Source organism: Chaetodon auriga, chromosome 16 (genome assembly GCF_051107435.1).
Source record: "Chaetodon auriga isolate fChaAug3 chromosome 16, fChaAug3.hap1, whole genome shotgun sequence".
Classification (NCBI taxonomy): domain Eukaryota; kingdom Metazoa; phylum Chordata; class Actinopteri; order Chaetodontiformes; family Chaetodontidae; genus Chaetodon; species Chaetodon auriga.
This window is the reverse complement of record NC_135089.1, coordinates 9,565,733-9,709,911: the sequence shown is the minus strand read 5'-3', so window position 1 is coordinate 9,709,911 and position 144,179 is coordinate 9,565,733. Positions and strand designations below refer to the sequence as shown.

General features: G+C 44.3%; 3 protein-coding genes across 9 annotated transcripts; all 3 read right to left on the bottom strand.

Annotated features, from left to right (window-relative positions):
* Positions 1 to 19,959: 19,959 nt before the first annotated feature.
* Positions 19,960 to 27,515, bottom strand: LOC143334229 (transmembrane protein 235). Its single transcript, XM_076752906.1, has 4 exons — positions 27,019 to 27,515; positions 25,775 to 25,852; positions 25,168 to 25,305; positions 19,960 to 21,910 (listed from the first exon to the last, which is right to left on the bottom strand). Exons 1-4 carry the CDS (start codon positions 27,191 to 27,193, stop codon positions 21,666 to 21,668), a joined length of 636 nt encoding a protein of 211 aa, XP_076609021.1. The 5' UTR covers positions 27,194 to 27,515; the 3' UTR covers positions 19,960 to 21,665.
* A 6,822-nt stretch (positions 27,516 to 34,337) lies between these two features.
* fscn2a (fascin actin-bundling protein 2a, retinal) lies at positions 34,338 to 42,644 on the bottom strand. Its single transcript, XM_076753450.1, has 5 exons — positions 41,558 to 42,644; positions 38,284 to 38,440; positions 38,060 to 38,181; positions 37,777 to 37,944; positions 34,338 to 37,538 (listed from the first exon to the last, which is right to left on the bottom strand). The coding sequence occupies exons 1-5, from the start codon at positions 42,378 to 42,380 to the stop codon at positions 37,333 to 37,335; spliced, it is 1,476 nt and encodes a 491-aa protein (XP_076609565.1). The 5' UTR covers positions 42,381 to 42,644; the 3' UTR covers positions 34,338 to 37,332.
* Positions 42,645 to 60,127: 17,483 nt separating this feature from the next.
* bahcc1a (BAH domain and coiled-coil containing 1a) lies at positions 60,128 to 124,689 on the bottom strand. Of its 7 annotated transcripts, none has more exons than XM_076752357.1 (29): positions 124,430 to 124,689; positions 120,999 to 121,322; positions 93,476 to 93,658; positions 87,081 to 87,206; positions 84,473 to 86,866; positions 83,456 to 83,570; positions 82,769 to 82,968; positions 81,948 to 82,109; positions 80,160 to 80,467; positions 79,501 to 79,846; positions 77,663 to 78,601; positions 76,020 to 76,189; positions 75,712 to 75,848; positions 75,476 to 75,589; positions 72,531 to 72,645; positions 71,995 to 72,229; positions 71,656 to 71,850; positions 69,988 to 70,161; positions 69,570 to 69,853; positions 68,869 to 68,949; positions 68,240 to 68,369; positions 68,025 to 68,139; positions 67,309 to 67,384; positions 64,879 to 64,987; positions 64,628 to 64,744; positions 64,362 to 64,523; positions 62,859 to 64,096; positions 62,451 to 62,687; positions 60,128 to 62,317 (listed from the first exon to the last, which is right to left on the bottom strand). In XM_076752357.1, the coding sequence occupies exons 2-29, from the start codon at positions 121,168 to 121,170 to the stop codon at positions 62,108 to 62,110; spliced, it is 8,844 nt and encodes a 2,947-aa protein (XP_076608472.1). In that variant the 5' UTR covers positions 121,171 to 121,322; positions 124,430 to 124,689; the 3' UTR covers positions 60,128 to 62,107. The 7 variants fall into 7 exon arrangements, with proteins under 7 accessions (XP_076608472.1, XP_076608479.1, XP_076608477.1 ...); XM_076752364.1 differs by having other exon boundaries at positions 71,656 to 71,847; XM_076752362.1 differs by having other exon boundaries at positions 71,995 to 72,226.
* Positions 124,690 to 144,179: the final 19,490 nt, after the last annotated feature.

Here is a 144,179-nt window from a genome sequence, read left to right as displayed (position 1 = left end):
CAATTTGCATACGAGAGGAAGTGCTGAAATAGCTCTGTGTGTATTAAGTATGAAATAGTGACTTATTGCACAGGTGCAAACGTTAGAAAATACGATATCTTGCGGGCCAGCGGTGAACGGATCAGTGAGAAAGACAGCTGCTACAGGAAGGGGCGGGGGGGGGGGGCCTTACTGGGAAGTTCATTATTAATGATGCTGTGTGTGTGTGTGTGTGTGTGTGTGCGTGTGAGGTTTACTGTGTATTGTCGGAACTTTCTGACACCATGCACCAAGGGGGGAAGTGGACCATTTTTCAGTTGTTGTGACGAAAGACTGCAAAAATTATTCTGCAATGGTCACTCAGCGTGTTGGTGTGACGGCAATTAACTGGAAATGGATAATTGTGTTATGATGACCTTCATGTGCATCACTTCCATTCTGGTGAATTTGGTAAGATGGTAGGTGCAGCGTTTGCATTTCCCAGGAAATAATCTGTGACTGAACAATGATTGTCGTTGAATGGAAGCTGGTTTGCAGCGGTGGAAAAAGTGCTCAGACTTGAGTAACGGCAGCAATACCACAGTGTAGAAATACTTTAACATTGGAGCTGGAAGAGGTGGTTTTCATTATGTTTTGTATTGTTTAACTGATTCTGCAAAGGAACATGCAACTACAGCTTTAAAATAAATGTAATGGAGCAAAAAATACTGGCCTGTGAAATGTGGAGAAGTATAAAATGGAAAAACTCAGACGTAAGTACCACCAAAACTGTGTGTACGTGCAGTGTCTGAGTAAACACGCTTATCAGCACCTCTGATCTGTAAGTTCGACTCATAATCATTGCGTTTTAAATCAGTAGTTTGTTGGAGAAATGTAGGGGGAAAGTAGAAAATAACTACCATTTCACTCTCAGCTCTTATGGTAAATCAACTGGAAAATATCATAATACAAGTCACAAAAAAGTACACACACACACACTCGTAACTGACATTAGAAACACATTTGTAACATGACGTCTTAGCTCCTATCAGAACAGTCTGACACACTGCGTATGAATGAGAAAATGACTACCATAGATAGAAGAATGGGAGGAGAGGAGGGAGTGGAGGAGGGAGGGGAGGGGAGTTGCTCTCTTAGTAACAATTCAAGGAACTGATTGAGGCCTCTGAGAAGTGGTGACTCATCCTGTGGCGTATCAGGAAACCCTTCAGATGTTGGTCACAACCTGCGTGCCTTAAGCAAATGCGACCACATCTTATGCAAAACACTCCTCATGTTTGTTCTCCTTTTTAAAAACCATTCACATTCTCAAAACTTACACCATCTACGTGTGGGCACGGCGGGTCCCACTCTCTGCCCCCCCCCCCCCCCCCCCCCCCCGCAACCTGCGCTGATTCTCCCCAGCGTTGCAGCTTTGCTTCTCTCCACAGCTCACGCAGGACGTTGACATGTGCGTGCATGGAAGTGGCGACACAGAAACGTAACTTCACATCCCAAACTGGTCACAAGTTGCGTTGGCTCAAAAACCTCATCCCCCACTTCCCATAACAGACACAGCAGTCAGCCTGAGTTACTGCTTGCGCATTATTTTCAACCAATAAGTAAACTGTGAGACTTATAAAGGCAATTTAAAGGGCGAATTGCTCAACCAAACAAAAAAAAAAGAAGAAAAAAAAAGAGAAAAGCACTTGGAAAGTACAAATGAATCAGGAATCAGTAACTCCAGCCAACATCTTGATCATTCATCTGGAATGTGTGTGTAAGCCCCCTCAGAAGCTTTCACCAAGTTTCAGTCATTTCTGAAAATCAAACATTCTTTAAACATGTTGCTTTTTCTAATAAAACGCTGGAACTGAAGGAGAGTGAGACCTCCCCCGGGTTTCTCTCCCTTTCATGGCGGGTGACATCAGGCCGAGAGAGCTGAAAGCCCTCCCCCTCCTCTTACCCCATCACTGATAGGAAGTGACACTGCCAGGACCCCCGTGTTTCAACCGCGGTGATGATAACACCCCAATGGCCCAATCCTTCCAGATGATTGGTTTCCTCTAAACTCTGCTTCTTCACCACAAGTGTATAAGTGTCATGTTTAGTCAGACGAAGGTAAGGGCAGCATCCAGTCAGATTGAATGACTCCACTGCTTTGTTGTTGGGTGGGTAATATGAGTACATGCAGTTCCTGTAAGATTTCCAAAAACTCAGTGATGTTTAGAGGTCTGACACACAAGAAGCTCCTGACAGGTAGAGCTGAACTAAAGTTAGATTTTTGTGATTAAACACAGAATCTTTCCAGGATTGACCCAATCACTAAATATCCTGGTGACATTATAAAGAGAATACATTCACCAGCCTCATGAAAACCTCTTTACTTTGCTTTATCATTTTGTTTTACATCCATACATACTAACATTTGTGAATGATGCATTCAAGGAAGCGTATTGAGATAAATGGGACTGACTTAATAGGATGGTAAGAGCATGTAAACCCAAGCTTGAATGGGTATTTTATTTCATTTGAAGAGAGACAGCAGACTCACTTCACCACGTCTGGCACAGTTTTTCTCAAGTATGCTACTTCTTCATCCGGTGTGTGTGTGTGTGTGTGTGTGTGTGTGTGTGTGTGTATGTGTGGTTGAGGAGGCAGAGAAAAAGACCCAGCAGAGATGGCAAAGGAGAGCGAGATAGAGAGAGATGCAGAGAGATAAAGTCACCCAGTGAGAGTGAAGCACTTGTGGCTTTGGACATGAAAGATGTCGACCTCATATCTTTATGCTAATCTGACTCAGGTGAGCAGAGTCAAAGGAGCGCTCTCCCTGCTTCCTGGAAAAGTCTGTTGCAAAACTGAGAGTTTGCTGAACACATCAGGTAACCAGAAAGCATGAACTTCCCATAAACTACAGACTTGCAACATTACAACAGCTTCTCACGAAAAGAAACAAGGCAGGGATGAAATGCTACTTTTGCTGAAACAAGCCTGATTACATTTTAGATTTGAATAGCCCAATAGTACTGCTTTCCCTGATCTGGCCTTCCTGGAAATCAAATGGATATCCTTATTTGGAAGCCAAATGACACAGGCCCCATTCAAATGGCCATTTATTCCAGTAATTCAGATATGACATAGGGAAATAACTCATTACACCCCACTGCACATTGCATGTAAGCTCCTGTGTTCAGTATTTCCTGTCACTCATTAGCTTAGATATTTGAATCTTTCCCACCGTACATATTGTTCATTTTTCATCAAGTTTAAGCACAGGAATATCTGTAATTCATACTTGTTGTCATACACACTCATGCTAAACTCTGAATAGGTTAAAAAAAAAGTTAATTTCCTGTCCCACTCTCTTGTATTGCCTCCTCATCTCTCTCGTAAAGTCATTCGCTGGTCGGCCTTACCGTCCGGTGGCTCAAGGACAGACAGAGCAGCTGCTTGTTTAATGGAGTGTGTAAACGGCGAGAACAACATGTAAATGTTTAACCAATGGGATGCCTGGGTCAGCGAGCTCTCATTTTGCCTCTGCATAAACACCTTCCAATTATACATGTATAAACAGCACATCTGGTGGGCTGTCTGTGCAGCACAGCATCACTGGCTGTCTGCTGGCCTGTGCTCGTCATACAGGCTTGTCTCTACGTTTACACACTCTGAGGTGCTTTGACTTGATTTCATTGCAGAAGTGTCGCGTTCGCAGGCATATTTTCTTACTGCATGTTGAGAAATGCTGCAAAACTATCAAAATATTCTTGAATTACCTCCAGATATTCTTCGTTTACATTCAAAGATCAAGGCAGCTTTTTATTTCCCAATGTGGGAGCAATGAAGCTAATATTTATCTTAGATAGCAGTTAAGCCCATTGCCACAATGCCCCCTGACACACACACACGCACACACACACACACAGTGAAATCTCTCTCATACACAGAAAAAAACACACTGAGTACATTCCCATATGACAGAACCATTTCCAAAAACATTAGGCAATCGAAGGAATGAAGGGTGGCATGCATGACGGCCAAACTGCAGAAGTGTCTCGCAATCAAAAACAACTCCGGCTCACGTTTCCACATTATGCACACACAGAAAACTGCCCGAACATTTGTTTAAGGTACATGTGGGAAAGGGTCTTAAATGCAGTCATAAGATTTTCCATTAGCTCTGAGTATGAGGTCAGATGGCAGAACACACAAAAGCAGCTGCAGCACATTATGCGGCTATCATGAAGCATTTCTCTTGTAGTAAGTGGTGTGCTGCTAATCTGTTGCTAATTTGTTACAAACACTAATTTGTCATTCTGTAGCAATGCATTTGGCTTCCGATGAATATTGTCGACATGATTTCATTCACTAAAAACACGGCTGACAACTTAGAAGTTGCAGTAAACCCAAAAGACTGCATGCAAACGCTGCATGAGTGCACCTTGAAATGATAACACACGTCTTCTGTGGAACTTACAGTGAAGTGGTCAGCGTGATGCTTATTTCAGTTTTCTTTGTTATCAAGAGAAGTGAAGAAGAGAATTACTGAGAAGTCACCGCTGTTATCAGTTCCCCTGAAGTTCATTTGCTTGAAGCATAACTTCATGGTGCATGTGGCTAACACAATAGGACAACTGTCAATTTTGTGAAAAGGAAGTTTATTGACCGCTTCCTCAAGGTGGCTGTGTGTGCTTTAAAAGTCACAAAAAAAAGGTGTTCCACTCACTGAAATTCACAAAAGGTCAAAATGATGATTTTTGGAGTGAAGCCCACAATCAGGAAACAGATGCGACGCACGGACACCTACCAGGTCAACAACCGACAAACGGTGTGGCGTTTCCAGTCACCGCAGCCCGTCAGGACAGCAAGAGGCGGGCTGCTCATGGAAATCAACTCACTGAAGAGAAATGCACACAAAAGGACAACAGAAGAGGCAAAGAGAGAATGTGAGAGACAGACAGGCAGACAAATTGTTTGGCTGTAAGAGAAAACAGAAAGAGAAGAAAAACTGGCTGAACATAAGCCCGTGAAAAGAGAGCAATTCTTCTCTGCCAAACCCTCTGGGGCTGTTTGCGATGCAGGATACAGCTCTATTATTCCACTCTTTACAGGAAAAGGCTAACCACACGGTTACTATGGCAACCAGGTGACAGGGCAAGCGGCGCCCTTATTCGCTGAGCAAATAGCCCCAGCGGTCAGGCATCCTGACAGGGTACGGGGACCACAGTGCCTGACCCTGACCAGAGCAGATTGGCAGTGACGCCGGCCAAAGCCCCGCGTTCACCCAGCTGCCTCTACTGAGTCACTCCAGCGTTTACAGTCAAATAGGCCCAGATACAATCATGCACACACAGACATTCAGGAAAAACAGACAAATGCATGCACACAAGCAGACACACACACACAATTGGCAGAGGCAGGAGAAGGAGTTTGGCACAGTGTAGTGAAAACCTTCAGCTAATATAAATCATATGGGTCAGTAGGCAGTAAATCAATCATCCAGTTATCAAAACCTTCAGGTTTTATTTTCTGGCTCAAAAGTGTAAGTTCTGCCAGATATGTGCAAATACAAACACATGCACAGGCCTCGAACAGGACATGAAGAGCACTCCCCCTGGGTGAAAGTCCTTCCTCTGTTTGCAAACTGTCTTGCTCATGTCATAGTTACTACAGCCACTAGAGGTCGTTAAGGTTTTTGGTGGTGAGGTACAAGATACTGTTTAGCATCTGAAAGAGATGCTATGCCAGAGAGCCTTTCTATGTGATGTATATGTGATGAAAATTCAATTATCTAAGTTACCGGCACTGACTTTTGGTTTCAACCTGGACAAAATGTGTATTTTTTCTTTTTTAATGAATTAAATGCAGGTCTGTAAATGAGGACCTCAACCCATATGTTGTTCTTTGTTAATCATGGCACGTCCTTTCATTGATGAGATGATGGATGAGGGCGCTGTCCTAGTACGCTGGGTTTTTCAAAGACAACATACTCTCAGTGAGACAGGTCAGACCATTTGGCTTCGCCTGATAACTACCTGTATGAGTGGGACGGGCTCTCGAGGGAAGGGGTTGCAGAGGTTTATAGATTACTGAAGCCACGTGCTGTGAATAGCAGTTAGGACTGCATGTAGTTCGCTTTTTTGCCGATGGCACATTTCTGTGCACAGCTGGCAAAGCATTAGTTTGCCGGTCTGTGCAAGAGGCCTTTTAAGGAATTGCAGGAAAGCTCAAGCATTAATTGGATGAAATATTTTGGAGTATTAATGTCAGAGGTGACAATTGGAAGCTAACCCCTGTTATCACTGCACAGTATCAAGAGATAATTGCCTTGTAGGCTGCGACTATAGATTGCACTGTATAAGAACATGTCCCAACTGTTACAGATTACACTGATCTAAACATCTTTTCATAGATTAGAGTTTTGTCCACAATTTGAAATGCAGTTACCCACATCCAACATGTTTTCTTATGCTTATATTATTCCAGTCAAGTGACCTGCATTTTCAATTCTTTCAGATGATCTGTGACACTGAATGTGCCGTCACTGACATGGAGACAGAATGGACTGGCTCACTTCATGACCCCAGAATCTTTCAGGCTTCCTCTCTTTCCCAGCAACTGCCACAAGGTAGGCCATTCACAAATCACATCACCTGCCTGAGGAGAGAGAGGCCGCCAGGGACGCTGTTCCCCCCGCTATCCCCTCAGCGACTGGCGTCCTCTTGTTCAATTCCGGGGCGTAAAGTGCGCTGATGGTGGTCCTGCCAGCAGTATCACTGTTCTTTCTGACAGCTGCAATTAATGAACATCATGCGATTGGACGGTTCTAGCAGCAAGCGGATTATGCTTAAGTGCTTATAGCCTGTAGGCATGCTTACCTTTCTTTATTTTTATATTTCATCTTCACCTGTTGCCACGTTCTTTTGTCCCCACTCAAGTTGTTTCAAATCATTCAGAATATATACATAATACACACACGCATACTGTATATATACACACATTTGCAGCCTTGAGGTTTATGTTTTCTTGTATAAGATATTTTAATAACCTGCAGGTTTTCTGTTCTGTTTGAATGCATTTGTGTCCAAGGTTCAATTAGGTTGTATCAACATATTTTATGACATTTTAACTTAGTTATTCAATCGATTGGCAATTTCTTGCCAGTCTTTGTCTCTGGTTTGGTGGCCCTGATCATTGCTGTTCTCTCTTTACCACAGTGGATCGATGCGATCCATGTTCACCCTCTCAGGCTGCTTAAGATTAGTGTGCACACGCAATTATCATGACTTATGGAACTTTAGCTTTAATCTGTTTATTTATTAACAATGCAAAACTGGAATTATGATACCAAACTGAAAAGTTTTGCATGTCAATATTTCCCCACCAGCACCTGAACACACCAACCTGGAAGGTGTTTTATATTAACCTGTATTTTTTACTGCATTAAAGTGCAACAATGATATAAGAATAATAATGCTCACTGTGTCAGGAATACATTTGTTTAAAACTGCATGTTGACACAGCTAAAATAATTAAAATCATCTCTCTCCCTTGGGAGACAGAACAGTACTGTATTATTTAAAGCCAGATAAAAATGACTGTGTTACAATACAATAAATACTTTTTTGGCTCATTTTTTGCAGATGCTGTGGATAGTGGAGAACGAGCTGCTGTTGCACAATGAATGGGCCAGACTCCATTTGTCCTGTGTCCACTGTGAGAAACCCAAGCTCCTCCGGTCTGAGGTAATGCCATAGTGTGTGCAGACGGCTGCACGAGTGGATCGGGTGACAGCAGGGAGACCAGGGAGGAACACTTCCATTTTTAATCCCTCCCTGGCACACTCATCCTCGCTCTGTCTTTCATGTTGACACACAGTTTTATTCCATCTCCGAAAGCTGAAAATAGCAATAATGTTCCCATCAAACAATCCTCCGGGTCTATAGATCAAACTTTTTTTGTCAGGTTGGCAGCTCAGTCTCGAAGAAGAACTGTGTTTAAAAAATGTTTTACTTTTGTCAGCCAACAAAAGTTGCAGCAAGGGTTTTGTGCTGCAGTGCAGATGAGTCTACTGAGTGACGTTCATCAATGACAAGCTGAAGAACTGGAGAACAGATGGATGAGCTCTACAGAGAGAGTGTGTGTTGTAAGGTTTATATACTTAGTGGATTAAAGGTACATACTATATGTGTTACACTTTAGGTTTGAAGTAGTGATAAAGGCAACAGGAGCCACAGCACAGTGTAAATATTACGGGTTGCAAGGGTTCCTCTGGATATTAGATAACTTGTTGTGCAAACTCCAACAGAACACACACTCACCTGAGTACTTTACATGACACAGACGAATATTTTTCAGGCATGTTGATGAAATATTACTGTAAAAGCTCCAGTGCAGTGATCAGAGTCAGACTGCATCACTTTGAATGGTGATCAAAGGGCAAACATTTCCCCCATTACGTGGGAGGGGAGTAAAATGGAAATTTAAGTGTGTGTGTCTGTGCGTGGGTGCATGGTTGTGTATGGTCAGGTTATATCTGTATTCAAGAGAAATAACTTGTGGCTGCAGGGGGTTATAGTTAGACTTGTTTGTTTGTACAGTTTAAGAGGTCTCTTTTCACAAACATGCAACAGGCTTCATATGAAGGCTTCACGTATTTCAAGTAGTTGGGGATAAACTACTCTGACCTCTTGCCTTAGCAAAAGTAGCAATACCCGGGAAAAGTCTTGCATTACAAGAAAAAGTACTGTTTTTTAAATTTTAGTTAAGTAAAAATACAGCATTTACAGTACAATATTTCCAGAAAAATATACCTTAAGTATCAAAAATAATGCAGAATGCCCCCTGTTGTTATAAAATTAGCTTATTTTCATTACTGATGCATTAACGTGTGAGCATTTAAATGATGTAGCTAATCAAGGTGAAGCTAATTTTACCTTTTTTATATGCTGCTAAATAGCCGATCATTTGTTCTTTTATGGGCTAAAAAAAGTCGTGCAGTAGAAGTATAAATTAGGAGCATAAAGGGTGGAGTACAAGAGATGCAATTATTATTCTTAAAATAAATAATCATGTGTTTGGAATATGGTTAATAAGGCCTGGGCTCTCCACTGTAAAATACACAATGACCATGTGTTGAAGACTTCCTTGGAAGTGCTGCACTGTGGGCTGACGTTAAAGGGAGATCTCAATGACCACACTTTTGTTTAATCCCAGATAGCTTGTACCACAGGTTACATAACCCCTTTAAGACTTTCTCACGAATCACGAAATGCCTAATAAGAAACTCTAACATGGAATTTTGTCAGTGACACAACGTAAATGAATCGCTCAGCTGTTTCCTCTTTCCTAGTAACCAAACGATTATGACAGATCTGGCATCTGACCTGCAGTATCGGCAGATGACAAGTTCCCACCCTAGGCTGAATTGAACAGAATGTGTGATGGTGATGGTTAATCATTAGCCTCTAAGATAAAATGGGATCTATGAGACCATGCGTTTGTATCTGAGCTCTCTGGCTGGATTAGCTGTGTTAGTCAGAGAGGGATTGGTAGTTATGTGTGCATAGGCTGAGGTAACCTCTACCCAATAAAATTCACTCTCAAACAGGTTACACCACTCCTCTGTTCTCCCCTCTTTCTCGTGACCTCCATCTGGTTGTTGTGATACAGGTATGGAGAGCCAAGAAATACTGCTCCACAGACAAATAGATTGTAAAATCTAGGTCAGTGTGACTGTTTCCTAGAAGAGTGGGAGAAGGGATGAGAGAGGAGAAACAAGAGCAGAAAGAAAAATTGGACAGATGTGTGGAAACGGGCCATGAAAAACAACAAAAAAAAAAACATTCATATTTCTTTACTCTGACAGCCGGCTGCAGCATGGAGTGCATCTGAATAAAGCCCGGGACCACCTTATGGAAGGCTCCTGTCTGCTTTTATTGCAAGATTGTGGAGGGAAAGAGGGGGAGGGGTGCACAGAGGTCGGGTGTGTGTGGAGGGCAGGAGGGTTTGCAGGAACAGCAACAATGAGCTCATGTTGGCCCTTCCCATCTTGGCTTGACTTCTGCTCCGTCCCCCAGGGGCCATCAGCACGGTGTAAACTCTACAGTGAGGCATTTTCGGCCGCCTTTGTTAAACCACAGTGGGAGCGAGGGAGCATTGCGAGTGGTGGGTGCAGGCATGGTGGATTAAGATGGTAAAGGGCACATAGTGACCAATCCCACAGCGCTGTTTGTTTTGGCAGCAGACACATGTCTACGGGAATGAACACACACACACACACACACACAAGCACACACATCTCCGCCGGGCCACACTGATGCTACCGCTGGATCCAGAATTAGGGACTCAGCAGACGTAGATGCACGCCGCGTAAATGGAAACGAGCTCTATCCTTGGAAACACTGCGTGATTGTTTGTTTGTTTACCGTGTATGAGTCAGAGCAGCTTTGAGAGGGAGATGTTGTTCACCCCCGCACACACAGCAAAAAGACCATAATGCGGGCCTTTGTTCTGTGTCCACATGAAGAGATCAAAAACGGGTCAAAAAGGCATTCCAAACACTAAACAAAGGAATCTTCCTCCTACGAGACATGGGCGTCGACAGCCTCCACATGAAAGCCCCCAGTCGACTTACACATTTCCCTCGCCAAAAAGCCTCTGCAGAAACTGACTGGGACAAACTGTAGATTCCAGTTTAGCAGTGACAGATTTCACAGTAATTCTCCAAAGAAAGCAGGAAGAGAAATTGACTGCGGGGTCATTTGAGTGCAAGCCAGTAAACACTTGAAAACAAAAAAAAAATGTGAGGAAGTTTGCAAGTGTACAGAGGAGGCCGGCTTCAGATGGTGGACAATTCAAAGGCCTCTGCACCCGCTCTGTCCTGAATGTGCATGCAAAAGTTAAGGAAGTGGTCATTATTGACGCAAAGAAGCCTTAGTCAAATATAAGAAGTGTTTGCAGATGTTTTACAGGAGGAAACTGTCACTAAATTGCAGCCAGCACAGCACAGGGCACAGGACCTTACTGTAATAGAGGAGAATAGGAGGAAGTGCTGCCAACACCCTATTGGGCCTTACTGGAAGCACAGTGTCATTTGGATTTCCTTCCATGACATATGTGTGTCACTTCTTGCCAGCCAGGCGGAATACAGTGATTGGCAGGCAGACAAAAACAGACAATAGCTGGTAACCGATGCCTTAACAACACTGCACAGGGTGCACTTACTTGCATAGAGCAGGAAACTAGGCCTCACATGGATATTTCTCACATGAAGTTTTCAGTTTAGTTCAATGCAGCATTCCCAGCGACATAAGCACGTGTTAATGTGACAGTCAGCATGCTAAGTATGAAGTTTTGTTTTCATAATATGTGAATATAAGGTAGAAAACCTTTGAGGCCGCATGCATTACTCTGTGTGACAGCACGGTGTCATTTTGATGCCAGCCTGTAGAGGGTGATGTGTGGTGAATGGGTGAATGCTGACACCTAGTGGATGATTCCCCTTCACCAGAGCTCAGTGAGTTCAGAGGACGTTGGATCAATGTGGCTGTCGCTTACATTGTGTGTCCATCTGGATGATTAATTACTCGCCTACAGGCGCCCTGCATGCATAATGAGTCTGTGATAAAGCTTGGGTAAGCTCCTGTTTATCACAAGGAAGCTATTAGAGCCCTTTTACCACTGTGTTAATTGTTAATGTGTATGTTTATGGGCTATTGATAGATTTAAGACATTATCTTTGCATACATGATATATTTCTGTTTATCTATGAGCAAAAACTCTCCTGCTGTGTGCAATTCTACACAATGCTGAAGTACTTTGGTCATCCATTTCTCTTTTAAACCATGCAAGCATTGTTAGTACTGCAGTGTTTGGTCAACCACTTTGGTTCTGACTGAAATACTACTGCCTGGATTGTCATGATACAACGTTCTTGTGCCCTAGAGGATGAACCCTAATGACTTTGGTGATGGCAAGTTCTCTGACACCATCGACAGGTTAGAGAATGAATGAACTACAGTGCAGTGGGGGAGGGTGTGGAGTTTAAAGCTGCTTTAATCAATGTTTTTATGTGAACAAAAGGCTAAATGAATATGTGTAATGACGCTTGTAGTGACAAATCCACAAAGCATTAGCACCTGACTCTGCAGTTCCACTCAACTTTAAGGACTGTTTTAGCCTCTTTCAGCTAATTGTTTTCATGTTATATCCCTTGACCTTACAATTTTGATTCAGTTTCACCACCATCATCAGTGCTGTTTCAAGGCATGACAGACAAGCAGCTGTTTTTTGCTCCCTTCTTGCACAGCAACAAACCAAAGACAAAGTTAGTGAGAAGTTTGGTGGAAATGTACTGGAGCATTTAATTACTAAAAGTCAATTATTTCCTTCAGAGAGGAGAGGAGAGCTAAAAAGAAGACTGTGTGTGAGTGTGAATATTGAACTTAAATTCGATTGCCCAAAACACAACTCCAAATGAATGCTAATGAGTCTGCTCAGTGTGTAAACATGCAACCACTTGCTATACGCTCTCATCGGGCAAATGAAATTCATGCGATGCCCTCGTAACAGCTAGCGCAGAAATTTAACAAAGGAAGCATTCTGTCATTTAATCAATAACGCTACAAGATTCATATTTGTGCCAAAAGTCTCTACAGATATACAATCTGGCCAAAAAGCAGAATTTTCGCTCCAAGTTTACTTTGTGAGCTTTTTATTGTCTTCCACAGCCTCCCTTCCTGTAGTTCAACCTCAGCATCAACAGCAATTACTGCTGTTTATTTTAGGACTTCCACAAATTTTCCCACACGGACCCATAGAGGCCTCTGGCCCTTCACATTTAGAGCGAAATGTAATATTTTTGTAGGTTAATATCAGCTTCGACATAGAATGTCATATGGTTTCAGGTGGTGTCTTGAATCAAATTAGAGGCCATGTGTATCGTGGTTATTGGGTTACCATGTCTCTGGAAGGCATGACGCCATTACAGCTGCAGCCACCCCGCACGATATTTCCAGGCAGCAGCATGAAGCCTGTTTCTCACTGGCAATTTACTTCATGCCCTCTTTGCATTATTTGCCGGCTTCATTTAACCTTATTAGCCTCACAATGACTGTGGTCGCTGGCGCTATGAAGGAAGCTGCACAGTGGAGATAAGAATGCATTTAGCTTCGACGGGAACAATTTGTCATTGTGCACGGAAATAAAAGCAGCAAGACGGAGAACGTGGACGTGAGAGACTGACAAAGGTGGAGGGAAAATAGAGCCATTTGTCCTGTCCTCTCAACATTTTCCTCCCTCTTGGGTCATGGCAGAAAGCAATGTGCAGCTTTCATCAACAGAAAGTGGGACTATTCTATTCATAGAGAGGAATATGGGATCCATCCTTCCATTCATTATTTTCTGTCTCTATACTTCGGTCTTGATCTGCCTGTCTGAATTTTCTGTTTACAAACCCAGCAGGGAAGCTGTCCTGTCCTGTCCTTTCTCAGCCAAAACAAGGGAGATGCTTGTGCTTTTGTCGGCTGTTTTTAAAGCTTTCCAGGAGAAGTCACGTCACAAGTCTTCATGAGCAAAATGCAAGTTGGGATGCAAGTCATTCAGGTGACTGGATGATGACAATGATGCAGCGTTTCAAACTTAACCTGTAAAAGCTGTTATAGAGCACATTATAGCTGAGTCTGATCAATGCATAAATAGAATTCATTGCATCATTATTGCATACATATTATTCTATGGGTGCACTGGATACCTACATGCAGAGAAAACAGGACATTATGCTTGATCGTGTCACGATACTTGGGTTCAGATTTGATATGTACTGCAACCTGTGATTTGATATCATGATTTATCCAAATTTTTCTTTGCTTCTTGGGGAAAAGTTGAATCATACACCTCTATATACTCTATATCATCTAAGAAAATAATGCACTTCATATGCTGCCATATTGCAAAAATAAGCCTTGAATAGACTACTTTTTTCTGCTACATTTATCTGTTCCTGGTCATCGAGCTAGTGTAATAAGAAAATAAAAAATTAAATAAGACTTTAGGCCGAAATGAACAGAGCACCGGAAAACTGCACACAGCACAAATATGAGCCTTTAATTTAGATACTGTATATTGATATGAGTCCATTTTCTTCCCAGCTCTACTCTGTACCTGGCTTAAAATTTTAAAGTTGGGCAAATAGATATATAAGCTTGTGACTGCTTATAATTAGTTATACCAGTGGCTACAGGCACAAGGCCTGCCACAGTATTACAGTTAAATGAGCAAAATGAGACAGACCTGTAATTGAAAGTATACAGACAAAACACTTCTGTTCATTCTGGTATCGAACGTCGTTGTAAACGCATCATTTGTGCCAAACCAATCTCAGCAATACATTAAAAGTACTTGAGCATCAATAATTAAAAGCAAATGCCAAATAAATGTGCGCCGTAGCCGACTGTAATAAGCTTTGAGGCTGCTGTGAGACATTACTCAAACATTTCAGAACATAAAGGGAATAAAAGAATATATTAAGATGTTCATTTTATTCCACTGAGCCATTTTAATTTAGCCCTGACAATGAAATATGGAATCCGTGTGGCACGACTACATGATATAAGGCCCGTGTGATGTTATGTAATTTTCATTGCTTCAGAATTTTACTGGCAAAACAGATCGAGTCTTTTCTTTCAGATCTCAGGTCCTCAAATTAACGAGTCAAGTGCAACTTTTTCTGCAGGTCGCTCCTCTCAGCATTTCCAGTCTGTGTTGGTGTGTATTTGTGCCCTCGCGTGTCGCACGATTTATGCGTTTACCCTTGTGTGAGCTCTTCCTCCCATTTCATCACTCACCTGAATAGCCTATACTTTCATCGCAGGAAACAAGTGAAAATGAGATACGTGGCTTCATCTTCAATTTCTAGAATGATCCCATCACTACTGGTGCTCTCTGAGCAAGGGGACAGGTCTAATTAACTTTTCAAGTGGCAAGAGAAAACACATCTTATTCACGTTCCTCCAGGGACTGAGTCCCCCCTCGGTTTATGAGACCACTCAATCCTGAGACATCAGCTCAACACGCCCCTCGATTGCGGGGCTAGAATGAACGTGAAGTGGTGGAGTGTCCATGAAGGTTAAAGATTTAAGTTGCCACCACAGCAGGGAGAAAAGATGGTCAGAATCAGAGTGTGGAGATGAAAGCAGGTGAAAAGAAGAATATATTATACAGAACATAAATTTTAAGGATATACTGGACTCGTAAATGGATGTGCTTTCAGATCTGAAGGCTGTACAGTACTCCTTTAGTTCCCTCTTCAGGAGTCACTTATTTTTCCTGTCCCTTCCATCAAAGCCTGCAGTATATACGCCACAGTGTGCTGCATCTTGTATGAGCTTTTTGTGTAAGCTCATATATATCTCAAAGACCTTGTTTCAGGATTACACATCCAAAACAATCTTTTCCTTGCAATCTCTGGGGGACTCCTGCAGTTCATACGTTCCAGCCGCTCGATATCTAATATGTTATAGTAGTTTATATGAAATGAAATGAAAAAAAAAGTCACAGTAATGAGCTGCCTTCACAGGTACAGTCGTGGTTCTTCATAAGGTGTTATTGCTGGTGTGATCCACTCATTCAAAGTGTTGATGGGGTGCGTTAACATAACTTCATCACGTTTCACAACAGCTGACGAGACAGGAGGTTGAACACGTCATAGGACTCATTTCAAATCGTCCTTCACTTAATAACTGAATCACTTAATAACTGAATCTTTTCCATTGTGCTCTTCTTGAATGTGCTGTCTTTGCAGGACACTCCATCAGGGTCACAATGACGCTCCACAAGGGCGAAGTACCTCCCAGCAATGTGAAACGCAGTAAGAAAGATTATTGGCCTTGAAGCAGTGATATATTCACTTTTCTGTAACGTTTCAGTGAGTGGCTTGTTCATTATGATGATAGACCTACTGAAAGAAAGAAAGAAAGACGGGACCTGATAGCAGCGACTGGAGGTGCTACGCCCTTATTGACCAAAGTAATTCAATAGAGGAAGCTGTTTAGTTTATGTTCCAGCATTTTCATTATTCACATAATCATTTCCGAAAATAACTACTATGCCATCTGACCTTTTTTCTGTAAAATATTAGACTTCTCCATACTGTGAATATTGAATGGTCATATTATAGACCTAAGTGCAAAATGAGGCATGCATGATGAACCACCCTACATGTGGGTTACTCTACAGGTGCACCTAGTCTACCCCCCAAAAAACAGTGTGCCTTATAGCCAGTTTCTGGATGCATCTGCACAAGGAATGAAGATTTCCAAAACCTGAATAGCCAAAAAACATTCTCCTTTTACTCACTCCGACTTTTCTAGAGCAAAGACCAAGTGTATAAAATGTGGCATCAGTATGTAGGAAAAGCAAGACTTCTGAATCCATGGACAGAGAAGTGCTCTCTGCCATGCTGAGACACTCTGCAGATGGCAGTCATTTTATTTAGGACTGGATGTTCTGTGGCATTGACATGATGATCACTAATCGTCATGCTGGAACTGTGGATCAAATTATACTCCAGAGTGAAAGCAGGTGTAGCTTCGACCTCAAATGGCCACACCATACTGGATAAAGCAACAATTAGTCATGGCGTATCAGCAGGTCACATCTCCAGTGCACAGGATGTATGTATGTATATTATAATCATGACATGTATGAGAATGCATCAGCACTATGGAGCTGAATAATGACTAGACTTGCTGGCAAGTGGCTTCATGTGTGTTCAGTCAAGCGCTGGATGATGGACCAGGTGCACCTATAGAGAAACTCATCATGCATGCCTCATTTTGCACTGAAGAAAGTCTTACGTGGACTGAAATGTTCACACTTTTGCACATCTTGTCACTGTCTGTACGGCGCTGTAATGTATTAAAGAGAAAATCCAGAATCACAGTTACATTTTTCAATGGCAGCAAATGTTAAATCAAGGGGGAAAAAAAAACAGAAATATGAGCATGATACAGGAATGCTGCCATCCTTATGAAAACATCCACATCTGAGATGAAAAAAAAACAGACTCAGAAAAAGAGACCCTTTGCTTTCCTCTGCTGGGCTTCATTATCTGGGGGTCATATGTCAGTTGTCAAAAAGCTGCAGTATGAACACGCTGTTCATGTGAAGAATGATCTGCTGTCAAACCAGCTTTCTGCTGCCGTGTAACTTTTTCTGTTATTTCACTTGAGTCACTTGATTTTATTGTCTGTTACACCTCTGAGCTATGGAGGAAAACCTCCTTAATGTATTTGCCCTCAGTCAATGGCTTTCCACATTTTGCAATGGAGTGAGCAATGCGATAGCTTGCTGTGGTAACCTGACTGATAGCAGGACGATGAGATGAGGGTTTGCTTGCTTTCCATACCTGCACATTTGAAGGATTCAGCCTGGTCTGCCTCATCCTTGACATTATTTCATGTTTGGTCTCAAAATGGTTGGAATGCCCATACCTTTACTAAAGCTTTCTTAGCTAGCACCTTCTACCGAGGTGGCTCTAGCAGTGTCACGCTTTCTTCCCACTCGCATTCTGCAAAGAAGGCAGTGGGTATTCCCTAACCTGGATGGAGTAAAGCGGGTCTTGTGTGGAATGTAGGAATAGAGAATAAACCCTCAAACTACCATAAATAACAGGCTGCAATACTGCCGTTGGCTGTGAAAGAGGTAATTTGGTATGCAGATAAGAGGGCATCAACATTACCAAAAAACTATCTTGCACACTTATAGATTATATTCACACAGCGGCCATTTTCCCACTGATGTCACAATCTCCGTGGGAAGCTCAAATGCTGAAAATGGCTGCCATGTGAATAGGATCAACTGCTAGTGTGGCATTGGTTAAGGTAAAGCATGCTAATGGTGGCGTGCGTGCCTAAGGCTGCCGACCTGTTACAGACATATGATCACATTAGGGTCCAGTTAACTCTATGAGCTAACACATCACAAAAGGCTGCAACAAAGACAAACTGCAATTCTGAAAAAAAAGAAGAAGTTGTGATGCTGTGTAAATGAAAACAGATGTAATCATGTGCAAATGAACTGTAGGTAAATATATTGTCTCTGTACTGTTTTCAATTCAGTATATGTCAAAAACGATTAGCAAGTTTTTATTGTTTTATTTCCGTTTTACACAGCGTCCCGACTTTTTTGGATAAAAGGATAAAAACAGGTTGTGTTCCCTAAATGACTTCTAAACTGAGAGCCTAGAGGTTGTCCAAAAGTGAAAATTACGGCACTCTGTCAAGGACAAGGACACAAACCAAAGAGTAATGGCTCAGCACCAACTTTGCTTTTCTTCTGCCAGAGCGGATTGAATTATTATGTTCCATAAAAGTTTAATGGGATTTCAGCCGGCCTAATATATAAAAGGGGGCTGCAAGACTGAGTCGCTGTGCTCCGGTCCTTCCTTTATAGCTCTGTGCTTTCTGTAGCATCTGAGACAGGATTGCCAGGCAGGAAGCTGCCAAACAAACAGCTGAGTGGACACAACGTTTCATCGTTTGGATTTTGATTCACTGGCTGAGGCACATTCAATCACGCAGCAAATCACATTTAGGCAAACATAAGCATACCTTTTAATGCTATGGCGTCTATCTCTGCCATGAGCTCTGCTTTTCACATTACAATGCTGAACAGTGTAATTTAGAAATGTTTTTAGTGCAGGTCGATGTCTTGGGGTAGCAAATTCCACTTACAACTGTAGTAGTCCAACGTGCATCTCTTTAACCCCTAAACCCACTCAGCTCATCAACATTTTGATCCTACAAAGACTGAATTGAGATTTCATGCACTACTGTATTTACTGCCAGGTGTTTGAGGAGCAATGCAACACAGTTGAATAAGCGTATCAGTTTCTTGTTGGATACCATTTGTAAAATTCCTATAAAACTGTCAGAAAACACTCGCGTCATGCGGTACACATCATTCGGCTGTGATGGAAAGTCAGCAGGCCTTCACCCAACATGATTAAAATTTCTTAGCGGTCCTTATTGTACCTACAGACTTTGCTTCAAACAGTTTTGCTCCAGGGCTATGTCCTCACTTGTATTTCAAGTCCTGCATTCAGTCATGAGAAAATTATACTGTACAGAAAGGCCGAAGGTTCTTAGTGCTGAGAAGCCTGAAGTCAGGGATGTTGATGATACTGGAGGATGACCCCTGTTTAATGAGTACCCAGTGGAGTTTTTTTGTGCGTGTTCAGTTGTTCTTTGAATATTTAATATTTCTCACTATTTTAAGCATATTTCTCTTTTAAATGCACTTTAAAAACAAAGAAGAATTCCAAGAAAAAACATTTGTAAAGCCATTTGGGTATTTTTCTGGAACCTGCACTGTTTGCATTGCCTCGCTGTCACCTTCTTCACCTCTTTTATTAGCTTTTACAGTTTATTTTCCAAATAAAAGCCAATAATACACTGAATATTATGAACTTACTTCTGTGTTAAACTTGTTGCCACAACATCTTCAGTGTGTTGAATGTGCAAATATATTCAGAATGAACGAATCTTTTGCAGACAGCAGTGTTATAACATATTGGTCAGAGATGTCTGAGTTATTGGCAGTTCTTTACGCAGCTGTTTTTCTGTCCGACTCCTGATGCGCTTCATTTACATTCAGAAGCAGGCACTTCCAATTCAACCTTAAGTAAGGTGGCTAGGTATTCTAACTGCAAGACGTCTCGGAAGAAATCTCAGAATTGTGTTATATATATATAGAATAGGTGATATATAATCACGCCTCTAAACACAAAAATCTTCAGGACATTTGTGCATTTTGATGACAGTGTGCTGCTGACATTTGAAAGCATTTGATCAATGTGGCTTTTTTCTGTTGCCTACTAACAGTGTTCATGCTACAGCTGGATTAATGTTTCATTTGTGCCACAGTAACTTAGTTCAGCCTTTCACTAATCAAAGTATACGCAAGGTTTGTCACGATGGTGAAAAAGAAGACGCAAAGACAATATGTTTGACAGCACTTCAAAGTGCTCATTTTTCTCTTTTCACAGTGATCTTTTTAATTCCAACTAAGCAGAGACGAGAAGTCACACTTCTAGAAATGGACAGCACAGACACAATATTACAATATCTAGCTGCTAATGACTCCGAAGGAGGCGGCAACACATGCGCATATTCTGTATCGCTGAAAGCAGCTTGCAGGATCCCCCAGAGTGCACTTACCTTCGGTCCTGTTTGCATGATTAATGAATCTACCAGCAGGATGGGAACAGGAATAAAGTTTTTAAGCAGGAGGCACAAACTAACATTTTCGATGTCTCTCTAAAAGTCACAATGCTGAGCAGCCATAACTGTCTTGACTCCTACATCATCCACTAAATCCTAAGCGCTTTTCAAATGCTGTGAGATGCAAATTTCTCTTGTACGTGGGTAAAAAATACAATAGCTGTGAAAGATAGCCTATCAGTTGTGCCTGTGTGCTAGCGTGGCTTCATTGCCTGGTGGTTTTCTGCTGCACAATCAGCAATGCTTTCACTTTAGAGGAACACCCAGAAGCACTGATGTGAACCACATTTAAATACAGTATAAAATATGGGTGCAGAGGAGGTGCAACAGTCCTCCTCAAGTCGAAAAGCCTCATATAGCGCTTGTCCAAAAGAAAATGATCCCATTCAACTTCACTTCTCATTCAGCCTGCGTTCACATTGCAAGTGAATTTGCATTTGGGTGAACAGATGAAGCTGTTTTCTGTAAACTACTACAGAAATGTCTGCATATATATGGACTGCAACATGGCAACATAAGGCTGAACGGACAAAAACACTTCAAAAGCGAGAAAAGAAAGAAAGAAAAGGACCCTGCTTATCAATGCAGTAATTACCCACCGACTGGGTAGCCTGTTTTTTTGTTCGTGTTTCCACATTTCCAATATCACTGCGGACTGGGACAATGGACAGAAAAGTATAATGAGAGAAGGAAAGGTAGTAGGGCTCACAACAAGCCATCAGACACAGTGAGCTCAACAGCATCACTTATTCAGCATCAGTGACTACCTTTACCTGCACTCTACTTTTCCACTATTATTCCAAATACGATAATATCCCGCATTTGAAGCAGGTCATGTAAACAGCATATTCCCTTTGGATATTCCAAAAGTAGCATTTTCTGGTCAAACACATTCAGAATATGTGTCTCAGTCGGGGGTTTTACCGCACACAGCCTCTTGTCTGTTTACAGTCAGCTCTGCGTGTTGCCTTGCCAACAGTTTGCAAGGGTGGGATAGAGATGCACACACAAAAGAAAAGCCCACATTTCAGGTCGGAAGGAGAAACACACCTACTTTGAAACATTACGAGAGACGTGGATATCAACAGGTGTGGGAAAACTTAGAAAAAAAAAAGCTGCATACAAACAAGATTAGTATAATATTCATTAGCCATGCAAACAGCGTATCCCAAATATTTTCTTTTTTAGAGTAAGGGCAAGAAGCTGAATATTTTGTGCATGTAAATGTAGTCTGTGTGTCTGTGGCTGCAGCTATGTGAAGCCAGCTTGCATCTACATTTCAGTTTCTTGGCCCTTGATCCATTTGATGGTACTGCAATACCCCTCAGCACTGCTTTTCCTCAAAAATAAATAAATGAATAACAACAGCAACAACATACCGTCCAGTCTGTGGACTTCTAGATTCACGTGGTCATCAAAAACATGAACCTATGACATGGCGATGGCTACACCAGAGTCATAGTGTCCCTTCATCTGTCTTATTCTTGCAGCTAGCATGAGCAGCAGGGCAGTGGCCACCTCCAGGCTGTAGGAGAGCCACGCTGCAGCCAAGGACCAGCCGAAAGACACGTCCACGTCGGCGAGGTTCTCTGGGGACACCGTCCGCTTGAACTCCTCCATGGCCTGGTTGGAGTATCTGATGTAGGTGCTGACCCCGGTCAGGGTAAAAAGACCTGTTGGTACACAGAAACAGACGGATGGCACCACTGGCAAAACAAATCCAAATTCACCTGCACCTGGAAAACGGAAATGGATCCATTTTGACGAATAAGGTAGAAGACCCTTGAGTTGCCTAATTACACACCATAATCACCATGATGTATTAAACGTAACCAGTTTTTACGGTGAGGTCATTAAGTTAATAATGCGATAATTAGCACATTTTCACACGAGTCAATGAAGGGCATTCGATAATATAGACGTGCTAGTCCAATAATGAGAAACAATTAGAATAATCTCAAAGCATTAAAGATTTAAAGCAGTTTTAGGAAACATTTATCTCAATCACGTCCATATTAATCCGACATGGTGCTTCTGAATTTAATCAGATCATTTGCTCCACAGGAGGAACCTGTGACATAAATACGAAGTTTCAACTGTGCGTCGTTTTTGACTTCTTCTTCTTTTCTTTCCAAACAGACAAATGAAGCCTCACGCATAACAGTTACAGCAGAGGTGGGCTGAAAGGAGTGACACACCGCTGAATGTCAACTCCAAAAGACCTTAAATATCGAGTAGTCGCCATTACATGCATAGTTCGGACTGACCTTTACTGTGGCAACCGCTGTGGAAGGCACAACCACTACACACTGCACAACTGTGTGCTGGAATTAACCTCTGCTAATTACTGTGGGCTTCTCTCTCAATGTCTATCAAGTTGTGGGCTTAATTTGCATGTCAGCACACCAGAGAAGGAAAGACAGAAAGACTTGCAGTCAGGTGTCCATTGCGGATGATTATGCCTCCCACATGGGCAAGATTTCACCTTTAGTTCTGGTCTACATCAATTATGTAACTATGTGAAGTCTTACGTGTACAGTTCCACTTCTATAGTTCCATTGCACTTTACATAAAGTCTGAGCTGTTCCTGTACCATACAATGGATTTGCTAAACATTTAGTATTGTGCTTACTTATTAATGCGAAAACATTTGGAGGGACAACCTTGAGCTGCAGATTAACGGCTGTTCAAGCTGAGGAAGAAGCAAATATTGTCCGAGACGGAAATGTCAGTTATGCCAGATGTCCAAAGAGATAGATTCATCAGCGCTGCAGTACGTGATGTGAGTGTTCAGAGTGGAATTTCAAAGACCTGTTGACACATAGCTCAACATAAAACTCCTGTTTGGACATGTTATCTCTCATACTAACATTTCAAACTCAGAAAAAGGTTCCTGTGTGTTAAATAAGAAGAAGGGGGAAAAAGAGCAGAAGAAAACGTTGAAATCCATTAACCCATTTGTGTTTACTTGATGTCAGAGGTGGTTTTGGAAATGGAAGAGCTTGCAGCTCTTTTGATGCACAGATATGGACAGAACATTCGGTGCAAAGCATGAATTTAGCTGTCTCCTCTGTGTCACATGGGAGGCCAGGCCTGTCAGCACAGATGATGAAGTATACACAGTAACACTGCCTTCTATTTCCGTGACAGATTCATCTATTCAACCTCATCCACACCCAAATCTAGATTCAAGTTCCTTCCCTTTGAGTTGAAAATGCATCATTTGATGGATATTCTACTTATTGTGGCTGGTCAACAGCTGAATCCGTCATGGTGAAGGAAAGAAGCAATCTCTCTGTTGCTGTGCTGCTTATAAGCGTGTCCTTCCAAAGATTCCACAGATAAGGTCTCCTCGCTATATAGACCAAACCTAGAGCTGCACAGAGGTGGACTCTCCAGGGTGATACTCAGTTCTATCTTTGAACTCCTACACTGATGGACAAAGGCAGACTCAGGTTGTCTCAGGGGCAGGGGTGGAAAAAAATAAATAAAAAAAGCATCCTGCATGAGGTGTGGCACTAGTGCACAGAAAGTGGTGATGCATTTATGGTGAAGCAGTTCCAAACCCTCAGATTTAACTTCAATGATTAATTTAATGACAAGTACAACATTAAATACTAATTTTCTAGCATGTAGGCCAGCCTATATGGAACTGCATCAGGTTTTCTTCACTGAAGGGGCACACCAGAGGGCTCTTTATCATGTTTTACCACAGGTTGTTTCATTCAGTTTATATTTCTGAGCATTAAACGCTCTCTTCTTTTGTGTGACATATAAGAGCGTTAGCAATCATAATCTAATAAGACTAAGAGTCCACAGCCATGCTAGCAGCTCTGTGAGGCAGCACTCTTGCACAGTGGTGCCTTGAGCTAAATACAAATGCTAGCATGGTAACATGCTCACCAAAGTTATTACCATTCATCCTGAGGGGACTATTACATGTGTGTTCCAATTTCAGGCCAATCCATCCAACAGTGGCTGATATATTTCAGTCTTGACCAAAATAGCCGACTGGCCGAACAACTGACACACTGACACTGCCTTCCTTAGAGCCATGTCGCTAGCATGGCTAAAAAAAATGCTCAGAAACTCAGTAGTGCATCAAATGTCAGGGCGGTGCACCATTACAAGATCACAATGATATTTTAGGATGATGTTTCTTCTTCGTTTTTCTTGGAATGACCTGAGAAAGAGCCTGCCGTTGATTCCAAGGGGAAATCTAACTGACTCTTCTAATCAGGGACAAATTCTTCTGCAATTTTGTGCACTTCATCATGATCAGCAATCACTGCTGATCAATACTGATAATTATGTCCGTATTCATAGAAAAAAGGGTGGTTTAATGTCTAGTTTCATGTCAAGACACATCAGGAACCAACCAAAACAGAAAATGTTTAACATACGGGAGTCCCTGTCAGAGCAGCACGACCATCACTCACAGCACTGCTATAATTGCGTCTGAATGTAGTGCCTGAATGCAGTGTTTTAAGATGTCCTTCTCCTTACTTCTTAGAAAAACCCCATATCCTCCCACTCTGAGCGAAAAGATCAACTCGCCGAACGGGATTTTGAATTTAAAATGTAGCTGTGGGTTCTACCTTTCCCAGCTTTCTCCAGGATACACAATAATCACAGTTGTCTCATTGGCCCTCAGTCTACTGCTCTAAGAAGGCTAAAATGACATTTTTGCAGTTGCCTTAAGTCAGAAGGGAATCAAAAGTGAGAGGGAGCACTTGAAATAAGAGATTTCAAGGTTTTCTAGGATAGTGTAGTGTGATTAACACACGCTAAGGCACCTATATGTGTACAATGTGCCGCCCACACACTTTTCTTACACACTGATGATTCCCGTCAGAGCTGCCTACACCGTGAGCACTCAGAATTCCTTCAGATGAGAAAAAAACAAACAAATAGTAAAAAAAAGACTTACTGCCGAAGAGAAAGTAGGATGCTGTTCCAGCCAGCAGGTTGGGACGGCTGGCAAACGAGCTGACGAGTCCCAAGATCCAGCCAAACACCAGCAGGACCAAGCTGAGGGGCAACACGATGACCACCACCTTGTGCAAGCCTGCACACGCACACACAGTATGCACACACAAAAGCATGATGGTTACTGCGCTTAAAGATTTTAAAGGACTATGCTTGTTACAGAGCCTTCATTACATGTCTGCTGGATTTAAATTAACATTGCTGCTGAGTACAACCATTTTCAAAAGCAGTTCTGATTTTCAGATTGATTTCTGCCGTCCAGGGAGCCATTGCTTTTCATTGTCAGCAGGGTGTGAAAATCAAACATCAAACATGTTAAGATTTGCTTCAGAAAGCTTCTCACAGTGAACAACTTCTTGCATTTCATTGACAAAGCTGCAAACAGGGACTGTTTAAAAAAATCACACCATCCTTTGTAAAAATGTTCATGTTTGCTTATTGTATGTCTTTTGGATTAGGTTTTCTAACAGCAAATTTCTCCAATTTCTGCTCTAAATCCACTTCATCCTGTCGTGTGATGTCAGTTGATAAAGAAAACCAGCACTCACCAAGAAGGTGCCTTTCTGCCTCTGACAGACTGGACATATTTGCTGTGAAAGAAGGGATGACTGAGCTCCTGTTCACTCCTGAAAATGTCAAGGGAAAAGGTTGCACACGACAGGACGTGCGGTACTGGATACCAAACAGTGTCAGTTTTTACCCCAGAGTTGCACAATTAATGATATTTCAGAATGTAACAAACACATTGCATGACTAAATTAATCAAACCAATTAAAGACATGACACACAAGACACACTGTGTGACATATTTGTTCTCAGCCCTGCATATGTGACAGTTTTGCGCCAAGAATTTCAGTGCATGCTCCATTTTTTTGCCGATATTTCACTGCAGGTGAGTGCTGCTTAAAGAGCTTCAAACTATAAGGTGTGTCATTAAATGGTATTTACTGGGTGAACTGTTGGTGGCACTAGCCACAAATTGAACACCTCTGGGAGCACCAAGCTGTGCAGCCAAGTATATTCTATTGCAAATGTATAAAAAAAAAACAAAAAAAAACCTCTCTGCAGCCTAGTGAGTGTCTGCCGTAGCTGCCTGCAGGGCGGCTGATACAGGTGTGAAGGGTTACAGTTATACTTCAGAAGGGGAAAACTGCAACATCGTACACATCTGATTGTCCTGTGTGGTGCAATGCTCACTGAATGTAAACTGAAAAATTCAAGAATCTAAATGAGAAGTTCAGCACTAATTCAGCACCTAGCGTTTATTCTCCAAGATAAAAGCACAGAATTGAGATTCACTACCAGCAGTTTTTGCACCTGAGTTCTCCTGTGAAGTGATGAGGGACAAATCAAGGCAATGGCTTCTGTCGATGACAATAAACACGGCAACGGAGCAACATTACAGACCCATGATCCATGAGCAATTTTCAATCCCCACAGCATCACATGTAATCCACTAAATCGATTCTCTCTCTCTTTTTTTTTTTTTTTTGGTCAACATTGGTTCGAACATGCCTGATTCCGGAATTACAAACATTGTAAGTTCATGCAAAATAATACAGCTTATGATTTAATCTTCGGCTTTTTTACGCACAGCAGTGTTGATGCGACATGATAAAGGCTCCTCAAAACGACTCTATAGACTGAGAAGCAGTGCAAAAGTTATTCAGCATAAATGAGGGCTGTATCCAATTTTGTTACAGCACGAACACCATGCTTTGGCTGTACAGGCTGTCTGAATAAAAGCTCATACAAACTACAGACTATAATGTGCAGGCTTGAGTTGTCATACCTTCATTAATTCTCCACAGTCCAGAATGTGAACTCAGGTCGTCTGGACCTGTGTGGTTGGGTTTATTCACATCGATGATGTACCAGTAATCAGTCCCAATAGCCACAGCGAGGAGGCTAAAACTGAGCAAACCTGTAAACCCAGCACTGAGGACCACCAATTCGTACCTCATCATACGGAGTCCACACGCAGACCGCAGTTACTGTAATACACTGTGAAGTGTTTATTTTTTTTCTTCACTGTAGTTTACGTCGACGCTTTAAAATGCGCGATGCGTAAAAGCTCTCCATCTGGTTTCATCCCTGTAAAATGCTGGCTCTCCATGGCTACCACGGTCCTAAAATGCAGTTTAGAATGGAAAGTGAGAAAAACACCGCAATCCGTTAATTGTTTCCAGTTTACTTTACAGGGAAAAATAAGAGAAGAGAGATGTATCTCTGAGCATCAGCTTAACACACGGTCAGGCAAAAGTGTCCTCCGGTGGCAGCTGCGCTCCTGGATTGATCCACAGAGTCAAGCTAAGAGGAATAAAACGCTATGCTTCCGTTGTGGAATTCCAAAATAAAACCACGACCGGGAAACACGGTGCTTAAAATTTATTTTTTAATGCAAAATTTTCACATCCGGCCCCAGTGTAGTTACTTCATGTTTGCATGACACTTACTGTTAGTTACAGTCTATTTTCAACAACAGTATCTGGAGCTGTTATATACATAACTGTAGCCACACTCCTGTCCCCGCCATTAAAGTAGCTAGTAAATGAAAACGCAACCTAAAGATGAGGTAAAATACCCAGACTTCCTAAATTAAAGTCGAAATTTAAAGGTTTAGCACATCGCCTCCTATACTTACACTTAATGAAATAAAAATTGAAGTTCATCGGCTTATTTAAAAATTACATTCAAAAAGATCGGTTGGTATAAAATCCTGACTAAATCAGATAATTACTTTAAAAACTTCGCCGCACTTTCTGACCAGGCACTTAAGCCACCTGTCATACCGGAAGGGTCCTATAGGTGGGGCAACTTAAGTGATTGACGTTGTGCGTCCAAATGGGGGAGCGTGCAGGCTGTATAGTGTTGGTCGCTAGCTGCTTTGTGAGCAGGCGTGTCAGCTAACTTTTTAATTTAAAAAGTTAAACAACAGTTATTGTTAGACGACTAACAAAAAGGCAGAACTATGAAGCTACGCAGCCATGGGCACCTGAGCTAAACTAGGCTAGCAAACCTTGGCACCGGTCTCTGAGGTGGGTGTTTTTTTGTTTACAACTGTGGATGCTATTAAGCTTTTTTTTTTTTTTTTTTTTTTTTCTTTGGTCATTTGTCAAACAAATCTCGACAAACTGACAAAGTAAGCACAACTACAAATCAAATAAATGAGCATTTATCTCTTCCAAGTGAATAACAGAGGCACCTTTGGCAACATTTACAGCCTGGAGTCCATGGGCAGGTCTGTCAGCCTCACACGTTTGGAGAACACGTTTTTCACCCCCATTATTCCTTGTAAAACTGCCCAAGTGCTGTCAAGTGCCACGGGGGCCATGAGTGAAAAGCAATTTCCAATTCCTGCCACAAATTCTCAATTGGACTGAGGACGTGGCTCTTACTTGGCGACTACTCCAGGATATTTTGAAGCCATTCCTGTGTGGCTTTATGGCTGCTCCACATTGTGCTGGGTTGTTGTTGTTGTTGTTGTTGTGGTTGTTGTCTCACTGGAAAATAAATCTACCAAGTCCTGTTGCAGACTGCAGAGCAGAAAATCTGTCTCTAGCTGTATTGTCAACGTGTTGTGATGGTGGAGTGGTATGAAAGAAAATAAACACACAAAAGGGAGGCAGAGGAGGATTTCAACATGCAGTATATCCCTAATGATCAAGTTCAGTCTACCACACTTTTGCTGCAGCAGTTCTTTTTCATGTTGAAATCAGTGCAGTAAGTTATATGGAGGTCAAAAATAGCCAAGTATATATTTATTTCAGGAGGATGAAGGGTTATCCCTGACATTTTTGAGAGTGACACACTGCAATTGCTGTGTTTGAGTAAACCACTACGATGCAGCTGAAAGAGGATGTAGCAGCTGTCTTGTTAAAAGGCACAACCAGTATGAAGCCAGTTGCTGTAGCACACATACCCACCGGTGCCTAAAACTACATCTTGACTATAATATTTGACACAATGATTGTAGCCTTGACAGCCTTCCCAAAAGTTCTCAGTCATTGCAGAGAAATGGGTGGACAAAGGTAGAATTTGGTGTCCCGATTATGGCGGCTTTTCATAAAAAGCCTCATTTTACACATCTACATGCAGCATCAAGCAGAGGTGGTTTTGTCAAACGTAGGATGGCAAATGAAGTTCCTCCAGATTGCTGCAATTTTCTGAGGCATCAGAACTATTTGTGGCTGACCTGCCTCTCAATTCTGTTTGCTGAAATGCATGTACGGAAGTCAGAGCGTTGATTGCATGTGTCATGAAGATGACCCCTCTGGGACATGCAGATGATATCTTTGGGACAATCCATCATGATTATTGAGTGGACAGTCTTTTATCAGACTAACATCAGTTCTGTTCTTGAATGGATCTTTTTAATGAGGTGGTGTTTTTTTCCTTTATGTAAAACTTTAAAGATGCATGACGCATGAAATATAAAGCTACCTTTTTGTCATTGATACAATGTGTTTAATTGAGATGTAACTTCAGCACCTGATTATCACATAACCAACAGAGACTGATGTCTCACAAAAGCAGACAATGATGGTTTTATATGTTTTTAGTGTGCTGCAAAAGAGACAGACCACACACGTTTCGTTTGCACGATTTCAAGAGAGACATGTTTTTATCTGGAGGAGAAGAGCTGGCTTTGATTGTAGCCCAGTTGAATAGCAGACGTAATTAATAATCAAACAGATTATGTCTCTGATCCTCAGCATCTGTTACATATTACAGAGACTATGCTGCACAGATTATGCCTTGCATTGAAGACATGGTACCAGTTATTCAATCCAGCACTTTTACAAATATAGCCTGCTCCTGTGAACCTGTTTTTTTGCAAATTCTTTCATTAGAATGACTGAAATGCCATCTTAGATGGAAAGCAGTAATACGCATTACGTCTTTTCACCTTGAACATCACACATGTGAACACACAGACGTTTGCACCATATTTTACGGGCTTTAGTCAGCAAGTTTGAGCTGTACAACACTTCTGCTGGCTTGTCATTAATTGTTTAGCAAGACGAAGAAGAGTTGCCATATCTGTCTCTTAAATTTGAACCACAGATGTTTTTCCCCATACAGTTTCCACAGAGGGATCATAGCATTGGTTTTGCTTTGTGGGAAGTAACATGCAAGTCAGTTAGGGGCTCAGCTCTGCTCTGAAACAGCCCCTAGTTTGAATTTGTTGAGAGCCTTTTGAAAATTTCGCACCATCTTTCCACGATCCATCAGAACATAGGTGTCATGCACATAATGCCAATGTGATATGCGCTATGGTTGAACTAGTGGGAGTTGTTGTTTGAGGCTTGTCTTGCTGGCTGATGTTATTCTGTTCATAGTTTTGCATGCTGTGCCACACTAGTGGCTTTTGCCCACAGCTAACTATGGAGCAGTGAAGCGTTGCTAAAATGACACAATATGCAAATTATCTTCTGGTGCATTTTGTAAATCACAGTTTTTTTTTTTGTTTTTTTTTTTTGCAGATTCATCAGAGGAATGCAGCAGAAATTGACCTTCAGCCATATTATATCCAAACTGTGGAAGATAGTATGGAGATGTGTGGGCGGTGTGATGAGCCAACTGAGCGCCAGAAGGTGGAAGGTAAGAATGGCAAATGTGACAGAACCATCTTTTTCTCCTGTTCAGTTTTATCTTTACGCAGGGAACCAGTGTGTCACTCTGGCTCTGTTCATTTGTTGTGGGCAGAACTGACTCTGAGTTGCCAGGTTTATCTGTGTCCACCAGTCTCAATGGCCAGGTTGTGGTCATTCACTGTCGATGAGCTCAGCCTCATGACAGCTTCCTGAAAGGACTCGTCTCCGTTTTCTTCTGCCTGCAGCTATGTAATGGTAGGAGCTGGGCTCATTGGCTTTTAGGTGTTTGTAGAATTGTATTGCTCTCTCTTGGATCCTAATTTAAAGTGTAAATCGGTCTATTTTTCGAGGTTGCATCAATTGCGTGTTGTTTCTGTGGACTCAGTACTGTGTGTTCTTACCAGTTTCATCCCGTTTTCAGGAAACATCACTACCATATAGTGAAATCTGTTATATTATGGATTTGAATCTTCGTAGCCAGGTTCAGGTTGGGATAGGTGCTGGGATTGTTTTATGGCATAGAAAGTCCTCCTTTCTTTGTCTTTCAAAATAAGAGGCCCATAGATGTAATTTGTGTTCAATAAATAAACAATAAAGTCTTGTCTCATGTTATCTTAAAGTATAAGAACACCTCATCATGTATTTAATTAGATTTTTTATTATTACCATATTTGCATCTAAAATGTCGTTGAGTACAAGTATAAAGTAGCAGAAAATTGAAATTTAGAGAGAGCTGTGTTAAATCACTCAACACAAGTTTGACAATGCAGAAAATCTGGTGGTGTGTAGTAAGAAAGAACTGAACTTGAACCACATCTCTGCAGCCCACTCCTTGTCTCTGCTTGAGGTCAGCAGCTCGAGGCTACATTAGCTGCTATTAGAGTAACACACCTGCATATCCAGCTGAACTGTTGGCCGTTGAATTGTGTGCAGGCTTTGTGAAGGAAGACTGAAACATGGAGTAGGACAGATGATGCCTCTGGTTCTGCTGCATCAGTTTCAATTCTTTTTCCTTCTTTAACTGTCCATCACGAGTCCAAAAACTGCCCATTTCCACAAAGCATCCACGCTGATGCCTGTGTATACACTCAGCCCTTCTGTGTTATGTGTGTATTTGCTTGTTGTGTGTGTTGTTATGACTGATCCAAGGAGTTGGCTGAACTTCATTTAAACATCATTTGCATGCGAGCTTAGAGTGTCCAGCCACTTGTGTAAAACCAGCACCTTCCTTTTAATCCAAAAGAAATCACACTGGACTTGTGTCTCAATGTTTGTATTTTTGAGATAACCTCCGTGGAGGATTGAATCAAGACATTTGTTTGATAATCCGAGCAAAATTTTGGTATTGTTTTTCCAGGACAAGACCAGCTGCAGCAGGCAAACCTAGTGTTGCAGTGCAGCACACAGAGGAGGAAAACAGTGCCAGTAATACATATTGACTTCTAGCCATCCATTCTCACCAGAGCTCTATAGCTTTCTGGTTTAAACACAAACAGAGACTTGGGTCAGAGAGGTTGGTTAGTCGAAAACAAAAACATTTAATTTAGTTTCAGTGTTCTTTGAGACTTTGTTTACAAATGATAAAATCTTTGCAGCTTTCATGCTCATTGCAGACATTGCACAATTAAAATGCTTCACCACAGGCAGAGTGTGTGTTACGTTAAAGGCAAGTTAATCCATTAAAGCATCCCCAGTTCAGTGAGTAGTGTGTAATTATTAGGGCTAGTGAGCAGAGCCTTTATGGACTGTGACTCTCTCAAAGACAAGGTTGTCAGTGTAATCATGTAATTAAACAGAAGAGACAAAGTGAAATGTGTGTGTATGTATTGTGTGTGTATGTGAACTGAAACAGAAAAAAATACTATTCTTGGCAGCAGATAAATAGTTTGAAACAGTACGAAGCCATTGCAGACGGTGATGGTTAGGAGCTTCCTATGCATGCTGTGAAATCATGTCTGGTTTTCTTAAGCGCACAGTGTTCTGCAGGTGGCAGCTCATGTCAGTTCCAGTTTAAAACATTGACGATGTTGAAAGAGTTAACAGATGTCAGGAGGTTGGTTGCAGTTTGGTGGATTGCTAACAGGTGTTTGTGGTCACAGCAGCAGGATATGCTACTTTCAAAGGACTTGTCACTGATTATTACTCCGACAGAGAATGAACTAAGAGAGGTGCACACTGCCCCTCAGTGGAGTGAATGGGAAAATTGTCTTAGTAACACCACACTGAGCAGAGAGTCCTCTCTGCCTTTTATTTATGATGAAGGTGGACATGGTTGGACTGTGTTCTGTGTTAGCACATTAAAATTCACCAACCAAATAGCTGGCAAGGGTGCATTGACCTTTTTTGGTTACAACAGGTCCCATCTTTTTTGAATTGTGCCATATACTGAAGGTTTTTTCTGGGCTTATCTGCCTTTTTCAACAGACAGTATGACTCATAATAGCAGTTACTGACAACATTAATGATAGCTCAGTTCCATTTATGTCCTCCAATGAGCCAACATGCACCATATCAGGACCCTGGAGCTAGCAAACGTAGACGGAATATAGTAATCATTAGTCATCAGTTATTAATTACACTGCTTTTCTTTCTGTGTCAAAGTTGGCACTGTGGGATAAGATTATATTTTCAGCATCACATTTACTGTCATATTACTGAGCCCTAACTGTAATATACCCTTTTCACACACAATAGGAAAAGCGTTGGTGATATTAATAATATGAATGGTGGCTGAAATCATTCATTTAGTGTCAGGGTCTTGGTATTATATAGGCTGACTTAGTGTCACACTGTCAAGAGTCACGTATCCATATCCATATATCCAAGGTAGTGTGGATTTTAGCTGAATTTCCAGAAAATCTGAGAAAGAAAAACATGAAGTAACGTGTATTTCCATCGACTACAATTATGCAAATAGTAGGACTTGAGCACAGTGGGATAAGTAGTAATTCTCTAGTTGAGTGGGCGCAACGAGATGGCGTTATTAGAAGAGCTTAAGTTGAAGCTCAGGCAGTGGAAAACCATGTAGAAAACAAGATGGAAATATGGCTTTACTGTTTGGTTCATGTGTTAATTTGAGGACTGTTACAGTCTCCTCATCTGTCCACGCGTATCTGATGTTTTGGCTGCACGATATTTTGTTTCTTCTGCAGAGTGATGGCTTGAGTGACAGATCACATGCTTCAAATACGTCATGATAAATTTGCGACGAAGTCTGTCTCCATTGCACTTTTTTTTTCACCTATTTTAGATAGTGACAGCTGGAGAGGGAGAGGAAAGGCAGGGGAGAGAGAGAATGGATGACATGCAGCAAAGGTCCAGGCTGCAATCGAACTCGGCCACTGTGGGAAAGACTCGGCTTTAATACATGGTGCCACTCTACTGGGTGAGCTACCGGGAGTCCTTGAGATATTTCAACTTTTTTTTCCAAATGTCCAGTCCAGTGAACCACTAAATCACAGATTTCTTTCATAGATTCATTAGCGTACAATTGTAGTCCCAAAGTCAACAAAGATCTTGTCAAGTTTTTATTATCATCATCAGCATTTTCAAAAATCATGTCAGAAAACAAAGATAGTAAAACATCTATAAATATTAATACGCTCTAAAATATGGCTGGAGGCTCTCTATAGAGCTGATGCTGGATGCATAGGTGACCAAGCCTTTTAGACCTTGCTTTCTAAAATGTTTCTCTATTAATTGTAAGTTGCACACATCACAAAACCATTGCTTTTAGACGTTACTCTTAAACTACTGCAGATTTTATTTCTTCCTGGGAAATAACTGACAAAAATCTACAGGAGAAACTGAAAACAGGTTCAGGTGCTTTGTGCTGCACACCAACATCTGGGCCAATAAAATCTGGGCAGCTTGTTCCCCTACTGATTTAATGAGTGTCAAGAGTCACTAATCAATACAAAGTTCTCCCTGAAAAGGGCCGTGCTACTGATCACATTTTACAAAAGCAGTGTTGGGTTGAACACACCAGCATTTTGGGAAACACAGTTGTTTGCTGTCACATCCAAAGTTAGATGAGAAGATTCACATCAGTTTCAGTGGGAAGTTCTTGGCCGAGCAGTGCAGAAGGACTGGACGCAGAGAGAAGGCAGATCGCCCTGCTATGTAACGTATTTTCCAACAACTCCATAGCTGTCTGAAGGAGCAGTTTGCTGACACATTGAGCAAATGTGTCAGCAAACTGGGCAAAGGGAGTGCACAAAGCATTCATTTCAGAAATGAAATTCATGGCATCCTCTCATCTGACTGTGGGCAAATAGACAGAAAACAAGCATTATTTTAAAGCAACATTATGTCACCATTTTATCTTGAAGTAATACCTTCAGTTGTAACAAATGCACACTGCCCATATTTACCACAGTGGTATATAAGCGAATTGCACAAAGAAACTGTCCGGGCACCAAATGGCAAAAATCACCAATTCTTACATAATGTTGCTTTAAGATTTGTATTTGCATGTGCATGATGCTTTGTGGAACGTCACTGCTGTAATGGCCTGATTAGTTTTATTTTAATATCTGTTATCTGAACCCATTATATTTTCTAATCTTACGACCCAACTCTGAGCATGAGAACAGGATATAAAGGGATGTAGAGTGCAGTATGGTTTAAGGCCCCTAGGCAGAACATCAGAGAAGCACTTTCTGAGTTCACACCTGGTACATTAAATTGATGTATTCTTCATCAAATGCTTTAAATATGTCCCCTCTTTGATTTCTCACATATCCCTGATATGGATATATGATATTTCTGCTGATAGTCTTTGTTCCCAAACAACTGTCTGATCTCTGTAATACTATATGTGTTACACATCTATATCAAAGAATGTACTGCAGTGTTTGCAGTGATGTTGGATTTTGTCCTCTTTGCTAAGCATTGCAGAGGTGCCTGAGACAGTACCGTCTGTTTGCTCCGGTCCACTTCATTTGCTTCATATTATGCCTTTATGGAAGCTCTAAATGGTCTATTAAGATGAATGAAAACACCACTGGCAGCAGCCATTCATGTCTTTGAGGACAGTGGTGCATTACCTCAGTGCTTAGAGTCAAAGGTGTAAACAAACAGGATGGGATTGTTGACGCAGGTTACAGAAGTAAGGTCCAGATAAACATAGATGACTACGGTCATCTAAACCAAATGAAGTTAATTTTGTGTCTATAAATATCCTTTTTGTTCAAAAAAAAAAAAAAGAAGAAGACGAAAAGAAACCAAAAGATGCAGCCACACTGATCCATCATTGTCTATGTTTGTTTTTCACTGCTTTGCAATCAGAGTGTGTGAATGTTTTTCAGGACTGAAGCGTCCTTCACTGCCAGATTTATATCCCATCTGATAAAAAGACAAATTGGAAGAGATCTTCTCAGATTTTGGAGATATTTGTTCTATTTAGCAAGTGGAGTTTAGTAGCAAACAAAGCTAAATGCTCCTTTTGTCACCATTCATGGCCATGCTTTCTGAATAGGCTAAACAGAAAATGTGTCATGCAGCAACACTCTTTAACACAGTTCCTGGTGAATGACTGGGATAATCATTCAGGCACCGCTAGTCATTTTCACTATTTACAAATGCAGCTACATTCAGGAACATTTCCATCTTGCGCTTTTTCGCACATGCCATGGCAATGCTGCAATAGATTCGGGCAAGGGAGAGTCCAGCAGATGGCTGTAATACCGCACTTTTGGATGCTAGCCACCATAAAACTTAACAGAAGAAGAAGATTGGGGCAAGGATGGATGTACACGTACACAGCGGAAGACATCTTTTGGTGGAACATGGTTGGCGAGGACCAGTTTTTGTTCAGTGCTCTTCTAATGGATTCAACAAGTTTGCGAGACAAGTTATCTTTTTTTTGTGATATACTTGGAGTGTCGCAGGTTGGAATGCATCATCAGTGGGCTCTGGTGATTGGTTTGGTCGCTCCACGTGAAAGTGTCTTTCGTCAGATGGACGTAACCTTTTATGTGCTTGTCCCTGCAATGTCACTGCTTTCATTCATAACACAACTGTACTGGCATTTTCCCTAAAATTGTACTAGGTTGGAAATGGATGGTGCAGATTTCCCTGAGTATCGATCCTTGCTCACATTGACACATGACCCCATGCAGGGAATGATGACTGAGCAGTGTGGCTGCCCTCAAAGATATTTGGTACAGTAGCTATGTTGAATGAAGTGTGTCTGAAAGATTGGGCAGACACTGTCTTAATCCGTAATCACACATTTTCGCCTAGTATGTGTTGTTTGATGTAGGCATTGTCATTTGAAGGACAAAACATTTAACATACATAAGAAAAACCACACATATAGTATCTCCCTAAAGTGTTCACTTCTTCCCAATTAAAAAAGAAAAGAAAACATGGTATTGGGCACCTGGCAGCTAGTATAAAAACAAGCAGGATAATGTAACCCAGTCAGTCCGCTTCATTTGAGCTGATGGAAGCCAGTCTTGCACCCCGCCTTCTTGCTTCTCTTTGAGGACCCTGATTGAAAGGGATCAGTACTCCCAAAGAGAAGATGCATCAACGGTTGTACCGTCACCCATGAGCGTACCCCCCTGGTCTCCACGAAGGTACTTGCCATTGGGGCCCTTGATGGCGATGCGTCCATGTTCCAGGAACTCAAGGAAAAAATCCTCTGGTTTTTCTCCATCTGAACACACTAGGCCACTGCTAGAGACATACCAGAACTTTCCATTCACACCTGTAGGAGGATATCAGTGGATTATATATTAGCCATTTGTTTGAATTAGCATCCGTTGCTATTAAAACAGGATACAGATATGATTATCATGCAGAAACCTAATCAAACTGCAACAGCTTCACAACATTAATTGCGTGTTAGACGGGCTTCCTGGCAGAAAGGGTGTGACAAAAAGCGTTGGTATTTAAAGACTTGGGAATGAGAACGGCTTTGAAATTCAACATGTGAGAACACTAACTTCTTATGTTGTAGGCGCCATCGTTGAAGATCAATGAGAAAATGTCATAGACAGATCGATTTGCGTCCAGAGTGTTGGAGTTTTTGTGGTGGCACACAAAGCCATTCTCTCCACTAAGGATCAGCATGGGGCGGTTGATGAGTTTCATCAGGAATAATTCATCATCACCTGCAATGAAGGACAAATGCTGTTCATTTATTGTGCTGGTGGTACAGTACTGTACCTGTGATGGCATTTTGAACTTAAACATTGAATCTGTAGTTGCTCGCCTGAGAACACCTACCCACTGTGTCGCTGACAGCTGAGAGCTGCCCGTTCTTCTTTGTACACACATACTTTCCATTACTTGCTTTGAGTGCCACCCTCTGTCCTCGCCACTCGATGTCAAACATCGTGTTGACCTCTCTGGGGAAAAAAAAGACATGGATGGGCAGTTTGAGGAGATTCAGAGAAGAGATATGTGAAAACATGGAAAGCTCCTTTTTCTAAGCTATAAAAGCTACTTACACCTCTGTGGCAGTAGACTGGATCTCTCCGTGAGTCACTAGAGTCCAGTAGGATCCGCCATTGGTCCTGAACATAGACTTTTTGCTCTCCTTATCAATCTCCATCTGAAAGGTCTCCATGTCTGTCTCCACATCCTGATTGGCTGAAATGCTCACTCCTGGTAACAAGGGAACACAGAGACATCCTTGATAACTGTGCTTGTGTTGAGTAGAAATTATGAATTACAAAGTTGCATCCTCTTGAATGTCATTTACTCTCCCAGGCATTGTAGATGAGTCTTGTATGCATAATATAGTAATCCAACGTTTGATTACATCAATGCCTTGGCTGTTGTTGTGCCACGTGATACATTGTGCTACCTAAAATGAGTCATCCAAGGCTTCTGTCTCCTTCTATAGGCAGCAGGGACCATACATAAAGTTCCCCTCTGAAACTGTGTGTATGCACAAAGATAGAAATATACACTAGCATTCTTTTTTCACATATTGTGTCGCACCCGCAAGGTTCTTCTATAGCATCAGAACATTCAACAGTTTTTCTTCAGATCACATCTCTCACTTTATATTTGATCTCCATTTTATATCAACTGCAGTTATCTCTGGAAAAGCGTGTGTACTTTTGGTGTAGTATGTGTGAGATACGTACCTTCTCACTGCATATTCTTCTTCTATAAATACCAGTTTTTGTGTGGGAAATGGCATATGCATGTTTTTGTTTTTTTTTTGTGTATGTGCACATTGTTTATACATCTGGCCCCAGGTGCTGTTAGGTCACACCAGATTTTATTTGGCAGATTGATCAAATGTGCTGATGCTGTAGGCATTACATGTATGCGTTAATTAAAACCTACAAACAAAAAACACATTACACCTTCATCCAATAATTTATTCAGCGTACGTGCTGAATTATTTTCGTAGCTTGATTTTCTGTCGTGCAAGTCGACACAAGTGTAAAAATTGTTATCCACTCTAGTGGGGGTGTCATAATGGGACACACACAAATGTATGGTGCTTTGGCATGTGTGTTGCTTCAGGGCTATTCTGACAAGCCTGTAATTAGCGATCTAATAAGGGTATGGGTATGGCCAAGTACAATAGCTAATGCTGAGATGACACTTTGACCCAATTTTCAGTTTTACTTCCATAGATTTATAGCATTTATTTGTACTTACTGAACACATTGAGGTTGCAGTGTTTCATCATTCAATGAAATTGTGCTTTCGTTTTCCACAACTCTAACTTATAAAAAGTGCCATCACAGAAAAACAGAACTTTTGGTGCCCCCCCATGAAAACATGCCATTATTGGAACATGTTCCACCTTTCAAGTCTATCGGGTGTATGGAGCTTTTCATTCTGAGAAAAATAGATTTTTGGTTGAGGATCACTTTAAGTAAATAGCCTGTTTTGTTTTCATCTTCAAGCTGTGGATGTTTCCTCGCCTCATTTTATGAACCTTTGCTCTTAAGCAAATTCCATGGAATTAGCTTGTGTGATTAGTTTTGCATATAACAGCAGTTGTGTAAGTAAAGCTAAAACCAACACAGAATAACATCCAGAATCTTTCCAGTTGGTCAGTGCCCTGTTCTCCAAAACTGAGTGCCTCACTTCTAGTCAACCTAGTATTATATACTTAATCCACATGTATTACCTCTGTCTGGTGGGGTGTGTCAGGTGGGGGAGAATACACAGACACATATAACTTCACTGTGTCTGCTGTAGTTCAAATTAGATGCCACAGAAATATCCTTCAACCTTTCTCTTAAGCCTGTTACAACCCTAATCCCCCACAGTCACCCCTCCACCCTTCCCGTTCATTCGCTTGCTGTAATTCCCTGAGTGGTGAAATGCAAAGCTGCACTGCAGGGCCCACTAAGCAGCTTTCAGTGCCTTGTTCCTTAAAAAACGAGGAACTGCCACAAGGCCAAACACTACAGTTATTTGATTATTTGCCCTATATTATGAGAATGGCATGCCAGGTTGTTGAAATATTGCCAGGAGAGTGACCTTTTTTAATGCAGAACTGTATTCTACAATATGGCTTGTAATAACTGTTAGCTGATTTAATTGAATTTTAAAACCCTAAAAGCTGCATTAGAACAACGTTTTCTCTCCTGTCCCCCCACATTGTTTGCTAAATTTCACAGGGTGGAGCAGATCGCATCATACAGGCTGACAAGAGACCTTGTAACTGATCTGTCTGGTAAGACGTGGCTGTAACTCTTTTTGCAGCTCATTGGCATGCTGGCCAAATACAGATTCACATAATTTGGAAAAATTCGCTTGATGGGTGATGGTAAGGAGTGAGTAGCTGCCAGCCTTAAAGTCCATTGATGGTAATTGACACCCATGGGGCACAGATCTGCCCTGGAGTCATTTGCACACTGCTTAATCTTCAATGGACACACAGTGGAAATGACAAAGCCCATTACCACAATTACCTCCCCAGTACGGCTGTCAACCATTCAGGATCCAGCATGTAGGCAGCAAAAGCAGCGCTTTTCTCTTAAGTACCTGATAGATGTCACTGGTTAGCTTTTTTGGTTACTGTAATGGAATTCACTTTATGTCCACAACCCCAAGCAATGATACTGCTCCATTCAGGACTGTACTGTATTCTTAGTCAGCAAAAGGCACACCGTGTACTCTACTGTGCTATGTTGTTTAGATATTTTAAAGCTAGACTCATAGCTAACCTCAATGCCTAAATTGAGTCAGATAAAAAAAAATTACAGAGCAAAAAAAAAAAACATTTATGTTAGCAACTCTATTTTAAAAAATAGTGCACTGATTTCTGAAGGATCTGAAAGTGGTCTCGTTTCACTTACTAACACTGTGGTAAAGTGCACAAAGATTTACAGCAGCTACATAATGATCGCCAATTCATAGTGGTGGAAATTGCTGTCATTTTGTCAAAAGCAATGCATTAACCACAATGTTATATTCATTGAAGTATGAACTGAGAATGAGAAGCAGATCTGGCTATGTTTAGACATATTTTTTCGTCCCCATTTATTACCATGAACAGACTTTTACCTTACCTTATTTGGAATAGATTCAGGTTTCTTTAAAATGTATTAGCACACAATCAAATTTCATTCTTTTGCCTTTCAACAATGAAAGTCATTTCTCTTTTCTACGTTCCTCAATGCTCAATACTGGATGGTGAACGTCTTGTCAAAATCAAACTCTCTCTTCTTACCATTACACAAGAAAGACATGTGATTACATGAAAAATATGCTTTTTTTCTCAAGAGTGCATCACTGGCTGATTACCTTGCTTGACAGAGACAAATCTTTTATTGGCGGCTTGAAAAACTACTTGTGGGTGACTCTCCTCAAGATCAAACAGCTCATCTTTTCCAGGCTTGGAGCATCGGCCAGATCGCAGAGTTCCTGTGGGACCCACTGGGGTCAGATATTTCCCATCACAGTCCTTAAATGCCAGCTTCCCAGATTTCAGCTCCAGTGTGAAGCTAGTATTATTGGTGTTCTCCTTCACCAGTTTGCCATCATTGCTGAGAAAGCGGCTGTCACAGGTCTTCAGGCTGTACTTGCCGTCCATGTATACCAAGGTAACCAAGGAGTCCACTCCCCAGGGAATGTTGCTGTCCACTGAGATCTCTCCATCTGAAGCAGACAGGTGGGCATAGCGCTTCCGTGCTACACTGAGCAGACTGGCCTGTGGGTGTAAAGCCAAGTGGACGGCCCACAGCTCTTGTTCTCCAATGGCTTGGGCAAAGCAGGACAGGTAGTCAGCCGAGCCTCCAAAGTAACGCAGGTAAGGCTCTGATTGCAGTGCCCAGCGACCATCAGATTGGGGGACAATAAGGAAACGACAGTCAGGGTCAGGCTTCTCTGCCCCACATGTGATCTTCCCATCTTTGTCAGAGGCAAGATAGCGTCCCAGGTGGCTGCGGAGGAACACTACTTGACCATCTTGCTCATCCTGCTCTAAGGTCCAAATCTGTTTCTTCTTCAAGCTGATGCCCGAGGCATTCACCTTGAAGCCGAAAGCCTCAGCCGTCAGGTAGCGGTTCTCATAGTTGATGAGGCCAAACTGCAGCTTCAGGGCCCTGTTAATTCCGTTTGGGGGCATGCTTGAACAGGCCACACGTAAAGATTGCCAGTAAAGAGGTTTAGGACAAACAAGGGAACGGGTAATGAGGGAAAGCAGGCATGAGACTGAAAAGCAAAAATAAAATGCTTGATTTCTCTCCTCTTCTGTCTCTCAAGCCGTAAATTATCTCCACTGATCTCCCTTGACAGATTGTGCAGTGTTCCTTCCTTCTCCTGTCACTTTCTCTCTTCCCCAGAGGGTTTGCACAGGCACTTGCTCTCTGTTCCTTAATGAGTTAGGATTAAAATCAGCAGGACAAAGCACCTCAATCCAACAAGCCGCTGACGTCACATGCCAGTGCACCAACCGCGAACCTCCCCTCCTCCTTCTCCTTCTCCGGTACACACTCAGCAGAGATTCATTCTCTATCCATTCCATATCTTCCCCCTTTTCTCCTCCACCCCTGTCTTCCTTCCGTGTAACTCACACTGACACACTCATTTGTCAACCTAACTCCCTATTTGTTGTTACTCTCATATTTAGGTCCACATACTAGTAGCCACACCATCCAGCCCAAGGATTATCCTAGCTTTGATCTGCTGCCGAGCCACAGCCTAATTGGAAAATGTCCAGAGAGTAGAGGTGCTTTGGGTTGCTCCCCTGCTTCTCCTTCTCTTTTAAGTCCCTTTTTGAGCAGATTTTGTCTAAGATTGAGTTTTTCATGATTCAGTTCTTGTACAGATGAACATATTTTGAACAACATTTCCCATCAATGAATAAGCATTCTGCTTGTTAAAGGCTTGATGTAAAGATTAGAATTGGATTCACAAAGGGCCTCTTTCACATTGCATTGGACCAAGGATAATGTGCATGGTTGACTGATCTAGAAGCACAATTTTAACTCTCAAAGTAACACAAAGGTTTCTTTCGGAAAGATATTACAGCAGTTCGCCACATGCTGTTCCAGAGAAGTTATATGGGAACATTATATTTGCTTCAAGTCGGCAGAGATATTTAAATATTTTCAGTGTGCAGGCTTAGCTGAGAGAAATTTGAATAACACACATTTGAATGTGCAAGCATTGCCCATTTGCCTTTCCTCCACTTTCACCTCATTTGATACTTAACCTCTGTCTTTCTGATCCTTCCAGACCCACCTTTGTTTTTCCTTCAGTCAATTGATAACAGAGAACATGACTCCATGTCACATGACCTTTGTCACACTGTGCATGAAGATCAACCCTTTGTAAGAGCATTACCACCCTCTTTCCTTTAGGTTCCTGGGGATGTTGAAGGTAGTGCCAAGGAGAACATACTGTAAATACCGAAACCACAAAAGTGTTCGAACTATAGCAATAAGCAAAATCCTTAGGGTATTATTTCTACTCCATAATTTCTAAGTGCTCTAATCTATTAGTCATAAAACCCCAAAGCTGAAAAAGAAGCAGTTTGTCAAGCACAAAGATATTTAGGATGTTGATGTGTTTAAAGTAGCTAAAGTGTCATATCCCTTTTGTTGGAGTTTGGTTCTCAGTGTTTAAATCACTGTCGTACAGGGCGGGGAGCTCAGATATCCGGAAGGTGCTTTGAAGAGAACCTCTGCTGTTTTGTATTGAAAGCCAGTCTAGGTGGGTTAGCAGCCAGTACGTGTCATCAGAAGTGTTTGTAGCTCAGATCCCATCCCATGACAGCAGAACTTGGCAGGGGGTCATGCACCATGTATCTTGGTCTGTTCCAAAAGGCCATATTCGATGGTGGGCTGAAAAGCCTGCTGTCATAAGTCCCTTTGACGCATGCAGTCAGTCCCGTCGATTCAGGATCAGTTCCTGCATGGGGTCATGTGTGAATGGGAGCAGGGATCAAAAAATCTGTATCACCAATCTCCTACCTCAAGACCTAGTAACATTTCAGAGAAAGTGCCTTAGTGGCTGTGTTGTGAATGAAAGCAGTGACAGCAGGGGCAAGCACAAAAAGGCTTAAATCAGTCAGAGAAGCGAACCAATCACAGGACTCCGCTCAGGAGGTATTTGAACCCACAAAACTCCAATGCTCTTTTAATGTAGCCAGTGTGTGTTTCTAATTCAAGCCGATCATGAGAAAACATAATACAGAATGTTACAAGAACATTGGCTACACACAAAAACAGCTCCTCGCCTGCTTTGGTCCTGAAAATCTTCTGCCACGTACATGTACATCCAGCCTGGCCCCATTTTCTTCTGCTTCTGTTGAGTTTTGTAGCCTTTGGATTCAGTGAAAATCTTGAATGATACCTTAAACGTCATCCCAGTAATTTACCGGCAAATGTAAATGTGGGAAAGAGGCAGAAGAGAGGGTTAAGACACAGTAGTGACACGATGAAAAGAGACAGAAATAATTCTGTCAAGAATCATAAAGAGACCTTGAAACGTTTAAATCGTGCCTACTTTCTTTCCTCCGCACACCTGTCCAGTGGCTGGGTGATCGTGGCTGTTGCATTGTCCGTTTTAGAGAGAATTGTGGGACACAGCCCTCTGATTCTGATGTCAAAAAGATGTGCCATGAAAGTAAGCAGCTATAAATGGATAGAGGAATAGAAATCATTGTTATACACGGTACTTTATAGTTACACTCCTGATTATTGTATATACTTGACAGCAAAATATATATAGTTATAAAACTTAAACATACAGAACAATCTGAGTTCTTGCAAAGTCATACAGTGTAAGTGGAGATCACAACCTCCCTATTGGCATCGTTATCTTGACATGCAGTACTAATTCAGTACAGTACCGTTTTAAATTTATTGTGGGCTGCATTAGCTCATATTTCCTTCCAGTGACCTGTGTGGTCACTGTTGGATCTTAAATCAGTGAAAGTGGCAAACATTAAGGGTGCTCACACTGCACTTCTATCTTCTTAATTGTCATATGAAACAACTCTGTTCTCTTCATGTGAAAACATGTTTCTTTTTGCCAAACCTAAAACATATTTATATTTTTATGACAAACAAAAATAAGGTCACGATACATTATTCTTCATGTGTTTTCACCCGGTGGTCACTGGGGGGCAGCATTGTCTTGTGTCACTACACAACAGCAATTTACTATTGCAGGTAAAAGACAGAGGTCTGAATGAGTGTAATACAATGCTGCTGTTTGTTTGTTTTGTTGTTATGCTTTGTTTTGTTTGTTCCCATAGTGAGATTGTTGGGTGTGTAACTTTTTTTTAACATATGACATAGCAGTCCATTCTTATGAAATCATTTGCAAAGACTCAATTCAAGGTGAATTTAGTAGTCACACACTAGAAATATTACACAATCTGTCAAAACCACTTCAGTCACAGAAAACACTGAATTTGAAAGACGTGACCATTTGCAGGCAGAGTCGAGCAAAGGACAGTATAGAAGTATAGAAGTTTAGGGTCCAGTCTTTGTGAAGGTTGACCCATACCAGGAAATCAAAGTCAGGATATCTCAGCATCTGATTGCAATGATTTTGACTATTGTTTTTTTGTTTTTAAATCTTGTCTCTTACGAGTCCCCTACCTTTCCACTTTATTCGCCAATCATGGGAATTTGTTTGAAGTTTGAAAAATACAATTCACCAGTGAGATCACAATCAATACTGTAATTAATTAGTACAAACACATTATAAGTCCCTGTGTGAGTGGTATTTGTTTTTGGATGTCAAATATAACACCTAATTATGTATTTTGGGACACGGCCCAGCTTTCAATTATCTTTGCAGTTCTGTGCATATGCGCACCATGCTCATATGGTACAGTTGATTCATGTCCAGTAGATGGCAGTGTTTACTATAAATTCTAACTTGTTTTCGCTCACAAATTTGGCTTCCTGTGTTCACTGGGTTATGCTGTGAAATGAGAAACATTTCATGAGAAGAATGTCACTCATTTTCTCACAAGCTTCCTAATAGAAAATAGTTGCTTGGCTGGTTGAGCACAAAGCAAAAGCTGAATTAATTCATGACACAGTGCAGCAAATTGATTTCTGAGGGTGTAGAGGAGAGAATCTCCTCGTGTCTTCCTTTTACCTTCCTGGATAGGACAGCAACTCAGTCATCCAGTTCATATACTTATGTGTCAGTGTGAGGACACCTGAGCAATTTTCTTCATTGACAGTTGATAAACTATTAGAAGAGGGTCAAATAAATAATCAGTAGTATTGCAACTTTTTACAAATTAGTGCTTGAATGACATTTATATTTGAAATAAAAGTGTGTTAATTTGCAGCAAAAACAATGAGTTGTGAGACTGTAAAACATTTTTGTCTATACTTTTTGGTTCCCAAATAGATTGATCCACATTGAAAGCGTTTTTCTAAGAATTAACAGGAAAATCTGAACAGATTTTTGTGCTGCAGGTGTGATTTGATGACCTGGTTTTTGAGATCTTTACTCAGCTGCCCGTTCCTGCTTCTCCTTACAAACACGAATCAGAAAAGAGCCAGGACGGTGTTGAGAGGACGTACTGTCGCTGATAGGCCATGAGTCTCTGATGATGGAATTAATATGCAACAAATGAGGACAGTCTTTTGTCTGTCCTTCAGATGCCCCCACTGCCTTGCAAGTCTGGGTTGCCTGGCACTCCAGGAACCTTTTGAGCAATAACTGTACGTCATTTAAACCGTGGTGGTCCAGTGCCCATGCCAAATCGGATATTGTGACTTAAATGTCTTTAATTTCTCTCCCTCTCCGTCTTTCTCGCTTGTCTTCCTGTCTTCGGATCTTTCTCTCTTTTCTTCTACTATTTCTCTCTCCTCCCTCTCTTTCCCTGTGTCGTATCCCCCGCTGGATTTCCCAGTTAAAAGCAAGTCAGAAAGAATAATAAAACCTTTGCTGTTAGCTCTAAAAGAAAATGATTGAAGGAGGGAAAAAGGGGAAAAAAAATGAGTCAAAGGGGCTGGTTACTTGCAAGTACACAGAGACATGCATGTGCACGCACATAGGCATACTGTATACATGCACTCACACACAGATCAAATGGTGAGCTGAGGTCTCCCCCTAGGGCATGAACATGGATTAATGTGTCGAGCGCGATTATTTCATTTATAACTGTCCTGGACCTTTTCAGATAAGACCATTTTTCAGGTTGCCATCCAATAGCACCTTTACTGCATCTATTAGCCTGCCAAGCACTCAGAGCTCCATTTAAAGGGCCAGCACCCTCCCCGTTTGTTAGCTAGAGAACAGTCAAGGTTGACAATAGTAAATTGAGCCCAACTAATTCCCGAATGACTCAGGCGAAAATGTTTTAAGTATTAAGGATAATGACACTTCGGTACACAGTACGTCTCTTCACAATGAAGTATAATCAGTACCAATTCAGGTGAGCTTCTGACAAAGTAAATACATTTTACATTTCTTTAACATTTGTACAAATTATTGTGAATCAGTATAAACCCATTGCAGTTTGCCTGCTGGGGTCGCGTCCTTGAAGTGGCTGAGGGTTCATGAAGTCATAACTGTATAACTAGCACCCCCACTGCTTGTGTCCTGTATACAGTACACAGGTCCAAAAAATGTCCTTTCTTTGCTCTCTCGTGCCCCCTTGAAACCCCCCTGCTGCCCCCCCGGAAACCAGCAGAGGAAAACAGTCCATGAGACATGCAGTAAAAGTAAAATATAAAATGGCTGCCTTGGCTGGGATTCTCCTTTCTCAGCAGCTTGGTGCTCACTGACCCCATTAATCCAGGTGTTCATTCATCTACAGGACGATCCTCCCACAGGCCGTTAAAGGCTCACCCCACTGTGTTTGCCCAGCCCCAGCCCTTCCCAGCCCTAGCCTCCTCACTCCTGCTCTACCCAGTGTAATGGGGGCTGCCAATGAGCTAAGTATGGGCAGCCATATAAATGAGCCTTGGTAAATGTCAAGCCTTTTAATACTCAGTTGTAATGCCACATTTGTTTTGTAGGCTGTCATTTGTTTTTAGAGTGAGCCAAACTTGTTAAACCGCCCCCTCCCCTGCTCATTTTCCAAGGAGTGAAGACAGAGCTGGTCATGCAGAGAGAGAAGGTGGTATAACTTCATTGGAGGTTACATCGTTGTCAGTGCAAAACATTATTGACAAAGATACCTCAACTCTCATGGAAAGCAGCCTGGAAATAGGTAAGCAAAGAGGGAAAAAAAACAGTTTCTCATTGATTAAACTGCAGACTGCTGGACACTGAGCACAGCTGTGCACAGACTGGGCTCTCGTTTCGATGCAGACAGGGTGAGCTTTAAGGGACAGGAGCGCTCATGTTAATGTCATCCTTTGCTCACTGGCTCTGACAGCAGGGCAAATATGAGGCCTCAGCTTCTGCCACTCTGACAATTCCCTGTCTCTTTCATATAAAGAGAATGATCATGTGAATTGCAATGACAGGTATGTGTGTCTGTCTGTAAAAATGTGCTCGTTTGTGTGTGAGCTAATGTCTAGGTGGCTGTGAGCTTGCATGCGTAGCTAATGCTCACTACCCTTATGTGTGTTTTTTGTTTGTGCCTGTGCGTGCATGTGCATGCATACATGGTAATTTATGCGCAAACACATGTGTTTCAGCGTCTCCACATGTTGGTCTGCTCACTCAGAGGTTTATATACAAGCTCTGCCATTCTGCAAGAGCCAGACATACGTCACACTGCATTTCTCCTCCTTCACTTTTTACTGCATTCCCACACGCAGAGACTGTAAAAGAGAGTGATTTACACAGAAGTGCATAAATACTGTGAGCTGGCGATACAGTCTATGCACTATACCCCCTTCCCATGCTAATTCAAAAGCTCCAGTTAGTCCCAGGTTCCTTTAAGAGGGTCAGAGGAGCATGTTTGTTTAGCGTCCCAGCAAAATCTGTTAGCTGGGTTGTTAGTGCAGTAGCCAGGGGGTAAGAAAAGAGGAATTATCCAAAACCTTAGGGATCGTCACTGGTTTTTAGATTAAAATCTTCACCTGTTTGGTAGACTTCTACTATACACTGCTCATGGCACTATGTGAGTTCGATATTGGCATATAGGAGACTGGCTAGAAGACAGCAGTTTAGACCAGCAGTTGGAATAGAGGGGACAATGTGTGGGAGGAGAGACAACGATGAAGAAAGGAGAGGAAGCCCTTATTATGGAGTGTGAACTCAGCCAAGCTGTATATCCAACGTCTGTCTCCATAAGCCCTGAGCACTTGCTATGTGTTCATCTGCACAGAGAGATGCCATTTGTCCTCGCGCACGCGCGCACACACACACACACACACACACACACACACACACACACACACAAACAAACAGACTACGCTAGCTTGTCTGACAAATTGAGCACATTTGTTCACTGGAGAAATTTTCATTGAGCAACTGGGTCTTCTCTACGTCTCCTGTTGTTTCTCATTCAGAGGTTTCCTCCCCTCTTTCTCCGTCTGTGGGTAGATTGTTTACACCAGGAAGTGCCTGGCATCCTCTCACTTGGCACTGGGAGACAGTGACTTGGCTGGTGCCGGTAGCCCAACATCATTCACAGTCCCAGTGCCTGCTTCAATGTAATTCATGTGCTTTCGGGAGACATCCTTACCGGAATAGAGAGCATTTTTGTTGATTATTCCGTCTGTTTTTGATTACATCCTGGCTGGCCTCAGAGAGCAAGCGGACAATTTAGCTATCATTCCTAGATGGGTTAATGGGGCCCAGGCTGGAGGTTTATGTTGGGGTTCAAAACAGTAGGTTGGCTGAGATTTTCAGTTGTTACAGTAATGGTTACTGCACACAAATGTTTTTTGTGGTATTTCTCTTCCGTGTGTGTGTGTGTGTGTGTGTGTGTGTGTGTGGACATGCAAGCTCTTGCTATTGCCGAGCTAGCTGCATGGATTGCCATGAAATTTGGTACACACATTCATGACCCCCTAAGGATGAATTGTAATAATTTTGGTGATCCTCTCACTTATCCTGTAGTGTCATGATCAGGTGAATATTAACATTTTTCCAGTTCTTGATTTTTGATAAAATACCTGCAAAACAAATGGCATTTCAACGAGCCTCGACTGGTCTTAAAAACTGGTATTTTCTGTTGTATTACATGTTGTAGCTTGTTTTCAGTATCTGTAATTGTCCAAAGAGGTTAGCTAAAGTTTGAATAAATGTTGTCATTGCTTGGATTCTGTGTCAAACTACCTAGCAAATTGAGAAATGCAAGTTTTTGAAGAACTGGTTGGAGGGCAGTGCGTTTGAATCATGGCTGAGGCTCGTCTCTTGAAATAAGTGCACTGCTTTGTGTGCCAGAAGGCGATGAGTGTAGATTTACCTACCTATGAATTTCAAAATAAACAAATAAAATAATGTCCCATGGCGTTTATTTCAGCTCGACCTACATTTTATTTTCAATCGGTGAAAGTGGCGTCCAGTGTGCAGAGTTTCCGATTGGCGCCGTTCAGTGTGTCATGGAAGGTTCCAATGTCTCGGACAAATGGAAGAAATTCCGGTCACATATAATCTGATTCTGGACCCTATTTTCCCATGTTTTTGTGTCCAAGTGACTAATGGAGACACCAATTTTTTTCAGTATCGAGCCAGAGTGAAGCGGCCGTCAGCCACACAATGAGCTGCATGTAATTCTTCTGGCTGTTTATTTACCGTCAATTGTTGTCCAGTAAAAGTGTTTGTTTTGCCACTGACAGGCTCAGATTGTTATTCTAAGTGTCTGAAAACATTATGGAAAGGATCCCTACAGAGATACACCCTTTTTGTTGAAGAGTAAGATAATTTTTGCTTAACCAGAAACAGCTGTTACATCGCTCTCGCCAAAGCCACCAGACTCCATTCAGAGAAACAGTAATTTTATCATCGTAAAACACACTTCATTCAAACAGGACAGAAAGAAAATATAAGTCACCAACTCACTTGGTTCAACTTTCCACCGTTACAACAATCATCACTAACTCTGGTTTGGTCGAAATAAACTCTTAGTTCACCCAATCAGGACAGGAGCGAGAGAGAGGGCGGACGTCAGAGAAGCAGTAGGGGAAATTGGGGACATTACAATGGTAATCGTGGCAAATAGTATACCTGCATAGCATCAACATTGTCACTGTAATCATGTTAGCATGCTGCCGTTTGCATTTAGCTCAAAGCACGGATGTGCTTAAGTACAGCCTCACAGAGCCACCAGCAGGGCTGCAGACTCGTAGTCTTGTTTTCGTAAAGCTATATGTCATCAGATGTTTAATCCATCTCATGACTGTTGGCCCGGCCAATCCCTGTTGTTTGCCCAGCTGTGATTTCAGACACACTGTAGAAGAGAGGATCGTGATGTCTTGAAGGTGCAAACAGAATTTGTGCCCTTTGACCCTTAAGATGGATGTTGCATGGTCTGAATAGTGCTTCCTTCTGCATAAGTACTCCAATTGCTCTGTGCTGAAGTGCTAAGCCTACTGGGGCTGTTTGTGCTGGGTAAGCTTGTATTTCCTTGAGCATGCACCACCTGTCAGCAAGCAACGCCGCTATGTGTGGATGTGTGTTTCTTGCGTGTGTTTATGTGTTCATGCATGGACGTTACAAGTGCGGCACAGGCCGTGACTAGCGGCACAAGTCAAACCTGTGTGTTGTTTTTCTACTGTATAACAGTAAGAGGTTAGCACTCTCTTGTTAAGGACCTTTTAGACAGTGTAATTGTATTCCGAAAGCGTTTGTGCTAGTGTGTGCTTATGCTAGTGCATGAGCGTACATGTAGCTTTCCCAGGGGGCTACCTGATCCTATTACATTATCCAACGCACATCAAAGGGTTAAGAGCTGTCTGCCTCTATAGTCATTAAGCCCTCTCTTAGCCACAGTAAATCAACGCTGTGCCCGCAACAGCTGCTCTGATCACCTATTAAAACTTCCATAATGTGCCGTGTGTACAGAGTGGGGCCTGTAAGCTGACACTGGCCAATAGGCCCCAGATAAAGGCCATCTTGAGCCTCTGATCTGGTTCCTATGGTCAGGATAGCAAGGGAAGTGGAGCTGAGTGGGCAGAGATGACAGAGAAGCCTTGCCTCAGGGCTTGAAACCATGCGGGATACAAAACAGATATGCCCTGTACTGTAGATGTATTTATATCTCAAGGCACCAGACTGTACGATGTTATCAAGTCTTTAGCCCAGTTGGTTGAAGTCTTTAAAACTTAATATATTCAAAGCTGGAGATTTCCAAAGCAAATGCCTGGTAGCAGCTGAAAAAATACTTTATCTGATCTGATGGGAGCTATACATTAGGGCTGAGTAAAAGAATGCACGCACACATGTGAAATGCCTCTTAAAATACTAAAAAATCCTGCTGTCTAGAAATGAGTCCGAGCATTGACGGGAGCACACAGCGGCTTTCTGCACGTATCTGCACCCGTTTGGTTTGCAGCAGAGGAGCTGACCACAGGCTAGCTTCTTCCCCTGATCTGGTCGGGGAAATTGTGTGGAAATCAATAGCAGGACTTGCTAGCTGGACGACTGTCAGTCTGTACAGAGGCGCGCACTCAGGAGGCCCGTTTCCATGGAGACACAAACAGGGCATGAGACTGCCCTCAGGTGATTTCTCCGTGTGGCTCCACCAGCTGAATTGGTCCATTTAGGTTTCATTTTCTTTCTTGTCTACATCTTTCTCTTTCTCTTTTTCTTTCACTTTCTCCCCTACTGTTCAGCAGCGGGCCCAGAGCCTGACTTTTCTGTCTCTGTCTTTCATTCATTCACTTTCTCTTTCTCTCCCACTGACAGGTGGCTGGGCTAAAATTCAAGAGAAGCTATAAGGTGAAATTGGGTCTCTGTACATAACAACTGTCACAGGCCATTCAGGGCATGGATGCTGATTTGCCTCTGCCAAGGTTGCAGAGATGTTTGTCAGTTGATCTCATAGCGCGGCCCATGCATGCTGGGCTCTTCCCTCTCCTCTCTGACAGACTTTCTCTTCACCTTTTTTTTTGGCCTCACTTCCTCCCTCACACATGCAGATTGTTTTTCAACCTCTCACCTCTTTATTAGGCAGCCCGTATATGGAGGTGCCTCTGTTTTCCCGCATCACAAGGTACATTTCGTGCTTTGAGTTTGTTTCGAATTTAGCACACCAGCCCCAATGGATTTGTTTGAAGAAAATGAGAGATGTCTCCAAAATGTCTGATCAAAGCCTGGCTTAGTTGCCCAGGGGCTTCAACTCATGTTGATAAGATGTCCAAGTGCCAGTCATGGAGCTTATGACTGCCTAGTATCTAAGCAGATTGTATATTTTTAAAGTGCTAGATATATTTGAGGAGGAGAGGAGAGCAGAGCAGAGCCATCCAGTGAAGGACATGGATGTGTTTAAGGGCTCTGGCAACCGGCGCTGGGGGCCTGGCAGCTGGGCAGAATTCTTTTATATCCTGCTATGACTGGCACTTTTATACACACACACAGGCATGCATGCATGAGTTCATGCTCTGTCTCTCTCTCTCTCTCTCGCTGTACGTCTCTCTCTTTAATACGCTCACTCACCACTCGTGCCATTATACACGCTGATATCCCTTTTCATCGTGGGTGAGGCTACTAAAGAGCGAGGCCAGAGAGGAGAAAGAGGTTCTGTGTGTGCGCAAGCAACAGCTTAAACTGCTGCACGCATGTGTCTTCATCACCCTGAGAGGTTTGCGGTGAACGTGCGACAGTGCATCAGTTGTTTTCGACCACCTGCATCCCAGGATAGGGGAGATTTTCCACTCCATTTCTAATTTCTTCTCTTATTTAATATATTTTTTTTTTTTATCACGTAGCTCTCAGGAGCACAATAGATTAGCCCTACCTGTTACTCACATGCACCATGAGTTCATTCTTTAGTCTGATGAAAAAAAAACAGCATTTTATTGACATCCTGGTGACTTTTCTGCACAAATATCCATGTTAGTGTGAACTCATTTTCTGCACCGTATGAATGCAATTAGCTAAAAGGGAATAGAACGGATACAGGGAAGTTGGGCTGAGGGAATTATTGTAGCAATATCTTGCGTGCACTGTCTGATCAAAAAAACAGAAAAATGAAACCAAAGAAGGTCCTTGTAGCGAGAGGGAGGGGGATCTTAAGCTCTTTGATCAGTGGTGTACTCACATGTGTGAAACATGGATGATGGATTTTGCACCGTATACTGTTACCATTTTGTCATTCATATCACGCAGCTCAGAATTAGTGTACGTTCGGAGGACGAGATTGCACCGGGTCTTTAAATGTGTAACTTATTGTATTGCTGACGTTATTAATCTTTTTTTATTTGAGGACGCACTGTGTGTCACGCTAAATGAAACACCTCTAATCATGCATACACAAACACAGCTTGAGAGGAAGAGACACACACGCACGCTGATGCCAGTTCACATATTAGCAGTTGTATAGACATGAAGGAACATACAGTATATAGAACCAGACAGGCCCATATTCCACTGGCCCTAAGCAGAAGCCATTGTATTGTGATAAATGGAGTGTCTCCTGTCCCTGTAGCCACAGGGCCCTGCAGCGGTCCACTGGGAGCCTGGGGATGCTTGGTGGCCTTTCTCTCTGGTTTCCTGTCTCCTGACTCAGCACCAGCTGTGCACACCAACAGGAAAAAGAACATGCAAAGGGTAAAAATAATTCACTGGAGATTCATGGTATGGTATGACCCTAAGGCAGTCAGTTAGACAATAGACTTTCTTTTGGCTGACAGCAAGCCAGGCAAAGCATTTCAGAGGAAGGATCATCATGCTCCATGGGATAATGGCCCCTATGGATGATGTCATGTAGGAGTAGGATATATAGGGATGTATTGCTTACAGAAAATGTGCCAAAATGATGAAAATGCACTATGTTTTGTAATGACATCCCATAAAAGCCCAGTTTCATTGTAAAGATGTTTGTGCCAGTTTATTCTAGATCATCTGGATATGATTGCTGCTTGTTTAAATCACCACAAAACGGAGACACTTAATCAAAAGCTGAACTTGGCAAATTTGTATTGTGGTTTGAAGACAATCTCTGACAGTTGCCCTGGCTGACTCTATGCCCAGAAGCCACTCTGGCATTGAAGGAGACTGAGCTTTATGGCAACAATGGCAGGCGTGCCAGCGGAGCCAGGCAGCCATCATGGTAGCGACCATGGTGGGCTGTCAGAGAGAGCTGTGTGGCAGCACTGTGCGGTTGAAGCGCCCGCTCTCTCCATAATGGAACAGCTGTTTGGAGCGCGGTGCGCCAGGGCGCTAGAGCACAGAGTAAATAGAGGAGAAGAGCAATGTAAACAGAGATGGGATGGCGGGAGCTGCTTCCCTGCTACCGTGAAAGGGGGTAAACACCCCAGAGAACTAGATGGAGGGGTTGTCAACACAGGAATGCACAAACACTACTACACAGGAAGGTGTGGAGAGAAAGGGGGTTGTATTGTGAAAGAACTTAACAGCAGTTCTACTCCAGCCTCAGGTTCCCATACAATGCCTGACCTCTATATTTTTATTTTGATGAGACGGATAGTTAGAAGAGTTGAGACATACCTACTAAAGCCAGTTTCTCACGTTTGAAAACTCAGTGCTATTCTGCGGGTTAATTGTCAACCAAATGCCCTGATTAGATTTGAGTTTGGGTGCAACTGATTAATTGGGCTCAGAGCTGATCTCCCTTCTAAGAGGGCCAAGGGTCTTTATTATTTATGAGATATAGAGCCTTTCCAGCTGTCCTGCACTTATAAATGGGATCGTGCGAGGAGGTGCCTGACCCCTTTTATGACAGGCTGTAACTTTTCCTGCTTTGTTGGGTCAGTAGAGTACTGTGGACAGTGAGTGTTGGCACAGTATCGTTTCGTAATGCGACGAGAGGGACACAGGAAGACATCCATGCAGGTTTTACGGTAAATTGAGGAGTCACAGGTGACAGCCGGCCCCTCTAACTATGCAGACCGGCTCAGCTGACTACTGCTGACCTCCCTTCAGCTTCTTTCTTTTTACCACAGCTAGGTCATGCGCACAAAATTGAAGCTGGGGAAGATTTGATCTTTTGCGTTCAGACCCATTTACAAACAGCATTCATCCCCTGATTACACAGTATTCTGTGATTGCTGCCAAGCTGGATAAATACATTAAGAGTGAGCAGTTTAGACCAGATACATAACTGAGTCCCCTTTTTCTCTAAACCCAATCTCTCATGGGGGAAATTCATACAAGTGGGCCACCCTCCTTAAATTGTGTACTCTAATGAACACGCTGATTTCTCCTTTTTTTTTTTCATTTTCCTTGTTCATTCATTAATTCGTGGACACACTACTGCTGCGTAACACAACAGAAGGAAAGACATGGCAAAGTGTTAGAGGGATGAGTTTTGGATAAAAGAGGTTGTGACACAGCCTCAACCCACAAACAAAACGAGGGAAGACCCTGATGATGAGTCATGCATTTGTAATTTTGTCAGCGCCGCGTAAACAGGGTGGCGATATTACATCAGAGTTTGTGAGCAACATATGTAGCGAGGAGCAACAGTAATCCCATGTAATGCTGTGAAAAGCTCTTTTAGCATAGCTGATACAGAATCTTTACAAGCCACTAATAATGAGCAACAGAGAAATGGATTAGGGGTGGCATGGCTGGATCTGGGCCACGGCAAGCAACACACACCACAGTTAGTGAGTTGACTGTGTGTCGGCATATGCGTCTGTGCAGCACATTAGTCCAGCGTATCCCTATGAGGAAATGTAGGTATTTGCAAACAGCAGGTGGTTCAGCATTCAGTTCACCTCTGAAAGCCCTCCGTAATACATGCTGTAAACATGCACACGCTTTGAGCTTGTGGAGGTTTCCTGCGCTTAAAGTTGTTTAAAGACTCAGTCTTGAATCCATCACTAAACAAAATTATGTTGTTTACCATTAGATTTACTGAAAGACTCTCTAACTTCCCTGTAATTTTCCTTTTTGCAATTACACTTTTTGTATACGCCGCTCTACCATATTTCTCTCTTATGCAAGTCTCGCTCTTCAATATTTGTGTGAATCCAAATGTAGACATCAAAGACGTTTTTCGCGCTGAGGCGGCACTTTTACTTCACTCAGCAGAGGAATTGCTTGAAAGCTTCTGTTACAGTCCGGTTGAGGTTACTCTTCAGTTGCTGTAACTGCTCCATAGCTGATATCCTCAAAAATGAATGATCAGGGCTTCAGTGCCCTTTAAGAAGAAGCAGTCAGCGTCTCAGTGATCTGTTTGTCCTGCTCTCTTCTCCCAGCACCTTGTTAAGACCCAAGACCTCACCTCAACCCCACTCCTACACACACACACCGGGCTGTCTGTCCCCTGTTCAACCCCCTCACAGTCAGAGGCCAGACAGGGTCAAGCAGAGGGCGAGACATTTATGAGGTGTAGATATTTGTGCAGGAAAGCATTCCTCCTGTTGACACTGAGCAACACAGTCTGGATGCTGAGCGAGCTGAACCAGACAGGCACTGAGAAGTGAGGCGGTCCGACCAGTCTTTCGAGTGAGAGGTAACAGAATCCAGGTTATAGACTTTAAAATGAGGAAAGGACTAGAAAACTTCTGGGCATTGACCTATTTTAGTGGCTTTATTTTTCCCATAGCTGCATCATGTTTGGGTGGCTTAATTCAGAGTGCATCCTTTGTGTAAGTACACCCTAATTGTCCGTATTAGATCCCCAATGAAACTTGACTCTGTCGATGCACAAAAGAGCAATGAAGCAAAACCCTCTAAATCATGATGATAACCTAAACACCCCCACTCACCCACTTTTAACCCCATCTTCAGCTCCAGTGGTGGGGAGAGTCAGTCCTACCCCCATGCTGCTGATGCAGGAAGGGCCATGGCTCAGACACGGGGCAGTGGCCATAGTCAACACTAAAGGTTGTGGTGGTAAACAGAGCTGTTTGTGTTCACTGGGCCGCTGTTGGAGATGACTGATGTGCCCATTAGCCCCTGTCTGGGCATTAGGGGGAGGGGTGGTGGTGCTGGGGCTCTACGCAGGACAAAAAGACCCCTGGGCCGGCAGAGAAAGGTCACTGACCCATATTGTGTCTCCTTCAGGCCTAGCCAGTGGTTGTTTCACTCATTCGGGTTACAGAGATTGGCTTTGTCAAAGCTGACGAGTATGTATGCAAATGGACAGATGCTGTAGGTCATGGATGGTGTTTTCGGGTGGAGGAATGTACCTGCTGCTCCAGGCACTGAGTTGAGAAGGATTCACATTACTGCTGGCATTTATTACACTGCAAAATCCTAATAATACTGAATGTCCTTGATTTTAAAAAAAAAAAAACACATAAAGGTGTTCTTCATGCTTATTGTGTGTGCTGTAGTGTGGGTGGTGTTCCACTAGAGAGCGCCCTCCTTTACATCTATCCTCCATTTACCAGATGCAAAAAATGCATATTGTAAATCCCTTTATTTTGACCAGAAACAAACATTCAGTTTGAATAAAATCTGTTTGTTTATTAGGATATTCATTACTTTTTAAAAAATGTGATCCTGTACCACAGATTTATTTGTAAAAATTGCAGCACAAATACAGAAATTACACATTTACAAATCTTGAAAACACAAACGCATTAATGCTGATAGGCTTGTTGAGAGGTTTGGGACAAAGTCCTAGTATTAGTTAGCTTTTAGGCCCATCTCGTGGTTTTCTACCGTCTCAGAGATAAACCAACAAAAAACCAATTCATTTTAAAAGAAAATGGGCAAATGTATTTTATCATGAATCACAAAAATTCACATCTATCTCTGAATCAGTCTACATCATATTTACAGAGCTTGGCAGCTAAACCCAGTAGGCTTTATTTGATGCTGTGACAGATCTGTCTCTATTTACTAAGGAACTCAAAGCCTACGTAAACTTAGTTCAGCCAGAGACACTTACATCAAAGGATTTATTGCAACAAATAAAAGAATTTGGCAGAAAATGTGCCTTGTTCTTGCTTTACAAATGAATCCAAGTAGCCTCAAAATTCTAAGGGGAACACATTAAAACTCCCCAAGGAGTTTAAAGAACAGAGCCCAGCACACATATAAATATGGGATATACATAATGCACAACGAGGCAGGAGCTGGCATCACCGTGTTGAGTAATAAGAAACTAGAACAGGTGGAGGCTGGGGGATGGTTAAGGGAGAAATCAGGCGTGTGATATAGGTAGATATCAACAGTATATTCAGCAAAGGCAGCACAGATGATCAGTTTGTCATAAAAGATCCTTATTGACTTGCCTGACTGTTGTAGTCAAATGATACATGCAAATGCTTTGCCTGAACTAGTTACTCCATTTGTGTTAATGGGTACAATTTGAACTTCCTGTTTCTTTTTTTCTTTTAAAACACCAACAAATCTACCATAGACATTTGTGGAGAAGGTTACCAATGGAAGTGGACTGGGTTAGTCTGTTTTTAAAATATTGTGTCTTTGGTATCAAATTTTTGTCCCTTTGAATGACAAAATACATTTGAACTTTTCTTTCAAAGGCAACATCTTAGTCACATTACAAAACTTCATTCAGACCCTCTGAAATGTCTCACCCTGTTTGTTTCTGTCAGCCACAGTAAGCAGTGGTGGTCTAACATTTACTCCAGCAAAATCAAATCACACACACACTGTAAATGGTGACTGTGATGACATTTTTACTGCTCTGACGAATTTGCTATTTCTATGTCTAAAGCAGAGCAAAATAATTTTTGCAATTTGATAAAATCAAGTTTTGAGAATAGCAGTAGGTGCAAAATGCTAGATTTAACAAATGTGTTGATGCGAAATGGCAAGTGCGGTAAGATGGCGGGCGCAATAAGATGAAGGGGACACAGCCAGAATAACAGAATTAATTCACAGAGGTTTGTGGATGAGAAGAATCCAGTGTTGCTTTATTTCTTTTCACTAGATGGCCTCTACAAGACCAGTTTTATTTAAGAAATGCAAATGCGACATCACACCAAGAAAAACAATGTCACATTCTCATAAAGCGCTCTTGGCATGAACAAACAGCAACATTGACAATAAATAAAATGTTGGCGAACAAAATAAAAACTTTGTGAACAAAGAATACTCAGGATTGCATATCAAACAAGACAAAAATAGACAAAATGTACTTGGCACAAATTAAATAAACTTAAGTAATTTTCAGATTGAGTGAACCTACTCTATGTCCATTGCTTTGTGAATCTGATTGTCCTTCACAGTTAGCATTGAGTATGTGCGTGTACTGTACAAAATAGACACAGATGGCTGATGAAACTAAAATAGACTAATTCCAACAAATTGTCAGTACTCTACGTCTTACTTTGTCAGTACCTTGACCTTCATAATCACACTCCCAGGTGGCCTTTTGCTGCATATGTTTGCACTAAACAAAACTGCAGGTACATGTGCAAGAAACCATTGTCACAATGCAAAGCCAATATGTATGCACATAGTGGAGGACAAGTATTCTATAAGTTACCAGTGATTTCTGATTTGAGTTACCAGTACAGGTGCTTGACATATGTTAAATTTAAATAAAGGAAATAAAGATATTAAAAGACACTTTGGTATTTTAGGTCATAATGTGCTGAGCTATGCATTCTTGAGTGCAATGCACATTTAGCACATTTTCATTAAGAGACCCAGTCTTGCTCTAAATTGATTTGTGTGGACATGATTATAGTGATGCCAGGACACTCATCACACACAAATATTGTGTCAAAATTGTATACTCATTTAATTAATCTTAAATCATTTTTGACCCGTGATTGCAGTCCAGTGGGATCTGCCTTGTGATGATGACCAACTGAGAGTTACATAAATAAAAGGTGTGTTTAAAACAGAATAACAAAAAATGCAAAGTAACAGAACACTTTTACAAAAAGCCACATGACCTATTTTTAAACAGAATGACCCCTTTCTCTCAGAAAGTGAGTCTTGTCCTGTTATAGACTAAATCCTTCTGTCTTTGTTTGTGCTCTGTCTGTCTCTGTCTGTCTCAGCAGGGCATATGCAGTGCAACACTAACATCTCCAATCTTGACTTCCCAAAGCAAAGGAAACACAACGTAATGTATTCTACACCGATATAAAAATAAATCAATCGCAAACATGGAAAGATACATCTCATATATACAATAAACTCCTATATAAAATAGCTTTTATGTACATATAGACAACAGACAACAATACAATAATTGAACTGTACAATGTACACCTGAACAGTTAAGACAGGCGAGAGGTACTGAAGTGTATGGCTTGATTGGGAAAAATTCAAAATATTTACAGACATCAACTTTACATCCTTTACATGTTTTTAACTTCCCTGGAATGAAGAGGTCTAGGGAGAGCCCCATGCCTCACTTTCTTTTCCATTCCCTTCGGTAAGGCTACCTTGAAAGAATTGGTCCGCAGAGACTATTCAGCCTCTTGATACTTTGCACAGTCAAATGCACTCTCAGCTCTCCTTTGGTGACATGTGATAGGAGCTGGAAGCATGAGTCTTAAAACCAGTTATGAAGCTGTCAATCACATGGATCTATTAAAAAGAGATTAGTTAGACGACTGTAACGCCATTAATTGAATTTGCCCAGGAAGACCCAGACATACTACTATTCTTCTTGAAAGGATCAACCAGTTATCAACATCCCCTTCACTTCCACAAAGGTTAGATGCCAGTAGACTCCAGTGTGTAACCTCAGACAGAACTGCTTTGGTGCTGACATTTAGTCCATGGGTCCTTGAGGCAAACCCAAGGAACACTTTTTGTCTTCCAAGCCTGGAGGGTCTTGTAGGTAAATTCATGGTCTTTTATCCTTCCTCCATAGGAGTCCTTCAGTAGTGTCCTCATGGAGGTTCAGCACAGGATGGAAACCCCTTCAGCAGTGACCAACTGACCAGTGGTGGGGTCATACGTTCCAGCCAGGTAGTAGAGGTCTGGGGAGGTACTGTTCGGCTTCTGATTACGAGTCAGACACTCATACTCCTCCCTGCTCACCACCTGGCACTTATGAGAGATTGTCTGGACATCATTCTCATCTTCATGACACGACTGGTACAAGGCATGCTGGATAGGGAAAAGACAAGGTTAGTTGAATCATTGTATGTATGAACCAACAAAGAAAGACCAATGTCATGTGAAAGTTTCACATGCTATAAACAAATGACACCATTAAATTGTAACCCTCATCATGGCTCACCTTGCCATCTCGATGCCTCTTGCCTAGCTTGGTCTCTTCAGGGTGGTAGAACCACTTGACTTTGACCACCATGCTGGAGGTCCAGGATTCCCAAAAGTTCTCAATTCGACCTACGTATGGAAGGTTAGGGCGTCCAGCTGAGAGGAATACAGCACAATCTCCCACTCTTACTGTGTCTCTTCCTCGCACGATGGCCTTATAGAAAAGCTTCCTGGCCTTGCCCTTTAGACCTCGCCGCTGTGGAAAACCAGACACTTTGACCAAACTTCTTTGATGATGATGATGTTAATTATCTCTCTTGGCCTCTAATGATTTAGTATTCAGGCTACGTGAACTGATACTATGCAAGAAATGAAAGACAAATATTGCTACGTCAATGGCATGCAGTAGAAACATTACTATTCTCACCTGTGTAGGGTCTCCCGACCACCTCCACATTTGTCGTCCTGCAAGGAATGCAGACATCTTGGGCCTTGGAATAAATGAGGTGTCATCTGGAAGCATCCTAGGTTTCTTCATGAAATCCTTAGATTGCTTAGAGGTGGAGCTAGTGCATTCTTTCCTCTTCAGGGACTTGCTGTTGGAGACCTGGTCTTGGGGACCTCCTTTGGCATTGGAGACAGCCACAGCTTTGGCCACAAAGGAGTGCTGGTGTGACCTTGAAGAAGTGGAGGGTTCAGAGGGTTGCAGGAGCCCCCGGTGGGAAGACAGACAACTCTGAAGCATCAGTGTGGAACTGTCCTCATCCTCTGAACTGTAGGAGGAATCATTGTCAGAGGAGCACAGGCTGGAGCTAGAGAGAGAACCTGAAGAGGAGGAACTTGAAGAACCAGAAGAGGAGGAGGAGACAGAGAGACGAGATAGGAAGCGGCCAGCCGTCCTTAGTCCCCCTGAGGCTGCAGCCAGTGCAGCCCTCCTTCTCTCTTCTTCTTCATCATCCAGATCGGAGTAGGAGCTGTGACACTCTCTATGGTAGCTGAAGCCCAAGTCTCCATATTCACCCAGACGCAGAGAATCAGAGGGCTTTCTTTGAAGTGTGGTTCCTTTCACAAGAAGTTCTACCCTAGAGGCACCACCCTTTTTGTTGTCTTTAACCAGAAGGACTGGGTGAGAGTAAGCCTCTGTCCTGGGCATGCCACTCACACTGGAGGATCCACCTCGCAACAGCAGAGCCTTGCTATTCTTCGTCTTAGGGGAGGTAACTCCTTCATGATCTAACTTGACCAGGAATTCTTGCCCAGACTTTCTGCTCCTTGGCATAACAAGCTCATCTTGCCTGCGCCTCTGGTTATACAGCCCACTTCTAGGGCCCATAGATAAACCTGGACTTGGCCCTGTAGACTGAGAACAGAAGGAGGAGTAGCCATTTGCAATGCTGCTGAAGGAGTCCACCTCAAAGGAGCTACTGCTGAAAAGGCCTTTGGCTGGGGCAGATGCCAGTGGCTGGGTCTGAGGCAAGGGGAAAAAGTCATCCTCCTTCCCTCTCAGTGCCTTCTTGGGTGACCCATTGAGCTGAAATAGGTTGTCGGACATCCTCTTCCTCGTGTTGGCCAATGAAGGCCAACCCAGGAAAGGTGAAGGATTTCTGTTGGCATTCTCAGCCTGCTGCTGCTGTTTTTGTTTTTTCCCAGAACCCTTTGGTCTCCCTAGAATGAAGAAAAGTCATGTTTTAGCAATACGTCACAATTGTAAATACTGTACACTGTCAGGTTTATTGGTACAACTGTCCAAAACTACAAACAATAAGATCTTTTACTATTTGTGTTGGATTGCATAGCTGAGCAATGTAGAAACCCACAGAAATTTATTTAAAACTTGTGAACCCATGGTTGTCAAAGATTGCTAAACAGGAGGCTAAATGAAGACATTTTTTTGTCTAAAATTCCACATTTGGAATATTTTCATTCTTACCTGGTCGTCTTTTGTGAACAGTTAGAGTTTGGCTGTTGTTTACAGTATTAATAGCGTTGAGTCTGTCAGATGGTCTGTCACTGATGGGGGCCTGCTCTAGACTAGAACTTCTCTTGGCTGTTGCCCCGCTTGGTACCAGCAGGGCAGGAGATGACTCCCCACCTGAAGGACAAGGAGTGAAAAATTGTTAGCATTTACCTAGAGATAGACAATGTAATGCAACATACAAGGGAAAATTCTCAGTTATACAGAGGGGAGACACTTACAGTGAATCTGGTATCCTGGGGGCAGCAGGCGGATGTTTGGGAGAGAAATCTTCCCTCTGTCTCCATCATCAAACTCTACCATCACTCCTCCTTGTTTTCCTTCATCAGACGAACCCCCTGCAAGAGATAAAAATGCACTTCCTCATGTGTGCAGGAAAATGGGCAAATGAAGTGTATAAATACAATACAATATATAGTTAAAAATACAGAAGATACACAAGAAAAACAAATCAAAGAAGCTGATGTCTCACCTCTACGAACATATCCTGGGTATAAGCAGCGTGAGCGTTCACTCCAGTAAGCACATACCCTGGTTCCCTCACTAAGCACAGTCTCCGACTCTGGACGTATATCCAGGACCTGTAGGTCAAACCAAAACATCATTAAGATTCATTTCAGGCTGCACACACACAAACATACATGTACACACACACACACACACACAACAGTGTGCGAGCCATGGAGCATTGTGCATGGGCAGTCACTATGCCACGTTTCCAAGCGGCACTTATCTCATGCCAATGTGCCAGTCAGGGCTGAAAAGAACGGAAGCCATGATGCAGTAAATCCTGACTTGCTGAGTAATACTAAAGAGGCCCTGAATAGAGGGCTTGTGATTGCAGGTTGCCAGATCCTCCCTCCAACAATGCAGGCAGCCCCAGCATCCGCCGCTCACTGGGGGCTCTTTCAGGTTGCTTTCATTTACTGTTGCCATGGCAAGGGACCCTTTGACTGATGAGGTGTGGATGTGGGTGTGTGTGTGTGCGCATGGGGAAGAGAGAAGGAGCGTGGTGAAAATCGGGGTATTGGTGTCAGAGTAAAAGAAATGGCTTTTGCGCTAATTTAAAGGCAAGAAAGTGGAAGTATGGCATAATTAGAACCAGCTGCTATCCAATGAGTGTTTAGATAAGACTAAAGTTGCCAGACGTGCTTGATGTAGAACGGCCAGGAGAATTAGAAAATGGCACCGCGAGCAGGCTTTGTGGGAAAACTAACATTGATCAGTGTGTATGACAGTAAATGGACTAGTGTATGTGTGAGGGGAAAGATCTTCTACTGAAGAACACCTGATTTTGTGGACAATTGGATGCCGTTGTAATTCTTTTCTAATAGGGAGATATAAACAATAATAGCATGCAGGATCTCCTTCAAGAGGGTTCTTGGAGTTACACCTAAACAAACAAAAAACTAATACTGTGCAAAAAAAAAAAAAAAAAAAAAAGGAAGTAAATTTGAAGAAGCATAATTGAATCATGTGCACCTGTGATGTAGTAATCTCAGTTAACTTAAAACACATGTTTTCCAGAGAAGTGAAATAACACAAGGTTTCAAGTTTCCTCTCAATATTTACTGAATATTTGATCCTGTTTTAATTGAAAACATGAAGGTTATGGCAAGTAATACCTCATGGCTTGAACTGAAAATGTATGCCAGCTATGTTTTTCAAAATAGCTCATGCTGCACTTCAACATAACCAACAGGAAATTCAACCGCTGTACATCTAGTCAAACATGACTACATTATAATTCATGCCTTTGGATGAAATATGATCACAAAACCATTTTAGATGAGGTCCCAGCACAGTTATCATGCCCCCTTGGCAGCTTCTCCTTTCCCCTATTAGAATGACAGCGAAAGCCATTAATCCAAAGCACAATCATGCCAGTTAAACTCTGCTCTATTCTTCCAGGGTCATTATCTCCGGACACTCCATTGTGTGCAAACACAACGTCCTGTGCCCTGTTTGGCAGTAGCGAAGACTTATTTCCACAGTTGGAAAAGATGTGGGTTTGACGGCATCACTTTAGGTGACCCAGCTGTTATTAGTTCATAGAGACCAGCATCCTCTCACTGAATAAAATGGGACAAAGGTCACCTGCTGCAGCAAGCACTAAAACTCTATTCTGGATGCAAAGCACACCAGGAAGCACATGTTACCTAAATACAAATGAATACCAGCCAAGAATGTGCTGTGGTTTCTACAATGTATAATTATGTCTCATTACACGGATGACTTAGGTAAACTATAATTGTATCTTAACATGAAACTGAGTGAGAGTTACAAATCTTGTGGTTTCAGTAAAAAAGAAATCTTAACCACCCCAGATGCAACTGAAAATGCTAAAGGAGTGAACATTTTTATTGTGAAATAGATATATGTCTTAAGATAGCTTGATAGCCCAACACTTTTGTATCACTCCAGGTCATCATTAGCTAGCTTCTCTGATGTTGTGTCTTGTCGACCTGAGCCTTAAAACAACTCTGTTACTTAGGGATGTAAAGTCCATGTCATCTCCCATTTAAACTCCAAAACGTGAACGAATCCAGGTGTTTGTGGGATTATCCCACCCACACAAAATCTGGTTTAAAGGATGTTCACAGACACACACACACACACACACACACACACATAAACCCAAAGACCCTGCCTCCCATATGTTCATATTCATTTAAGGGGTTTAGATGACTCTCAGCGGTCCTCAGAGGCAGTCAAGGAAGGGTGAAAGAGAGAAAGCAAAGAGACTGGCAGAGCTGCAGAATGGCTGGAAGGCAGCAGAGAAATGCAAAGAAGGTGAAAAGGATGTTTAAGAGAAATAGAAGTGTTGAGTGACCCAGAAGACCAAACAAGTGATGGTTTTCCTCGTAACAAAAAATGTTGTAGTGCAGCGCGGAGAACTTACAGCTTCCTGTAGCAGTTGCTCCAATGAATAGATTCTTGGGCGGTTTCCTCTTTCTCCATCGATAACAATGCTAAAGCTAGAGAAGAAGCACAGCGGAGAGAGAGAACGATGAGGCTATTTTCAGATGCTTTTATTATGCTTGCCTGGCTCCCATGTCATATGTTACTCCCACTCTGCTGTTGTTAAAGCATCTTTTTGCTGCCTGAGCCAGAGGAGCTGTATTGATACTGAGCTCAACATGGGGCAATGTGGGGTTTGCAGTGTAAGGATGATACACCTAAAGTGGGATCAAAGAGAGACGAAAAGAGGCAAAAATTTGGATACTGGTGATAATTTCTGGTCCTCTCTTTTCTTTTTTTTGTGATTGTTAAGATTTTGGCGGCCCCTGTGGACAAAAGTGGTATTTGCGTGCATCTTATTTTAATGCTACTTTTGCTTTTTAACCACAGGTGTTTGCACAATGCCTAGCAATGAGGTAATGTATGTATTTGTGGCTGTTCAGGATTAAAAACTTCAATCTGACGATGGTGAAACAAAGTAAACTTTGTTTTAGGCCAGGTTTTGTATGATTTAGCAGGAAATCTGATCTAGGGACAGGCATTGAGAATAGCTAGGCATCACTTACGTTATATAATAAAACGTAAGACAGTTGAGGTATTTAGATGACATTTGCAAATTATTTATATGTGCATTCAGAAAACGTCCTGACTGCTTACATGTCTGGGAGCTCCAGAGTGTGAACCCTGGCGGCATATAGAAGCTCATCCTCCTTGGAGACCAGCACCTTCAGTCCATCAGTGAGCAGTTCTTTGGTCAGGACACAGTTAGGGACTGTTGAAGGAAACGCAAACATCACAAATGATACTTGAACATCACTGAAACTGAAATCTGCTGCCTGAAACAGTGTTGCAATACCGCTGATATTTCTTACACTCAGAGCTTTTGTTGTTGTATAGGTGGCTGCTGTCCTCCTCTTCTTCTGAGAAGCTGCTTCCGTCCATCTGAAAGCCCTCATCAGCCGCAAAGCTCTCCAGCAGCCGACTCACTGCCCTTCCCTTTGGCTGCAGGATGCAACAGAAGGGCCGGCCAGAAGAATAAATGGATGCAGGGATGGATAAAAAAATGAAGTTGGAATAGAAAGTGTGACAGAAGAAAGGAGAAATTGTTTAGCATGCTACTCAAAGTAGCAATTAACCGCAGGGGACTTCACAGCGCCTCTACCATCTCATATCAGTAGCCATTTTACTCAAGCATTTTTTTCACTCTGTCACAGCAGAAGGTGTGAGCCACCCCCCCACCCCCCCACATCTCGTCTCCCATCCTCTCCTCCCCTTAGATTACTCAGCAGGAGGTTGGGCTATGTGCAATGTGCTAAGTACTTTTAATAGTTCTACAGTAACTTCCTCAGGGTGAGAAATCTAGGACAGTAAGACATCACCAGAATTGATAATAGAATGAACGAAGGCTGGCATTTCTGTAGGATTTGATTCTGTTTGCATGTGCCTTCTCCTCCTTAATGAGGATTGAGTGCTTTGTGAATTCACTGTGGCTGACTGATACCTGCTGGTCTTTGCTCCTTCGTCCCCTGCTGCCCTCCTCGCCCTGCAACGACGGCGCCCCAACCGACCAGCAACTTCTCCTCTGAGGACGACAAGATGAGTGAGTGAGAGTGTGCCACATCTCCGCAGAGACTCAGGGGAAGCAGGGATGGGTGCAGCTTTTGTGCACATAAGTGATCGAAAATAATTATGTGTAAAATGATTTGCACAGTTAAGATTTATTAATTTGAGGGAACATATTTTGTGAGAGTTATTAATTCAAGTTTTCAGCTCACACACACTAATTAAACTGATGGTATTAATTAAAATGAGTGTGTACAAATGATCAAAACCTGACAGCGTGTGCTACTGTTGAACTAAATATAACTTTCAGTCACCAAATGTTTCTATATCACCCATCTTTACACTGCCATGTGCATTTCTGTGATGACAAACTGTATGTAACTTACCACCAAATGGTAAGAGCACCTGTTACTGTATGTGTGGTTGTTTTTATGCTTGGGAGCGAAATAAAATCATCTGACATGTCTGGGAGGCTGTGATGGCCAAAAACCACTTAGACGAGTCTTTTCTTTGGAATATCATGCTCAGATGATACCGTTTATTTTGATCTTTCCATTGCTGTTTGTTGTAAAATTATGTTATCCTATAAAATGTAGCCAGTGGTCAGTTTTTCTAATTCAGGATATGTACATTTCTTACCTTATTGATTGCTCCTCTCAACATGGTGCTCTTGCGGGTTGCCCTCTTTAGCCTCTCGCTGGTGGTTGGGAAGGTGGCCAGTCCCATGCTCCTCCGGTAGCGGTTGCCTCTGGTCCCAAGGCTGCCCCACCGGGGCTCTTTAGACCTGGGTACACATGGCCTTCTAACCCCTTCTGACCGGTGGTCTTCATGGTAGTCTTTGACTGCAGTGGCCAAACCCAGCCTACAGGGGGGCTTCTTCCTTACTTTGACCTCCCCTTCTGCTCCAGACAGATTCAGGGAGCCTGTGGAGTTCAATTAGAGAAACAGATTTAGACCGAGCTAACAAGCCGGGAGGAGAAACACAAAACAGATGCTTCCCATGAAGATGTGGGGCAGCTTTGTTGACTTATGAATCAGTTTCAAAGGACGGTCTTACCATAAAGCTCCTGTCTCTGTTTTTTGTTCCTGGCTTTCTGATTGGCCTCCAGTTTTACAACAGACGAGGGACTTGGACCTGTCACGGAGGAGCTAGAAGTGATGTCTCTAGGGGGCTGGGCTCTGTAGTCTTGACCTTCGTCAGTATCATAACTGCCTTCCTCTTCTTCATCATCTGTAGGAGATAGCAAACAATATAACACACATACGACTGTTGGGTAGGTTTTATGAACTTGCCGCTTATTAAATTCATCTTTTAAAGTCATTAAAATCCAGCGAAGGTATTTAACTCACTCTCCATCATTTCGCAGGCACTTCATTAGCATTTAAGTAAATAGTTTAACTGTTCATAGAAATTATGTATGAAGTGCTTTGCTTCTGTGGTATTTCCTGGTGTGGACTTACATGTTACAAAGCTGGGAGTAAGTTTGTGTGTGTGTGTGTGTGTGTGTTCATCACTGCACTTTCTCAAGCAGCTCTTTGACCCAGTCTTCTAGTCTCCAGGGCTGTCAAAGCCTCGCACAGGCAAGTGTCCACAGCTGTGGCTTCACATCTAGCCCAGACCAGCAAACCAGGCCGATCGCTGAGGTGTCAAATGTCTGTGCACACCCCTGTCTGTTACAAGGCATTTATCAACACCTATTTACTCACCTCTGAGTAGGTTTAAAGTGATTTCCAAATTAACAAATGGTACACTCAAAGCGGCATTGCACGTCTTAAAAGGATACCCGATTCAGTGTGTGAGTAATACTCTCATCAGACACGAATATTTCAGGGTTTGTTTCTTCAGTTTTAACCTGAAACAGGTCAAATGTGCTTCATGTACTGCAGCCCTGTAGCTCATTTTTTTAGTGCCATTTCATTTCTGTAGGGTGAATGTTTGTTTAGAGTCTTTCCATCAACCAAAAACACCCTTGTCACGTGGCTGTTCCATCATACATAACACTTTCATTAACCTGACTCGCCAGATGGTTTGTCATCTGAGAAGTCGTCCTTGGAAACAGGCTCTTTCAAAAAATACTTGGCAGGTGATTGGATGAACCATCTGTCTATCTCTGTCTATCACAGGCTAATTTCAACCAATGAGATCAGCGAACCATGCGACGCTGTAGGATAGCTGAAGCCAGTCGGGAGAAGATGTTTTTTCTTTTCCATTGAGAAAAGTTTTTATTGCTGCTCTTTTCTTTCAAAGAAGAAATACTCACCATTTGTGATTTTACTGATGCTCTAGCAGCATCTATGCTAACGCCTTTAGGAGCCGCCATTGTTGTTTTTGAACGAACAGTCGTGCTGCCATCACACCTAGACCGTGCTCACCTGTACCTGCTAGTAGTGCCTCATAGGATGCTGACTGGCCAAAACCACTGTGGTTTGTCCACAAGCACACACAGTAACTATTAGTCTGGCGAGATGGATTCTTGCATTGTGTGATCTTGCGATCTCGTAAATCCAGGTGCCTTGCGAGGTAACACTTTCATAGCAAGCCAATTAGAAAATCCCGAGTTCGGCCACAAGTCAACAGAGTGAGCACACGAAAAGATGCAAACTTCATACAGTAAGGAGGAGCCATGCCAAGTCTTTCTTGATGTAAAAGGGCAATGTTTACCAATGAGCCATACTGGGTTGCTGTATTAACCATCATTGTCTCCTATCCAGCTCTCAGCCTCACCTTGATCAGAGGAGTCACTCTCTGCAGGGGAGCTCTCTCCCTCCTCCATTGCCTCCTGTCTTTGGCCGCGGAGAACCCTCGCTCTGGGCTGGCTCAGACGGGAAGAACCCTGTGTCAGGGTGGTGGATCCCTTTTTTCGTCCACGACGCACCAGTCCAATCCAGCTCTCATGGGGGCCACTGTCCACACTGGCTGCTGAGGAAGTTTGGAAAACCAATCACAGTTCAAATGAAGGTTAAGAATAGTCAGTGGAATTGAACAGTGTGAGACTGAAAACACAGCACTCTCCTTATTAAAACAGCATGAGGCTCAGTTAGTCGTGTGATTGCCATTATCTACCTGTGTCGCTTTGTCCCCCAGACTCTCGCCTGGACTCAGCTTTGCTTGTGCCCTGGCTTCTGTGTCTATGCTTGGGGTTGGAGTTGCAGGGTGAAACCTCCTTGTCCCCGGAGCCTGTCCCTGAGAGATTCTTTTTACCCTGGGCTTTCTGTTTGAGCTGAGTCATGTCACTGGCCAGCTTGGAGCTGAGCATGCTGTGAAGACTGCTTTTCCTGCAGCCCTGTGCTTTTACCTGCTGCAACAGAGAGAGATGAGAGAGCCGGTTACACTCCCGGTCAGGGCAGCCGCAAAAGCATCAGAACGTTAGAGGAAGAGGGCTCTCGTTTGCTCACACACAGAGAAGAAAAGGAATCGTACAAGCCCCAATAAAAAAAAGATATTAGTATGGAGAGCATAGGATTTGACTCCTGAGGGTAGCACCTAATTAGAAATAGTGTGCAACAAAGGAATATATCAAACACAAAGAAACAAAGAGTGGCCTCTTTCATTTCTGGCTGCACAGAGGACAAAAGGGAGGAGGACAAGGGGACCCTGACCTGTGTGCTGCTGAGTCGCTCAAAGCCTCGACTGGACAGCCTCTTCTTCCTTCTCTGGTTATCTCCGCCCCCTCCGAGGTCCTCAGGCGACAGGGCAAGCCCCGCCCCCATCGACCTGCCAGTCAAAACAAGGGAGAGGCATTCATTAGAGGAGAATGGCGGTGGTTTGAAAGAAAAAGAGGGGGTAGGACATCACAGGGGAAAACAGAGTTGAGTCACCTCTCTGTGGGATCTAATAACTCTCCTTTCTCTGTCTGATGAGCAGAATGACAAAAAAAGGACATGGAGAACCCAGTGTCTGAACCACACACTAGAAAAACTGGGATCTAACAAGGAACGTGGGATTGTTTGAGGGCAGTGTGGCATAAGAAGCCCCCAACACTTTATCTAGGGAGTGCCTTTGCAGCCTGTGAAGCACTGCATAGCTTTGAAAGATACAGTAAATGGTTGGAAGGCATTGCATTTGTATGCAGCTCTATTGTTCTCAGTGAACATCATAGCTCTCCAGTTGCATTTTCATATCACCGCAGCACACTATTTCCCCTACACTGAGCAGCATCACAGGCCAACCACTCCAAATGCCCTTGAATTTCCCTCTGGAAGCCTGCCCACAGACCACACCGACGTGAGCCAGGCCATGCTCAAACAAAAGATTAACTTCCCCTCTCCTAGTGTGCGCACAGCCAAGGAAATCAGTCACATTTACAGAGTAAGCAGGGTTTAAATGTGAAGCAGATAAATAAGGCACATTCGACATTTCATGTCAGTTCTTTGTTTGCATATTGAACCACATGCAATTCTGTAACTACACATTGTCGGGAATCAAAAGTGTGTGTTGCGTCTTTGTCCATGTGTAGTCAGCATAGGAGCACAAACAAATAGTTTGTAGGCAGGTCTCGTTTGTGTGTAAATCTCATAATCAGTGTGTGTCAGCGTGCATCTGTAACAGAACATGAAAGGAATGAAGGCGTTTGTCGGGCAGTGGGGCTGCCTGCCCACTGACTGACAGGAGAGTGACAGAGGTGGCACTGCAGTGTGAGTTGTCCCTGTGAGGCAGATCCCGCCACGGCTTGCCTTCCGCCGCTGACAAACACAATATGACAGAGTCCCTCCCCTCTGTGGGGGGCTGGTGGAGCTGAGCGTACAGTGACTAATTAAACAGAATTGATTAGCAGGGTTTGCTGGCGAGCAGTAGTTCTCTGCTGCCTTCCCCCCAATCAAAGCAGTACCACAAAGGACCCCAGTGCTCTACCCACAGGAATAACAGAGGCGCGCGCAAAAACAAACAATGCCTGCATAAATGCTCATAAGCACACAGCTACGTCCATACATAATTGCACAGATGCATAGAATTCACAGGCAGGGAGGCTTGAATTTATCGCTAACGCAACCACTGCCACACACACTCCCAGTGGTTCAAGCAAATAAGGTGACGAAGGAGATAATAGAAGGTTGGGCTGTTACCCACTGACCCACTGCCCTCCATCATAGCACCCAAGCGTCAGCCTCTTGTAGGGGCATGAGTGGCAGGTGCAGTACATGCTTTTACATAACCCTGCCATGTAGCTCAACATGGGGCTAATCAGTCCCCAGTCTCCCTGTTCCTTGTTCAGAAGCGTTGTGTCATTCTCTGCTGCATTGCACACACACGTCTTCATAAACAAAAGGGTGTACAACGTGGCTGCTTTGAAGAAAAGTAACAGGACCAGAGCTGTGGCTCACTTGGCTTAAAATTTAAAAAAACAGAGAGACAGGCTGCAGTTTACTGTACTCCAGCCTGCAGAACACCCCAGCACCCCCATGTCGGCCCCCACCCTCCCTCCCTCTCTCCACTGTACTTCGCTGCAGGGCCCTGGACCGTTACCCTTTCATTTGGGTGTCATTGTCACCCAGCATCAGCGTCCCCACTCCGATCAGTGCTGGCCTGGCAAGGGGGCAGGGGTGCATGGGTGGAAGGAGAGTGGAGGTGACATCGCAGAGGGGCAGCTGGGAACACTGTGGACCGCTGCCCAGAAACCACAGTGAGAAAAGAAGGGAAAAGAGAAGATGGCGAGAGAAAGAGAGAGAGAACACTGCAACGTGACATTTAGTGCTCTGAGCCTTTCCAAACCCTGATGACAAGGCTAATTGAAGCCTGACAGCAACCTTTATCCCCTAGATCCTGTTTGGCCACCCCCACCAAACAGCAGTAGTACCCCTGTTTTGACAAAAGCTAATGCTTGCACGTTTTTAAATGTTATCATCTAATTTTGAGGGTCCTTGTTCCTTGAATATCCTCCCCTCCAATCTCTTTATCTCTGTCTCCCTCTGTGTTTTCATTCATCTGTTCATTCCTCTAATTGTTTTCTTTTCCCCCCTCACACACACATGGACAATGTATGAGAGCTCTAAATGTCAGCTTATCTCTGACCGCCTGTGCTGTCTGACCATCATGTTATCCTTTGGACCCCTGGTGACCCTGTGGGGCTGTGGTGTGTCACATTCCTGCTGTTGGGACAGATTACAGGAGAATTCACAGTACTCTAATTACATCCTCTGCCTGTCATCCCCCCCAGCCAGCAGCCAGCTCCCTCCGAACCCATCACCGCTAAACTCAACATGCGCTACAATAACTCTACCGGGGTCTAAGATCAGCTGGGTTGGAGCCCAATGAGGCCAATGAGTGCTTTTCTCGGTAAGTGTAGTCCATATATCAAGCATACACAAATATTCTGCACTTGCAGACGAACACTTAGCTGATACCGATTATGCTGTTATACAATTAATGCCAGTGTTGATAAGATTAGAAGGGGTTCAAGTGGACTTCCTTGAATGGTTCAGCTGTGTTCTCCCATTTCCTGTTTATGCCAGGGAGAGGCAGCCCCTCTATGCCAGTGATGCAGAGGGGCTTATCAGGCAGGACTGGATTACAGCCAGCCAGCGTAGATGGGCTGAGTGATACTCACTTGACTTTCCTTTGGCCCTCAGATGAAGACACTGGACCTGTGGTGAGGGTGGGTTTCCGCTTCCTTGGCCGCCCCGGTCCTCGTCGCGCTGGGCTGCGAGGTGTTTCCTCCTTCCTGCTTGCACGCAGATGTAAACACACAAGCAGACAGACTCTGAGATACTAAACTCAAAGGGTTGTTGTAGCAGAGAATACAGTAAGAAAACAATTAATTTTGGAGGATACGGTCGTACTCACTGATGATCGTGCTTCCTCTGAAGTTTCACCAGCTCCTTCTGCTTCTCTTTGTAGCGACGCTGTAGCTCGGCCAACTTCACACGCATTGCAAGCTCAGGACCGTCCATTGTTTCCATGGTACCTTTGGCCGGGCACACCTGAGACACACATCACTGGTGGTTATTTTTGACATTAAAAACTGCTTAAAAAGTAAAACACATTCTTCACAAGGTTATCTGTTCATTTATTCAAATGAAGACATTTAAACCCTGTTAGATTTTTGTGATTTTGGTGAAGATGATGAAGGCACACTGTAGTTGCAGTCTTACTGGTTCATTGCGAGGCGTCCAGCTGCATTTCCTACGTAAATTGAGGATCCTGCGGGCTGGGAAGGGTCGCCCTGAACCTGTACTGCTGCCCTCCTGGGAGCCCATCTCCAGTGCACGGGCTGTAGCCAGGGTAGCAAGGCTCTGGAGGTCAAACATCAGCAACTCCTCTTCTATTCCAGAACAAAAGAAAAGACATTGATTTGGTTTACATTGTGTCCATGTGCGTGCTTGATTTAGTTTACGGTTAACTGAGCTCATTTCCTTAAAGCTCCGAACGATACAAGAAAAACGGGGAGTTTGTGAATGTGAGTGTTCCATGTGCACATTCAGCACCGAAAGCTGTACTTTCGGCTGATTATTTCAGCAGTAATGGTGTGATATAGCAAATAAATGCTGAGGAAGAAAGACACTGAGGGAAATTGGACGCATTAAGGCAGTATGAGGAAGCAGCAGCATATCGTTTCAGAGGTCATATCAATGTGGACTCACCAGATGCTGCTATGTCTGCGGCCATCTGGGCCAGCCTCTTCTTATACAGCCCTACCTGCCTGTGGCACTGACTGTACTATCTGCCATCAATGGACTGAGCTAAAGGCTGAATATGAGGGTTTGCAGTCTAGTCACAGAGATGGAGAAACATGAAATTTTGTTTACCAACTAACACTGTCTTGCGTCTTTACATATATAAATAAAAAAAGCACTGATTCTTCCTCTCACTTGTTTCAGTACTTGTTTTGGTTAAAACTACTGTTGTGACTCGACATGTGCCACTTCCCTGAGCTGTCAACAGTATCGCATCACAAAGACAACATCACTGACTCTGGAATCAGTTGATGATACCCTTTTTATAGAAACCTCTTTTGGGAGCAGTTAAATGCATTAGGATGCTGTGGTAAACACAAAACATCCTTTTGCATGAATAAAAAAAAAAAAAAAAAAACACATGGCGCTTTGAAAAACAAGGAAGCTTTTAAAGGCACTTTAAAACAATGGGGTCTAATTAGCCAGGCAATGCTCCAGGGTGCTGAAAACATCGACTGCTTTTGTGATTACACACTAACTTTCAGTAACGTGTTGTGTGTGGGAGAGAGGGAAGCCAATTGGTGTGTCTCGTTTTTTTCTTTCTGTTAAAGTGTGTGTATTTGCAATTGCGTGTGTGTTTTTATGTGTGTGCACTTATGCACACGTGTGGATCAAACAGCGGCAGGATGGAGAGACGGATCCCTGAAGGGAAAGAGAGGGAGTGAGAAAGGGAGGTGCACACCCCTCACTAGTAGTTCAGCCCTGTCCTCCTGCTTCTTCTCCCTCTCCTGAGGCCTCTGCATCGTTAGAACAGCCTTTTAGAAAATAAAAGTGCCTTTAACACACCAAAGAAGAGGAACGGCAAGCAGGCATGCAGACAGCTTCTCTGGGGACATGTTAGAATCCACCAGAGGCTCTTGAGACCAGCAGGAAGAGAGGAGTATCTGGGAGGGAACACAGAGCGACACAGGCTAGGCCTGAGGGGGGAGTGGGAGTTTGTCTCAGTGGACGCAGAGGAAAAGGAGGGTAAACTACGAGAGAGAAGTGCATTCTGCTGATATGAGTGCGTTTCTGTGTGCATGTTAATGTGTGCGAGTAATGGAGGACCCACAGTCCCTCACCCTGGCTTTTCCCACAGGTGCGCTTTTGCTGTTGCAGCTCCAGATCTGCCAGCTCGCTCAGAAGCTCCATACCCTGGTGGGGGTTGGGCTGTGACGGGGCAACTGACGGAGTGCTAAGAGGGAACAAGGGAAATGGAGGTACGTCTGTGCAGAAGGCAGCAGCAATCAGCAGCTCCAGACTCCAGTAGCAGGGCACAAGAGGTTTGTGGGGCACGGCGACAGTTCCCTGGCTTGGGCTACAGGCGGAAGCTGAGGCAGGGGAAAGACAGACAAAATCCACTGAGGCGTCATCAGGAGTCATCTCCTTCTTGCTGTCCTTTGTCCCCTCCAGGGCCGGGGACTGAGGCTCCGGGGCTGCAGGGGAAGCCGGGTCAAGCTCGATGATGGTGGGCAGCTCTGGATCCTGCTCTCCAGGCATGTTGACCTTTTGAGCATGCTCCACCTGGCTCTCCTCACCCACCGCCTCATCATCCTCTTCCTCTTCCAAGGTGATGACAGCTCCTGGCCTTTCAGGCTCCTCTGTTGAAAGGGGGACTGGACAGGAAGCAGCCTCGCACACTGGGCTCTCAGCAGGGGGGCAGACCAGGACTTCTTCCTCAGCGGGCCCCTGCTCCTCCACCTCCTTCTCTCCAGGCACATAGTTGGCTGCTGTTACCACTGCTCCCTCCACCTCCTCCCTCTGTTCCAGAACTCTCTCAACCACTCTTTCCTCCTCTTCTTGCTCCACTTCCTTTGGTGGGAGAGGCTCTGGGAGGGGCCTGACCACCGCTTGGCACTCTAGCTCCTCCCCCAGGCTGGAGAGAGATTGGGGAGCATGCTCAGCAGGCTCCACTTGGACAGCTTCCAGGTCAGCTGGCTCGGCCAGTCGAACATCCTGAGGGGAGGGCCCGCTCCTATAGCCCATGGCAATAGCAGGGTAGGTGTATCCAGGAGGCAAGTCTGTGGAGAGAAAGTATAGATAGAGTCATAAATTGTAAATATTGGCTAAATGATTCTGGTAAAACCTCCCACGAAGGGCCATTATTTTGTGATATTTTATCTAAAATACAACAGAAAGCACACTTTTTCATAAAGTCGGCCTTACATTTAGGTGGTGTTAATGCAAATCTGAAATCCTTACACATCAGGCCCACTCTAACTTAACTCACTCGCCACCTTCGAGGTCAAAAGGGATGAAATCCAGGAAAAGGAAAACCACTCTACCTTGATCTCCTCGCAGTAGGAAGAGTAGCAGACCACATGCAACCTTGTGTGAGTGTGTTATTTGAAGTGGGCCAGGCATTTGGTTTATCAGAGCACCTGACACAATTCCTCTGGCGTGTGGCGGCAGTTAGCCAGACATTAATGATGATGAAGAGAGTGCGGGGCCTGTGGAGGTGGAGGGCTGCTATTGAGGTGTTTCTCAGTCATTACTGAGGTAACGGTACTGGAAAGCCCCAGCTCAGCCGGCAGCCATTTTCTGCAGCTTTGAGGTGTTCAGTCAATCAGGGGCTTGCCAACAGAGCCACCCACACATATTACCACAACACCAGCAGAAGAAAAGGATCATTAACAGCGCTGGCTATTCCAATTACCACTGTGTATAATGTAGAAGGTGCTGATGTATCCTAGAATTCACTGTCCTTTTTCTGTTGCTGTTGAGTTATTAGGCGTAACATCTGTCACAAGCAGCATCCTAAACTGATTACTAACAACATGTTCTTTGAAAGCTTTCATCTGATCTTATCAATGTAGCTCGTACTTAAACCACAGCATGCAGAGCATCAAAGGCAGACGGAAAACTTTAAGGCACATTTGTATATTTTTGTCTGCATGTAGATACTTTTGCTTATGCTTACCAGGCTCCAGAGACTCTGGGTAATCCTGTGGGGGCTGTCCCTCTCCTCTCTTGTCCTGGGATTCGGCCCCCTTGGGCATCTGAGGTGGGGCAGGGCTGATGGCAGGTGAGTGAGGGGCTGCTGCAGCAGGGCTGGGAGCAGGGCAGGGTGTAGAAGGGGTGCTTTTGGGATGTGGTCGTAGTGAGGGGGACTGGCAGCACGGGGACAGGTGAGCGGCGCAGGCCCCAGGGGGAGAGGTGTTCCTCTGAGGTGGGTTGTAAGCGTAGGGCTTGGCAGGTTTCGACGTTCTGGGTTCTGAAATGAGTTCCTCCAGTTCAACCGATGGCTCATCGGGCCTCTTCTGCATCTGTGGCGTTAAAATAAAGTTATTTTCATTTCTCTAGCAAGTGAATCTGCAATGTAATAACCAATTCCTTGCAATCTAATCACTGACACAAAAAGCAGCCTATATTCAGCGATTCACTCTATCCCTGTGAGAAAATCAGCATATCCCAGAAAAATGTGAGGAGAGATAAAAATAGACTAAATACTTGTGAAATTTAAGTCATGACTCACTTACCCTGCTTGACTTTTTTTTATAGACAGATAGTTAAATAGATCTATGTTAATCAAACTCTCTTCACTCTAATGCTTCGTGCACAGTTTGACTTTAGCGTCACCTGTGAGTTGTGAGTGGCGTGATGCTGCATCTCCATAGCGTGCACAGCTCTGTGCTGCTGCTGCTGCTGTTGCTGCTGCTGCTGCTGCTGCTGCTGCTGCTGCTGGGTTTGAGACTGTGGTTGTGGTTGCTGTGACTGGTGGCTCTGGTGCTGATGCTGATGCTGGAGCTGTTGGTGCTGCTGGAGAGCGTACAGCTCCTGTTGCCGTAGAAACTGGGAACGGGAGTACACAGCAGGATGTTGCATGTGGGAGGGTGGGCCCCGGGTGCCATACACAGGGGGCCACAGCCCTGGCTGCTCCATCACATCTAATGAGAAAAAGGAGGAGGAATGTGACAAAGGGGCTACCTTAGAACAAAAAGACACACATGCACATACACACTTAAGCAGCGTTTTCCTTTCGGATTCAACACTGTGCGCAAACACGCTAGAATACAACATTGTGTTATCCATATCTCTCATTATCTACCTCCCACACACCCATTTCAAAACAGTGAGACCATTATGGATCATTTAAAAATCATTGTATTCACATTTTATAGCAACGACATAGACAAATCTCTAAAAAAAAAAAAAAAGAAAAGATTTTTGACTCCACAGAACAACATCTCCCCAGGCAGCAGCAATCCCACACTCTCCCCCGCTCTGAACAGAAAGCTGCTTCTTAAGAACTGCCTTGAGAATTTGCCGGAATGCTGGAAAAAAGTCATGACAATGATGAAATGCGAACAGATGATGATGGTTCTGAGTTGATAAGAGGCCAAAATACGAGGCTGGAAATGCAAGTTTGTCTCGCCGGAGCATTCAGCGTGGACTTTCCGCAGAAAAGCCCCACCTGCCCAGCCAAACCACAGAAAAAGGTCCGCAAGAGGGTCCAGCAGGAAGCTTAGTTCCCATGTCTGTGGACAGCCGTTTTCATTATGTGGCTTTAAGAACCAGTACATCGATGTGGGTGATGCGCTATGACAGCGGTCCCTCTTGAGAAGTGGTGGGCCTACGTTATAGGACACTCAAAACTCTTTTTTTTCCGGTCTCCCCCCTCCACCCCCCTTTTTCCTCGACACACCAAAAATCCATGTTCAGAGACATAAACTTGGATACACAGGTGTTTCCTGTGGGAAAGCTTTTGTGGATGCACTTCCTTTCTCGGCTGAAACTCCTGCGGAGCACAGAAGGAAACGAACCGTCGAAAATTGTGAGCTAATTAAATGTCACAGCTTGTTCACTGAATATGTGTCTACAATGAGTTTTGAGAAGTGATCTTTCCTTCGCTTTCACACTTCCTCCAGTGTGGTTCTCAGTGTATGCATGCGTGTTTGTCTGTTGGGGCGGGGGGGTGTACACATACAGCACAGCTTTGGATGAGTATCCTGACCCTTTCAGAGCCCTATTCCTGCTGGGCCAAGCAGGTGGTGAGCAGGAAATGTTTGAATTTTGGTGTGCGTGTGCGTGCATGCTTGTCTGTGAATGAGCCCATTAAAGGGAGGTTCATCAGCAGTCTTCACAGGATCACTATGATTACTGGTAGTTCTTTTAATGGTAGACTCAGATGTATATATACACACTGAAATATTGAGTTAATGACTAGTCAGCAGGAGGAAAAGCTATGGAATATAAAATACATTTGGTGAATTTCTAATTTATAGGGATTTACACAGATTATGAGGGGAAATACATACTGTGTACATGTGAGGCTGTACATGCAGAGTTGCCGGGCAGACTGATTTGTTCAAAGTGCTTCATAAATATGCTCAGCTTTACAGAGGAGAAAGCAAGGTTATGGCATACCCAGGTGATGGGTGGCAGGGTGGGTGGGAGGCTCAGTGGGTAGGACCACTAGCTGGCCAGAGGGGTCCTGAGGCAGAGGCAGGACTGGCTGCAGAGGTCCTGGCATGGCTGCAGAGAAACCTGGGGGCAGATTCTGGTGCAGGGCTGTGTGACCTATACCTGCTTCAAAGAAAGGTTGTCAGGTTAGATTTATACACAAATCACATTCAGACTGTTACAAATATACTGTATCATATCAGGACATCTATCGCATGTCTGTCTGTCCTGTTGCTCTTTCAGATGCTTCTTGCTTTTTTTTAAGGGAGTTTTTCCTCATTCAAATGGAGGGTCTAAGGATAGTGGGTGTTGTATTCTGTACAGACTGGAAAGCCCCTTCTGATATTGGGCCGTGCTGGTCAATAAAACTTGACTTGATCTGACTTGGAATCATAATCACTAAATCATGAAATCAAGTCTAAACTTAACTGGGAACCAGTGAAAAGATGCTAAAGTTGAAATGCTCTGTTCTCTTCAGCATAATGTAAAAATCCTGGCTGCTGAATTCTGCACAAATTTGAGATGACACAGAGTTCTGGAGGCATGAAAGGAAACTCAATATTTGCTGCTGAGCAAGATTATGTAAAAGAATAACTGATCTGCATGTCAGCAGAGCATAAAAACACCTTTGTTTTTGACCTATTCCATAAATAGGAAAAGCAAGACTGCACCACCTTATTTACATGATCTGCAACACTGTAAAAAATTAAAGTAAATGATGTCGCACAGTTTGACTGTGTACAATTTTAGCATCTTAATTTCCAGAACTGTGAATATTCTCTTACCATAAGAGTGTCCTGTCATCCAGAGGGATGGGCTTCCAGTTCTTGGCATCCAATGATGGTGAGCAGAATGTGCAGCAGGATCTCCTAATTGGCCAGACTGGAGGGAAGTCCCACCTGACACCATGAGATGGGAAGCGAGGTCTCCATGACAGCTGTTGGAGGGGTGGATTCTTGCAAACTCCACCCTTTCCTTATTATCCCTGGCATCAGGATGAGACAAAGATAAGGAAATATAAATGAAAACTGGTGTGCTGAAGGTTTTCTAACAGTAACAGATTTTAATTGTGTATTTAGTTGATTTCATTATGGCTAAATATTTTCATCAACGACCTTTTTTTTTTCCCATGACTAAGACGAGAGATGATGAGACTGTGATTATACCAACATGCAACGTTAAAAGACTTTTTTTTCTTGACCAAAAAAGAGGAGACAAAGTATTACTGTTTTTTTTTCTGTGTCCTGAGCTGCACACACTGTATCACCATACCATATCAGGACTGCACCAGCAGCACACAATGACTAAAAAAGACTAAATGTCAACAGCTCTCACTGACCAAAACTAGAAAGATAAGACTTTCGGTCAACTAAAACACAGAGGTTGACCAAATATGATAAAAAACTAAAAAGGACATTTCACACAGTATTGAGACTAAATCTAAATTAACACATGGCTTTACAGTTGTTTACCTGATATATGCATCCCTCTCTCTGTCCAAGCAAGTCAGACCTATCTGCTCCCCACTCATCCTCTTCCTCTCTTCTTCGGTGCTGGGATCTGAGGGATACATGGAGCGGGGCGGTCCTGTGAGACAAACATTGGTTTAACCATTAGCTTTCACCACTGTGTCCCCCTGGTGAGGACATATTCCCATGTTTCTCACCATTTCTCAAAGCACTACCATGATTATCAACAGACCACTGATGGTGATCATTACTTTTTAATGTCATTTTAACCATACTGTAATATACTTTATTGTATTCCTTCCCCCAAAATAAAATTCTCTTGACATGTTTGCTAAGACTTTTGCATGAACAACATTTTGGTAAAATGAGAGCACTACTGTGTGCTGTTTTCAAAATGACACCATGAATGGACGAGCAGTGAGTAAAGAAACGAACAAGGACGCATAAAAAATGTGCTACTGACTGCACTGTTGCTATATTTAAAATAATAATGCTATATAATTCATTTTGATAGGCATCTAAGTTTCACAAAAAACAAGACTGTGTTGTTATGTTTTGCCAAAACCAAATAAAGACAACAGGTGTGGAGCCTTGCTTATTAATGCTGATGCAAATTGCTGTTTGCTCAGATTTTACTTCTTGGAATTCAAATATTCTAGTAATATATGTGAAATTTACAAATTTGTGCTTAAGGGAAAGATGAATAATACAAAACTCACTTAAAGTTAGTTAGGCATGGTTTGACACCAGTAATAAAAGCCTGTGGGAGTTACATACCATACAAGAGTTTAATGCAAAAATGCTCAGTGCCACCGTTTTTTTTCCAGCTTTTTCAGCTTTAGGCCTTTTTTTTTAATATATATATATATATATATATATATATATATATATATATATATATATATATATATATATATATATATATTTGTTTCCACAGCTCGGTCATAAACAGGTCACTGATAAGGAAAAAATGTGTCTCTGTTCACCTCTGTTTATGAGGCAGTGACCTGGACTGCTTACCTTTCACTGACGGATGTACCCTGCCCTGTCGGCTGTTGGGATGACCGTCTGCTGAGCGACAAGGTGGCTCCCTTTGTCTGGCCACAGCCACTGCAATTCCCACCGGCGGCTGCCGCACCTCACTTTCTCCATGACCTGCTTCCCCCATATCCCGGCTCCGCCCGCTGTAGTCAGGACGCTCGTTGTCATTGGCTGGGCCCTTTCTGGAAGGTAGAGTCTGTTTGTTGCCCTGCAGGGCGCAGCTCCCCCCAGCAGGACCTGATTTGAGGCTTCCGAGCCCCCCAAAGGGGCTCTTCTGGGAGAGGAGCAGTGGCTGTTGCTGGTTGCTGTACTTTAGTAAGCTTTTCATGGCACTGCTCTCCCCCTGAGTTGGGCCCTGGGGCTCAGGTTGCTGCTGTGGCTGCTGCTGTTGCTGACTGAGAGGGGGTGCAGGAGGAGGCTGGGGAGGAGGCAGGCTCATTCCCGTCTGCTGCTGCTGCTGCTGCTGCTGCTGCTGCTGCTGCTGCTGCTGGGAGTGTTGCCCAGCAGTGCTCCCTAATTCCATGTAGGACTTCCTCTGCTCCTCCTCAGGTTGTGACATGTGGTGGGAAGGCCTCATGGCCCAGGACGGCACCGGGGGCTGCTGGTGGTGGTGCTGCCCACTGCTGTTACTGTAACCATAAGGAGACATGTCCATCTTTCTTTTCAGCTCCTGACTGGTCCCCTGGTTCAGCTCAGCAGGAGAAGGGGCATCTGGGCCAGGTCGCCCATGCTGCTGGTGGCGTATCCTGGCTACCTTTTGGCCATCTCTCTGTAAGGAGCAGCTACCTCCAGGACCAGGGCCATGGGCTGCTCCAGCCCCACTATGTTGAGCCATGCTTTTACTTCCAAGTGGGGAGGAGTTAGGTGGTGGTCCCGGATGGGAACAGTCTCTGTAAGGAGAAGTGTTGACAGAATGAGGGACTGAGTGTCCAGCCTTGGGCCCCTGGGGCAGCGAGGGTCTGAACACATCCATGTCCACGCCACTGTTGATACACTCAGCACTGCGTGATCGTACAACCTGGTGCTGCTGTTGGGGATGTGGAGGCTGTTGTAGTTGGGGAGGTGGAGGAAGCTGAGAGGGCTGAAGGTGTTGGTGATGGGACTGCATCCAGTCTGGAGCCTTTTCTGTCTTTCTGTATTGGTGCTGTTGTTGCTGTTGCTGCTGCTGCTGTTGTTGTTGTTGTTGTTGCTGTTGCTGTTGCTGTTGTTGTTGTTGTTGTTGTTGTTGTTGTTGTTGCTGTTGCTGTTTTCTGTGCCAACTACTGTGGTGCCCACCACCTCCAGTCTTTTCTATTACCTTGTCCTTGGTATTGCCGCCTCCCCCTCCACCGCCCACACCCTGGCAGTCAGGGTTACCAAGCTGGAATGGCCCACTAGATTTGTCCCCCAGGTCTGTCACAGATGGCACAAATGTAGGCCCAGTGACTTTAGGTTCTCGCCCCACATTGGCTGGCCCCCTCTCATGTGAGGCAGGGTTGGCTAGGGGAGCAGGAGGGGGTGGGCAGAAGAAGTCCGGGTGGTGGTGTGTATGGTGGGAATGATGTGGGTGGCTAGGGTGGAGCTGAAGGCAATGGAAGCCCCCTGGATGAGGATGTGTATGGGGATGAGCATGAGGATGTGGATGAGGGTGTGCCCCGCCAGCAGAACCCATGTGTAAGGGTGGAGGTACAGAATAGGACAGAGAGTGGTGGAGTGGTGCCTGACCCCTTTCAAGACAGTCTGAAGGTTGTTCACTGATCCTCATCTCTCTACTTACACCCTCTTTAGTGCAGCGACTAGTGCCGCTGGGCCCCATATGTCTGCCCTGGCTGCTGCCCCCACCCCCCATACCCCCAAGGGCTGTGCCCTCCCCCCCACAGCTGGACATGGAGGCCTTAGCCCCTGCTCCAGTTCCTGCATCTCCATTTTGCATCTTGCCATTGTGCAAGCAGGCACTGAGGGGTTTGCCCATACTCTGAGGGTGTTCCTTGCTGTACTCCATTGCGAGTGACGCCTTGTGCCTCTCCAGGGCTCGACTGTTGACCTCCTCCAGCGGTAGTGGATGCTGTGGATAGTGTGGGTGCTGCTGATGAGAGTGGGAATGGTGGTGGTGTGTGGGCTGGGGTGGCTGGTGGCTGTGGTGCTGTTGGTGCTGCTGCTGCTGTCTCTCCTTTGCCTCCTGTTTGCTACTGGTCCTCTCCTTGTCCTTGACAGGTACCACTCCTCTCTCCACAGAGCCCTCTTTAAGACCCTTATGCAGACCTGTCCCTACACCGGGATCTCTGTCTCTGCTGCAGGACCCCTGAGAGTGTCCTGCCCTGGACATTGGTGGCAGACTGTGATTGGCTGAGATGAGAGGTGGCTGGGACGGGAGACCTCGAAGATAGAAGTTCTCTAATTGAGGAAGGAAGGCAGGCCAGTAAAGACAAATGCATTAGTCGAGAAAGGAAAAGGCATTGACAGAATTATATTATTCAGCCCTCATCATAGCATCCCTAGGCATCCTTATATCAATATCCCACATCAAATTACACCATACTATGTTGTATAAATTGGATTTAACTGTCTTATTTCTGCCTGATTACATTTTAATCATCTCACGCCTCACCTTTTTGGGTGTCATAGAAACGGTGCTGCCCGTAGAGAACTCCACTGTTGGCATGGTGATCCAAGTGGCTCATGGGAAGGAAAGTGTGGGCCAGACTCCCTGAGAATCGAGGATACCCTGGAGCTGCTGAGATGGATAGCAGAGAGAGGGAGGGAATTGATAAGACAGGACAATAACCACCAAGATGCAGTTATCCAGACTAACCCAGCATAATCCTTCAGGTCCAATGCAGCTGGTGGTGTTCATACGCAAATAAGTACTGGCTCTGCCTGTCATGTTTGCCTTTCCTGCTTGAGTTTAGAATGCAAACAATGCAAGACAAGCTTGGGGATTGCTGTAATGTATGAAATTTGTCTTTGAAACACATGGCTCTTTCTTTATCTCCCTCTTAGAACTGGCAGTGGCACCTCTATCCATCTGAATGGAGCGATAAGGACGGATTTGAAGCTAGTGTTTACAATGAAGAGCGAGTTGAGTGGCTGACCTTTAATGACCTACATCAGGGGTAAAAGGACATTTGGATGTTGGGCCTGTAAGCCAGTCCACCTGGGCTTATTACATCAAGCCCATCTGGAGAAAATTTACACCATAACCAAACACAAAACTCATTTTGCAATGGGACATTCAAAAACACAAAGGACTTTGAAGGTGGAGGAGAGAGAACACATGGATTGAGATGAAAGCCCATCGTAATATTAGGAAAGAGAAACAGCATCACTATGACAACCCGCTTCCACTGCAATCGGGTAACTATAGCATTTAAACAAATCAGCGTTAATTGAATTTGCCTCTCTTCTAGTGTACAAGTAATTATCTTATTGCACGAAAGATATTAAATAATTAAATCAAGGTACTGTAAATGACAACAATAGGGCAGTATGGGTGTATGATGAATTGAACAGTGCTATATAACTATAGTGGATTTAGCATATTACATAATGTGATACTTAAAAAAAGCTGTGATTAAACCAGTGGCCCCCTGTCTACTCCATGCTACGCACATGAAATAAATAAGGAAAAGAAAAATGACCGATATGCACCGTGAGTGAACCAATGTCAGGGTGGCAATGAAAGAGGAAGAAAATAGAGACATTAAAAGAAGAGACCTCAACTAGTCTTATTTCCTGTTAGTGCTTCTTTTCTAACCCATCTAACTGTGACCACATACAGGCGTCTCAGTGACCTCCGAGTCATCAAGAGAAGTCCAGGTGTTTCACGTCCTCTCCCCCCTGCTTTTGCACCTGTCTCACCCTCCAGCCTCACTTTCAAACACAACTCACAGACGGAGTGAAGGAAGGAGGAGGGAGATAAAGAGAGGAAAACATGGCTCTACAAGCTAAATGAAAGACAGACGTATTTGTGTTGGCAAGCGTGCGACCTGATCCCGGAAAGCGCAGATGCAGTTCATTTGGCCGTGTGTGTGTGTATGTGTGTGTGTGTGTGTGTGCAGCGCCGTGGTTTTAACAGGAGCTCCGAGTGTTGAATGTCTCACTTTCTGCCGGTGGAACAATGGGGCCGGTGCTGTGAGCCGGCTCTGGGGAGGGAGGAGTGTTGTGGTGGGCTTAATGACCCCGTCTCAGAGCGGCCTCCGCATGCTCCCATCTTAATTAATGAAATGCACAGAGAGGGCAAACAGCCCTGCAATAACACAGGAGGTGCTGCTTTCTGAGGAGGGCAATGGGGTGATAATTACATACCCTCACTTTTTCTCTCTTTTTCTTTGTTTCACCAATTTTTCTACCTCTTACTCTATTCGCTCTCTCCCCTTTTGTCTTTGGCTCTTTCTTCGCTGTCATGATTAATAAGCACACACATTTATGCCAATTCATCTACAGTAGGAGGAGGGGGGGATCCTTTGTTTAAGCAAGACGTTTTTCTCTGATTTTGGGAGGGAGAAAAGCAGAGAGCTGTTTGGCAGTCTTTATCCAAGCTGGGAGAAGAGCTTTTTTTTTTTTTTTCTGCGGCAGCATGTTGTTTGTGAGCGTGACGATTGACGGCGTAATCCCTTTTCACAGCGTGGTCTGGCTGTGCCCGATAATGCCAGCCCGCTCAGTTTCAGCATGCCCTCCATTGGGGCGGCAAGAGGGGGACTGCTGGGCACGGCAGAGCCCATTCAGCCATTAATCTGGCCAGGACAAGGGAAGCTGCTGCTGCTGCTGCCGCTGCTGCTGCTGCTGCTGCAGGCGACGTGAGCAGGGTCTTAGTGCAGTCTGCTGACTGCACAGCAGCCTCGCTCTCTTTCGCACACACACACACACACACACACACACACACACACAAACAAGTCTGAATCGGCAAGTGAATGACAGAGGGGAGTTTGCAGCGCATGCCCTCCTTTCCACAGACAGAGCAAGGGCGAGAGGCAGAACAAACAGAGCTGCATCCCAGGGAGGGATTTCCAGAAGTTCTGAAGGTATTTCTCCCAGCATGGTGGGTTGAGAGAAGCAGGCCGACAGGGAGGACAAAGAAGGGGGCTGGATATAGAACAGCACCTAGAGGCAGAGGCAAATTAAGCCTGCTGAATTAGAGGCAGACGTCAGAGTGTTTAGTTTCTCTGTAGCACGGAACCGTCCTCTTTCCACTCCTGTCCACTCCTCTTATACCTGCTATACCTGGAACCACCAGCCCATGCAACAGCTCACGAGGGCTTCTCCGCTCTCGCTAAAAAGCAAAACAACATGAACACTGAATTGTATACCGTCTCCGGGGGGAATGGCTGTAACATTTCAGAGATGGAGAAACAGAGGGCCTGAGTGAGTGAGCATGGCAGAGGAAGACCAAGAGGAGAGGAGGAGCAGGCTTAGCTGCCTGTCAGGTCCGCTAATTGAGAAAAAGTGACAGAACCATCAGGACACAGAAAGGGAGGAGGAGGGGTTTGGCGGAGGAGGGGCAGCGGCGTGGTGGATCTCTTCAGGTTTGACTAATTGAAAGGAAGGGATGCAGGCTGGCATGAGAGAGAGAGAGAATGAAAGAGGCAGGAGTATGGAAGAGAGGATAGGTGGGGGGGGTGGGGGGGTAGGGGGGTGGGGGGGTTGAAGCTTAAATCCCACAAAAGGAAAAGCTAGCAACTGCTAACAGAAGGAAAGATGGACAACTGAAGATAGGCTTGGAAAGGCGTATCAAACAGAAGTGGATTAGACAGGTGTGTGCAGGCAATTGTGTGTGTGTGTGCGCGCATGTGTGTCTATATGTGTTGACAGAGATATGAGAGTGTGATTGTTTTTGGCATAACGTAAGAAGTCATTTGGACTGCAGCCAGCTGGCCTCAAGCCTGTGAGGAGCCCGCAGGTTTTTTTTTTTTTTTTCCATCCATTTTTCTTTTTAATTTTTCCACTCAGTTGATTCAGTGGGGTTTATTCAAATGTGAAAATAAATCTTTCAAAAGCTCAGAGGGCCTAATCCATTTTACCAGGTGTTTTGAAAAACATTTTACATTACATTTATTAAAACGGTCACTACACTACATCTGTCTCTGTCATATACTGCCGCCCCTCTCTCTCCCTCTCTCTCCCTCTCTCTCTGTGCTTGAGTCCACGTCTCCCCTCAGCAAATGAACAACAGACAATCCCATGCGTGGCACACACAATGGCTCTTACTGTATTTGGCAATCAATCTGAAGAGAGAATCTAAAACAAAAAACCTCTTTTAATCCGCGCTACCCTCTGACATCATGAAAGCCACTAATGGTTTGGTTCTTGGCACTGTCACCTTACACAAATATTTCAGCATTTGTAAGACCGTAGACTGGACACTTTCCTTTTCCCAACACAATCAATCTTTAAGAAAAAGTCAACACAAGACTTGTCTGTACCGACCCCCTCTGTCAAAGTTAACTTGATCCACGGGACCATACCACCACTATTATGTGGTGACGTTATTTATAGGTTTGCTTAACGTGTCACTTAGCTAATGGTTTGTCAATCATGCTCCCGATAGAAATGTGGTCTGTATGCATGACTTAACTGGCCCTCTTTAAACATACTCGCACTGTGTCCACACTAATGCGGATTAAGTTGAAAACATTTGGCTTTCAAACCCCAGAAACTGAGCTTTGACAGCTCTTTCCTAATTGGATTGATTAGGTTGTGATTAGTTTTTGGTGCAAATCCAGATTAAATGTCATATCCAGGAAAACACCGCATTTTTGAGAAAGTGTTCTCATGCGCTTACTGGAACAAAAGCACATCAGCCACGTGTATCTTTGTGGATGAATTTGGTTGCAGACATTTCTACACCTTTTCTATTAGAATTAAACATTCAGGGAGGACTGTGCAGACTTGGGGAAGGCAGTCCTTTAGCGCTTTCTAATTATTAATACATTTTATTTGGCTTCTTTTCATCTCCACCATTTCAAAAGCCTGTGATTATTGTATAGAAAAGAAGAATTTGTTCCTAATTGACTTACCTAATAATAAAAAGAAGTGTTTATCCACACTAAGTGACTGCTTAGCAAGTGACTAATAGATGATTGCTATCTATTGCTTGACACATGGTATATTTCAGCTCTTTAATCGGTGAGAAGCAGAACAGCAGAATAGCAGAGACAAAGACATTCTGCACCATGACAGGTATATGCCACAGACATGGGGATCATACAATAATCTTCGAATAGAAAATTTGAGCTGCTATGCTTGGATTTGCATGCAAAGAGCCACTTTAAAAACACACTTGCAAAGGGAAAAAAAAAAAAAAAAAACAACCCAGAGAATATCTTTAAGGTTATAAGTGACACGCTAACGCGCCAACACATGCACGCACAAGTCAGTGCCTGCTCTGCTGCTGGTGGGGTTCTGCTGACACCCGGAGAGAGGAGGCGAGAGTCTGGGTAATTGTGCCGCTCATTTTGATGACTTGCTTTTTATGCAAAACAGGAAAAAGACAATATGCAATTATCTTGAGGAGGGAACAGCTGAATGTGGTTGATGAACAGTCTGGATTCAATCATGCTCTTAGTGCGTTATATGCAATTAAACTGCAATAGAGATAATGGCCTCCATTGCCAACTGAGTAATAATCCCAGTCATAATCACCTCCATTACTTTTATTAGGCTTGGCATTATCATCATCACTCTTATTAATATTATTCTACTTTTCCACAAGAAGAAAATCTTTGACAATGAAACCCTGAAACTACAAGGTAGAAGAAACATGGTTGATTACAAAATGAGTTTTGAGGGAAAATGTTTCCGACTGATCTGATGATAGAATTGATCTCTCATTCAGATTTAATCTTCCTGTCTCTGTGTTTCTTCGAGGAAGCCTGGAGTTTCACCTATTCTAACCGCTGTGGCAGCTGCCCACTGACTCAACCCCTGGTGGCCAGGGGTGACATGAGAGCGAGGTCGGGGGAGGGGAGGAAATGGCTACGAGGCACCCAGTGGCTTAACGCACTCAAAAAAAAACAGACAGCATCTCAGCTGTGCTGCACCCAATCAGCCCCAGCCACACATCAAGCAACTGGGGCGCCGCTGATCAGTGACCACAAATAACAAACACTCCCCCCTGGCGTCCCCCCCATGGACTAACAGCTGGGCTATTCTTAGAAAATAAAGAAATAAATGCAAGAGGGCTGAAATAACAAGAGTCCGTCGACTTCGCGAAGGCTGTGGTTAACTAGATGGCGTTGGGTGGCCATCGCATCGCGTAATTAACAAACGATTATGAACGTGTAAATGTAAAAGTGACGGCAGCGGAGTCACAGGAAAGCAGCCCTTGCATTAATATATCAGTGGGTGGTGTTGGTTAGGTTTTACATTTATCTGTCATCCTTAGCTTTTGAATTCCCGAAATACCCTCGCAGATTAATCTCTCTGCTTTATCCTCGTCTGACTTCCTGGCTGTAGCTAAGCAGAAATGTGAGGTGTTGAACTGATTGTGTGTATGTGTGTTTACATTTTCCTGACTGTGCACATGTGTATGTGTGTGTAGTCAGGGTTTTGTAATGCTGAGCGCTGGGTGGGAACCACCCTATTAAACTGTGATGGAGACACCAGCTGAAAGCTCTGCGATCGCTGCAACTTTTTACTGGCCTGCATTTGCGCGTGCTGTTTCAGAGAGTGACATTCCTGCTGACGTGAATCGAATACCGCAAGATTCCTTGGCTGAACTTTTGACCCTGTGTCCCCAAAACCAGGGCACAGCGCTCCATCCCAAACATGCCTGGGCCTATTTCAGTGCACAAATAAAAGGGCGGGAGCCTGGCTTCTGCTGGATGATTACAAGCCGTGCTTTGGTGGAAACTTAACACGGCCTAAAAATACACAATATCAGAGTAACAATACACCCTGCACGGCTTTGTCCCCAACACCGCCAAGACGTGAATGTCTCCTCGTCCAGACAATGTGGTCGGATGAGGGGGTGAGGCTGTGGGCATGTGTTTGTGTGATTTGAGGTACCTTCGTGCGAATGGGGGAACCAGATTTGCGAGGCGCTGGAGTGGGGTCCGCCCCGGAAGGAGGGTGAGGAGGGCGAGGAGGGCGGCCGGGAAGGGTGAGACGGGTGGGAAGGGGGGGTACCCAGACTACTGGCCAGAAAGGTCCCCATGAAGGAGGCGGAGGAATTGCCCATCAATCCACTGCCTGCATTCCCACAGGGACAAAGGTAAGCAGAGAAAACATGGTTAGAATTAGAGGAGCGCATGAACACTGTGACCGTGAGTGTGACCAAAAAGAAAGCAAACTGCATCAGATCTAGATGTAGATGTAAAAGGATGGAGCCCACGGGCCCTCTGGGTGGAATCATTAAGCCAGGCAGATTTGATCGCTGCCCTGCAGAGAGGGTGAATGAGTGTGAGTGTACATGTGTGAGGGAAGGAGTGTGAGACTCTCCTCCCCCTCACTGACAGCAGAGTCCTCTCCCCTCGTTTTCTCTCCCCTCACACCGCCTCTCCCCATGGGCAGACAGAGGTCTCATCTCACAGCTGAGTACACACTTTCTCAGGCTCTCTCCCTCTCGCTCTCACACACTTTTGCTCCTGCTCCCCAGTGTCCCTTTCTCAATTTCTCTCCCTCCCTCCATTATCTTATGCTCTCCATCTCTCACTTTCATGCCCTCAATCTCTCTTATGGCTCTGCTCCATTTCACCTCCTCTCTGTCTCTCTTTCTTTCATTCTTCCTTTCTCTCTGCGTGACTCTGACAACCTTGCGCTCTTGCTTTCTTCCGTGGTTCCGTTTTGGCATTTTACTCCTTTTCCTTCCTCCCCCTGCTCTGTCACAGTGGCCCTTTCCTCTCTTTCCCTGCTCTGTCCCATCTCGATGAGCAGAGATACACTACATGCATTCTTCTTCCCTCATTAGCCCCTTTTACACAGCCCGTCCAAGGAGGAATGTTGTGCCGTGATTCGGCCTCGCTGTTCTGTATAAAACGTACAAACATGGAATCTGAGGGGCATTGTTGTTCCACCATTAAGCTGGCAGCAGAGGTAGTAACCATGCCGAATTGAAGTCTTTGTAAAATGGGCGAGCCGGCAGGACGGGACAGGTGGGTGCCGTTTTGACTGAAAATGTCTCTGAATTGGGGAGACAATGATGTCGGGGAGGCCAAATTTTAGAGACATGTTACACATCACACCTTTTGCTCCTGAAATGCTGGCATGCTTTCTCTAATCTCTCACTGGGGCAGCATTATTGTTTGGTTCGGTGTGAAATAGCAAAGCCGGTGAAATGACGGTGTCTCCTTCACGGCAGTGTTGCGCGGTCTCTTTTGAAAAGGGCTAGAGTGTGTTTGTGTTTTTTTCTGGCTTTATCACTTTCTGACACATAGCATTGCTTTGCTTTGTTCTTTACCATAATGATGGCACCAGCAGAGCAATCTGTCCCTGGCTGGCTGAACTGTGTGTTTAACAAGACTATGATGAGTAATTGACCATTCGTAGCAACGCCCGTGTGACTGGGGGCTGATTGTCTATTATGCATTGCTGGGCAAGTCGGAGAAAACACACTGATTAACCACTGCTTAAATTACATTCCCATTACGCGCCCGCCAGTGCACTTGAGCAAGGGGCCCGGGTGCCCGGCTCTTTGCACATTCATTTCCCCCAAGTCACGCTGCCATGAAGTCTCATGCATATGTATGATGATGCCTGAATGAGAGCACACATGCACATGCTTGCACAAACACACACATTGGTGTAGCATACATTGTGCGCACAGGGCAAGCTGTGATAACGAAGGGGAGAGCAGCGTGGTAAAAATTCATTATCAGCCCCTCATGACGCGCTGATCTAACAAGGAACGTTGTTTGATTTGATTTTCTTTAAGCATGAATCAGTCCAAACATGAATCGATCCTTTTCTGGGAGTGTGAGAACAATTGTGTGGAAGTCTTAATCAGCCAGGCAATGAGTGAGCACATCCTCTGGGCAGACAGCAGGGATAAACCCATCAGTCTGCTGCCGCTCGCTCCTGCACCGAATAGCCTATGGCTCATGGGCCAGAGCACAGGAGCATACAGGAGGCGCACACACACATACACACACTTCCCTCATAGAAATAGGCATGGACATGCAATCTCGCACACATGCAGACACACATCTGTCACACTTTGCACCACAGTCCCAGACAGGTGGAAATCCCCCAGAATCCCCAACCTTACAGAGCTTTACCTAGAAAAACCATCCTGTCTGTGTGTCTGTGTGTGTGTGTGTGTCTGTAACAAACTCATGGAAAAACAATAGCGGTCTCCTTTGTGTTTAAACAGCACACTTATCACTGCAACTCAAAGTAGCCTCTGAAATTTGGCCACAGGAGAAAATCTGAAGTGTGTTATGTTCCTTACTTCAGTGTTTGTAATTATTGATGGTGTTTTTGTTGTTTGTCCTTGTCCTTGTTTTATGGATTGTCCGGTACGACGGGAAACTTTTCTTTTTTTACCTACAAGTCAGCCTTTTGGGTCAAAGTCAGCAAACTCAATTTAAACCGAAACTGATTTTTTTTTTTTTCTTTTTGTTTATGAGGGATAAAATACCAAGCGTCCACTACCATTACAAACATTCGCTGGATTAAGGCAGACAGGAATGATGAGCATGACTTAAATATCTTCAGGAGGCAGCCGCGTAGGAATGGGTGCTATAGCAACATCGCACAAGTCAGTAAGAGGTAGCCTGATGATTACTGCAATATCTATGTTTTTCTCCTTTTCAGCCCACCTCACCCCCCCCCATTCCTTTTCTGCTGCCACCTCCTATCACCCCTGACCCTGCGGAGCGCTCCTGGCAGAGCTCTGCGGAGTCTAAGGTGGGGTTCGGGGGCAGTGGGGGGTGGATTGTGGCCAGCGTGCTCGCTAGGCTCACATCCAGTCCCCATCATCGAGACACCCAGGGCTCCTGTATGGCACCGCCCTCCACATTGCACACTCCTCGGCCCTCTCTTTCTGCCTGTCGCCCCAAGGAACCCCAGCTTTCCTCAGTGCCTCCGGCTCACATAAATCAGCTAATCCTCCTGCATTATTAACAGCCTCGCCCCAGAGAGAGAGAAAGGGTGAGAGAGACATAGAGAGTGACAGCGAGAGGCTGTAAAGCCCCTCTTCACACACCAAGAGAGGAGAGAGCCTCTGCCAGAAAGACAAGGAGAGGAGAGGGACAATACATAAAAAGGGACTGTCTAGATGTCAGGCAAGGGGATCTTTGAAGTTTGAGCTCATGTTAGGGGAGAAGGGGATTGAAGGAAAACCATAGGAGGATCTCAGATCAACTCATACATACAGCCCTTCCCACAACAACACCAGATCAGACCTCTCATTCCCCCTTCCCACCAAATTATCTCTGGTTCATGAACCGGTTACATTCAGGATTCTTGGAACCCTGGTGATATTTAGTGAACCAGCCCCCATTTCCACCGGTTTTGAGTGGAACCATTGTGATTGAGGATGCGTCATCAGCAGAAGGCGCTGCACAATGTACAATGGAAATAAACAATAGTAGCAAGATGATGATCGATTTCCGGCAAGCTTTTGCAGACATTCGTTTTTATCCCAAACAAGCATGCATCAACTATTAATGATAAGAAGACACAGAGGACTTTTTCATGCCAAACAAATGCCCTTCTCCATCCTCTCTCGCCAACCTGTAGGATATGACACGGCGACTGATGTCACCATGGTTCACACTTCAGGTCAAGGAGAAACAGCTATCTTTTGGTTCCAGCTGGGAACCAACTTTTCGGGTTCCGAACCAATTTATTCTTGGTCGAAATGCTCTTAATGGCTCAAAATTAGGTGTGTGAACCAGAACAGAACCCGTTGCATGTTGCTGGAAAAGGGGTATCAGTTATCCAGTTTGGCCACTGGGAGAAGGGCGGATTTGGTCCAGTCTGATCTGTCGTCGGTACAGAATACTAAAGCAGTGGCCTTCACCTCTGTCACACTGGCTCTTGCTGACTCCACAGCCTGTCATTCAGTAAAGGACCCCTCCCTTGGGGTCACGTCTGCTGTTTACCTCCTGCTGAGAAATATTCTGCACATGGTACTCCACAAATCTCTTGCAGTTTGCTCAAACATCATTGTACCAACGTTGAATCCAAGGCATCTAATTGGATTCCTCAAACCTATTTAAAGCCAAATGAATCAGAGGTGTTGGTGAGAAAGCGCACAGGCTATAAAACTGGGCCTTGGTGTTGGGGCAGTTTCAGTTTGGGTGCCAACCAAAGCAGTGCAGAACAAGTGGAGTGAAGGTCCAAGGCATGACAGCACCAGTGTTGGACTCACCACAACTGTTTATTTAGCAGCTTATTAAATGGTGACATGGATCCAGGGAGCCTGCCACCGCTACACCAGCTCCTTGTAAAAGTTGTGTTTTTTTTCTGCCTGCATTTTTTAAAACCCTGTTTATTTATTTCTTTGGTTCTTAAGTGGTGCCAGCAGTGCACTTGTATGGGCTCTTAAGAAAATCGGGTCATGTGCATCCTAATCGGCGCCGATCCCTGACAGCGATGGAGATTAATCCTATTAGAGAATTACAGGAGAGGGGAGCATTGGGATGAGGGAAGCCCACCTCCCTCCCCGACATCTAAACATCCCACCCCAACACCCTCACTCACACAGCTGTGTTCAAATGGGTTGAAATGTACAAACACACAAACAAACGCAAATATCCCAGAACCTCTGGAGGTGGAGGTGTTAACTGGTGCTACTCCACCCACGCGCCAGTGTGGGTGTGTTGGGTGATGGAGGCCAGTTTGTGCACAACAACCAAAACACACGTGCATGCACACACAGCAATGTGGGCCCAGGCAGAGGCCTCCGCGGACGGCACCGAGTGAGCAGCAGGCGGGGAGGCGGAGCAGGGAGACTGAAGGCCCAGTTGTCATGGGAACGACAGAGAAACAGCGCTCGAGGCAAGGGGGCTGAAAGCTAGCCATAACAACAGCAGTGGGCAGATGCAGTTGGTCAGTGTGCTGCTCAGCAACAGCAGCCCTCCTAACCTACCTTGAAACCCCACCCAAGCTCCACGCACACACACACCTCTCTCCTGAATTTTTTTTTTTTGGGGGGGGGGTCATAATCTTTGCCCTGTTTTGGTCGCTAATCTGCTCCAATGAGCACCCCTACCCATTAATGTAACTCCAGGGTGAGTGGTTGTTTGGTGTCTTAACAAGGAATTATACAATAATAGGATGTAAAGGGATTCGTCTAAGTGTGTGCCAAGCAGTGACGGGAAAAAAAAAAAAAAAAGCTGAGAAGACAACAAGCACCCACCCACAACACGTTGTTCTTTTGAATGCTGGGAATCAGATCAAAATTTCCTCCTGGAGAAATACACACCCATTCACATGCACTTGTGTGCTTGGGCATGCAAGCGCGCACACACACACAAGCGCAGATCTACGGCTATGCCTATTGTCTAAGAGAAGATGAAGTACAATTATTTCACCGCGGATCATATTTCCCTGTCTGCTCTTGAAAAGTGAGCCAAGGTAGTCCGCAGTTCTCTGCCTTATCTGCAGACGACAGCCTGAAGGGACGGATGGACGTGTCGTCTAGGCAAGGACACCAGACAGACAACGAGAGATGAGAGTGATGGTGACAAGAGAAGAAGAGAGATGGGGAGAAAATTGCAGGTGTGACTGCATCAACCTGTTCTCCACAGCTCAGTGATCAGGAAGCGCCAGGGAGGGCAGGATAGAAGAAGAAGAAATGCCAGAAGAGATAGAAACACACACACACACACGCACACATGCACACACGCCACTGGTTTAATGCACCTCCTTTCACACAAAGAGTGAATGAGCACATGCCAGTTGAGGTTGCACAGTCAGCGGTCAGTGCCATGTGGCAGCCAGGCTCTGGAGCTGTTCACAACACAGACTGAATGATTACAGCTCACACACTCTCGCTCTGTTATGTCCTGTGACAAAAACGCACACCCCCTTCCTTCTTGTCTCAAATAAATTAAATCAATATCAGCAAGAGTTAGATGATCAAAGGCAAAACAAGAAACATTTTCTTTTCCAAGAGCTGCTTAAAATCCAGTGTGCAGTTGAAAGAGCTGTCGCTGGCACTGCTTTAACTCTGACACAGCAGGACGAGACACCAGAACATGAAGTGGTAACATTAGAATTGGATCACTGGTTCCAGACAAGTTTTTCTCCTCAAGCCATTAAGAATTTCAGTGTTTATGTGTTCTTAGCTGAGAATCTTAATGGTTTGGCTCTTAAACACTTGACTAACATCAGGAAGGAACCAGAAAGCAGGGAGCAGGAACTGAAAAGAGAAACGGTGAAGATAGACGATTGAATGTTAACTTACCAAGTGAAAACATATTGAGCAGGGTGTCTGCTGGTAAGAGTTTCACTCCCACTCCAGTGTCTTTCTCATCAGACTTTCCTACCGATGTAGCTCCATGTTCTGCCCAGGAATTCAGACGCCCAAGATGAAGCCAGCCAGACTTTCCGCACACATATTCACTCATAAACACACAACTAAGCTTTTTGACCCTGTCTAGTAACGCAGGGAAGCTGGATTGGATTGGGCAACTGTACACACCGGCGGCCCCAGACAGACTGCACACGCTACCCTGGAGGGCCGCTGACTAACCCAGCGCCTACTTCCTCACAATAAAACGCAGAAGGAATTTCAAATGGCTACTAAAGAGGGGGGATTTCCTTCAAACAAAGTCATCTTGAAAACATTAGCACAACTAGTAGCCAAATTCCTCCTCACTTCGGAAACAACTGTAGCAGAGGTTTTTCTTTTGTTTTAGTTGTTTGCCCCACTGCTTTATAAACACTTTGTCTTTTTTGGTCGGTGGGTGGTTGAATGGTGGGGCTGAGGGAGACGGCCCCCTCTACAACTCCAGTAGGAGGCTGGTCTGCTCAGAAGCATTCTGAAGCAAGAGAGAGAGCGAGCAGGCGGTCCAGTCCTGGAGCTGGGCCCAGTGCAGGGGTGGGGGAAAGTGCCAGCAGCGCACGCCTCCGACACTCTCCACACTGCGTGCCTGTGGAGTGAGTTTAGTGGATGTGGTCAGTGCGGGGGTGGGAGAAGTGGAAAGGGAGCGGGAGAAGCAGTTGGAAGAATGGATGGAGGATGAGAGTGAGAAAGATTGTCTGCACTACAGGGCAACATCCAGAGGAGGGGTAAGGGGCGCGAGTTTAGACTGGAAGCGTAGATAAGGGTGTGAGGAACTGTGAGAAACTTTGAGAGTGAAAGAGCAGCAGAGAGTGTGTGGGAGTGTGTGTGTGTGTGTGTGTCGTCAAAGCATATGCGAGCCTCTGTGTGTACGATTGTGTGTGCGTATGGTGGTCGTCTCGCTGAAGTTGACAGCCTGTGTTTGCAGAGTGGCTTTGTGGTCAGCCACTCGCTCGCGATTGAAGCGATGGCAGGGCAAAAGGGAATCTGGGAATTTTTTGCAGAAGTGCTATGCAAATAAAGTTGGCTCGGGGAGGTCAGCCGAAGCACCCCGCCCACTTCACCCAGCTGTTTATACAATATACAAGTTGACATGATAGGGATAAGAGATTCTAATCCTAAACAAATTAGTCCAACTGGCTCGTCCTGGCTTGGCAGAGAGCCTGAAAACAACAATGGACCCACACAGGCCATGATGCTACAGAGAAAACAGATAGGAGAAAATGTCTCCGAGGGATATTTTGTTATAGTAGGGGTGGAACGATGTCAAAGAGCATGAACACATCCCACCAATATATGTTTCTCTCCAACTATTCTCCTTCTCACCCCTCACTGTTTGTACAGGAGTCTGCAAAAACACCAGCTTCCTTGACATGTGTCACTACCTGGACACCCTCCTCAAGGGTATTCCGCCGCTATTTTACCGCAATTAATAATTCATAAAGCCTCCTTTTGAGAGAGGGTTATCATTGTCAAAAAGGTGCTCCACCTCATCACTCCTGTGCCAACAGTGGTGTGAGGGGGCAGGGGGTGGCCGACGGGAAGAGATAGCAATGTCTGGAAGGGTTCCTGCTGAAGAGGCGTTTTATGGGCACTGTAAATAAAGAGCTGGACACGCAGCAGCTATTTGCCAAAGAGCAGGCCAGGAAGTGTGTCGTTTGAAGAGACAATAAGACCTCTGACTGTCAAAGTAAGAGCTGGCTGAGGGGTTGAGCAGTGTGTGTGTGAAGACCACAAGGGAAGAAGAGGCTGGGGTAAGGGTGAAGAGGTTAAGGGTGAAGAACAGGGCAGGGAAAGTGGCTCAGCTCTAACGCCATATAGAGTAGCTGGGACGTTAATGCCGGACAAAAGGTAAGGCAAAGGTAGAGTCTTAGGTTCAGGATTGTCACTTGGACCTGTGTTTAGGCGTGTTCGCTGTAATCCATGTGAAAGAGCAGTTTGCTGAGTCACCGGCCTCATCCATGGAGAACAAGCAGACATTCCAGGCTGGGACACAGGAGGTGGGAGGACAGATTCGAAACAGCAGCAGGACCAGGCCAGGACAAATGAGCTCAAGGCCTATTACCTTCCTTTTACACCCACCCACACATGCACACTCACATTCCCTACTCCCACAACACAGACTTAATAGCACACACAAGAAAAGCAATGTCACAACAAAAAAATCACTACACTCTGGTTTTAATTTCTCCCACTCTGTCCTTTCTCTGAGAACTTAAAATGTTCATGATGTAACAGGAAGTGCACATTACACCACACCAGTGCACTTTCCTTGGACTGGACTCTCATTACGAAGTGTTTTCTCTCTAAGCACCATCTTGTTATTTCCATCAGCATTTTACTTTATTAAATCCCCCTCCACACTACTGACTGAAGCAATTGCTTTTTTGTCTCTTGGTTCAGATAAAATGCAAGTGTTTCTTATAGAATGGCCAATAAAGGCCTGACATTTTGCTGACTGCTTGCAGGGCCAGACACACTTTGTTCTTTGTACACAGGGCAGCTACGCACTCCTCAAGGAGAACCATTTGTTATCTGTCCAAACTTTGGTGAGTGTGCTTGTTAACTGACCCATTGTTACATGAGAGCGTTTCAGGGCCGTTTGCTGCGTTCCGGCTCTTTATTCCTGAGGCATGAAATTGTGATTACCATAGTGGGGCTCATCCATCTCATTCTCTCATCCACACACGCACGCTAAACATCCGCATTTTATTTTGCTTTCTCTTCCCCTCCATCGTTGTCTCAGTCTTGCTCTCTCATGACACAAGCACATACACGCATGATACACACACGCAGCAACACACCCAACACAAAAAGAGCCGCCCACAGCTGCGTCAGGCCATCTCTCTAACAATCCAATCTGTTTTCTTTCCCATGATGTTTCCCATTGGCACAGGGAGGAGAAAATCAGATTTACTCCCCCACAGGGCCCATGCAGTTGCACTGATATGGAAAATGATTTCAGTGCTGCTTGAGCCCATAAACATTATTTTGGTCTCCCCTGTTAATGACACATTTCTTCCCAGCATTGTGGATCTCACAGAGGAAGAGATGAGTGTAAGGGGGGGTTAAAGAAAGGAGGAGGAGGAGGAGGAAGAGAGGAAAGGGGGAGGAATCCTCCAGGGCCTCGCTTACAACAGGGGAGTCCTTCACCCCTCAAACTGCATCCTGACATCCAAGACTTCTCTCACCCTCTTCCTCATGCAGAAACACACACACACGCACACACACACACACACACACACAGCTAATCAACCATGCAGGAACTTAAATTGTCACGGCCTTCAAATAAAGCCCAAAAAAATCAGAGCACAAAGATATCCCCGCTGGAAAACGAGCAGAGTCAAAGAGGGATTTCTCACCTCTCTCTCTCTATCTAGCTGTCAGCCTGATTCCAAACACACTGCATTTGGCTCCGGGGCTCAAAGCAGTCCCGCTACAATTGTGTCATTGAGCCCACATATCTTTTATTGGTGGTAGCAGCCAATATAGCAGCCCCCCTCCTCCTCTTGAACACAGGGATAAAATTTGTACTTTTAGTGGTAAGTTACAAACACTTTCTGCCCGAGGCATGTTGTCAACGAGAGGAGCACGCTGTAGCCTGCAGTCCTAAACACAAGTCATTTAATATGATGGTGTTAACAGGCCAATAGCGAGGCACTAAACCTCCCATTTGGCATCCATTAAAACCCATCTGCAGGACCGAATACGAGGGGGCGAGCAGGAAATAGCTACGTTCGATATGACTAAAAACTGTCCTCCACTTTCGAGCGTTCTCTCACAGGTCTCTCAATCTCCAGATTCAAATACGGGATTTTCATGGTTCTCCTGTTCCACTGGAAACATCACATGGAATGCTCTGGATCTGGTTTGCTTTACAGCTGATGACTGATCTGTCTAAATCCATTGGTTTTATGTTCTGGCCATGGGGATGGATGGGTGACTAACGCCGGCTTGCGTGCCATGTTTCTGCCGACGCAGCCAGAGCTCAGCCAGCCAGGTCACGGACACAGACATGTCTGGTAGTGGGAAAAGGCAGATTAAAACAAGTGCTCAGCACTATTCTCTCTAATTAGTCCCCTGTTAACTTTTGAACTTAATTGGTTAATTGAGATGTGGTTAGACTGGGCAGGTTTCCCCTCCCTCAGGGTGACCATACGGCTCCAGTATTTTAGCATGGCACTGCCTGGCACAGGAGGTGGCTGCTTCCCTCTCACTCTCTCTCTTTCTCTCTCTCCTTTTGAGCATCCCACCGCTCCAGTGACGAGGAGTAATGATGCCGCACAGGAGGCAGTAAAACTGTGTTTTGCGAGTGTGTTTTAGCAGAGATTGTGCCCATGCACTGCACATATGCTTGTGCCACATCAAAGCCGCTCCTTGACTACCCAGTCCTGGGTGGTCTGAACCTCTCTTCTCTCAACCCGCAGAGCTAGATAGGCTACAGAAAAGTGGAGTGTGGATGTGGGTGGATGTTACCTCACCACAGGCAAGTGTGTTCTGTCGGACTCAGAAGTCAGTTTGCTTTGGAGGAGACATGAACAGCGTGAGGATGGAGAATAAAAGTGCGGTGCAATACAGACGCAGATAAACACAAACACAAGCCCATAGGCGTCACATTGCTTGAGTCTCCCCATCTCCTCTGGTTGATGTATAATGATAACCACAACACCACATAAATCTGCAAGCAGCTCGATTCATTGGGGCAGATTTTGCCTGCTGTCTTCCCTTTTTCACTTTCATCCCCTCTTCTCCCTTTGCTCCTTCGAGCCCCATCACTCATTCCCCTTCTCAGTTTTCCCTTTCCGTCCTCACACCCTCTCCATCATCCCTCCATCACTCTGCCTCCTTCCCCCTGCTGCTCAGCTCCATATTTCTGTCCTCCCTCATCACCTCGCTCTCTTCCCTCAGTTGCCGTCATCCGCGTGCTTCAAAATGGAAACACTTTCTCTTCATTTTTTGGGTTTTTAAAAACCGCTTTCCCTCCCACTCCTTCATCCCACTTGCGCTCTGTTTCTCTGCTCTTGTTCGTCCATCAGTTTTCGTGAGGCCTGGGAGGGTAATGAACGTCTTGTTTTATGGGGAGTCACAGGTTCACCCCTCCCTCCCTCCATCAGAAGCGCCCATAAATCAGCATCCCAGCATTCAACTGGCAACCAGGGCTCCTCGGAATGTCCCGTTCTTGTCCTCCCATCTGTGTCCCGGCGCCTCCTTTAGGTCATGGAGAGCAGTGCTGGATAAGAGGGGTCTGGTGGTTGAAGAGACTGCTGTGCTGCTGTCCTCTGAGTTCTCGTGGATTGGCCTGTAATATGATAAAGTCCTGGAGTGATGTGTGTGAGAGAAACAGAAGGCAGCTCCCTGCTCTGGCTTCTCTCCGTCTGATGTAGCCTGTCAGAAGCGCAGAGACAGAACAGTGCAGATAACGGAGCGGAGAGCTGCCACGCCAGCCAGCCAGCCAGCCAGCCAGCCCAAGGTCTTTCTGCAGCCCTGAATATAATTTGCTGCTGGTTCACAAGGGGAACAAAGGAGAAATGTTTCATTCTTGCAGCGTTGGCCAAGACAAATGCAAGCATTTTTGTTCTGATAACCTACAGACAAGCGCAGGGAAGGCACCTGGGTAGCCAAGGCCAAACGATATACAGTATTACCTTGTAAAGAACACACTGTATAATACGCGTGCATCTCCTTGACTTCTGCTGCTGCAAAGCGTCTTAGCCATAAGGACAATGCTTCAGCTGGCCCATACAGATAACCACCGTCTTCCCCGCTGTAGCAGCCTACACTTTCAAGTGCGTGCAAGGTCAGCCAAATCACACAGTTAATTCTTTTTGAAACCCATCTTACAAACTGGGCTTTAAAGTTGAGTTATGTCTCCCAACTGCTGACACTGGTCATCCATGGAATGCCGCTGCAGGGGCCTGCTCAACATCTGCAGCAACACACTTGAGCAGAGATGAGTAAAATTAGGAGCATTTCCTGCAATCTGTACAGAGGAGAGAAGGTCATCCTCACCCGATCATGAGCAGATGAAGTGTAACATAGAGCAGGGCAGCCATAAAAAGCCTCTCCTCTCCTTCCCAGCTGGTTAGCTTGACATAGGCCTTTAACAGCTAGGAGTAGGGAAGGCACAGTCCAAGGTCAAACCAGGGAGACGGAGGGGAGGGATATCAACTTGATCAACTGCTCATGGCTTGTCTGTCTGGCTGGTTGGCCGCACAGCTACCTTTGCAGTCGTCTATCTCATTTGCAGTGATCACATCTAGTCCACTGGACAGGTGGGCGGGCCTGACGGTCACGTGTTACATGCCCTCGTCGTGTATTGGTCTGCAGGTCATATTCGGGACCGGCACAGGAGGAGGGGGGCATTGTGGGGTTACAGGAGGCTTGCAGCATCTGATCGAAGTTAACAGATGTGTTGCAGCTGCTCGTTTTGTTTGCCGTAGCATATCCTCAAACACACCCACACGCACAAATATACACACAGTGAAAAGGAACAAAAAATATACATGTTAGGAAGCTGCAGATTTTCGTATATTTTCCAGCTGGCCATGCTCAATAGCACTACTGCCAGTGTTTTGGCTCGCAAATAAAACCCCGACATTCCCATGTAACCATTAAAGTGACTTTGAACAGTGCGCCTATGAGTGCACATGTTGGCTTTTCTTATTTTTCTTTAATATATGCTTAGCTCTGATGGCCATAAAACATGTCAGCACCTACGTGTTGGGCCAGAAAGCCTCATGCTATGGGACTGTGACAGACCTGACCAGTAAAATGATTTGGGGAATCTGTGGATGGAAGACAGCGAGTCGTGATTGTGCAGTAAAAGGGGAGAAGCATGAGGAAGCTGTAACACAGAGAGTAACCTCAGCTGGGTGTCCTCATATCCACAGGAGAGCAACAGCTTTCAGCAGGTTATCGCAATGCCAGTGTGAGCCAAACTCAGTCTAGACCTGGCAGAGGCCATAATGGAGGGAAAGGGGGGAAGCAGAGGGGGCTGGGGGGAGACAGGGAAGAGAATAAAGAAGAGTTATTAGGGTGATGTGAGGCAATGAGGGGAAGAGAGCTTACTGAAATGTTTTGACACAGAAAAATAGCAAATGTGACACAGGTACTTAAACAAGGGCTTGAAAGGCAAACCACCGCCATCTTTCTTTCTGCACCCTCTCTCCTCTGTCCCCTCCCTTTCTCCCTGCTCACACACTCACACAAGTGATAGCTGCAGCTGCAACTTTCACAAACTGCTCATTCACCAAAGCCCGGTGGCGGAGCTAGTCTCATGACTGTCAGGCTGGCCTTCATTCCTCGTCATGCTGAGCGGCGCGGGCAGATTCCAGGTCCTTCACCCAGATTCCTGAGATCCTAAACACCCCATTATTTCCATGAGCTCACATGGGCTGGTAGCATGAACAGCCCACGCTGGGACCACAACAGTACAGTCCTGTATTATCAGTTATGCATTGTGTTGTGCTATATTGGTGCCGGCATCAGCAGCAGTTTTGACTTGTCGTGCCATGTGACGCATTCCGTCACAGCCGGTGTGTGTGTGATTTGTGTGTTGGAGAGTGTGTTTTCTATCTCCTTACTGTATTTGTTCTGGCACAGTGTCCTATTGTGGGGCTGGGCTTTGCACTTCTCAGATAAGAGAGCAGTTATGTCAACACTGGGTGCTGTGAAGGAGCCGCCTGGTCGTGTTGATATTCTACAACACTGATTATTTACTCTGACCACAGAGTTCAGCCATCATCTAGCCTCTAATGCACTAATGACCAGAGGCCTCCTGGGGTGGAGCCCCCTCCTGGCTCTGCTCGGTACTGGCTCTCAGCTTGTCAGGTGAGAAGAAAGATGAGGGGGCTGGGGATAACTAATGGCTTTGAAAAAGCCCGAGTTTAAAGCCGGCTGCCAAAAGATCCTGAAAAAAAGGTTGACGAATGCTTCTCACAATACACACAACCCCTTGTAGACTCAGGCAGCATGAGTCTGCATATTGAGCCGAACTGAGCAGCTCTATCAGTAAAGAGCCAGTGGAGCAATCCATGCATAATTAGGGAAGGGGGGAGGGGGTTAATTGACTTCTTTGAGAAAGATCCTGATTTCTATCAGCCAGTCCCATAATCATGTGAGCCAGGGCTCTCATTAAGCCCCCTCCCTCATTTATCTCTCTTCCCCTCTAACCCTTTACCCTCTCCCTCCCTTTCCTCTCTCCCCCCCCCCCCCCCCCACTTTGAAAAAAGGGTGAAACCCCAGCCGCTCCTGCTGTGTCCTCACCAGGCCGGGAAAGGGTGAGGCAGATTTATAGTTAGCACCTGAGTGAATAAGGTGCGCGCTGGCACACAAACACATGATTAGTGCACATTCGTGTGCGCACATACACACACACACACACACACACACACACACACACACAAGTTAAGGCTCCAGACTGCAGCTGACCTGACTGTGACCCCGGTGCGGCACTGTACTGGCTAGCAGGTATTAGCGGCAAACCCGTGTGCATGTATCCCTGTGGCCAGAGTCTTCTCCACACAGACGCAGTGTTGCGCACAGGATTCAGACCTGATGTTTTTTAGTGTTTGTTTTTTTTACTATTTCCAACGATATTGTTCAAACTGTGTGGCAGGAAGAGCAACATAACAAGTGCTTTGAATTATTTACAGGCGGAAAGTATGCACTGCCTAATGACACGCGTCCGCACCACAAACAAAATACATTACGCTGCCATGTCAGCACCTATGAATATTTACTAAAACATATCCACTAAGACAAGGCTTTGCTCAACATGGTTTTAACCAGATACAGAAAGAAAGCAGCTCCCTCCTGGCTGCTTTCCTTTTCTCTTCCCTTCCTCGCTCATTCGCTCTTCCTCTTCAGCCTTTGGAAGCTGTGGAAGATTTGGGGGGAAAAGCTGAATTCCAGCGAGAGAGTGAGAGAGAGAGAGAAAAAAGGATGACGTGGAGAAAAGAGATGAAAAGTGACAAATGAGAGATTTCCTTCACAAGCTCATAAATCAGTAGACGCAGGCAGGGGCAGTATGAGGCCTCCTTCAAAAGGCCCAAACTTTTTTTCCTTTCACAGCCAGCGCTAACCACCTCCCTCCCTTTACATGTACCCAAACACACACTTACACAAACATATGTGCAGAATCACATACGCAAGAAACACACTTCCCCCGTTCCCTCTTTGCACACTCTCCCAGATGGTGTGTGCTGGAATGGCATCCCCATTGCTCTCCGCCAATCTGGTTGTGGCGCAGTGGCCTGGCTGGCTGGCACAGAAACACGTCTCATAAAATCACTTACAGTTAGGAGTGGTGCCGGCTTCAAAGTGGCGTGCCTTCAAACCAGCCCTGTTAAAGGGTCCAAGCACGCGTGCTGAAATAAATCCTGCTCATTCTGTCACATAAAAACACACGGGGGGGGGGGGGGGGGGGGGCTGTGGGAGGAGGGTTGGGTGGTGCAGCTGCTACTACAGGTACGCGGGACAGACAGACAAGGGAAATGAGCTCTTCAGAGCGTTCGCTACGTGCACACAGTGGGGTGCCACACACCGGGCGAGGATGTGGGAGAACAGAGCGCAGAGGCACCCTGCTGGGTTTGGAGGTATCTACTGAGTTGGTGGGGAGCAAAAGGAGTGAGCAATGGCAGCAACTGTCAGCAGCCCTTATTCAGCTCCAGTGTTTGTGCAAATGAACGTGGACCGTCGTTGAACGCGAGATTAAAAAGCACCACAGTGAGACTGGACATACGCGCATGGTGGAGGGAAGGCGGCCAGTCCGGCCTGGTTGGAGAGCCGGGAAGGCTCAGTCAGAGCTGAGAAACCTGAGCCCTGTGCAGGACGGTCCCAGAGACTGTCGGATTGATGGAGATCCAAAAGGACTTAGGATCTGCTTTCATTCTGAATGTTCACCATCTGCTTGGCTGGAAAGAGAACCCACGGAGCTGGAGAAAACTCTGTCAACTGACAGATGAGACAGTGAGCGTAAAAGTGTGTGTGTGTGCGTGTGTGTGTGTGTGTGTGTGTGTGTGTGTGTGTGTGTGTGTGTGTGTGTACTTGTGCAGACAGTGTGTCAGTATTGATCCTCAAAGCAGCTCCACTTTCTGAAAGACGATCTGTCAAATGGGGATACACACATTTACACACACACAAACCGACAACAACAAAAAAATAGGCGTTAATACGTTGCGGACGTCATAGCTTAAAAAAAAAAAATTCTTTCTCTAAAATAACAGACATCTGCAGCACCATCACATGTTCCAATATGCAAAACTGTCCTCCCCTTCCCACACAGCTGCATAGTTTACTCCACCTCCACCATGCCGGTGGTATTGATCCATCCAGTTTCCATGTGCACAGACAGCTCTGGTCTGTTAATGCCATGTTACTAAGGATGACCACTTCTCTCCTCATACCTCACCAGTCTGTCACACAGTAGCCAGGACGAACAAACCTTCCACATCACCAAAATAAACCAACACGTCCTGTTTTGTTTCCTAACAACCGCACACGATTCCACATGTGCGCGACCGAGTCCATTTATGATCCCCTAGCAGCCACGGTGCACTGCTGACCTCCTGCACGAAAACGCCTCCTGTAGGCCTCTTGTGTAATCCCTTGAGTAGTCTGAGAAACACTCCCGCCTATCTATGACCCATCAGTAACCCAGGAAGTAATCAGCGGCGATGCGCACAACAAAATTCCTGTTGCTGTGTGTAAAGTTCTCTCTGACCTCCTGACCCCCGGAGAAACCACAATCTTCTGTATTCCTTCTGTCTCGTTAAAAGAGAGATAACACAGGCCTGAGGGTCTGATGAAGAAACAGCAGATCCACTCCCATAACTGTCATCCCATATGCTGGGAATGTGATGTGATTTACAGCACTTGCCAGCAAAACAGTAAACCACAGCTTCTCGCAAATGGGGGCGTCTGCACACCTGAGAACAAGCTGTTCCACAAGCAAAAAATTAGTAATTAAGATTATGAGGGGGAAAATGAACACAGCTTCTTAAAATTCTTACCCGATTATTTATGCAGCAGACTTACAGTATAACGCTGTATAAATCCATCTGCGTGTGTTATTATTATGATTACCGTCATAGATATGTCCGCTAATCAACGTCGTAATTGAAGCAGGTGGATTGACGACATACCACGACAGCCCCGTGCAGAAGTGGAGAGGAGAGAGATGGATGGAATATAAAACGCCCAGGGCTGAGGTAGAATTAGGCACCTGCATCAGCCCCCTGTCCACCCCCACATGCTGCCCTCTCAGCTGCATGCCACTCTGTTTCCTCTCTCGCTCCTTTTATACAATCTCTCCACCACACTGCTCCTTTGATTGCTCTTTCCCGTGGGCATACACGCACACACACACACACACACACACACAAATACAACACATGCGCACACAAAAGCGCATTTCTTCCGTAATGTTCACAGACAGTTGCACCAGCTGAGTTTTGATTTGGAAGGAAAAGTTGCCTCCACTACAAATAACGACAGGCACTCAAGAAACAAGCAGAGCGCAGTTATCACACGGAAAACACACACGCAAACACACACACACACACACACACACACACACGTACGCAGGCAAGCAAAATGCATAACTCACAAAAACATACCAAAAGCACAGAAAACCACTCTTAAAAGCAAGTTTAATCACAGATACACACCACCCACACACAGCAAACACACACTCACACGTGCATCCACACACCCTCCCATTATGCTGTATAACCAAAAGGCATTCAGCCATTTCAGCAGTGTTCTGAGAGCTAGCCAAGTGAGAGGTCTGTCAGTGCATTAGCCAGCATGTAATCATAGCCCAACCTCACTGCAATTAGAAGTGGTTCTAATTCTTCACTGGAAACACTGCCTTCTCCCTCCGCTAATAGTTTACTTTACTCCAACAGCTGACAGACCCAACCCTGCCTCCCCTCCTCGGCTTCCTAAACACACACATGCACACACGTACGCACACACAGACACACCCACAGCTGTAGCTCGTCTGTCAGTATGGGAGATCAAAATGGATCCCGGGAATAGTCCCCAGCCGTGTCCCACTTGTGCCACATCAATCCCAGGAGTCTTTAGGCTGTGCCACAGTTCACCTCTGCGGTGGAGCTCTGCGAGTAAAGGCCTCGTCTCTGCCTTCCCTCTCCGCTGCCTTCAAGGAAAAAAATTTCCTATCTTACCAAATGTGACAGAGAGAAATGACAGAGAAATCATGAAACAATTGCAAAAATAAAAACCCGAGAGCTCCTAAAGGCCCTCTGTAGATGAGGCAGGCGTGTGAGAGGAGGGTGGCGAGGTAGTGCTGGGGAAACGTTAGCTAATGAAGACTGAGGAAGAGGGAACGCTCCCTATACTGATGGTATTGCTATTAGCCTGTGAGCCGGTGCACTTGGGTGTCACTTCAAAGCATTCTCCACTATTAATCAGAGACTACCCGGCCCTCCAGCAAGGGCCCTGCTGGCTGTGCCGCTAACTACCCCCCTCAACATCAACACAATGGAGCCATCATTACGGCCGTTACGCTACGCCTCGGCCAGACAGCGCACCTTTATCTCGCCATATACGTTACATTCTCACGGCCAATTAATTTACCTGCCATGTCTCCGAATACAGGGGGTGGAGTGGGTGGTGGCGGTGGGGTGTACGCAAGCACACATTTCCATTATGTAGTGGTTTATGTATTTTGGAGGGGGATGGGCAGCACCTGGCTCAGGTTGCATCTCAGCGAGCTGTGCATTTCGCCTAGGGGGCTCTTTATGAAAGCACCTGCAAGAGGCTGCAACCTGCCTGCCCCAGACCCACAGGCCCAACCCTGCCCTGATCTGGCTCTCACCTGGCACCCCCAGGCGGGCTAACAGCCAGCACAGTGTCTCCCTGAGAGCAGCCACCCACCCCCCCCCCCCCCCCCGCACCCTCCAGGCCCCCCTGGCTCACAACAGCCACTCAGCTGGATATCAGCCACCAAGCTTGAGGATTAACTACCACACTGGCCCCGTCTCTTGAATGCTAGATACATTTTACACAACGTTAATCCTCAACATCAACTCTTTCTTCCTTTTGTTTTGACTGTTGTGATGGACAGCACTTTCAGCTGGGTCGAAGCGAGAGCCCGCGGGGCAGGGGTGAAGAAATTACTCTCTTTTTATCGGGGTGATTGTCAACTGAATGTATCAGCGAGGCTAATGGGGGGAAAATACATCGCCTTGTTTGCCGTTGCTCGCTTCTCGTAAATTTGCACATTCATGTTACATGAGGATGAGAGGGCTTACGATACAAGACACTCTCCCCCTCCCCCTCTGTCTCCTGGTGTACTGTACCGAGAGCCTGCAGACTGTAGCAGCGCTGAGGGGATGAGATAACCGTTCACCATTGTGAGAAAAGGCTGTCAAAGCTTTGTTTTTCTCTCGCTCTCACTTCTCTCTCTCCCCCTCTCTCTCCTCCTCTCTCTCTCTCTCTCTCTCTCTCTCTCGTAAGAATATAAAAAAGCTGGAGCAGTGGTTGCAGAAATAGTCCTGTTTCTATAATTAGATGTAAACAGACGAACCAGACTCTCAAGCTCGCTCTGTCCCACTGGCCCCGTGGCCTCCTGGGAAGCAAGATGTGCGAGTGTGTTTGACGTGCAAGTGTTTGCGTGTGCATGTCGGTGCGTGCGTGTGTGCCTTTGTGTGCGTCTGCTTGCAATGCACCAGTAAGTGTATGACAGCATGTGACAGTGTGCATCTAGTCTTGCTGTCGCGCTTCTCTCTTTCTCCCTGTCTGTCTCCTTCTCGCGCATATACACAAACCCTCGCTCTGCCCCCCCACCCCCACCCCCTGCATTCACCAGAGGGTAGGTCAGTGGCCGTGCATGGCGAGCACAGAAAGCTAATGCATGCAGCACCAGCAGACAAACACACATCTGTTGCTGAGGAGCCAGTCATTTGCCCCAGATCCCCAGGACACTACTGTATCAGAGAGAGGAGGCAGTGTAGCCTAGTGGTCACACCAGGCAGAGGGGGTAAAAAAAAAAAATAAAAAAAACACAGCACAGTGAGGTGGAGGCAGAGAGGGACCCACTCTGAGAAACATAGAGGACAATGAATGTAAAAGAGAAGGAGCGGGGGAGGGGCTGCAGGGAGGAGTAGACAGGCTATGGACATGGATCATCAAAGAGGGAACATGTAGACATGAAAGAATTTGTGGCGTAAAACAAGTGATTTGACAAAAAAAAGGCAGAAGGGGAGGGGGAGAGGAGGATTTTTGTTCTAATCAATGTCAGAAGGAGCAGAGGAAATCCACGCAGGAGAGAGGGAGCAAGAGAGAGGAAGACAAATGAGGAAGAGAGAGAGAGAGAGAGAGAGCAACAAGTCCCCTTTGGATTGAGGACTAGGCAGCTGGTTGGATGGTCCCAAGAGACTTATTAAAATGGAATTCCTGATGCTAATCTTTGTTTTCTCACAAAAAGGGCTGACACATCCTTGAGAGGAATAGTGCATGTATATTTAATGGCAAATCTCTGCATATATTTAGCAGCGCACCTCATTGTTTGGTTCTGTGTCACCACCGCCCGCTGTTCCACTGACAGTCACCGAATCCTGGCCCGTTTTTGGAGTTCATCTACCCTCAGTCCACCACATCTACATTTACGGACCCAGGTCTGCCGTACAGGAACCGCTGATGAGTTCTAGTTGTAAAAGAGAAACTTCAACCTGTTCCTTTTGGACAGGCACCCTGCATGCAAAACTGGCGTCTGACAGATGAAAAATTGTGATTTTCAAAACTCCTCTTACGTGCAGAGAGCGAGCACATCATTAGAACGCAGCACAAAGTGGGACCGCTGCACAAGCTGCATCACGAGCATGAAATCCTGCCAGGAGCGCTGGTGGCAGATCCAGCAGGGACAGACTCAGACGTTAGAGGGTTAACAATGCACCTGTCTAGGCTTCACAGCCAACCACAGGGTGCCTCAGCTCTAGTGGGGGGTGTCTGGAGAACACGGCCCAACACACACACACACACACACACACACACATGCATGCAAACCCAGCCGCCCACCCAAACATAACCACACACACGCTCATACACACTCATGTGCATACAGCATTGTCACTGACCACAAATCTGCTAACAACAATAGGGCAACGGCCCTTTTTTGTTCTTTTCACTGAACGATTACAATAATAAAATTTAAATTAAAAAACAAGTAATCTGGATTTTCTGCTTGAGCCGTTAATAATGTCTAACAGCTGTCACATGCAATACGGCCATGCGCTGAGGTGGGCCTGGGGCTGCCTGATGAGAGGCAGCCTGATACTGGGAGAGGGAGGGAGAATGAGGTGGGGAGAGAGGGAGACAGAGAGAGAGAGAGAGAGAGAGAGAGAGAGAGAGAGAGAGACAAAAAGAACGAGAAAAAGAGCGAAACACAGAGAGAGAGAGATCCAAATCACAAACAAAACAGCAGTGGTTGACTTTGGGCAAATGCATCAGTCTATTCAATCTCGCAACAATATATTTCCAGTCCAGCTTTTTTCCCTTTGGTGTGTGTGTGTGTGTGTGTGTGTGTGTGTGAGAGTTCGTCATGGGAAGCGAACAAAAGACTTTCTTGGATTCTTAATGCAACTTCTCACTTCCTCGTGTTGAGTGTAAAAATAGATGGGCAGGTTTTGAAATCCAATGCCCTGAAATCCGATACAGGAAGGTATTACCCTGCCCGTCACTCTCACCCGTGGGTCTCCTTTGTGTTTGTCCTGTGTACACACCCCGTGCTCGAGGCGAGGGCTCTGTGGCACCATGCCACACGGTGTAGTGTGGGTGGCGGTCTGTTTGAAGAGCCTGTCTCTGAGGCAGCGTGGCCACTCACTAGCCAAATTCCTCTTGCAAAGCCTTTTTTTTTTTTTCTCTCCCCCTCCACTCAGCCTTCACTTTCTGTGGACAGTTTTGCTGATGAGCAAAGAAAAACAAACTCATTATATCACTTGTCCAACATCAAATCTGTCACCTGAGTGTACAGAATTTCAGATGCTACGACTTGTATTTTGAGCACACCTGGTTTCATGACCCAATAGTGACGAGAGGACACTGATGCCTGAATCCACCTTACACATAGCGAGCACATTGTTACCCTTCTAACCAAAACTATTTGCTTGCTCTTTCAAAAACCAAAAAAAAAAAAAAAAAAAACTGACTGCCCTTGCAAGTCATTTGGGTTTCCAGTGGGAGTGTCAGGGGAAGGTGACAGATGGCTGCAGCACCGGGCAAGGTGCTATTTCAGCCAGGTGTACGATGCCAAGCAACACCTCCACTATTCAGGGGAACTCCTGTGACATGGCGTCTGAACCGTGTCATCCACAAATGAACCCGACAACAGGCCAAGGTTCTCACTCTGTTTCGCAGAGCTGGAGCGAAAGCGAGAGGGAGCGCACAAGGCCCGAGCCAAATGGAACTTGGCCTAAGACCCATGTTCTGTCACTGTACATCCACCATGGTGGCTCCCGGATACAAGCAGCCTTTTAATGTAATATTTAACATGGGTTATTCAACACATCAGTTTTCTTTTCAGGCAGGTGGGGCTCACCTCTCGAGTTTCTCTCACCAAATCCACAAAACTGTTTCGAGGGAAAGGACAGGCACAGGCTTTCAGTTGCTCTGGGTGCTGTGCTGCTAAATAATTACGCTGAGCACGCAACACACTCCAGCCACCGCTCTTGTCTGGGGTCAACAAGGATGGGGGGGGGGTAGATAAAGCCAAAGGGAAGCTGGGTACAAACTGAGTGCTCAAAACAGAAGAGCTACAAGGCCAAGAAGGAGAAGAAGAAGCCTCCCTTCCCACAAACAACCCACTCACTGAGGTTTATTCTTTAAAAGACCCTGGTTGTAACCAGGCCTTTGCTAACTCCACCAAACACCTGTGTTTGTCTTTGAAGCGTCTTCCTAACAACCACAGACCCATGGGATATTCCAGCAATGAGACGTTCAATAAAAGTCTCAGTAAAGTTATTTATTCCCCTTTGGAAAAAAAAAAAAATGGGAGAAGGCAGACAGCATAGCTAACCTTTGAAGGGGGAAGCTGCTCGGATATCCAGCTAGGACATAAAAACCAAGGGAATGACAGGGACATCCTACCAGAAAACAATAAAGGGGGTGGAAGGGACTGTTTTTTATCTTTAACAGCAGCCGTAAAACACACACAAAGCTGGGGTCTGCAACAATGGCCCGGGGCAGGGGAGGGTGGCTAAAACAGAAGTGGCAGGAAGACCACCGCTTCCCAGACACAAGGGTCTTCCTGCTGGAAAGAAAGGAGGCCGAGAAACGGAGGGGAGGAGAGAGAGGACAGCTGATGGAAAGGGAGACAGGGGAGATGCAAAGGAAGGGGAGGCAGAGCGAGCGAGATGACACAAATATGACCTTTGATTACATGGGGTGTTTAGAGCAGAGCTCAGCCATGGACAGCCTCTGAACCTCCTGCTGCTTTCACACAGCCACACCTCAGCCAGAGCACGCTGATCAGAACAATATGGCTGAAAGATGAGCCCCCAGCCATAAATGCCAGCAGTAAAGACAGCTCCACTGTGTCTCCTCCTTTGACACTATCCAACATCTGAATCCCAGCCTCACAGCCAAGTGAAGACTGTCTCCAACTCTGCGCCGGAGCCAGCGGGAGATAAAATTACTATTTCAAAGTCCTTGTAAATGAACTGGCTGAATTAAACCGCATTAGATGAGTTTACAGGTCTGTGTCTCACTGTATCAGCGAGCGCGCGGAGGGAGAAGTTCCTCCAATGTCACATTCCCAGAACACAGTGCAAGTGCAAACTATAAATCGACCACCTGACATGCATTACAAATGCCTGGCTTGTAGTAGGTGAAGATGGACAGAGGCAAATGCACACTGGCAGAATCTCCACCGTTTCTGAGTTAACATGGTTCAGTGGGCAAGAAGGTAGGAGTGTGTGTCTGTTGTTACCTAATTGCAAACTCACCAGTGTGTGCAAAAGAAAGAGAGGAAATGTCCTCCCAAAATCTGTTGAAATTCTGTAACCCAGCAAGGAACAATGCCAAGGGGTTGGGGAGGGGGGTGTTGCAACCGCCATCACTCTTTTCAGCAGCGAGGGTTGACGGGAGCGCTCACAATAAATACCTCTGCAAAGTCAGAGGAGCCCTTTCAAGGAGCCACATCAGAAACCTGCCTCTGAATGCATTTTTACATCAACCCTGAAATATTCATGCTCTTTGTAAAGTATTCATGTGAACCAGTGTGCAAGTTAGTCCCCGGGGGAAAAGTGCGGAGAAACTGAAGGGATCCAACACACTCAGCAAACAACATTCTCAGTTGTGCTAATGTTGCTAGCATGCGGGACACTTGAGGGGACACTAATGACCTGCCCTGTCAAGACAAACAAGAGTCTGGGACCAGTTTGGTCAGACAACCTACAAGCATTTGACTGCTCTTACATAGTGTGACTGGCCTGTATTCATTAGGGAAAAGTGACTGACAAAAGACCAAAAACAAAAAAAAGATCCCATTTACATTTGCTTGATAGTGTGATCACATAAACAAAGTGCAAAAAAAAAAAAGTGGAAATCAAAAACAAAATTTGCATGTTTTTCTCATAGTAAATCTGGGCACGATGAATGAAAACGGGTTTGAAAAGGTAAAAAATTGTTTTGTTTTTGTTTTGTTTCGTGCGTCACATGGATTACAAATGTGCATTGTGTGCTGTTTTGATGAATTACCATCTTAAAAAATATATGCCATGAATAATTGTGAATTATGCCTCATGCCTCATCCACCTATTAGCATCATGACATTCTTGACATTTTCAAATATTATTAAAATAATAAATCAAAGATTGCACATCAGCACAGCACAATAGCCGAATCATTCTAACGGCGCCTAGAGGGAACGCATGCGAAATTATTCCTCGTGTTAATTCAATGAAACACCTGAAATGCGAAGAATTAAGTCATTTTGCAAGTCTTGGGGATATTAGATAGACTTCTCTCCAGTCACACCCATGTGTTACGGACGAGGCTGGGGAGAACAATAAACCACCTGTGCTGCTCATTGAACAGTGATGACATTTGGAGGGGAGGTCTTCTTGTTGGTGCAGCGCAGCACCATAAAAGAAACACCAGATCTGGCTGAGGGGAGCACCTGTGCCCTGTGGCCAGCATTAGCCTTCATGCTCTCAACAAAACATCCATAAGAAAAAAATCAAATAAATAAATATATTAAAAAAAAAAAAAAACATATGGACGCAAGGCACTGTGTGTGTGTGTGTGTGTGTGTGTGTGTGTGTGTGTGTGTGTGTGTGTGTGTGTGTGTGTGTGCTGCCAAAAGCAAACATGAATGGTGAGAGATGAATGGTGAACGGCGCCCATGAATCCTCCTGAATGCCTAATTATCCCTCATGTTTAGCATGATTTTGCAAATGAATTCAAAATCCTTATAGACACAATGAATTAAAAAAAAAAAAAAAAAACATGTTTGATTCGCCTACCAAAACACTGCCTATCAGTTTGACGAGTTATTTTCAAAAATGTGAATAAATAAATAAGAATGTGACGCAGGGTAAAAATACTGTCAGAGGTTACGTTGATGCTGTATTTAACCACCTACAACAGCCACCTACACTGATCATTTCAGCTGATATACGTTACATAAAATAACTTTGAAGGGTTAGATATTCCTTGCTTTCCGCTGACCCAAGATTCCTCAGCTGCTGCATCATAAAGGTGTGTTTTTAGAAGCCACATTAGCATATTTTCAAAGGAAATTGTTTCTGAAGTGTTGCTGTTTGATGCAATCAATATGCCACCGTGGTGACTTATTTAAATGTCTTTTGTTCGACATGGGTGGACGAAATAAAAGCACCAGCCGTATATTGTGATCTAGTCCATTTCAACACTGCGCTATAAATATATTTTTTGTCTTTTTTTTTTTTTTTTTTTTTTTTATTTGAACACAAAATTAGGAAGACTCATTTATTTAATTAAATCCAAAACAACATCTAAACACATGGCTTCAAAACTGATCTGAGATCAGGTAACACAGTCTCAACAAGCATAAGTATCACCATGTTTTTTGTTTTTTTTTAATATATTTTAGAGGGTTATGGCACTTTCATGTGTTGCCTTTATTGTGTCCACCCACTGTATTTTAAGAAATAACCCCACTGTTTCATGGATGATCATGTTCAGCAGTTCCTACACTGAGCTGTTACACCCTGACTGCTCTATGTGGACACGAAAGCCTGTGCTCATGTTTGTAAACGTGCACATTTGGGTACCACACAGGATACCCAAGTCACTTGTTAAACCTGATGCATGCACTGTGAACACATTTGCACCCCGACACTTTGAAGCCCAATATAGATGGAGGATTTTCTAGCATTGCCCCTCTTCCTCCAGCACTGGAAGCCGTGCAGACCTGCTCATCCAGCTTCTCCCCCTGCTTGCTTATGGCCCATGGGCTTTGGCTGAGCGATGGCACCGGTGTGACACTCATCAATGTAACGTGAAGTGACGAAATCTCATTTCTGATTCAGCTCCAGAGCCAACGGGAAACCGGTGCCAGTGTGCCCTGTCCAACCTCCAGCGTGCAAGCTACAACAGATCTTAAATGGCATTTTTAAATACCGTGGCATTTACCTAACTTATCAAATGGCTATTTGTTTAACTAAGATGCCTTTATTGCCTCTGAGATGTTTAAACTAGAAATGTTGATTCGGCTTAATCAAAACGCCTGATCGCGGGCCCTTGTGGAAATCAAATTTCACCTGATTTATTAGCTGATATCTGAATAGTGAAACTCTGTCAACAGCCACACCTGAGCAACCATTTATTTAAAGGGACAAAGCCCCTTCTATTCTCCTCTTTTGTGCAAAAATAATCAGCTTTATACCACACCACACATGCAGGCCCAGCCTATTATTCACGCTGATAGATGAACAGGCTTTAAGGCGCAACCTTATGAGAAGAGCAACAACAGGCAGCTTTGAGGCAGATGGATGCTGCCGCGATGGGAACAAACAGCATTTCACCAGCGACATTCTTGTGTTGCAAACCCCGCGTAGATGTTTGACTAACCTGAGTGGGGAGCCATTGGTATGTGCGAGGGGTAATATTTTCCCGGCGGGAAGTGACCGGCGTGCTGCACAGAGCCGTGGCCCGAGGGAGCGATCCGAGAGGCGGCCCGGTGCACCAGGGCGCCCCGCTCTGATAGGAGGTGCGCCGGAGCAGCGAAATCCCGTCCTTCCATTCCGAAGAATGTTGAGTAATCCGAAATCCGGATAGGGCAGGTCAGGAAAATCAAATGCAACCCATATAATAATCCTTTCCTTCAGATCTATGTGTTGCATTCAGTCGATCGCAGGCTTCCCCAGCCGAAAACGTAGCCCCCGATCATCTTTTCTGTCAAAGGAAACGGAAATCAAAGCAATTTTCATTAGCAAGACAAATGGGAAAGAATTACACGATGCAAAGTACTGACAGTGCACTATAGCCCCACAGAATGTAAGAGAAAAGAAATAATTAGTTCCGCCCCATTGAATGCCTTTCTGTCATACCCAGGTTTCTTTTGCATGAGGCTGAAATCAGCCCTTTCGACCTGGAATTGATGGAACAAAATAAGTCACCGCGGACAGAAACGGCCAGCGAGGCGTCCAAAAGCCCACTGAGCCGGGCTCACATTCAGCTCTATTGATCAGCCTTGGATATAGGCCTAATATGCATCATATGGAGAAGAGCACTTCATATTCCACAGACTCAGGCACAACGAGCACATTTTGGCTTTCTGTATGTCCCTTTCTATTTAATAATGCTCCTATCGTATCCAAACAATTAATTCAACTACCACGTCAGCAGTTGCCAGCTGTCTGTCTCTCTCCAAGCCATGGCAAGAACATTAACATGCAATATATGCTTTTTAATTTTTTATTTTTTTGATCAAATCGTGATTACTGCAACAATCCACAGAGCTTCTGTCAGAGGAGGAAGTGCGCTGTCCTGTTTGGGTGGCTTAAAAATGATGGAAGCCTACATCTCAAGGTGAACAACGCTGCCTGCCTGCCTGCCTGCCTGCCTGCTCCTGCTCGTCCTATTGTCTCGGATTGATACAGGCGTCTTTCCAGCCTCTGTCCATCCAGCTCTCATTACACCTCACACTACTTGCACATTTTGCGCTGCAGTGATTTTAAATATAATCTGGCGCAAATGCCACATATATTATTTTTTGCACCATCTGCAGGCTACAAAATAACCCAGTTTATTATAAAACTGGGGAAAAAAAAAAAAAAAAAAAAAGGCAGCATGCATCGACCAGTTTGCGGACCTTCAGGCACGCAGAACCTGGACTGTCAGTTTCCAAAGTTTCGAAACAAATCATAAAGAAAGAGGCCTGATATCTAAAATAAGGATATAAGTAAAATACCTCCATAACAGAGATGCATCCTGAAAGACATGCCCCCCCCCCCGTGTGTGTGTGCGTGCGTGCGTGTGTGTGTGTGTGTGCTTGCACGTGTGCGCGCCCCCGTGTGTGGGTGTGTGTGCATGTGAATAACTGCACTCTCACTGTCTTCATCTGCCTTGACCTATTTCAGGTCAGGTAATCAAATGGAGTAGTAAATACATTAAAGGCTACATCCTCTGCCGTGCCTCAAAAATATCATTACATAGTCGAGATCAGGAAAAAATATATATAAAACGTTCGTATAAAATGAAAATAAAAACCTAATTTCACCGTTCAAATCCACGTTTTTGTCTTTACAACAATCACCTAAACGTGACAGCCCATTTTTGTGCCTCAGTGATGGCTGTGAGTAATTAAAAGGGAAGCAGGCAAACAGAAGGCAGCTTAATTTTACAGCTCCAAATAAGAAAATAAATTAATAAATCCTACATGCCTGAATGTCCTTAATACTGAAGCTTATATGTCTTCTTGAACATTATAGATTCTCAAACTGGGGGCCCTGCAGGGTTTCTCAAAAGGGTTGCAGGGGGTCCCCAGCATGATAAAAGCATTTTACCATAAATTAAATTAGCCCTCCAGTATTCCCTAAAATAAAATACAATAAAAAATAAAATAAAATCTAAACTCTACAATGTGTAAGAATGCGCAGGCATATCATATGTGCTACTTCACTCTCAGCACTATTATCTCCCCATGCAGCCAGTTACAGCCCAGCCTACAATTCAGCGCTACATCAACAACAATAAAATCCGTCCATACGGAGCTCCCTGGGACAAAATCTTATCAACCGAGGCTTCGAGAGCTAATGTGTGTGCATGCATGTGGGCCCTTAACGTGAAACCGTTGAAGTAGCCTTGCTGTTGCATGCATGATAGCCGAGTCTCCAGTTTGTGGACTGTACAGAGATCCAAGGTGAATGGCCGCCCGTCAGGAGGACTGCCTTTGTCTCCATACTGAGAAAGTGCTTTGCAGTCAGCCATTACCTTCCCCCTCGCCATGCTGTTGCGTTCAGCCCACTCTGTACGCTCACTAACAAGCCCAGAATAAAGATTATTCAACATTAGAGACGCGACTGCTGCTGTGTAAATGCTCAAAATGTGCATGCTCTCGAATTTATTTGCAGTGGCGTAAATCCTCACGTTTGTTTTCCTTCATTTCAAGCTTAAATTCGCCAATCTCCCTCTCCAAATATGCGCTACAATTTAAAAAAAACAAAACAAACAACAACAACAACAACGCTGAAATAATCGACGGCCCTAATGCAGTTCATTAAGCAGCTGTCAATTTCATTTGCAGAAATCCGATCGAAAGCAGAAACGCGGATAATAACTCAAGTTTTGCTGTGTGGGTCGGACAGGCGGCTCTCCGTGGCTGAGCTGGCCGACAGGGAGTGCACCTCGGCCGGTCCGGGTGGAAACACGTCCCCCGTCCCATCGGTGCAAATTCTGCGTTTGGAATTTATTGCAACCTGACAACGACCAAAGTCTACACCCCACCGGCAGGTTAATAAAAAATATAAACATGTCTGAACAATTAATCAAGGGCTCTTAAATCTTGGCCAATTTTAAAAAATGAGGTAAAAAATACGTATCGCGCTTCTAAAAATATGGAATAATTAAAAATAAAGCATCAGTAAATAGGCTAAGACGTCGGTCGATAATGAAATATTTTATCTAATTAGGAAAACGCTCCTATCGTCAAAATGTAATGAAACTATTAACATCATCATTATTATGAATACTCAGACTAATAGGCATACTACAACTACTAATGTTGATAATTGTAATTGTAATTTAATTTATTTATTGTCAGCTCAGTCCGTTAATTCATCGATTTATTCCACATAGGATAAAGCTCACAGGCCTCCATACTCTTTGGTTATTTTGTAAATTATAGCAATGTACTGTGTATAATAAACAGCATGTCACACGTAGCATTTTGGACCAAATACGGCTGCTATCATTTTCCAACGAGGACACACGCCTTAAAATATTTTTATTTAATTTAAAAAAAAAACCAAAAACATAAAGTATATAAAATTACTACTTACTGGTATGTTAAATCCTTGCATAACAATAAATTATAAAATCACAAAACACAGGGAGGGAAGGAGCAAGGCCGAGTGCGACGCCCATTTAAAATCAAAATCTGAAATAAACCATGTGGCTAGAGTGAAATCCTACAATATTTCCATCTGAGGCTGAGCTGTAGCCTTCTGGTTCAGTCTATGGAAGCAGTGGGACTGGGGCTTCCGGCCTGGCTGGATCGCGGCTCGGATCTCCGAGCAGCGGTTTCTCTCCCGGTGCAACTGCGTACCTCGCGTCTCGGGGCAGGGTAAACACGCCCTCCCATTGGTCGGAAAGCTGTATGTTAATGAGCTCGTGCCGCCCGCCCGGAGATACGGAAGGTTCTGATTGGCCGGCAGCACGGGCCAATGGTGTGGTGACTGGCAATGCTAAACAGAGCGCAAAGCGCCAGATTTAAAGCACGGGATGGTCGAAATCTCACAATAGAGCTGAGTGCATCCCGAGCACAGCTTCAAATAGAGGAGGAAAGCTCTGCAGGCAGTGCTCAAAATAATGTAGATAATGTTTTTAAAACCCAAATGGATCCTGTGTTACTCAATGCTCCAAATATACGGGCTATACGACATTTACCAAGAGTGTTCAGTTTGGATGCATGTCAAAAATGTGCAGATATGGAAATAGCCAAGTGTGAAACCGAACAAAAATGATATTGATTTTTAAAGGTGCAGTTCCGTTTATGTGTGTTTTCAATAAGACCCCATTCTGACTTAAATCAGTTTAATATCTAAATCAAAACCATTGGTAGCCCCTTTAAAGAAAAGTGGGGAGAAATAGATAACATCTCAGCCTCTGTGACCTGGAGATTTAAGTCTGTCACTGTGGCACTAAAATGTGGAGTGTTAAAATATAAAAGCACACATTACATTCATCCAGTAACGTTTTAAAAACACCACTTTTGAAATGTTCTCAATATGAATCCAGCTGAATAAATGCAGCATGAAATTGGAGTAGCCTATCTCTGTTACAGGTTAATGTGTAGTTTTTAGCTGTCACCGAAACCCCCCTCCTTTCAAGAATTTTGCAAACCATTCAGGGCATTTACACACATCAAACACTCACTGCACTTGTCTACATTTTCTCCTTCTTTAGAGCCACTCGAGGCTTTTTGACAAATGGTTTCAAAGCCAATTTCTTGAAACTCTACACTGAATCATGCAGACAAGACAGTAATTCCAGCATTTCCCTCATGTTATTACTATGGACTTTGGTTATTACATTATGCTAAATGTTTACAAATGAACCCCCCTATATGAACGCTTCTGATTGGCTGGCACGGCGCCAGAGCATTGTCAGTCACAGAATGTAAACAAGACTCTGATTGGCTGTTGGCCAGTCCGCATTGGGCTGTCTGAAAAAAAAAAAAGGCAATAACTGGCCCTGCGGTTTCAAGGCTTCCCGGGTGAGATGATGAAAGGGGATAAGAAGAGACGGTTTCAAGGCGCTCCAAAGGCGGACCCCTATTGGCCCTGAAGCCATATGAGTCAAGCGTGAATCAAAGGGAATACTGCAGAGAGGGGGAAATTATATGTTGGATATATAAAATAATCGAGGTTAGTTTTCGGATAAATGCGGACCAGCGATGCTTAATCATTCTGAAAAGTTATGAAAACAAGCGAAACTCGAAATAATTCAGGTTAGAGGCTGCACGTGAGGGTGAAAGGAGAGAAAGAGGCTCCGGTTGTGGATCGCCCCGCCAAAGTCCGCTTTAATGGAGAAAATCTGCATGGAGTCTCTCACCATTTTAAAGCGTGGCTGCATGAGGTTTGTCGTAGTGGGGTTAGTGCGGTAAAAATAAAACATAACAGTTTAATTTGTTTGATGTAAAATTTGACGTCGACTTAATCGGATGATAGCGTTGCATGCTGTTTGTAGCCTTAATAGTTGTGGTCTGGCTTTTAGTCGGGAAATTCCGATCAGGGTGTAAAATGTTTACATGGAGGCAAGCGAGACGGCGGATGGCTGCATGAAGACAATGTGGAGGCGATCGTAAATGTGATGCAGCCAAATAATTTGACATTTTCTTACCGACAGTCCTGCATGAGCCTGTTTTCATTCCAGCCATTTAACAGCATTTTCCATCTCGTTTTTTTTTTTTTCCTTCTTTTCTTCCCCTGGAAATAGAGAGCCCCCCCCCCCGTGATTTTTGGTAAATGAATAGCTGCCACTTCCTGATATACAAAACATTTATTTTGATTTTATTTTTTTATTACATTTCTGGCTTTGTAAGAATAATAAAGAAGAGGTCTGTCTTCACTTACTTTCATTTGGTTATTTCTCTACACAACTAACTGCATTAAATTGAGTAACCTTTTTTTTTCCTCGTTTTTTACTCTTGAGTAAATGTTTTCGTTTAACTGTCAGATCACAGGCAAATAAAATATACAAGGAGGCCATTAATATTGATGACCAAAAAAAAAAAAAGATTTATGTTAAATTATTACCACATTTTCGTGTGTGTTAGTGACCCCTGACCCACATTCACATTTTAGAAAATTATTTTTTAAAGCAGTTTACACGGCCTGACCAAAATCACAAATCTCTATTTAGTCATTTTTATTTATTTATTTATTTATTCTTGGGCAGAAGAAAACTCAAACTGGCTCGGTGTTATCTGTCAGTGCTTGATGTTTATAGCCTGATGCATTCACCGAACTTGGACCTGCATTAATAAAAGGAAATACAAAATATTTCTGAAATCGTCTTTCCTTGCACAGATGAATGAATTTAACGGATTTATTTATTTTTTTTCGTATTTCGGTGGGGCCATAATGTCATTTGCCACAGCGGACACTGTGCTCACTGTGCACTGCCCTGTGTGAGATCTGACAAAAGGTCGCCTGCTTTGCTTCAAGACTAACTTGGGGTTTTAGCAGAGGGTGTTGGAATTTCATCCCATCATGGGCTCCTCTCAAGTGACTGCATGCAATGAGAAATAGTCAAAGAGGTGGTTTAGGTGCACACACACACACACACACACACACACACACACACACACACACACCAGGCAGAGTAATAATTAATGCGGAGTGAGTGATTTCTTAAGAAAAAGACCAGTTTTACGACGAGGATTGTCCTTGATCAATGAAGCGTTGATGATTGACAGTGTGTGCCCCCCACCCACGTCTCCAGACGGTGAAAGGGCCTTTGGACATTACCGACAGACAAACTCATTGTCTACATGCGCTTATTTCCATACATGAAATAGTCACCACGAGCCTGCCTCATCACCTGACAGTGATGTCGGATTCATGTTCTGAAAATATCTGCGATTGTTTTAAGTTTGAAACGAAAACGCGTTAGATTGCCTCGTGGTTAAACTTGTATGGGCAGTTTAAAATAGATTTCCTTCATTATTGATGCAGCTGCTTAAATGCTGAAAATCTCACTGCGAGGACTTAACATTGAGGACGTCGTATTTAAATTAAAAAGCAGCCCAAATGGGTGAATGCGTGGCTTGGGATTGGTTTTATGCGTTTAGTTTGCTTAAGTGAAGTCCTGAAAAGCGCGGTGCCAAATTGTTTGGAGTAGGCTGACAACGGGTAGCCTTTGACCTGTATGTGTGCGCGCGCGTGTGTGTTTCTGTGAGCATCCGTGCGTGCATGCGTGATCTGATTGAATATCCGTCTATATATTAATTGAGTCATAGGGAATCACATAAGCACAGGTGTATCTTTACACATACATTAGACACACAACACTTACATTTAATAGATCACATGTTTTTGTGTAATCTTAGAAATACACATAACATGAAGCATTTTTTTTATGGTTATCATGGGTGGATTGACATAATCTAGGTGTGTGTGTGTGTGTGTGTGTGTGTGTGTGTGTGTGTGGTGGGGGTGCTACGAAAGAACTGCTTGAATTGTAGTGACATATGGCATAACCAGAAGCCTACTGAAGGCTGGCGCTGTTACACGGATCTGTCTTCACTTCAAGGATATGATCTTACCACCCTAATAAAACTGTTCCTTTTATTTTTAGGCAATTCTCGCTGAGATGTAACTCTCCCTAAAGGGCAACTCAGACACATTTCAGTTTTAGCAACAGGCCAAAGAAAATCTGTTTTAAACCAGGTGTCGTTAATTCGCATCATATTTCCTCTGACTGAAAACAAAGGATCATTGCGAGCATGAGTGTCTACAGAAGACAGTGGACACAGGCGATGCACAGAACTGCGACATGCATCAGAGCCCATAAGTGGAGCACCAAAAATAGATTGATAAATATCTATTGACCCCTCACAAATGAATAAAATAAAATGAAAATATTCAGCTCATGCAGGGCAAAAAAGGAAGATCTAATCATTTGCACAAGCCGACAATCCTGTGACATCCTCTGGCACATTTGTCCTTCTTTACCTTCACGCAGCCACCCAGCGACGCTGACATCATATTTTAACCCCGTCATTACCTCAGTGGGCATTAGAGGAGGCCAGGAGGCCGTTTCCCCTTGCAGTCCTTCAGGCCCACAATGAAAATGACAACATTTGCAAAGTCCATCAGCAGCGAGAGGCTGTTAGTGGAATCTCTCTGTTTATAGCAAAGAGGAAAAAGTTTTCAAAGGTGAACTCCTGTGGTTTTGCTCATGCATGTGTTAGAAAACTGAATTATTGTTACTTGACCAATACTCATAGATCAGATCAACAAACTGTCTTAATGTACCAATTTAACCCATTTGGACAGTCTGTATAAGGATGTACAAATCAGCCTTTCTTTGATGGTGGCATTCTAATACCCGCTCCGCCAGCAGCTCTATGTACACATTAATAAATAGCTTTATCTGACTCTCCATTCAAATAACCCAGCTGATCATAGTCTCAGACTCCATCATACACATTATGTTCCTCTACCAAGTCTTGTGATTGTGGTCGTCGAACACAACCGTCGAAGGCTGAACAGCACAAGAGCAACACTGTGCTTCTATTGTTAACTCATCAGCCATGTTACCCAACATCTACAGTGAGGGGTGCTGGGGGGTGGGTGAAGGGGTTGCATGATGCTCCCATGGTCATGTGACCAAGATGGCTGTTGTCACTAAAAAGCTCTTGTTTGAGAGAAGAAAAGGGGGTTTGTGGTGTGATTGATTTCTCCTCCAGCTGCAGGTTGGAGGAGCATTGCATAAGCATCACATGGCTGGACTGAGCAGCGATCATGTAGATCAGTGCAGGTTCCCAGTTCCAGGTCTGTCCATGGCTAAGTTAGCTCGCGGAGCCCCTGCATTCATTTTACACAACTCATCCTCTTCCTCTCACAGCACTCTAAATGCTTGTTAGGGCTGATGTACTGGGATAGTCTGATTCCTCTTGCCAGTTTGATAGAGACATAACACCACAGGGTTTCTGCTGGCAGTGAAATGGTGCAAATGAAGGCCACTGTATTCGCCCTGCTTATCTAGTGATGTGAGCGAGGTGGTGTTTCGGCTGCAACTTGACTGGTAGCAGACTGCTAACATCCTCTGCAAGCAGATGAGTTCAGAAACTAAGGAGACCAGATTATCATGAAATTAAGAATGGAGTGTAAACATGTATAAATTACAGCTCAGATACTCAGTCACAAAGTCAAATTATTTAATATGAAGACAAAAATGCTTCATAAAAGTATCATAAATGTCCATATAGCTGGACGGCTTAGAGGAAAAAAACTAGAAATCAGCTGCAAAAACTTGGTTTACACTTGTGCAACAAATACTAAAACTTCAGCTTTGCCACCAAACTTCTGTATTGAAACCACCGTGACAAATCTAACAATTAGGCCACTAATGTGAACCTCAGAGTAGACTCGACAGCCAGACACGTTTGATGCCAGAAAATGAAACTAGAGTATCACAATGACAGCACCCTCCAATCATCCACCTCTCTGTAAACTGCTGCTGAATCAAGAAGGTGCTGAGACCGGGCCACCAGTTACTGATGAATGATCAATCGGGAGTCAGTGATTCAGGCCTGGCAGCACAGCAGGCTGCAGCCCCAACTAAGAATGTCTGGCTCACTTAAAAGGTAGTTAAAAGCCTTACATGTTGATGCTTATCTACTGTAACAATAGCAGCAATAACAAGCATGCAAAGGCCTAAAAGGCTCCTGACAACAAACAACTTCTGAACAAATTCAAACTATCTGCTTTTGGTGCAATGATTGTAAAGTAATAAATAACGAACTAATGCACGACTTTTCTTTTTCTTCTCAGCGTCTCTCTCTCTCTCTCTTTCCCTCCATGTCGCTTTGCTCCCTGCTATAAATCCAGCTCAGCCCTCCTACCAACGCATCATTTTATATGACATGTATATGCTTTTCACATGAAGCGTCCAATTAAAAATGTCCTCTGCAAGGCCTAAAACAGTTTTCCTGGTTGCCATTGTGCCCCTCTATAGCAGATGGCCGCTCTGTCATATTAATTTCACATCCCAATAGCCGATTGTGGTTCCGACATAAAAGTGATGAGCAGTATTTCAGCGTCCCGGCTGATGCGCCTCCCAAAGATATGGGGGCCTTTTTATGGATCTTCAAATATGCAGTTATCACTCTTGCTGCCCACCTGACAAGCCAGCAACGCCTGCCAAAGATAAAAGTTTAACAATGCTAGATCACCGCAACAATGTCTAAGTGGAGAAAAGAAGAAACAGCAGCGGGCGCAGTCAGTTCAACGAGCAACATGTGCTCAGAAACCCAAAGTGTGACCCATTAACACTTACACATAAATGGCTGTTCAACCTCCATTTTTGGGGATAGTTTGAACGTTAATTTCCGATTTGCCAAACAAATGGACAAACACAAAGCATGCGAAGAAAGACCCATCCTTTTTCACTACAGGCTGCAGCAAAATCCAGCGTCTGTCAGCAGGTCAGCCATACAAGTAGGCTGTCACATTCGATTAAACCACCAGATATGCGTTGAGATTTATATGCCAACAAACACAAATGCAGTCCAGACACAGGATTATGTTGGCTGATTATTAATCTGTGCCTCCAGTGCATGCAAATATATTTCTCTATGTCCTTTCTTTTTCATTAGCATTTATTTTCAGAAATGTAATATCTTTGTGCTTGTTCAAAATGAAGCTGCATGCATGTTTCTGCACATGCCTGCGCGCATTCAACACATGTGCCTGTGCATCACTTGCCCCTCTGACATAGATATTGCAAAAGATATAAGTTGATATTATTGTTTGGCTGAATATGACCAGGGAGCCATGTTCTCCGTTCTCAGGAGGACATGACACATGGCCTAGGCCAGAGGATAGAATAATGTGTGGCAGAGTGAATGGCTGCACATGCTCATTAGTATCATTAATCACAGGGGACAGAGATGCCTAATGATAGAGGGAGGAGGGACTTCACAGAGGGAGGATATGACAGAGATGAAATATTCCTCAAGAATATTAACATTTGGAAAATATAAGTCGCTTTCAGATTAATTTAAGTTTATCTATTTTGGGCACTCCTGGGTCTGGCAACATCGCAGGGATTGCTCGAAACAAAAGGAACAGTGTAATTAATAGCAGGCTTAATTGTCACTCTAAATTGTCATATAATTCTAATTTTACTGTGCCGTTCTCACTCAGAGTGTGAGGGAAAATTGGGCTGAACCAGTTCCCTTGTGGGGGAAAAAAAGGGATCTCTGTGGGGGATCAAATGGGGTGTGTGACATTTTCTCACAGACGTTTGATTGTGAACTGAAGGATTCCTCTTATGGGGCTTCCACCGTAGCATGCAGCTAATGGGAGTAGCTGAGCCTTGAACCAGATCTCGGGGTGGAGAGTGTCGGTTGTAGTTCTGCCGGCTCCTCTGCAGCCTGTTCGGTGGGAGCTAGAGGCCCCGAGCTTGGCCGTCCCTCTGCAGCGGCAGAGGCTCCGGGGATAGTCGTGCATGGCGAGGGCAGGCTGTTTGATCAGCACATATTTTTAATTGGCTCCAGGCACCCTGGAGTGTCAGCATTGCCACGGAGTAGACTCCTATTGCACCTTTCCTAATTAAAATCATTACAAATTCCAGGCGCATCATAAAGGATTAAATGAGACTTGTGTGTGTGTGTGAGAGTGTATGTGTGTGTGTGTGTTTCATCCATTGGTGTGCCTGTGCATGGGTGCGTTGTCTCCTTGATAGCTAACATGTATAGCTTAATTGTTTTTCCCCTCAGTAACAGTAAATGAGGGAGGGCTGGCGGTAATCCTGGTCCACTAATCAAATTACATGAGAGAGAGAATCTCTCAATATATTCACACTGAAACACTGCGGAGGATTTAAGTTTCTATATGTCTCCTCACGCTAACTGAAATTAAATATGAGCACCAAAAACTTCTACTTTAGGGAGTGTTTAACCTGCAGTGTAATGCCTTTTATTGAATATTCACATCTGTCCTGCTGTGTACAGCGGCTTTAACGAGCGCTGTTTGTCTTATGCGAAATAATTGATGTCAGACAAACTGTGCAACTCCTCGGAGAATTATTTTTGAAAGGCTCGGAAAAACAAATGGTCTCAAGAAAACCTGCATGTAACTTAAGCGGATGTTTTATTCATCTCGTCTTTTATGGAAACAGAACTCTTTCTGTGTGCTAAATTAGACGTACAGATGATGAGGATATTGTGTTGAAGCTTGGTGATCTTGCTGCTATACTGTGCTTTAGGGGGCTGGAGAGGGAGTGGCTTTAGTCCCCTAAACAAAGGAGGCTTAAATCTCTTAAATATCTACCACTGCCATTTTGCCCCAAGGGAGCACAGGAACAAGGGAGTGTTTCTTTGGTCTGATATTGGAAGCTAGAGTTCATGAAGGCGAAATGCAAGTGATGACTATGGACGTATTTTAAGAGCTGGCTCTGTTGAAAAACATGCGCCTAAAGCCTTAACACACACCCTGACACAAACATTAAAATCATATGACATATGACAGAGAAAATTACTACAATTTATAAAGGTAATAACCATGTCTGACCAAAGTTTAAGATGAATATCTCAGTCATGAGCCATTACGAGAGCCTCTAGCATTCAGGGACAATACATAAGTGTTGGACAGAGGCCTCAGTGTGCAAGTCGTAGCCGATAGTTATGGCAATAGAGAATGATAATGTCTCCCGTGTAACACAGCAAGACTTCTATTCACATCAATAACCAATGAAACTACAGCAACTCATATAATAGTTAATGGATACTATTGTCCAGCAGTGAATGGACATGTTATGGGTAGGCAGACACAACAATGAACAGTGTGCAGACGCCAACTCAAGGTTCACTGTAACTGTTGTGGTTGTGAGGACTAAAGTAGTTGCAGATCAAATTGTGTAAATAGAGAGAGAACTGCAGTGTTTTTGATTGTCAAAACTGGAAAAAAAAAAAAAAAAAAAAAAGCGGTGCAGAGATGGCTGAAGTATAAAGATTCCCATGTAAATTAAGTGTGTTTAGTGATTTATATCTTCCCCTTATTCAATCAAAGTTTTCAGAAAAAAAAATTAAATGCAATTTGGGAGTTTCTTCAGTCCAACAGGGCTCAGCACAGAAACGGTTTGGTCATTCGAAGCCATTGTGGGGTCTCAACTTTCTTGAGAAAATGAAAAAAATCCAACCACATACTTTGGAGAGCTATATTTGTGTAACATGATCACTTCGGTCCTATTGGCTCAAGAGAGTTAGACAACAGAGAGACGTGGCAGAGGGAAGAAAGTGAAAAATGGATCGGAAAGATGAGTGAGGGTGGGGTGTCTCTTCAACCATCGCCGTTTCCTGTCCGGAAAAGTCCATAAATCATTTTCACGTCTTCGTGTCATGGCTTACTTTGCCAATAACCAGAAGTGTGGCAATGATGACACAGAGGATTGATGAGGTGCAGGCGGGGGTGGCTAGCGGGGGTTTGGGGTGGAGATGGTCAAACCAGATGTGGTGTGAGGTGGGGCTGGGATGGACTGCAAGGGGGACCCGATGAAGGTCACGATGTTACCCATTGCCCCCATTAACCATTTCCATTTGCAGATGCACATGAATGAAGCCATGTACAAAGCCTGGATTCTGGTGCATATTCAAATAAATCCTCAAAAACACAAGTGTCCATGTGTCATTGCCCTCCAGCATACAGGAACACTTTACCCAAGACGAGGACTCCAATCTGCAAGAATTCATGGCACTACAACTGTATCTCAAAGACAACATGCTGCATTCAAATAATGTATAAGCTTAAAAAAAAAGGAATAGTGCTCAGAAATGCACATGCTCATTTTCTTGCTGGGAACTGTATGAGAATATCTGTAAGGCAAACATGAGACCATCGTCAGCAGCTGGGTAGCTTAGCTTAGCACGAAGACCAGAAACGGGGAAACAGGTAGCCTTGCTCAAAAATCTGCCTACCCTACCAGCACCTTTAAAGCTCACTCACTAACACGTTATTTCTCAGTGGTCTAATCCCTACACAAAAAACAACAACAACAACAACAACAAAAAACAATTAATAAAGATTAGGCTATGTGTTGTGATTTTACAGTTTCAAGTCTTTGTGCTAGGCTAGCTACCCGGCTGCTGGCTGTAGCTGACATGAGAATGGTACTGATCTTCAAATCAAACACTCCACAAGAAAGTACGTCTTCTGTGACAAAAGAGACTTTAATAACTTTAATAACTAACCATCAAAAACATTGCTGATGCATAATTTTCAATTTGCACGCTAATTATTAGCGAAGTTCATGCCGTTACTTTCAGCTGTTGGTGCAGTTTGTCAGAGTTGGTCATACAGTGCAGGGATTGAAATGTTGTTTGTTTGTTTGTTTTTTTCTTGAGGGGTTTTTTATTTTATTCATTTCACTCCAGTTGACCGACACGTGCAGACTATCAGGTCCTCTTTGGAGCTGTCTTAGTTGCCAGTTGCCTCACGTCACTCAGAAAACTCAAAGGTGTTGATTGTCAGATTTTTACTTACTGACAAATGCTGCTAATTAGCCTTCAAACTAATATTCCACACCTTTGTAGCAGCGTGTGAAACGTTAATTAAGCAATTAATTCACTTAATTATTTAATTAGTTGTTAGGTTACAATATTTTGCCAACCCCCTGTGAATGTTTTGTGCGACTGATGTGGTGGCTAGAGTGCATTAATATTCTATCTAACATTAAATCAGAGGAGATGTCATCATGGAGTCGTATTAATTCTGAATTTTAAAGCTTAACTCTGCTCCTCTCTGTTGTACAGTAGATGAATGCTCCTGGGTCTACATTAGCAGACACACTGCCACTGAGCATGAGTGGGTATTGCTGGACTCCCCCTTGTGGTAAAATATTACACAACCGTAAAAGACCTGCCAGACAGATAGGAAGACACGGAAATGTGAACGAGTAAGTGAACTCAAACTGAATTAAATTAGAGCCAAGAGTAATATCAAAAGGTGTTCTCTCTTCCCTCTCTCCTCACTGCGCTGTGTAGTGTATCCCCTGCTGGCACTGGGCGTACTCCGAAGAGTGTGGTTCTCCCAACTCGGTAGCTGATCAGAACCAGGTGGGAAGGCCTCCATGTGCTTTCCATTTGTGCAGGATGTAAATGGATTCAATTAGATCCAAATGCACAACCTGTCAGCCAGGGGGAAGTGGCAGACTTTCAAAGGCCATTAGATTATGGACAGGATTTGGAATAAAAACTTCACTGGCCGGGATTGTGCCATTAAATTGGTTGATGTGAAACTATTGAAGTGATTTGAGCTTGCATGCTGACTGTGCGCTATTCATGTGGGTGCAAATTCTGTCACACACGCCCCCTCCCAAATTATCATTAGCAGCCCCCCCCCCCCCCTTTCCTTTTCCATCGCTCTCTCCCTCCTTCCTTCATGCGCATACACACATACAAATGCAAACACACAAATGGCATACATAAAGCTGTAGCATATCCTCAGACATATTGCCAGTCGCCTCGCAAACTTGCCTGCATTACAGACAGTAGCTCTTACAGCTTTAAAGTCAAATGACTCCATCAGTCATGGCTGTTAAGAAGCCCAGCCATAAAAATTAAAGACTTCCAGCAAACTGACCAACTGTAACACGTCTCCTTTGTTTTGATTGGCTGGAATAATATGATGTCTACTGTTAACATTCGGTTTCACTCACGGGTCTCTGTAAACATGTAAAATATGGCGGAATCTAAGCATGTTGAAGGAAAAACACTGCAAAGGAGTCATTCATCCTCTGAGCGGTAATGCATTTTCACACTTTTGTTCTGGAGATGTGTATTACCGAGCCGAGCAGATGTGTTAACTACAAACCAGTTTCACTCATCATGAATTGGATGCGGGGGAGGGGCGGCTGCATTGAAAACAAAGAACTTGTCACCTAGACATAGGCGATGGATAGGAGAGAGGATTCAGTTGACCCATGATTTTAATGTAGAGAGCCTTTACTTTGCAGGCCTGATATAGAAGTGAATCAATGGGACATTTCTAAGCCATTATTATCAATCACCATTGCTTAAGACACCCTAATGAGCTCATTAGATAAGATGAACAGCAGATTGATTGCAAAATGGGGCAAGTAAAAAGTAAGATGTAGAGAAGTAGAAGGTGATGGAGGAGAAAGGAAATAGGTCTCATGGATCTGCAGAAAGAAGAATGGGAGAGTGAAATTAAATGAGTAAGAGACAGGCCATGTGTCTCGGGCTGTATTTCAAAAAATTTTGCATCTTTTCAATCTATTTTGCCACCTGCACATGCCCTATAAAGATGACAGAGATGGATCTGCTCTACTGAGTTGCAGAGGTGGTTTCTGATGGCAAGATGTTATCAAAAGGGGTCAACAAAATGACCACCAACCCTCGCAGCCACAGAAATTAGAACTTGACGTCTGTCTCCCACACACAGCTGCTGATCTTAGCTGTCTGTTGTCCGAAGAGCTTAGAAGTTCAAGGCGATTCACCAGCTGCCTCGATAATATGCGGACATAAGAAGGAGGGAAAGGAGACAGACAGAAGAGTAGACAGAGAGAGAAACAAGAAAGAAGCAGAAGAACAAAGGAGGAAAGCCAAAGAAAGTCAGTGAAGTCACAGAAGCAAGAACACAAAGGAGGAGGGGGAACGATGTGTATGAGAGTGTAAACGATGTGATTTGGACAGACATTTGTTCCCCTCGGGCGAGCTTGATAGGCCATTCTGTCTGAATCGGGGGGGAACGTAAGAGAACCCCGCTGGTGTTGGATTTTGGCTGCTGTGGTACTACAGCGGATTGAAAAAGTGAAAATATTTAAGGGAAGGTCAGTATTAAAGCAGCAGCAACCCTCTCTGTTTCCATGGAACAGATGTGCTCACAACCCCAGCTGTTGCCAGATGTGGATATAGGACCATCTGCATGAGCTGTTACTGTGTGTGCATGTGCGACTGTGTGTTCAAAAAAAAAAAAGAAGGAGAAGATGCAGACACTGAAAGCTGCAGCTTACATGAGTCAAAGTGAGTAATGTCACTATTTTTGATGATTTGATTCTGACACCCACCTCTCCAATTACCCCCCGTCAGGATTACTGTAGCTCCTGATAGCCTCGAGGTGAATGTCGGCTGTTTTACGGGAGGAAAAACAGCTAAACGTTTAATTACTGGAACATAGTTTGGACGGTGTACACACACTCTCAGCATCTTGTCACCGTTCTGCATTAAAAAGCGGATCATAAAATGTTGCTGCACAAGCTCACTTTGATCTCATGTGTGGTCAGTTCTGTCCTGAAGACTGCCTCTATTCATCAGTGGATCCACACTCACACACACAGGAGTCATATAAGGTGAATTTGAGAAGCTGACAATACATCTTTCTGTGTTAAAGCAAGGGTACATATGTGTCTGTCTTTTTTTGATTCTTCACTATGCTCAAATATTTAAGAAGTAAAAAATGTGGCGACTGGAAAGCAGAAGAGAAGATTGAAGGAATTAAAAAAAAAAAAAAAAAGGCGTCTTTTTGTCTGATCCTAGAATATAAAACCTGATGAGACATATAAAGCTATAAAGTGTTATGAGACCCCGGGAGATAGCAGATTAAAATGTGCAAGGGCGATTTCCACCAATAAAGGTGGAGACAGCGGCTGCTCCACCGCTGTGCTCTGCTCCACCAGGCAAAGAGAATGGTCTGAATAGATTTCAGCAACCTTCATAAAGCCAGGACTAAAGCCACTTCACAAAAGGGAATAGAAACCAAGCCAATCAATTAATGCCCCCCGACAACGACAAGCATAGACAGGGAGAAATGCTTTCAGACCCGGTGTGCGTCTGAAACTTGCTGGGTTCCTACATCCTGTGGCATTGAGCAGGAGAGTCAGGGTCTACTCTCTGCATGTTCACCGCTGCTTTCTTTGTGTGTGTGCACGCGCGTGTGTTCTAATGTATCCGTGTGCATGCGTACGTGTGTGTGTGCCGAAAAGCTCACTATTGAATGAGTACATTCAACAGAGCACCGAGCTCTTTAAATGCCAATGAAAATAAAGAGAGGGAAATTGTAGGCACTCTGAAGCAACAGGGAAAAAACCAACAGAGCGAGACAGAGAAAGCAAAACCTTACAGTGCCAAGAGAGACTTCATAAGGTTTAGCAGCGGTCCACTCAAATATATGGCGGCCATAAATCCTCCACTTAATGTCCTTTGGGCTCCACTTTTTATGAGTAGTGACAATGACAGTGAGTGACTTCTTTAAAAAAAAAAAAAAAAGTTAATCAACAGAGCAAACTTCAACAAGGCAGTCTGGAGAAACTCCAAGGTTTACTCTTTCAAAAACTCCCATTCCAGTAATGAAAGTCGACATTACCCTCTGTCGCGCGACACGAGACATTCAAAGGGATGTAAAATATTATGTTTCCACTGAAGTTTGGAGGGAGTAAATCATTAAATAAAATGTGGACAGTCCAATAAATGATACTGTACTGTTAAGGAGGCCACACTTGAAGTAAATTTGTGTTAGGTTTCTTCTCTGGCGTTGTTTCTAGGATCTGATTCGGTCTTAAAAATGTCATTCGCGGTGATGGTGCCTGCACGATACGACGAAAGAATTTGTGAGGCATAATATATAAAAATTCTCAAACCCAGAGAAATCTGCACGGTTCGAGGTGATGTCATATCCCCTCTGGTTGCTGTCATTCCCAAGGGACCACAGGAAACACCGGATGAATCGACAGTGAGGAAGGATGTTAGCAAACTAGCTAGCTAGCCACTCATGATGGAGCATGATTATTCATTTCCATCTGCAATTTTGGTTGTTTCACAATGAAGACAACAGCTCCCATAATCCCACACGACTTCATGACATCATCAAACTCAGTCTTTTGATTGAGAGACCCCAAGTAGCAGAAACTACATATGATGTATTCAAGTAAAATCTGCTTCCCATTCATCAAAAGTAACCACGATCTCTGTGAAGAAAGTCTTCAGTATTTTAATGTAGAATCTGTCAATCTACTTCAAACAGTCTTGGATAATCTCAATCCCGACATGCATCATATCACATAATATCTTTTCAGTGGTTAGATGTAAGTGGTTCCGCTAAAGCAAAAGTTCAGATGAGACAATTAATACCACTCTCATACTTGTACGTTAAATATGAAGCTACTGCCAGCAGCTGTTAATCATAGCTCAGCATAAAAGACTGGAAACGAGGGGAACCAGCTAGCCTGGCCCTGTCCAAGACAGAAAATGTTGATTCGGGGGATTTAGAAGTACTACTGGGCAGCTTTTTATCCCCGTTGGACAGAGCAGGCTGTTTCCAGTCTTTATGCTAAGCTAAACTACGCTAAACTAACCAACTGCTGGAGAATACAGCAGCAATGTTCTCATATAACACCCAAATAAAGGCTGAGATATCCTCTAACTTTTTGTTCCTCGTATGGGCCAAGCTCCAAAAGCTCTCCCCTCAGAGCCACAGACGACATCATACGACTGTTTTTACAGAATGAGCCGTACTTCTTCATGACATGAAACCTCTTGTGTAAAATCAGTGGAGTGCTCCGCTAAAGGTGCAATATTTTCCTTTGAAATCTAGTGAAATATGGAAGATGTGATATGGCGCCTTAATTGCCGGTGTACAACACAATTACTGCAAAGTTTCAGAAGAGACGAGAATCGCTCTCAAAATGTTTTTGATTCTTCTTCTTTAATCGTGTGCGTTATTAAAGCTCAACCATCAGTGCTTTGTAGATGAAAAGGCTCGTCTTCGTGCGCATAGTGTTCATGGGAACTTGTTTCCCGTCTGGTTTGATGATTACTCCTGTTTTTACACCCCCCACTTTGTAACTGCTCCAGCATAGACAAGTGTGCACCATCATTCACTGTTGCATCGAGGTGTTTCAGCAATCGTGAGCGTGCCCAAACAATACTCTGTCCAAGCATTACTCACTGTTTTCTTTGGACAGTCAGTTTGTTTTTCTATTTTGTCCATATATACATGACTCCATATACCCGAGCTCTGTGATGTCAGCCTTTTCTCTCCATGTTTCTGGTTGTTCACAGTTGGTCTTGATGGCTCATCAAGTTGTCATGGCCTTCCAGCTTTTACAGCATTCCTTTCTTTATGTCTTAAGAGGTGTTTTTTTTTCCATCAGTGCACACTGTCTGCGCTGTAAAATGAGCCAACGAGTAGACCAAAAGCTTTGAGGTGCACTCAAGGCCAGGTACGCTGTGTTGATGTTGGAGGAGTCCTACCTTCCTTCAGAGAGTGATGCCACTTTGGGCTTGGCCTTTCTTTGGCAGGAACAGTAGGAGGTCACAGTCTTTGAATGTCTGCCTTGGGTTTTTGTATGTGTGAAAACAAAGGGACTGCACAAGAGAAAGCTGTGTGGGAGAGAAAAAGAGGGAGAAAGTTTGGTCGCGGCATCCTTGCCTTCATGTTCAACAGAGGAGCGATCATCACCGGGCGAGGGGAGGAGAGAAGGGATGGTGACTTAGTGACGACTAGACCAACAGACATGATAGATGTCTTTAATAACCTCTGGCTGCTTTTTTAGTGTCCTCCAGGATTTGTTGTTATTAAGATCTCGGTCTTATTATGATGGCCACCTCTCCCATCGTCTCCCACATCACGCTGGGCGTCAGTCCAGGCAGTCAAAATAAACACAAAGTCAAAAGCCCCCCTGTACTTGTGCTGATGTGGCACTTGTTGATGGTGCCAGCATGTCTCAGTCCTGACCAAGGAATACGTGGCTTTGCAGCAGTCAGCAGTGAGAAGAAAACAAAACACCCTGCGTGGGGATCACCTGTTGAATCAGTCAGAATCTGCTCCTCAAAGCCTCAAGCTGATCTAACGTCACCACATTACAGGGGGGACTGCGAGAGCATGTTTAGGTAAATGGCGTTTGATGGTTTTTAATAAGCATTTTCCATTACTGAAAAGGAAGGAGGAAGAGGAGCTCATTGGGAATACGCGTAGGACCACGGGAGCCGTAAGAACTCATGCTCATCACTGCTGAAAAGCAAAATGAGAACGATTTTATTGTGCTTCCATTTCTTTTGATAATAACAATCACAAACACTCAGTCCTTTAGTGTGTCTAAGTAGCTTCAAGCTCTATCACAAGCATAGATTTGGTGAGGGCCCATGTTTTATTAATTTGCAGATGAGCTCAGCTATTGATGGCGTTGGCCGCCCATGGGTTCAATTAGGATAATACAGGGAGAGGGGCAGATTATGGGCGGCTATTTAAGTGAGGGTATATCTCTTCCTGACAGTTATAGTCCAAATGCAACAAATTGCACCTCGGTGGCTGTGAGCGGCGCCATATCAGTCCTCCGCTGATGAAACATGCCTGTGTGGCAGGTCAGCCGTGTGGAGACGACACCAGGCTGTGTGAGCCATGTAGCCTGTCCTCTCTGAGCTAACAACGCAGGCCTGAGTGCAGCCGATTCCCATTCAGTTAATAGGGGCCATTTAGAAAACAGCGGTCTATACGGTGGTGCGCTGAGTGCAGTCCCACTTAGCACGACTCTCTCTAAACTATTGCACTTCTTCTTGGGGTTGAAAGCCTGTAAGTGTTGATGGCGGAACGGGGCAAAGCTGCAGCACGTAAACATCTCGTTTTGCAAATGCAAGACAGGGTGCGGGAATATTCTCACAAGGCACCATAAAAGGAGGAACGTTCGTGGCCTGCATGTGGGACAGGAAACTGCTCACAGCCCCGTCGCTCCGTGTTCTGGGGTGAACATTTATTATGATTGATCGGGGCCTTGACTGTAACTTTGCTGTGCAATGAAAACACTTTACTGTACATTGTCTCCGGAGCGCATTGTGTGAAATTGAATAGGGAGGCCGTAAAGTGGAACCGGAGACACTGACCCAAGCGTGCCGAGCCTGTCCGTTATCTTACTTCTCTGCTCAGTCCGTTTAAAGCATTAACACTGCAGACAGCTCTATAGAGAGTGGCCACACTGTTTGCTTTCCTTTGCTTAGGGAAATGACGACTGTTTCTCAGCTGCAATGAGGGCAGCGTGTTTAGGCTACAGTCACTGAGATAACCCAGTCCTCCTTTCCACACCGTGACAGCAACAGTTGGGGAAAGAGTGAGCGCTCGCAGGAGTGGCGTAGGCTGGCTCACAGAGGATAAGGAGGAAGATCCTCCTCAAGTTTTTGTTCCTACCCAAGAGCTGGTCTTTCCAGTCTGAGTGCTGCGCCTTCATAGCCATACATTTTGTATCTTAACCACCTCTGTGCTCAGCTTGAGCTGGTTTGCTCTGCAATCAGGTGGAGCGTCAGAGTGCCTAACTATAATACTGCATGAAATCCAGGACTTCAATCTGTCAGCGTGCCTGTAAAATTGATGACAAAGGCCTGCTGTAGGATGACAAAAGGACTTGCATAAATGCAGTAAACATCCCAATATCACCTGAATATCCATCCATCTTAATTCCTGACCTGTGAAGTACTTTATCATCCTGACCCACTAACCCTTCTCTCTCCTTGTTCGCATGCCACGGCTTTCCCTATTCCCCGCTCCAGCCAGGCCGGGGCAATAGGGCACCGCTAATGTGCTTGGTGGGTCATTAATTCTTCGGATGGCCATGGGGGCAACAGAGCAGGCGAGCTTTGTTGTTTGATGTTGGGCGAAATGGTGGTGGGGAGGCAAAGCAGATGTTTGTGTTGGCTGGCGAGGGAAAGCAGTATACTCGATGCCAACCCAATCACCATCTCATGCTAAGCAACAGCTGCCCAAATACATTTCAGCCAAAGTCTGGCAAAGAGAGGCAAGGGTGACCAGACCAGCTTTAGCTCACTCTTGCTGATGTTCCTTTAGCCCCGACATATACCAAAGCCACTCACTTGAAGGACTGTCCTGTGGCCGGTTCGTCTTTTCGTCTGTGCACAATAATCTCGGACAAGTGCGACTACTGACGGAGATTTCGTTTTAATTTGCAGCTCTTGAAGGTGAACTGGACGCCGACAGACAAATAAAAGACGTGCAGTAGTTTGTCTGATTGTCTGTATTTGTTGTGTGTGGCTGATGTTCGCTGTGCTTTTGCCTTTGAGGAAAGATGGGAATCAAGAGAGGACACAAAGAAAAGGAGCCACAGAATAACCCAGATTTTTTTCGCTGGCCACAGTAAAAATATAACAATGTATGCGCATACATAGACCCCAGAACAAGGACAGTTCATTTAACTCTCTCCTGCCTCTCCACTCAACTGATATGAGCCATTTATCACCGCCCACCTTCATATCTGTGTGCTGCCCGGAAAGGACAGTGTGTGTATGTGTGTGTGTGTGTGTGTGTGTGTGTGTGTGTGTGTGTGTGTGTGTGTGTGTGT

Bases quoted from the DNA above. Each gene is read 5' to 3' on its own strand.
- fscn2a (XM_076753450.1), bottom strand. From the start codon at position 42,380: ATGCCCCCAAACGGAATTAACAGGGCCCTGAAGCTGCAGTTTGGCCTC. The intron at 38,182-38,283 runs GTAAGTAGCTTT...TTTTTTCCCCAG, and splicing joins CAGTCTACTGCCACAGAGGT to AGAGGTCAACACGATGTTTG. The intron at 37,945-38,059 runs GTAGGTGTTCTC...CCTTCATTGCAG, and splicing joins AGCTGTCAGCGACACAGTGG to GTGATGATGAATTATTCCTG.
- LOC143334229 (XM_076752906.1), bottom strand. From the start codon at position 27,193: ATGATGAGGTACGAATTGGTGGTCCTCAGTGCTGGGTTTACAGGTTTG. The intron at 25,306-25,774 runs GTGAGTGCTGGT...GTGCGTGTGCAG, and splicing joins GGCAGAAAGGCACCTTCTTG to GCTTGCACAAGGTGGTGGTC. The intron at 21,911-25,167 runs GTAAGTCTTTTT...GTGTACCAACAG, and splicing joins ATCCTACTTTCTCTTCGGCA to GTCTTTTTACCCTGACCGGG.
- bahcc1a (XM_076752357.1), bottom strand. From the start codon at position 121,170: ATGGAAGGACGGGATTTCGCTGCTCCGGCGCACCTCCTATCAGAGCGG. The intron at 79,847-80,159 runs GTGACGCTAAAG...TTAACGCCACAG, and splicing joins ACGCCACTCACAACTCACAG to ATGCAGAAGAGGCCCGATGA. The intron at 71,851-71,994 runs GTAGATAATGGC...AAACTTCCTCAG, and splicing joins TGGGGGACAAAGCGACACAG to CAGCCAGTGTGGACAGTGGC.